We start from the raw sequence: 144,179 nt of genomic DNA on the forward strand, positions 1-144,179 counted from the left end.
AGACAAAACCGTCACTCTTTTTGCCAGTCCTGTCTGGTCCAGCGACGGTGGGTTTGTGCCCATAGGCGACGTTGTTGCCGGTGATGTCTGGTGAGGATCTGCCTTATAACAGGCCTACAAGCCCTCAGTCCAGCCTCTCTCAGCCTATTGCAGACAGTCTGAGCACTGATGGAGGGATTGTGCGTTCCTGGTGTATCTCGGGCAGTTGTTGTTGCCATCCTGTACCTGTCCCGCAGGTGTGATGTTCGGATGTACCGATCCTGTGCAGGTGTTGTTACATGTGGTCTGCCACTGCAAGGATGATCAGCTGTCCATCCTGTCTCCCTGTGACTTACTGTGGGAAGCTTGTGGAAGGCTACCCGAAATGTTTGACCCAAGTTAAACAATTTAAAGGCAATGCTACCAAATACTAATTGTAGTGTTTGTGAACTTCTGACTCACTGGGAATGTCATGGAAGAAATAAACGCTGAAATAAATAATTCTTTCTACTATTATTCTGACATTTCACATTCTTAAAATGACCATCGTTATGTTTGGAGGAAAAAGGGGGAGGCTTGCAAGCCGAAGAACACCATCCCAACCGTGAAGTACGGGGGTGGCAGCATCATGTTGTGGGGGTGCTTTGCTGCAGGAGGGACTGGTGCACTTCACAAAATAGATGGCTTCATGAGGAAGGAGAATTATGTGGATATATTGAAGCAACATCTCAAGACATCAGTCGGGAAGTTAAAGCTTGGTCGCAAATGGGTCTTCCAAATAGACAATGACCTAAAGCATACTTCCAAAGTTGTGGCAAAATGGCCTAAGGACAACAAAGTCAAGGTATTGGAGTGGCCATCACAAGGCCCTGACCTCCATCCTGTAGAAAATCTGTGGGCAGAACTGAAAAAGCGTGTGCGAGCAAGCAGAACTGAAAAAGCGTGTGCGAGCAAGGAGGCCTACAAACCAGACTCAGTTACTCCGGCTCTGTCAGGAGGAATGGGCCAAAATTCACCCAACTTATTGTGGGAAGCTTGTGGAAGGCTACCCAAAACGTTTGACCACCCAAGTTAAACAATTTAAAGGCAATACTACCAAATACTAATTGAGTGTATGTAAACTTCTGATCCACTGGGATTATGATGAAATAAATAAAAGCTGAAATAAATCATTCTCTCTACTATTATTCTGACATTTCACTTTCTTAAAATAAAGTGGTGATCCTAACTGACCTAAGATAGGGAATTTTTACTAGGATTAAATGTCAGGAATTGTGAACAACTGATTTTAAATGTATTTGGCTAAGGTGTATGTTAACTTCTGACTTCAACTGTATATTCTGGGCAACAAAATACTTTACAAAAAATGAATCTTCGCTTCTTGGCATCCTAGCTGAACCCTAGTGATTTGTGTCAAAACAGTCTGCACATACTGTAATGTGAGAACGTGCTCTATGTCACATGAATGTAGTGAAATGGTAAGAGTGAACTGTCAAATATTCACATCGTCAGTGCTAGAAGTCCCTATTGAATAACGCACTCTCATTCAATATCTTGCAGTCAAGTCACACCACATCCTTCAGTAGGAGCCAGCTCCTTGAAAATATACCTCTAGCTGGACCAACATGCTATAACGCCTCAGAAAAAGCCATCCACTGTTTTCTTCAGTATCGTGATGACGCAAAAGGCAGACCCTGCTTGGCTAACATTGTATTTATAGACACAGTAAGCAGACCACATTCGATTGCTTACATCCTAGCATACAGCGGATGCAGCCCATCTAAGAGCCTACTGTGATGCACTGGCAATCTGGGTTTTACCGGCAATCTCAGAGACCTCGGGATGGAGAAAGGAAGGAGGACAATATCAGCATCAACCCCTGCGGTGTAAACACATGTAAATCCATATGGACCAACCGTTTCTTTATAGGCTCATATAAGGACATATGGAGACTAGAGCGGCAGGTAGCCTAGCGGTTAGAGCTGGTTCAAAAACCCGAGCCAACAAGTGAAATAAATCTGTAGATGTGCCCTTGAGCAAGGCACTTAACCCTAGTTTACTCCAGGAGTGCCGTAGTACTATGGCTAAACCTGTAAAACAACACATTTCACGGCACCTATCTGGTGTATGTAACAATAAAAACATTTATACAGTATATATATATCTTTTTTTTTTAGGGACTATCTGATCCCGGCAATAATATGGAGGAGATGATAGCAATATGTTCACGTGTTTGTCAGTGCATCTGTATGCGATTTCACTGGCACACAACCAACCCGAGGTGTCACAGATGATAGAGCACGATAAAGTCGTGTTGGAACTGATATACTGTATGAGCAAAACTATGGGTTCGGAAGTAATATAATTATGCCAGCTAGGATACGAGAGACCATTCAATAAAAAGCAGGATTAAGTCAACAATAATATTTACCTGGTGATACGAGGGAGGGTTGTTCTATATTTCTAGCGGTAAACATTGTTTTGTATAAAGCATAAATCCATTGTGCCAAGCACAAACAAACGCTCCCCTGCAGCACATGAAAAAATATCTCATTAACTTTTTCCCTGAAGCCCAACTCTGCCGATTGATTGAATAGGGCATTGTCTATTTTTAATTCCTCTCTTCCATTTCATAGGCCTACTAAAAAAGGTGCCTGGAGGACACAAAGCGGCTCTCGATTCCTTAAACCTCCCCAGTATTAAATATTCAATCAATCAGGCAGTCGGGCAGAAAGTATGTCCTACCAATTGAACGAGATTAGGAGGAGGACAAGGAGAACTGGAGAAGCCATTATTTCACAAGGCAGGCCGGGTCAAATAAACACTCTCACATATGAGTTTCAGGGCCCGTTATATTAAAAGTGTATTTTGGGTATGGGGGGGGGGGCTGGCTAAGCCTTTGTTGTATATACAGATTATCTTTATAGCTCCTCACAAGGATGATGAAGCTGTCTCATCAAATGTGGAAGAAATGAAGACTCTTTCCTCAAGACATCACACACACACACAAACAAACACACATACTGTACACACACACACACACACACACACACACACACGCAACCAAACACACAGACACACACACAACCAGACACACGCACGCACACGCACGCACACACACACACACACACACACACACACACACACGTAGCCTAGAGGTTAGAGCATTGGGCCAGTAACCAAAAGGTCGCTGGTTCGAATACCCAAGCTGAGAAATTGAAAAATCTGCCGATGTGCCCTTGAACAAGGTACTTAACTCTAATTTGTTCCAAGGTTGCTGTACTAATGATGATGGGGAACGGATATTCGAATGTTAGACGACACCTTGCCTTATGAAACAAGATTCATAGTGAGGTTATAAAATGAGGAGTACGTGCTGCTGTGTGGAGACTGCATTAGCATAGCCATCGAGTGCATCTCACCTTCATTCTAATGCAATTCCTCCTCGTAAATCTCTCCTTTTTTACCCTTGTGCAGGCGTAGTACAAAAACACATCTGTCCCCTCTTATGAAAGTCTAAAACATGCCCTATCCATTCTCCCTTGACTCTCTGTGAATATTTAACCTTTGAGAAGGCCATTTTATAGGTCGCATTATCTGAAAAATGATCAACCCGCCGTGACGCAAGAAAAGGAACACATTTGTTTTATATCCAGTAGGTGTCACTACATGGAACACATTTGTTTTATATCCAGTAGGTGTCACTACATGGAACACAAATTAGTTTGATACTGTAGTTCTGTTTGAATGGGGTGAGTTCTGGGGTGTGTTCAGTCATGTGAAATGTTCTGAAAGTTGCAGATAGAAAAATAATGAATACAGCTCTTCTACCCCAGACATTTCTATCTGAACGTTGTGTAACGTTACATCCTCCTGAACTGGCCCCAGTTTCAACTCTGTGTTCATGTGCGATACTATAGTGTCTCCTATATAATAGTATATAATAGTCTTTATGACGTTTTTAGTTTGTACTTAGTATGTATGTTTCAATTGGGATAAAGGGGATATAAAGTGAACGATATAGTTGGGAAAATACATCAACTTTAATTGCCCAAACAATATGAGCCACATACTCAGGATAGCTATACCCTTAGGTGCCTTTTTTACACAGCAGTACATAAAGCAAAATATATGAATATAATACCAACGTTTTATGTTATGGCTTGTTTTCTACCAGACTCAACAGAATACATCATCTGTTCCATCAAACCCCCTAAAACATCAACTCTCTGTAACACTTTACTTCAAGCCTGCAGGTATAATGCTTTATAACTTGTTATAAGCATGAATAAGTATTTAGAATGGCTTATGATATGTCTTTCTATTAATGTAGGTGTTATTTAGTCAGGATATCACGACTCAGGATATGACTCAGATGCAGACACAGGAGGCAGATTATTATAACAAAGGGGCAGGTCGAGGGCAGGTCGAGGGCAGGTCGAGGGCAGGCCGAGGGCAGGTCGAGGGCAGGCTGAGGGCAGGTCGAGGGCAGGTCGAGGGGAGGTCGAGGGCAGGCTGAGGTTCTTAATCCAATGCAGAGTCAATCAGGGACAGAACGGCAGGCGGGCTCAGGGTCAGGACTGGCAGAAAGGTCAAAACCAGGAAGACTAGAAAACAAAACTTGGGAACAGGAGAAACAGGAAACACGCTGGTAAGACGCGACAAAACAAGACAAACTGGCAACAGACAAACAGAAAACGCAGATATTTATACACAGGGGATAATGGTGAAGAATAGGACACACCTTGATGGGGGTGGAGACAAGCACAAGACAGGTGAAACAGAGCAGGGTTTGACACAGGATCGTTATAAGATGGCTCATTATAAGACATAAGGAGGCGATACATGCTCATGACAAGTCAATGCGTTACAACTGCATCACAGTGCATTATACCTGAAGGCTTGAAGTAATTACCAAGTTACCCAAGTTTTTTCCCCATACTAAGTCACACGGCAGTCTTTAATGGCTAAGTCACGTAGCCTCCTCTAACAGTGCACACGGCAACGGCCAGGCGTAAGCAGCATTAGCAGTTAATTAGATCATTAATGAAGGGGAAGCCCATCAAGCCGTGTCTGGGCCAGGGTCGGTGAACACCTCTCCACCCGTATCAATATGGGATTCATTGCCTGAACTTTCCTGGTCCTGACACATCGGGTTCTGCCGCTGTCTACCATGACAACAGGTTACATGCCTGTAGCCCAGGAGCTTTCAGAAGTGTGTGTGCTGGAGGGGTTAGTGTGTGTGTGTACGTGTGGAGTGTGTGATGTTAGTAGAAATACCTTAGATATATACAATATAGTATGTGTACCACCTCCAGTACAACCCTTCACTCCTACATTCCTGCCACCACCCTACGGAAATTAGTCTCCTTGACGACTGGTGTCACATACAGTAAATCATGAATGGTGACTCTGTCCTCATGTACCTTGTGCTGTTACTCGTTGACATTGTCAAAGGAGCAATGTTGAAGGGTTAACATAGGAGGGATGATGGTGTGTCTGTCTTTGTTCTGATGGGGTTAGTGATGGTGTTACCTAGGAGGTGAACTGTTGTTTAGAACAGACAATTTCTCCCAGCTAACAGTCTCGCTCCTTCCAGATAAGATGTCATGGAGGACACACAGACGATTAGTGAAATGATGACTGTTGTGAGGGTTGCTGGAGATCCCTCACTCTCTCTCGTTCTCTCTCTCTCGTTCTCTCTCTCTCTCTCTCTCTCTCCCTCTCAGCCTCCAAATGGATGATGTATTGGCAGTGGTCTCGGCTGATTCCTACCTTCTGCTGAGGAGAGATGGATTGGACAGTCTGGTGTGCGGGAGCCAGATGTGTGTGTGTGTGTGTGTGTGTGTGTGTGTGTGTGTGTGTGTGTGTGTGTGTGTGTGTGTGTGTGTGTGTGTGTGTGTGTGTGTGTGTGTGTGTGTGTGTGTGTGTGTGTGTGTGGGCTATGTGTGTTTGTGTTTACCACAGAGACGCTATGTATCTCAGTCCTTCTCCGCTGTGGAAAATATGCAGACTGTGGTATGGAGATACAGACACAGTAGATGCTCTCCATTGCTGAGCTCCCCGGCCATTCTTGTCCTCTGCCATTCATCCTCAACCGTCCACTGCCATCCAAAGAAAGGACATTCAAAGAAACATCTCTTAGTTCTCTTCTAAGTATTCATACATATAGCCAAACATGACTAAAAACAGCTAACTCTGTAGAACTAAAGAACAATATCCTGCATCACTGACCAGAATATCACAGTTTTATCTCAATCTCTTCATTCAAAGACTCAATCATGGACACTCAATCATGGACAGTTGTGGCTGCATCACATTTTTGTCATTTAGCAGACGCTCTTATCCAGAGCGACTTACAGTAGTGAATGCATACATTTCATACATTTCATACATGCATTCACTACTGTAATGCTTTTGGTAGGCCGTCATTGAAAATAAGAATTTGTTCTTAACTGACTTCCCTATTTAAATAAAGGTTAAATAAAAATAAATAAATCACTATACTCTGATTATGAGATCTAACTGGTTGTTTTTTTCTGTCAACCATGTCCTTGGCTGATACTGTTTCCAAAAGAGAAAGAGGAGCGTACTGCATCTCCGGAGAATGTCAAACCACAGAAGTAATTGCATTTATCATAGCAACGGATCATTGATTGGCAACCTTTTTTCCTTTTGTTCTCCTTAGCAGGTGAATGTGGAGGACAGGTTGCATAGGAGGCCTTTAGTAAACTATCCTTCTCATTCATGCTGACAACACTAGCAGTTCTGGGGGGGGAGGGGGGGGGGGGGTAGGTGGGGCCAGTGCCCCTGTGACAACAATTTTGGACCCCCTTGTGGCCCCCCTACATGTGGAGTATGAAATCATTTTTACATAGCAAATTTTTGCTACCGTTCTTTTTTTTACATCCGTTATTAGACAGTGGCAACGCGGAACACTAATGATTATGAACATGGTCTTTTGCCTGCTAATGCCTGCAATGCAGTGAAGAAAACGATATGACAACAATAACGTCTAATGTAACTGGCCCCTCTAACAGTACAACTGGCCCCAGCTTGGCCCCCCCCAGTTGAAATGGTCTAGAACCGCCACTGGCTGACAAAGGAAACGTCGGCTCCGGCGAGAGAAGGGATGGATATTTATTGACAAGCTGAAGAAGAATACTGAGAAAAACGACTGGATTTTCTTTCTACTGCAGCCATGGCAGATCTGTCTGGTCGTCACAAACATCAACTTAAAGAATATTACTGTCTCAATCTAAAATATATACGGATGACGTCTAAGCTATACAGCAGAATATCTTCTCTATTGTACTTTATTCAATAAACGTTTCCCTTTTTCACCTTTTTTTATTCTCTAACACCATGGAATAAATATCAAGTTTGTATATAATGGAGTGTTATTCAGTGTTTTGTTGCAACTGCAGAAATACGAAGCAAATAAAAGTGAAACAAAGTAAGAAATCTATCATTTTCAAGGACTCTCTTGACACAGCTCAAGTTATAACCTGCTTCACTATTTACTTATTTTGTAACAGAAACTGCAACATTTCACATAAATATAATAAAACAAATTATATCACATAAATATAATAAAATAACATACATCAATATAATAAAACTAAATATCACATAAATATAATAAAACAACATATCACATAAATATAATAAATCAATATATCACCTAAATATAATAAAACAACATATCACATAAATATAATAAATCAATATATCACCTAAATATAATAAAACAACATATCAAATATAATAAAACAACATATCAAATAAATATAATAAATCAATATATCACCTAAATATAATAAAACTAAATATCACATAAATATAATAAAACTACATATCAAATAAATATAATAAAACAACATATCACATAAATATAATAAAACAACATATCAAATAAATATAATAAAACAACATATCACATAAATATAATAAAACAACATATCACATAAATATAATAAAACAACACATCACATAAATATAATAAAACAACATATCAAATATAATAAAACAACACATCACATAAATATAATAAAACAACATATCACATAAATATAATAAAACAACATATCAAATAAATATAATAAAACAACATATCACATAAATATAATAAAACAACACATCACATAAATAGAATAAATCAACATATCACATAAATATAATAAAACAACATATCACATAAATATAATAAAACAACATATCACATAAATATAATAAAACAACACATCACATAAATAGAATAAATCAACATATCACATAAATATAATATAACAACATATCACATAAATATAATAAAACAACACATCACATAAATATAATAAAACAACATATCAAATATAATAAAACAACACATCACATAAATATAATAAAACAACATATCACATAAATATAATAAAACAACATATCAAATAAATATAATAAAACAACATATCAAATATAATAAAACAACATATCACATAAATATAATAAAACAACATATCACATAAATATAATAAAGCAACACATCACAAAACAATGTTCAACCGTCATAACAGGAGTAATGCAAGTTAAAGTTTATTTTCTGAGAATCAAGGCATCGATGTATTTGTCCAATATGTCATTAGCAATTGTTTGGTGACACAAAAAAATCTTCCCACCAGCCCTGGGCTCAAAAAGTATTTGTTTTCTTTCAACTACTTTCGCTCAACGATACTCAATCCTTTGGTGTTTGGGCTGTGCTTAATTGAGCATTCTCCATGCATTCTCATACCAAGTGCCCAGTCAAGACTGTCTGATTGCTCACATTCAACACGCCATGCCTTTCAGTGTGTTGTGTCACTTAGCAGCTTGATGGTTTCACCATTGCCATGCTACCAAGGCAGGCAGGATGGACGGGCTAAACAGGGGTACCTTGGCTGTCCGATGGGGATTTCAGCAGAGGTGTAATTCCAATATTGATTTCACACATTGAAATGAAAGACCATCTCCTCCAGGTGTTAAGCAACATGCTTAACGGATGTATTATTCGTATCAATCACTGAATACCACACACATGCTTGTATGTACATACACTCACATGTGCATACAATGCATTCGGAAAGTATTCAGACCTCTTGACTTTTTCCACATTTTCTTACGTTACAGCCTTATTATAAAATGGATTACATAGTTTCTCCCCCTCATCAATCTACACACAATACCCCATAATGACAAAGCAAAAACAGGTTTTTAGATTTTTTTGCAAATGGATAAGTATTCAGAAACTTTACTTTTTTGAAGCACCTTTGGCAGCGATTACAGCCTCGAGTCTTCTTGGGTATGACTCGAGGCTGTATATGGGGATTTCCTCCCATTATTCTCTGCAGATCCTCTCAAGTTCTATCAGGTTGCATGGGGAGCGTCGCTGCACAGCTACTTCAAATCATATCAAATCTTAGTGGTCACATACACATGTTTAGCAGATGTTATTGCGGGTGTAGCGAAATGCTTGTGTTTCCAACAGTGCAGTAATATCTAACAAGTAATATCTAACAATTTCACAACCATACACACAATACACACAAATTGAAAGTAAAGGAATTAAGAATATATAAATATTTGGACGAGCAACGTCAGAGCAGCATAGACTAAAATACAGTACAATAGAATACCAGTAGAAGTTGAACTTTATCTCTTACTTTTTTTTTAGGTATTTTCTTCAAATTGCCTTGTTGGTTAAGGGTTTGTAAGTAAGCATTTCACTGTAAGCATTTCACTGTAAGGTCTATACCTGTTGTATTCGGCGCCTGTAACAAATAACATTTGATTTGATTTGAATACAGTAGAGAAGAAGTATGAGTAGTGCAAAATATGTAAACATTAATAATTGGAATACTAATCACTTTAATAAAGTGGCCAGAGACTTCAAGTCTATGTATATAGGGCAGTAGCCTCTAAGGTGCTACTGATGCCTATTCAACATTCTGATGGCCTTGAGATAGAAGCTGTTTTTCAGTCTCTCTGTCCCAGCTTTGATGCACCAGTACTGACTTTGCCTTCTGGACGATAGCGGGGTGAACAGGCAGTGGCTCGGATGGTTGTTGTCCTTGATGATCTTTTTGGCATTCCTGTGACATCGGGTGCTGTAGGTGTCCTAGAGGGCAGGTAGTTTGCCCCTGGTGATGCATTGGGCAGACCGCACCACCCTCTGGAGAGCCCTGCAGTTGCGGGCGGTACAGTTGCCGTACCAGGCAGTGATACAGCCCGACAGAATGCTCTCATTTGTGAATCGGTAAAAGTTTGTGAGGGTTTTGGGTGACAAGCCAAATTTCTTCAGCCTCCTGAGGTTGAAGAGGCACTGTTGCACCTTCTTCACCACACTGTCTGGGTGGGTGGACCATTTAAGTTTGTCTGTGATGTGTGCGCCAAGGAACTTGAAGCTTTCCACCTTCTCCACTGCTGTCCCATCGATGTGGATAGAGGGGTGCTCCCTCTGCTCTTTCCTGAAGTCCACAATCAGCTCCTTAGTTTTGATGACGTTGTGTGAGAGGTTATTTTCTTGGCACCACACTCCCAGGTCCCTCACCTCCTTCCTGTAGGCTGTCTCATCATTGTTGGTAATCAGGCCTACTTCTGTTGTGTCGTCTGCAAACTGGATGATTGAGTCGGAGGCGTGCGTGGCCACGCAGTTATGAGTGAACAGGGAGTACAGGATGGAGCTGAGCCTTGTGGGGCCCCAGTGATGAGGATCAGCGAAGTGGTGTTGTTTCCTACCTTCACCACCTGGGGGGGGGCGGCCCATCAAGAAGTCCAGGACACAGGGCTTCAGACCCAGGGCCCCAAGCTTAATGATGAGCTTGGAGGGTACTATGGTGTTGAATGTTGAGCTGTAGTCAATGAACAGCATTCTTACATAGGTATTCCTCTTGTCCAGATGGGAAGGGCAGTGTGCAGTTCGATGGCGATTGCATCGTCTGTGGATCTATTGGGGCAGTAAGCAAATTGAAGTGGGTCTAGGGTGTCAGTTAAGGTAGAGGTGATATGATCCTTGACTATTCTCTCAAAGCACATCATGATGACAGAATTGAGTGCAACGGGGCCATAGTCATTTAGTTCAGTTGCCTTTGCTTTCTTGGGTACAGGAACAATGGTGGACCTCTTGAAGCATGTGGGGACAGCAGACTGGGATAGGGAGAGATTGAATATGTCCGTAAACACTCCAGCTAGCCTGTCTGTGCATGCTCTGAGGACACGGCTAGGGATGCCGTCTGGGCCGGCAGCCTTGCGAGGGTTAACACGCTTAAATGTCTTACTCACGTCAGCCACAGAGAAGGAGAGCCCACAGTCCTTGGTAGCTGGCCACATCAATGGCACTGTGTGATCCTCAAAGTGGGCGAAAAAGGTGTTTAGCTTATCCAGAAGCAAGACATCTGTGTCCGCAAAGTGTCTCTGTACTGACGTTTTGCCTGTTTGATTGCCTAAGGGAGGGAATAACTACACTGTTTGTATTCGGCCATATTCAGTCACCTTGCCCTGTTAAATGCGATGGTTCGCACTTTCAGGTTTGCACGAATGCTGCCATCTATCCTTTCTTTCTGGTTTGGGTAGGTTTTAATAGTCACAGTGGGTGACTATTAATAGTCACAGTGAGTTTCTGCCTATCGGAAGCGAGGAGCAAAATGGAGTCGTGATCAGATTTGCGGAAGTGAGGGGGAATATACAAGCTGAGGGGGAATATACACGGCATGTCAGAGCAGAAACCAAGCCATGAAGTCAAAGGAATTAGATCGGGTTCAAGTCCGGACTCTGGCTGGGCCACTCAAGGACATTTAGAGACTTGTCCCGAAGCCACTCCTGCATTGTCTTGGCTGTGTGCTTAGGAACATTGTCCTGTTGGAAGGTGAACCGTCGCCCGAGTCTGAGGTCCTAGTGTGCAGCTCTCCTTTATTTTTTAATCCGCTAGCCAGCACCTTGCCTAAATAGGTATGCGTTTCTTTCGTCTCTAGACCACCCAAAACCTACCTGCACAACTACAGCAACACACTCACTCCCAGAGCCCAGTTCTACAGATATGCATGGAGAGAGAAATTATGGAGAGAGAAATAGCTATTTAACAAATCATAACTGGAAATCAAATAAGAAGTGGTGAAATCTCTCAAGGATGGGCTCAATAAATAATATTATTATTTCTATGGACGGTCTATGGGCCAGGAGGATAGAAGATCAACATTAAATCAGAGAAACACATCTTCCCCTTGACCCAGCTCCCTGGGCTTGAAGCCGCCACAGCCATAGATTTATTAAGATTATACCGATGACTCCACTTTGCTCATTTTAACATTATGCATGTACGTTTATTTTGTCCGGCAAATTAAATACCCTGTTTGGTTTCAGCTGAGAGCAGAGAACGGACCAAACGACCGTCGTCCAATTGCAAGTTGATCTCGATGCCGGTGGAGAGCGAGATCAAATCACATTTTATTTGTCACATGCCCCGAGTACAAGTCCTTAACCAACAATTCAGTTTTAAGAAAAATAAGAGTTAAGAAAATATTTACTAACTAAACTAAAGTAAAAAAAAAATGTAAAGTAACAATAAACTAACGAGGCTATATAAAAGGAGTACCGGTACTGAGTCAATATGTGGGGGTACAGGTTTGTCAAGGTAATTGAGGTAATATGTACATATTAAACTGACTATGAAAAGATAATAAACAGCGAGTAGTAGCAGCGTAAAAAACAATAAATATATATGTTTAAAAAATGGAGGGGTCAATGCAAATAGTCCGGGTGGCCATTTGATTAGCTGTTCAGCAGTCTTATGACTTGGGGGTAGAAGCTGTTATGAAGCCTTTTGGACCTAGACTTGGCGCTCTGGTACCGCTTGCCGTGTGGTAGCAGAGAGAACAGTCTATGAATAGGGTAGCTTTTAGGGCCTTCCTCTGACACCGCCTGGTATAGAAGTCCTGGATGGCAGGAAGCGTGGCCCCAGTGATTTAATGGGCCATACACACTACCCTCTGTAGCGCCTTGCGGTCGCAGACCGAGCAGTTGCCATACCAGGCGGTGACGCAACCAGTCAGGATGCTCTCGATGGTGCATCTGTAAAACTATTTGAGGAGCTGGGGACCCATGCCAAATCTTTTCAGCCTCCTGAGGGGGAATAGGCGTTGTCATGCCATCCTCATGACTGTGTTGGTGTGTTTGGACCACGATAACCTATCGTGGTCCAAACACACCAGTGATGTGGACAATAAGGAACTTGAAGCTCTCGGCCCGCTCCACTACAGCCCCGTCGATGAGAATGGGGGCATGCTCAGCTCTCCTTTTCCTGTAGCCCACGATCATCTCCTTTGTCTTGATCATGTTGAGGGAGAGGTTGTTGTCCTGACACTACACTGTCAGGTCTCTGACCTCCTCCCTATACTCTGTCTCATCATTGTCGGTGATCAGGCCTACCACCGTTGTGTCATCGGGAAACTTAATGATGGTGTTGGAGTCGTGTTTGGCCACGCAGTCGTGGGTGAACAGGGAGTACAGGAGGGAACTAAGCACGCACCCCTGAGGGGCCCCCATGTTGAGTAAGTCCAGGATCCAGTTGCAGAGAGAGGTGTTTAGTCCCAGGGTCCTTAGCTTAGTGATGAGCTTTGCGGGCACTTTGGTGTTGAACAATGACCTGTAGTCAATGAACAGCATTCTCATGTAGGTGTTCCTTTTGTCTAGGTGGGAAAGGGCAGTGTGGAATGCAATAGAGAAGGCAGTGTGCAAGGGCAGTGTGGAATGCAATAGAGAAGGCAGTGTGCAAGGGCAGTGTGGAATGCAATAGAGATTGCGTGAGAGAGAGAGGAAGAGAGGGAGAGAGAGAGAGAGAGAGAGAGAGAGAGAGAGAGAGAGAGACTGATGACCGACTGGTCTGGACCGATACACTGGTTTTTGTACATAGTTAATAATTTACCATTTCAAACTTCTTTCTCTTTTGAAACGTTTGTGCTTTTAATGGTAACTGTTAATTTATATTTGTTTATTTGCCTTGCTTTGGCAATGTTAACATATTTTTCCCATGTCAATAAAGCCCGAATTGAATTGAGAGAAAGGGAGAGAGAGAGTGAAAAAGATCAGAAGGTAAATCAAATTCGACATCCCAATTAGGATCTGGATAAAAAATACTTGAATCGGTTATCGAACCTATTGCCCTTATGGTTGTGAGATCTGAGGTCTGCTCACCAACCAAGAATTTACAAAATGAGACTGCATGCAAAATTGTGCAAAAACATCCTTAGTGTACAACGTAAAACACCAAATAATGCATCCAGAGCAGAATAAGGACGATACCTGCTAATTATCAAATTCCAGAAAATAACTCTTAAATTCTACAACCACCTAAAAGGAAGCGATTCCCAAACCTTCCATAACAAAGCCATCACCTACAGAGAGATAAACCTAGAGAAGAGTCCCCTAAGCAAGCTGGTCCTGGGGCTCTGTTCACAAACACAAACAGACCCCACAGCACAGCAACACAATTAGACACAACCAAATCATGTGAAAACAAAAAGATAATTACTTTACATATTGGAAAGAATTAACTAAAAAAAACAGAGCAAACTGGAATGCTATTTGGTCCTAAACAGAGAGTGCACAGTGGCAGAATACCTGACCACTGTGACTGACCCAAAATTAAGGAATGCTTTAACTATGTACAGACTCAGTGAGCATAGCCTTGCTACTAAGAGAGGCCGCTGTAGACAGACCTGGCTCTCAAGAGAAGACAGGCTATGTGCACACTGCCCATAAAATGAGGTGGAAACTGACCTGCATTTCTTAACCTCCTGCCAAATGTATGACCATATTCAGTGGTGGAAAAGGTCCCCAATTGTCATACTTGAGTAAAAGTAAAGATACCTTAATAGAAATGACTCAAGTAAAAGTGAAAGTCACCCAGTAAAATTCTATTTGAGTAAAAATGTGAAAGTATTTGGTTTTAAATAAGCTTCAGTAACAAAAGTAAATGTAATTGCTAAAATATAATTAAGTATCAAAAGTTCAAATAAAAGTATAAATCATACCACATTCCTTATATTAAACAAACCAGGCGGCACCAGTATCTTTTTTATGTTTGATTTACAGTTAGCCAGGAGCACTCTCCAACACTCACACTGTTTAGAGAGTTCTCCAGATCAGAGGCAGGGGATGACAAGGGATGTTCTCTTGATAAGTGTGTGTATTAGACCATTTTCCTGTCCTGCTAAGTATTCCAAATCTAACGAGCACTTTTGGGTGTCAGGGAAAACATATGGTGTAAAAAGTACATTATTTTCTTTAGGAATGTAGTGAAGTAAAAGTTTAAATATAAATAGTAAAGTATAGATACCCCAAAAAACTACTTAAGTAGTACTTTAAAGTGTTTTTACTTACTGTAGGTACACCACTGAACATATTAGAGACACATTTCCCTCAGATTACATAGACCCACAAAGAATTTGAAAACAAATCCAAATTTGATGAACTCCCATATCTATTGGGTGAAATACCACAGTGTGCCATCAGAGCAGCAAGATGTGTGACCTGTTGCCACAAGAAAAGGACAACCAGTGAAGAACAAACACCTTTGTAAATACAACTCATATATATATATATTTTTTTTACTTTTGTACTTTATCTATTTGCACATTGTTATAACACTGAACATAGCCATAATATGACATTTTAAATAAATAATAATAATAATAATGCTAAAATAGTGACACGAGAGGAATAAAAAATGGAGCTATATACAGGAAGTACCAGATCACTGTCCACGGATACAGTATATACAGGAAGTACCAGATCACTGTCCAGGGGTAGAGTATATACAGGAAGTACCAAATCACTGTCCACGGATACAGTATATACAGGAAGTACCAGATCACTGTCCAGGGGTAGAGTATATACAGGAAGTACCAAATCACTGTCCACGGATACAGTATATACAGGAAGTACCAGATCACTGTCCAGGGGTAGAGTATATACAGGAAGTACCAAATCACTGTCCACGGATACAGTATATACAGGAAGTACCAGTACCAGATCACTATCCGGGGGGACAGTATATAAAGAAAGAACCAGTACCAAATCCCTGTCCAGGGGTACAGTATATACAGGAAGAACCAGTACCAAATCCCTGTCCAGGGGTACAGTATATACAGGAAGAACCAGTACCAGATCACTGTCCAGGGGGACAGTATATACAGGAAGTACCAGTACCAGATCACTGTCCAGGGATACAGTATATACAGGAAGTACCAGTACCAGATCACTGTCCAGGGGGACAGTATATACAGGAAGTACCAGTACCAGATCACTGTCCAGGGGGACAGTATATACAGGAAGTACCATTACCAGATCACTGTCTAGCAGTATAGTATATACAGGTTGTACCAGTACCAGATCACTGTCCAGGGATACAGTATATACAGGAAGTACCAGTACCAGATCACTGTCCAGGGGTACAGTATATACAGGAAGTCCCACATCACTGTCCAGGGATACAGTATATACAGGGAGTACCAGATCACTGTCCAGGGGTACAGTATATACAGGAAGTACCAGTACCAGATCACTGTCCAGGCGTACAGTATATACAGGGAGTACCAGTACCAGATCACTGTCCAGGGATACAGTATATACAGGAAGTACCAGTACCAGATCACTGTCCAGGGGGACAGTATATACAGGAAGTACCAGATCACTGTCCAGGCGTACAGTATATACAGGGAGTACCAGTACCAGATCACTGTCCAGGGGTACAGTATATACAGGAAGTCCCACATCACTGTCCAGGGATACAGTATATACAGGGAGTACCAGATCACTGTCCAGGGGTACGGTATATACAGGAAGTACCAGCACCAGATCACTGTGGATTGGTACAAGTGTATTTGAGGTAGATATGTACATGAAGGCAGGGTAAAGTGACTAGACATCAGGATAGATAATAATAAGGTATTTGAGGTAGATATGTACATACAGGCAGGGTAAAGTGACTAGACATCAGGATAGATAATAATAAGGTATTTGAGGTAGATATGTACATCAAGGCAGGGTAAAGTGACTAGACATCAGGATAGATAATAATAAGGTGTTTGAGGTAGATATGTACATAAAGGCAGGGTAAAGTGACGAGTCATCAGGATAGATAATATTGTGGTATTTGAGGTAGATATGTACATGAAGGTAGGGTAAAGTGACTAGACATCAGGATAGATAATAATAAGGTATTTGAGGTAGATATTTACATACAGGCAGGGTAAAGTGACTAGACATCAGGATAGATAATAATAAGGTATTTGAGGTAGATATTTACATACAGGCAGGGTAAAGTGACTAGGCATCAGGATAGATAATAATAAGGTATTTGAGGTAGATAAGTACATGGTGATTCTCTGATCCACATCTACGCAGACGACACCATTCTGTATACTTCTGGCCCTTCTTTGGACACTCAAACCTCCAGACGAGCTTCAACGCCATACAACACTCCTTCCGTGTCCTCCAACTGCTCTTAAATGCAAGTAAGACTAAATGCATGCTCTTCAACCGATTGCTGACCGCACCCGCCCGCCCGTCTAACATCACTACTCTGGACGGTTCTGACTTAGAATATGTGGACAACTACAAATACCTAGGTGTCTGGTTAGACTGTAAACTCTCCTTCCAGACTCACATTAAGCATCTCCAATCCAAAATTAAATCTAGAATCTGCTTCCTATTCCGCAACAAAGCCTCCTTCACTCTTGCTGCCAACATACCCTCGTAAAACTGACCATCCTACTGATCCTCGACTTCGGCGATGTCATTTACAAAATAGCCTCCAACACTCTACTCAGCAAATTGGATGTAGTCTATCACAGTGCCATCCGTTTTGTCACCAAAGCCCCATATACTACCCACCACTGCGACCTGTATGCTCTCATTGGCTGGCCCACGCTTCATATCGCTTCCAGTCGCCAAACCCACTGACTCCAGGTCATCTATAAGTATTTGCTTATCTCCACTGCCTTATCTCAGCTCACTGGTCACCATAGCAGCATCCGCCCACAGCACGTGCTCCAGCAGGTATATTACACTGGTCAACCCCAACGCTTTCGCCGCCTTTCCTTCCAGTTCTCTGCTGCCAATGACTGGAACAAATTGCAAAAATCACTGATGCTGGAGTCTTATATCTCCCTCACTAACTTTAAGCATCAGCTGTCAGACCAGCTTACCGATCAATGCACCTGTACACAGCCCATCTGTAAATAGCCCACCCAACTACCTCACCCCCATATTGTAATTTTTTTTGTTGCTCCTTTGCACCCCAGTATCTCTACTTGCACATTCATCTTCTGCACTATCTATCACTCCAGTGTTTAATTGCTAAATTGTAATTATTTCACAACTATGGCCCATTTATTGCCTTACCTCCCTCATCTAACTACATTTGCACACCATTTACGTCATTTAGCAGACACTCTTATCCAGAGCAACTTACAGTAGTGAATACATACATATCATACATTTCATGCATTTTTATTTTTTATTTTATTTATTTTTTGTACTGGCCCCCCGTGGGAATTGAACCCACAACCCTGGCGTTGCACACCCCCTGCTCTACCAACTGAGCCATATATAGATTTTTCTATTGTGTTATTGACAATATCCCATGTGTAACTCTGTGTTGTTTGTGTTGCACTACTTTGCTTTATCTTGGCCAGGACACAGTTGTAAATGAGAACTTGTTCTCAACTGGCTTACCTGGTTAAATAAAGGTGAACAAAAAAATTGAATAAATAAATAAAGGCAGGGTAAAGTGACTAGACATCAGGATAGATAATAATAAGGTATTTGAGGTAGATATGTACATACAGGCAGGGTAAAGTGACTAGACATCAGGATAAATAATAATAAGGTATTTGAGGTAGATATTTACATAAAGGCAGGGTAAAGTGACTAGACATCAGGATAAATAATAATAAGGTATTTGAGGTAGATATGTACATACAGGCAGGGTAAAGTGACTAGACATCAGGATAAATAATAATAAGGTATTTGAGGTAGATATTTACATACAGGCAGGGTAAAGTGACTAGACATCAGGATAGATAATAATAAGGTATTTGAGGTAGATATGTACATACAGGCAGGGTAAAGTGACTAGACATCAGGATAGATAATAATAAGGTATTTGAGGTAGATATGTACATAAAGGCAGGGTAAAGTGACTAGACATCAGGATAGATAATAATAAGGTATTTGAGGTAGATATGTACATGAAGGCAGGGTAAAGTGACTAGACATCAGGATAAATAATAATAAGGTATTTGAGGTAGATATGTACATACAGGCAGGGTAAAGTGACTAGACATCAGGATAGATAATAATAAGGTATTTGAGGTAGATATGTACATACAGGCAGGGTAAAGTGACTAGACATCAGGATAGATAATAATAAGGTATTTGAGGTAGATATTTACATACAGGCAGGGTAAAGTGACTAGACATCAGGATAGATAATAATAAGGTATTTGAGGTAGATATTTACATACAGGCAGGGTAAAGTGACTAGACATCAGGATAGATAATAATAAGGTATTTGAGGTAGATATTTACATACAGGCAGGGTAAAGTGACTAGACATCAGGATAGATAATAATAAGGTATTTGAGGTAGATATTTACATACAGGCAGGGTAAAGTGACTAGACATCAGGATAGATAATAATAAGGTATTTGAGGTAGATATGTACATAAAGACAGGGTAAAGTGACTAGACATCAGGATAGATAATAATAAGGTATTTGAGGTAGATATTTACATACAGGCAGGGTAAAGTGACTAGACATCAGGATAGATAATAATAAGGTATTTGAGGTAGATATGTACATAAAGACAGGGTAAAGTGACTAGACATCAGGATAGATAATAATAAGGTATTTGAGGTAGATATGTACATGAAGGAAGGGTAAAGTGACTAGACATCAGGATTGATGATAATAATAAGGTATTTGAGGTAGATATGTACATGAAGGCAGGGTAAAGTGACTAGACATCAGGATAGATAATAATAAGGTATTTGAGGTAGATATGTACATGAAGGCAGGGTAAAGTGACTAGACATCAGGATTGATGATAATAATAAGGTATTTGAGGTAGATATGTACATGAAGGCAGGGTAAAGTGACTAGACATCAGGATAGATAATAATAAGGTATTTGAGGTAGATATGTACATGAAGGCAGGGTAAAGTGACTAGACATCAGGATAGATAATAATAAGGTATTTGAGGTAGATATGTACATGAAGGAAGGGTAAAGTGACTAGACATCAGGATTGATGATAATAATAAGGTATTTGACGTAGATATGTACATGAAGGCAGGGTAAAGTGACTAGACATCAGGATAGATGGTAATAAGGTATTTGAGGTAGATATGTACATAAAGGCAGGGTAAAGTGACTAGACATCAGGATAGAAAATAATAAGAGGAAGAATAGAGAACAGAGTAGCAGCAGCATATGATGAGTGTGAAAGTGTGTGTGTATGTGTGTGATTGTGTTTTTGGTATTCGTGTGTGTGCGTTATGTGGCTGTGTGCGTATGTAGTGTATGTGAATGTGTGTGGGTTTTGTGTGAGAGCGTCAGTGTAGCGCGTGAGTGAATGTGTATAAAGTTTGTATACAGTATATAGTTTTGTGAGTGTGCATAGAGTCAGTGCAGATAGTCTGGGTAACCATTAAATAACTATTTAGCAGTCTTATGGCTTGAGGGTAGAAGCTGCCTCGGAGCCTGTTGGTCCGAGAGCCGATGCTCCGGTACCGTTTCCCAGACGGTAGCAGAGGGAACAGTCTATGGCTTGGGTGGCTGGAGTCTTTGGCCATTTTTCGGGCTTTCCTCTGACACCTGATTTAGAGGTCCTAGATGGCAGGGAGCTCGGCCCCAGTGATATACTGGACTGTCTGCACCGCCCTCTGTAGAGCTTTGTGGTCGAGGGTGTTGCATTTGCCATACCAAGCAGTGATGCAGTCAGTCAAGATGCTCTCGATGGTGCAGATGTTGAACCTTTTGAGGATCCGAGGGCCCATGCCAAATAATTTCAGCCTCCTGTGTGTGTGTGTGTGTGTGTGTGTGTGTGTGTGTGTGTGTGTGTGTGTGTGTGTGTGTGTGTGTGTGTGTGTGTGTGTGTGTGTGCGTGTGTGCGTGTGTGCGTGTGTGCGTGTGTGTGTGTGTTCCGGGCCAAGTGGACTGGTAATAGGAAATTAAATGTCAAAGAAACAATGATAATATTGGATTTTCATCCTTTTTGCTGCCTCATTAGAGAGAGAAGGGCCGTTGGAGCGGCTTGACTTCACTCAAACTGTAGCCGTCTCTATTGTTAGGCCTGCTCGTTTTCCGATGGTCAATGGTGGAACGGTGACATTTTGGAGCCACCTCGTTTGAGCTGGTCCCCTTGTTAATAAGTCAAATCAAGGTCGGATTTGAACACACATTTAATGTGTTAGCGAGATGTTCATCGTTCTGATCACAATTACAGTAGAACATTATGTTGTATTTATTAGGGTTCTGATCCTGATAGGCCTGCAGTGCAATCTAAGGTGTGATCTAGACCACAGTCCACAATTGCAATTCTTCATGTATGCTGTTCTTTCCGGTTTTCCTATGTTCTGCATTTGCCAGTTTTGTGGATTTTTTCCCCTCACAGCTTTTTTGACACTTGACTCCATGCTGGCATGCCTACCTCTCCCATCGCCTCGGCAACAGTATTTCAACATCTGCCTCTGCCCGGGCACAACACACTGCTGGGTTAGATTAGAGGCTTCATACTGAACTGGACAGACACTTCTCTCTCTCTCTCACACACACACACACACACACACACACACACACACACACACACACACACACACACACACACACACACACACACACACACACACACACACACACACACACACACACACACCTCTTTACTCCTGACTGTTGTTCTCTCTGTCTTTTTTCTCACCCCATCTAGGTCTTTCTCTGTCTCTCCGTCTCCCTCTCTCCTCTTTCAATCCCTACCCTTCTCTACTTTTCTCTCTCTCTTACTCTGTCTGTCTCTCTCTCTCTTCTCTCTCATTTCTGCCCCTCACTCTCTTTTCCCCTCTCTATTCCTCCCTCTCCTTTGTCAGTGGTGTGGATTTTACCTCAGATGATCTTACCTACACCCTCAAAAACAAAGAAACTAAAATAATGTATTTCACACAGGAGACCACTGGTTATTCAAATACAGTTATCAATTACTTTATCATACTCTATATTGCAGTTACTAATCCATGGATGTTTTAAGTCAAATTACACTAATATTACTGTAAGAGATTTTAAATACTATGTCCCGATTGCCATTGGATATTGATAGGGGTTTGATCAAATCTCTTCTGACTCCTCCTAATAATGGATCTCTTAGACCAACCTGAAAATGCCACGCAAATGACCGATCTTATGGCAAATTGATATACTACAGTATTTCTGCTAAACGGACTCAGAGTGAAACCAACTGTCAGTTTCTTCCCCTATCTTTTTGTTTGAAATGTCTCCCTATCAAATAATTAAAGTTTAATTAGGTATTTTTATCATTTTTTTGTTATCTTCCGCCTGATTTACGAGACTCTAAAGGTTAATAAACTCAAATGAAACCAGATAGAAATCTGTTCTGGATGCTAAATAAAACAACCCAGGCATGTCTAGAACAATGGCCTCCACAATACCTGGTCCTGCTGCAGGAGTGAGGCTTCTTGTGGGAGATACGCATCTAGTGAGTTAGTGAGGCTGTATCTCCATCAAAAGCGGACGCATTGTTCGTGTGTATATGTTTACTGGAATGGAGGCATGACGATGGAGGCACACAAACATGCAATGCTGGAGGAACCCTCTGCCTCTACTTGGGAGCTAATTTGATGCCACAGGGTTGACAGATAGACCCGCGGCATACACACACTCATGCAAGTGCGCATGCATACACAAACCCACACAAACACATGCACACGCACACATGCACGCACGCATGCATGCACGCTTGCGCACACTCACGTGCACAAACACACACACACACCCCAGTTAGCACATTTGGTTCCTTGGAAGTTGTGGTAATGTACGTTTTTGGTTTCTCATTGGTTCTGGGAACGAAGCCATAAGTTTGCTGACTGTTTTTTTTTTGTTAAGTTGTGAGAATGGAAGTGAACGTGTCGGCCTGTTCTGGGAACATGTATTTGTAGGTTGCAGGGAGGTTCTGAGAATGTTTCACAATGGTTCCCTGAAAGTTTTCCTTCAAAGCTTTATTCATGTTCTCAGAACGAAAATGATTGGTTATTTGAAGGTAATTAAAGTTCTGAGAACATGGTTTAATAACACTTTCAATAAGACTGCTAGTTTAGGTTAACTGTTTTGAACTCCAAGCACAGATAGGTCACATGGAAATTCATTTGCTTAGGCATTAATCATGCAAACACATTTATTTATTTATTATGGGCACGTCATTAGTGAGATTCAAACATATGCTCTTCTGTTCTCAATCCACTCCGCCACCAGGATGGAGCTAGCATGACATGTCTTTTAATAACTCATACAAAACTGTTGATATTAGTCTATTCAAACAGACACAATTTCAAAGGATTAGGTGTGGCCAATTAGCTGGCACTGCCAATACACATGAACACAGTTAACAAGATAGAGACAGTTTTGTTGATGCTGTGAACAGAATCTACATGTTTTATTTAACTGGGCAAGTCAGTTAAGAACAAATTCATATTTACAATGACAGCCTACCCCAAACACTGGGGCAATTGTGCACCGCCCAATGGGACTCCCAATCACTGCAAGTTGTGATACAGCATGGAATCAAACCAGGATCTGTAGTGACGTGTCTAGCACTGCGATGCAGTGCCTTAGACCGCTGCGCCACTAGGCTGCGTAAATAGAACCACGAGGAAACCTGTCAGAAACATTATGCCAAAGTACTGAAACTCCCACAGAAGAGTGTTGTTTCTTAACGTTCTTGGAACAAATTTCTTAAATGGGAAATGTCAATATCTCCAGCACCAGCCCAACATCAAACATATGTGAAAAGTCAAGTTTTTATAGTAGACAAGACAGAGGAAGATAAGTGTTTCCAGGCTCCCTAGTGGCGCAGCGATCTAAGGCACTGCATCTCAGTGCTAGATGTGTCGCTACCAACCCTGGTTTGATTCCAGGCTGTATCACAACCGGCTGTGCTTGGGAGTCCCATAGGGTGGTGCACAGTTGGCCCAGTGTTGTCCAGGTTTGGCTGGAGTAGGCTGTCATTGTAAATAAGAATTTGTTCTTAACTGACATGCCTAGGACATCATGAGATTTTAACCAATTATGAGTAGGTATTGCCTACTAATTGGTTTATGATGTCATTGGGAACAATTTGTAAGGACAGACACTTGGAGATGAGAAGCAAGTACAGGGTGTGAACATTTAACTAATAAACAGACATGAAACAGGACAAGACAGCGTCTGGACATGAAAAACATAACGACATTAATGCTGACACGGGGATGAAACAGAGGAACAGACAGATATTGGGAAGGCAATCAAAACGTGAAGGAGTGCAGGTGAGTCCAATGAAGCACTGATGCGCGTAACGAAGGTGACAGGTGTGCGTAATGATGGGCGGCCTGGTGCCCTCGAGCGCAATTGAGGGGGAGCGGGAGCAGGCATGACACAATTATCTTCTGCTATCTTTTTTTTTTACAACAAAACATAGAAACGCACCATTTTCACATATGTTAATGATGGGGTGGTGTTGGCCTGGAGATGATGAACATGAAGTTGACATTTTGGGGAATTTTCATTTAATGTTCTCTGAACTATTTGAAAGCATTCCCAATGTCAAACTGGTTGGAAAACGTTCCTAGAACATTACCAAAATTGAAATGAAATGTAACCATGTTTGAACTTTAAGGAAACATTCTGTTAAAGTAATGACATAAAGAAAATAGCTGCATGTCCAGGTAAAGAAAGGATTGTTTACTGGCTATATAGGCAATTCATTGCATTATTTTGTTTCCATCAGGTTTAATTTTGCTACATAAAAAGTGTGCTCACCTGAGTCATAGAACATACATGATCTTTAGCTCAAAAGTTAAAACATGTTACTGAGAGAACATTTGTGTGACTGGTAAACAATTGAAAGGTCAAACATTTCTCCATTATTTCCACAAAGAGCTTCACACAATGGCCCCCATATAACCTTTGTTTGCCGTAACCTGTGCTGCCTTTTCTAAAGAGGCTATGATATTTCATCTCCATAGGAAGGCCATCCATAAACTGCGTATCGATATTTCTCCTCCATGCTCTGGCTGTTCTTTGTTTCTCTCACCGGAGCATCTTCGCAGTATTTAAAAGTAGCCACATGTGGTGTTCCCTTCCTGCCTCCTTCTCCTCTCTCTCTCTTTCTCTTTCTCTTGCTCTCTCGCTCTCTGTCCTTTGCTTGCTCTTGGTCTCTCACTCTCCTTCTCTCTCTCTCAATTCTTCTCTCTCTCTCTTGGTCTCATTTTCTTGCCCGTTCGCTCTCTCTCCTTCTCTCTCTCTCTCTCTGTTCCCTCTTTATCTTTCTCTCTCTCGCTCTCCTCATACACACATGATACACTGAAAATGCATTGTCACTATCGACCGTTCCGGTCCGCTGAAATCGCTCTCCTCAACTGATAACAGGATGAATCAGGTGACAATAACATTAACAAGCTTATCATTTAGGAAGAAGGCCAGACAGTGGGACAAAAGTTCAAACACCAGCTACGGTATATGCATTTGAGTCTTTTGTGTGAGGAGGGGGCCATAACATATTTCCTCCAGAACTAAGTCGCACATTCATTTGGTGAAGCACTAATACTTGTATGTGTGTAATATCTGTTAATTCCATTTTTTGACACTGTCTGTGACATTCTGAAATGCCAGAGCAGCAGTTACCACTTCATTAAACCCTCGCCTCACCTTAGCCTACCTCTGACATGTTCCGAATCATGAACATAGACTACTAACACACTGGCTGCTGATTGATGCCTGTTGGCTAGCACCTATTACTGTCATTAACATAACATGTATGTATCTAGAAAGCAAATTTGGTTGTAAACTGGTTGAAGTCAGATAAAAAGGGCTTTAACCAGGTAATGAAAGATATCTGGAAAAAATATCACAAAAGACATCACGTAACATCAGAAAATGTCAGTTTTGCCCTCTGAGTAACTATAGGCTATGTGCTTATCACATCTTCGTCACATCTTCGTCCTACACCAAAAGTGCATGATAGCTGTGTACAATAAATGCAACGTTCAAACCCTGTCCTCTCTCTGTCTCTCTCTCTCTGTCTCTGTCTCTCTGTCTCTGTCCCATGGTTAATGGTGTGTTATACACCAAAGCACTGATGATAATGTATTAAACCCCGGAGTAACCGTTTTACTGTTTGCAGGGGGGTTCTATAAATTGGTAAACTGCCGATAATCTCATGGTGGAGACAGCAGGGGACTGGGAGCATCAGGTTTGGCTATTAGAGGCAATGTCTGGGGCACTGCCTGTGGGCCCCAGAGGATGTGACGGGGAGAGGAGTGTGTGGGGTTATAAATCAGTCGCGGCACTGCCTGCTCAGACTGGTGATCTGCTCTGCAGGAAGGAAGAGAGGAAAAGGCCGTAGTCACCCTCCCCACTCCTCCTCTGGGCCCATCCAAACCCATTATGCAGACGGTAACATAGAAGACCGTCACCTCGGCCAGGGAGTGTCAAGCAGGGAGGGCTGAGCAGGTAGCGGAAATTCTGGGCAAGACACACACACACACACACACACACACACACACACACACACACACACACACACACACACACAGTGGAGGAATCCTGCCATTTGTAATAGTGGCCACAGGGCAGCATTTTGTCTTTTTCATGAGGAAGATGACCCCGCAGTGCCTTTCACTCTCAATTGCTTGGCTCCTCAGCCAGAAAGAAATGGGTTTACGTTTTCAAGCCCCAGTACCACAGCTCTCTGTCAGCTGTCATCTTTACCCATATTATGTCTGTTCTGGGCTTTACATGATCAATTGTCAAATATGGAAATCGTTTTAACCCCCCCCCCAAAAAATGTATAGTGATGATTTACGACAATCCTCTGAGGTATCAACAACTTAGTTTTTTTTTGTTTGAATGATCATAATTTAATCCACAATCTCACGATGAGATTTAAAAACATTTACAAACAAAATGATGTGAGCAGAATTGTGCATTCACATGAGGCCAACATTCACATGGTTATTGCAGACAGGATACTTACATTTCTAGATTTATTGCATGTAATTGCTATTCTATCTTCATCTCCATTCCTGCTTGCAAATAGTGAAAGAAATCATATGTTGAAATTCATGACCTTTATTTCAAGGGGAATTTACATAAAATCAGGTGTAGCCCAGTGGATCGTATCAGACCAACAATCCATTTAATTAGGATTCATGTGGAATTACGCATTTTAAATGGCACCAAAATGTATCCATGCAGTGCATTCGGAAAGTATTCAGACCCCTTCACTTTTTCCACATTTTGTTACTTTACATCCTTGTTCTAAAATGGATTAAAGAAATAACAATTCCTCATCAATCTACACACAATACCACATCAGGACAAAGTGAAAACAGGTTTTTAGACATTTTTGTAAATGTATTAAAAATAAGCACACAGAAATACCTTATTTACATAAATATTCAATACTCAGGTGCATCCTGTTTCCATTGATCATCCTTGAGGGGTTTCTACAAATTGATTGGAATCCACTTGTGGTAAATTCAATTGATTGGAAATGACTTGGAAAGGCATACACCTGTCTATATAAGGTCCCACAGTTGACAGTGAATGTCAGAGCAAAAACCAAGCCATGAGTTCAAAAGAATTGTCTTTTGAACTCCGAGACAGGATTGTGTCAAGAAACAGATCTGGGGAAGGGTACCAAAACATTTCTGAAGCATTGAAGGTCCCCAAGAACACTGTGGCCTCCATCCTTCTTAAATGGAAGAAGTTTGGAACCACCAAGACTCTTCCCAGAGCTGGCCGCCCAGCCAATCTGAGCAATCGGGGGAGAATGGCCTTGGTCAGGGAGGTGACCAAGAACCCAATGGTCACACTGACAGAGCTCCAGATTTCCTCTGTGTAGCTAGGGGAGAACCTTCCAGAAGGACAACCATCTCTGCAGCACTCCACCAATCAGGCTTTTATGGTAAAAATCGAATCAAATTTTATTTGTCACATGCCCGAATACAACAGGTGTAGGTAGACCTTACCATGAAATGCTTATTTATAAGCCCATAACCAACAACGCAATTCAAGAAAAAGAGTATTTACTAAATAAACTAAAGAAAAAAATGTAAAAGAGTAACACAATAAATGTACATAACAATAAGCAGGCTATATACAGGGGGTACCGGTACCGAGTCAATGTGCGGGGTTACAAGTTAGTCAAGGTAAAGTGCCTATGCATAGATAATAAACAGGGATTAGCAGCAGTGTAACAACTAGGGGGAGGGGTGAATTTAAATAGTCTGGGTGGCCATTTGATTAGTTGTTCAGCAGTCTTATGGCTTGGGGGTAGAAGCTGTTAAGGAGCCTTTTGGTCCTAGACTTGGCGCTCCGGTACCGCTTGCCATGCAGTAGCAGAGATAACAGTCTATAACTGGAGTCTTTGACAATTTTTTGGGCCTTACTCTGAATCCGCCTAGTATATAGGTCCTGGATGGCAGGAAGCTTGGCACCAGTGATGTACTGGGCTGTAAGCACTACCCTCTGTAGCGCCTTATGGTCAGATGCCGAGTAGTTGCCACACCAGGAGGTGATGCAACCGGTCAGGATGCTCTCGATGGTGCAGCTGTAGAACTTTTGAGGATATGGGGACAAATCTTTTCAGTCTCCTGAGGGGGAAAAGGTGTTGTCCTGCCCTCTTTACAACTGTCTTGGTGTGTTTGGACCATGATAGTTTGTTGGTGATGTGGACATCAAGGAACTTGAAACTCTCGACCCACTCCACTTCAGTCCCTTCGATGATAATGGGGGCCTGTTCATCACTCCGTTTCCTATAGTCCACAATCAGCTCCTTTGTCTTGCTCACATTGAGAGAGAGGTTGTTGTCCTGGTACCACACTGTCAGGGCTCTGACCTCCTCCTTATAGACTGTCTTATCTTTGTCAGTGATCAGGCCTACCACTATTGTATTGTCAACAAATTAATGATGGTGTTGGAGTCGTGCTTGGCTACGCAGTCGTTGGTGAACAGGGAGTACAGGAGGGGACTAAGCACGCACCCATGAGGGGCCCCAGTGTTTAGGATCAGCGTTTTTGCTTGTAAGCAGGATTCAGGAGGATAGAATTATGGTCAGATTTGTCAAATAGAGGGTGAGGGAGAGCTTTGTATGCATCTCTGTGTGTGGAGTAAAGGTGGTCTAGAGTTATTTTCCTCTGGTGTGACATGCTAGTAGAAATTAGGTAAAATGGATTTGTTTTCCTGCGTTAAAGTCCCCGGGCACTAGGAGCGCCGCTTCTGAATGAGTATTTTCTTGTTTGCTTATGGCCTTATATAGCTCGTTGATTGCGGACTTTGTGGCAGCATCGTTTGCGGTGGTAAATAGATGGTTACGATTAATATAGATGAGAACTCTCTTGGTAGATAGTGTGGTCTACAGCTTATTATGAGGTATTTAACCTCAGGCGAGCAATGCCTCAAGACTTTTTTAATATTAAACACTGCGCACTAGCAGTTATTGACAAATAGACACACACCCCCACCCCTCATCTTACCAGATGTAGCTGCTCTGTCCTGCCTAACCACGGAGAAGCCAGCCAGCTATATATTATCCGTGTCGTCGTTCAGCCAAGTCTTGGTAAAACATAAGATATTACAGTTTTTAATGTACCATTGGTAGGATAGTCTTAATTGTAGATCGTCGAGTTTGTTTTCCAATGATTGCACATTGGCCAATGATACAGAGGGTAATGGTGGTTTACATACTCAACGGCAAATTCTTACAAGGCACCGCGCCCTCCTCCCCCTTTTTCTCAGTCTTTTCTTCACGCTCATGATAGGGATTTGGGCCTTATCTCAACAAAGCATTATATCCTTCGCGTCGGACTCATTAAAGAAAAAAATCTTCATCCAGTTCGAGGTGAGTAATCACTGTTTTGATGTCCAGAAGCTCTTTTTGGTCATAAGAGACGGTAGCAGCAACATTATGGACAAAATGAGTTACAAACAACGAGAAAGACAAAACAGCACGGTTGGTTAAGAGCCCATAAAACGGCAGCCATACCCTCCGGTGCCATTATAGAGTGGCCAGACGGAAGCCACTCCTCAGTAAAAGGCACATGACAGCCCGCTTGAAGTTTGCCTGAAGGCACCTAAATTACTCTCAGACCATGAGAAACAAGATTCTCTGGTCTGATGAAACCAAGATTGAACTCTTTGGCCTGAATGCCAAGTGTCACGTCTGGAGGAATCCTGGCACCATCCCTACGGTGAAGCATGGTGGTGGCATGGTGGTCGTGCTGTGGGGATGTTTTTCAGCGGCAGGGACTGGGACACTTGTCAGGGTCTAGGAAAAGATGAATGGAGCAAAGAACAGAGAGATCCTTGATGAAAACCTGCTCCAGAGCACTCAGGATCTCAGACTGGGGTGAAGGTTCACCTTCCAACAGGACAATGACCCTAAGCACTCAGCCAAGACAACGCAGGGGTGGCTTCGGGACAAGACTCTGAATGTCCTTGAGTGGCCCAGCCAGAGCCCGGACTTGAAACTGATCGAACATCTCTGGAGAGACCTGAAAATAGCTGTGCAGTGACACTCCCCATCCAACCTGACAGAGCTTGAGAGGATCTTCAGAGAAGAATGGGAGAAACTCCCCAAATACAGAGTCACACCCAAGAAGACTCAAGGTTGTAATCGCTGCCAAAGGTGCTTCAAAAAAGTACTGAGTAAAGGGTATGAATACTTGTGAAAACATTTTTTTTTATAAATTAGCAAGAATGTCCTAAAACTGATTTTGCTTTGTCATTATGGGGTATTGTGTGTAGATTGATGAGGACACTTTTTTTAAAGCAATTTTAAAATAAGGCTGTAATGTAACAAAATGTGGAAAAAGTGAAGGATCTGAATACTTTCCGAATGCACTGTTTCACTATGGCAGAATGGAATTAAATGGACCATGTTTTTGTCTGTGCATCTTGACCATTTAGACAAGTTTGCTAGGTTGTCTTCAGGTTACCTCTGTCACGCTCGTCGTAGTGATGGGACCAAAGTGCAGCGGGTATGTGAATCATCTTGTTTTATTGAAAGAAAATGAACACTGAACAAAAGACCGACGAAAACAGTCCTGTAAGGTATACTGACTATACACGGAGACAACCACCCACAAAACACAAGCTGAAAACCCCTACTTAAATATGGCCTCCAATTAGAGGTAACGAAGAACAGCAGCCTCCAATTGAAGGCCAAAACCAAAACCCTGAACATAGAAATAGAACAACTAGATAACCACATAGAAATAGATGACATAGAAGAGTACCCAAAAACCCCAACAACACAAAACAAAACACCCCTGCCACGTCCTGACCAACTACAATAACAAAATGACCCCTTTACTAGTCAGGACGTGACAATCTCAGCTAAACTATAAGGTTACCCCAGCTAAACTATAAGGTTACCTCAGCTAAACTATAAGGTTACCCCAGCTAAACTATAAGCACCACCAAACCAGACCTACTGAAATAAAGCCTTCTCATTTATCAAAAACATGATACTCTGGGCAACATTTTCGTGGTGCAAAGGAGCAGAGATTTGTGCAAAAACCACTGTAAACTTAATTATAATCAGGCAGTGGTGTATCATTTAAAACTTTTCTTCAACAATGTGCAATTTATAACACTTATTTCTTAGAACACTTTGTAAAAATGTATAACACTGTAACGATTTATAACACTGTAAAAATGTATAACACTGTAACAATTTACAACACTTTGTAACAATTTCTAACACAGTGTAACAATTTCTAACACAGTGTAACAATTGATAAAACTAACAATTTATAACACTTTGTAAAAATGTATAACACAGTGTAACAATTGATAAAACTTTGCCAGAAAATAATGAAGTGTACAGTATTTATTTCTCACAGATCTGGGCTCGTTTGCATCACAAAAATAGTAATGAAATAATATTATTTCCCAAATAAAATAAAACATGAGTAGAGTGAGTCGATAACTTCACAGTTCACCCACAGATTTGCAGAAGAAAATGTATTTGAAGAAAGTGTATTTGTCTCATTGAGGATGCATGGGTTTTAGACATTAAGTAGCTGAATAGGTTTCGCCTCCACTGGATTGCTCGTGATTAGTTTCATGTTTGCCAGAGATATTGTTTTGCTGGAAAACGATTTCCACCACTCCATCAAATATTGACACAGTTCCAGCTCTGAGTCATACAAGATGCTTCCTTGAAGCATACAGTAGCAATCACTGCAAAACGCAGACGACAGATTTGCCTCTGCTTAGATCTTATCAAATGCTAGATTTGTACAGCAACGTATCATATCTTTTATGTGGGTAAAGCGTACTTATAGATCTGTGGCCCGAGAGTGCCATGTTCAATATGATGATCACCTCTCATTATGAAACATAATGGGGCGCATTAATCATTGATGGACATTAGGAACACATTGTGATCTTATGTAGAGGACTTACATTATGTTCTTTACCTATGACCAGAGGCACATGAGGCTCTGCTGATGACGGGGCGCTGATGCAAGGCCGCCGTGTGACGCTCCCTGGCCTTGCATTAAATCCTCCAGCCTCACAGAGAAGGAGGCTGTTGAGGGGAGGACGGCTCATAATAATGGCCGGAATGAAGCGAATGGAATAGCATCAAACACATGGAAACCATGTGTTTGATGTATTTAATACCATTCACTAATACCACTCCAGCCATTACCATGAGCCTGTCCTCCCCAATTAACGTGCCACCAACCTCCTGTGACCTGCACATACTTTTTCTATCAATACATTAACTGAATGTGCAGTAGAGAGTGTGTGTGTGTGTGTGTGTGTGTGTGTGTGTTTGTGTGTGTGTGTGTGTGTGTGTGTGTGTGTGTCTGTGTCTCTGTGTGTGTGTGTGTGTGTGTGTGTGTGATACAAGCAACACCAAGAGAAAACTAACAATATGTTGTCAGAGAGATTCACATCACTTCTATCATATTGACTCTCCTTCAACAGAACACTATCACACCACATGCTGTTCAAAGAGCACTGCCGGGTTGGCCACTCATAAGTATATTCGTTTCCACGTCGGAAAACTAGCCGTCTGCTAATCTAATGGCTAACTGCCATAGGACCGAGTTTGGAAACCCTGCTTCAGACGCGGAGCCCACTGTCACCATAAACCTGCCACACTTCCAACTGATAAGCATTGTAATTAGTAGTGAAGTATGAAAACCGTCCCTAAACGGAACAGGCCTACAATCCAACCTTCATGTTGATTAGTGTTTGCTTTAAGTTGCGTCCGATGTATGTCCATTTGTTATTCAGCTTCGCTTGTTGTCCATCATCATCGCCTGCAATACAGCAAACCGAGTAATTACACCACAGTTGTAGTGGATTATTATGGGTTGTCTGAGGGAGGTCATTAGGGCTGCGTGTTGACTAATGATAGTTTTGCACTGTTTAGAATTTTTCTAAAAGCTACAGAGCTTTTTGAAACTGAGCTGTCGTGCACCACGCCATTTGATTAAGTGAGATGAATGTTTCATACAAACATGACAGAATAAACTGAGTGTGTTTAACCACAAAGGATGTGTTGGCAGGTTCAACAAAAGGTGCCGCAACGATCAACCACTGTCTTAATGAAATGTTAAGGAATCGTAACCTTCCCTCCTGTTCCCATGGCAACCGTTACGGGTGGAGAGATATCATATATGAACAACATGAATGTAAAGAGGGAGCATTTTACACATTACTGCCTGTCAATAATATACCTCTCCCAACTGACATCACCCTTGCAATTTCCACTGTTTTGAACTCACTCTTGACACCAAAAGTCTTTTGTTTCAAGAATGTCTGAAGCTTAAAGTTTTGCTTTGAGTCCCTCTTTCATGATCTGTCTCTTTGCAGGATATGTGTGTGATTCTGTAGAGCAGGACAGAGCTGAAGAAAAAAGAGAATACAAAAAAAGAACACATTAGTGGTGTCAGATGATATTTTTAGACATCACTGACAACTTTTTATTTAACCTGGAATGTCAGTTAAGAATTTTTTTTTTTTTTACAATGACAGCCTACCGGGGAACAGTGCCCCTTGTTCAGGGGCAGAACAACAGATTTTTACCTTGTCAGTTCAGGGATTCCATCCAGCAACCTTTCAGTTACTGGCCCAATACTCTAACCACTAGGCTACCTGCCAGCCTGGTAGGAGGTTATGATTATAGGAGGCTATGATGGTTAGAATAGATGTATTTCACACAGAATACTTTAGTTTACGCATGTGCATATTTTAGCACGATATCTCTGACACTATGTACACTCATTCACTACAAGTGTTACCTGAGACATGCACACTGAGCTGAGGGACAATCCAACAAACTCTCTCTCTCTCGCTCGCTCGCTCTCTCTCTCTCGCTCGCTCTCTCTCTCGCTCGCTCTCTCGCTCGCTCGCTCTCTCTCGCTCTCTCTCGCTCTCTCTCGCTCTCTCTCGCTCTCTCTTTTTAATCGTTACAATTCTTTCCACTTGGCCAACATTCCAGGAACTTACTAACTAACACAAATACTTCAGTCTCAAACTGAAACAATGAGACTGGATGAGAATTTACTGTTTTAGAGGCTAAAACCTTTCAGCTGCTATATTTTCAAAGCTCATTATAGAATACACCTAATGTTAATTATCCACATGTTACTACCTTGCTACATGCAGACAGTTAATCTGGCTAACTCATTCAAGCAGTGATCACTCTTTTACAGTTAAGCCATAGCGCATGGTATCCAGTCTTACACTGTGCTACAGGCTTGAGCTCCAGACAAGAGGAGATATTTCATTGTTAGGTTTCAATGTTCTCCAAATCTTCAGCTCCTGGCAAGATGAGGATCTGGATCAATATTTTCACTTTTCACACACACCCAGAGAGAGAGAGAGAGAGAGAGAGAGAGAGAGAGAGAGAGAGAGAGAGAGAGAGAGAGAGAGAGAGAGAGAATAACAACCAAGAACAAAGGAGAGAGAAAGAGAGAGAGAATAACAACCAAGAACAAAGGAGAGAGAAAGAGAGAGAGAATAAGAACCAAGAAAAAAGGGGAGAGAAAGAGAGAGAGAGAGAATAACATCCAAGAACAAAGGAGAGAGAAAGAGAGAGAGTGTGTGTGGGAGCGAGAGATGCGCCATGAAATGAATAACTGTCACATATTTTGGTGGGTGCGGTTAGCTTTGCTTGAATGATTATGATGGTGATCTAATGACAGTACACAGCTTTTCATACTCTTCATTTGGCTGAGTGCTCCTTGGCAGACCTACTCAACAGATTTGTGGATGAGGCACAGAAATACTCATCTCTTCCTTCTCCGGCTAAGAGAATGTGTGTATGTGTGTGTGTGTGTGTGTGTGTGTGTGTGTGTGTGTGTGTGAGAGAGAGACAGTTAGAGGCCGGCTGCTATCTACTACAGTAATATTTCTCCTGTCACTATGAGAAATATCTAGCCAGTGGGTAAAAAACTTCAGAAGAAGAGGTTACATATTGCATTCCTCAAAAGCTAAGTTTTGGGACCATCCCTTTGTGTTGTTTCAAATATGTTTCTGTAGTAGCAGTAGATGTTCATAACATTTCATTACATAACTTCACAAAAATATCATGTCTCACTCAATGTGACAAGGCTCCTTGGCCTACATATTCTGCGTAGTTCTGGAAAGCTGTTCTGGACCAATTCATAATGAACGCCAATTATCTTTGTATGATGTCCATTGTGTACACTGTGTAAAAACAATGCGGCGTTTCCAAGTTACGACATATAACCCTTTGCCAGATTTTGATACATCTGAACTACTTTCTTACAACTACAGACACATAGAGAGATACACTATATATACAGCAGTATGTGGACACCCCTTCAAATTAGTGGATTCGGCTATTTCAGCCACACCGGTTGCTGATAGGTGTATAAAATCAAACACACCGCCATGCAATCTCCATAGACAAACATTGGCAGTAAAATGGCCCGTAGTGAAGAGCTCAGTGACTTTCAACGTGGCACCGTCATAGGATGCCACCTTTCCAAACAAGTCAGTTTGTCACATTTCTGCCCTGCTAGAGCTGCGCCGGTCAACTGTAAGTGCTGTTATTGTGAAGTGGAAATATCTAGGTGCAACAACGGCTCAGTCATGAATTGGTAGGCCAAACAAACTCACTGAATGGGACCGCCGAGTGCTGAAGTGCATAGCGCGCAAATATCGTCTGTCCTCGGTTGCAACACTTACTACAGAGTTCCAAACTGCCTCTGGAAGCAACGTCAGTACAAAAGCTGTTCATTGGGAGCTTCATGAAATGGGTTTCCATGGCCGAGCAGCCACACACAAGCCTAAGATCACAATGTGCAATGCCAAGCGTTGGCTGGAGTGGTGTAAAGCTGGCCGCCATTGGACTCTGGAGCAGTGGAAACATGTTCTCTGGAGTGATGAATCATGCTTCACCATCTGGCAGTCCGATGGAAGAATTTGGGATTGGCAGATGCCATGAGAACGCTACCTGCCCCAATGCATAGTGCCAACTGTAAAGTTTGGTGGAGGAGGTATAAAGGTCTGGGGCTGTTTTTCATGGTTCAGGCCCCTTAGTTCCAGTGAAGGGAAATCTTAACGCTACAGCATACAATGACATTCTAGAGAATTCTGTGCTTCCAACTTTGAGGCAACCGTTTGGGGAAGGCCCTTTCCTGTTTCAGCATGACAAAGCAAGGTCCATACTGAAATGGCTAGTTGAGATGGAAGAACTTGACTGGCCTGCACAGAGCCCTGACCTCAACCCCATCGAACACCTTTGGGATGTATTGGAACGTAGACTGCGAACCAGGCCTAATCGCCCAACATCAGTGCCCGACCTCACTAGCTCTTGTGGCTGAATAGAAGCAAGTCCCCGCAGCAATGCTCCAACATCTAATGGAAAGCCTTCCCAGAAGTGGGGAGGCTGTTATTGCAGCAAAAGGTGGAACAACTCCATATTAATGCCTATGACTTTGGAATGAGATGTTTGACGAGCAGGCGTCCACATACGTTTGGTCATATAGTGTATGTGTAACAGTGTAGGTTCCGTCCCTCTCTTCGCCCCAACCTGGGCTCGAACCAGGGACCCTTGCAAACATCAACAACTGACACCCACGAAGCATCGTTACCCATCGCGCCACAAAAGCCACGGCCCTTGCAACGCAAGGGGAAACCCTACTTCAAGTCTCAGAGTGAGTGACGTCACTGATTGAAACGCTATTAGCGCGCACCACCGCTAACTAACTAGCCATTTCACATCGGTTACATATGTATGGCTCTATATAAGGGTATATGGCTTTATATATGGCTCTGCTCACATACAATATGTCATTGTAATATGCTGTTAGAACTACAATAACCAATTGAACATGCTATTTATAGCAGGTATTCATAAAGATTCATTATATGTGGATAGGCTTATAAGTACCTAATTCAGAGATGTACATAGGCTATATTAATAACCTGCCATTGGTCATTTCACCTTTTTTCATATGGTTTAATTGACTTGATCTCCAGGATACCTAAGATAAATAAACATATTGTAATGAAAGCATACTTACCTTTATAAAAAGCAGAACTTAGTGTGCAGCCTTTTTCCAAAAATCAAACCAGGTTTTCTTTCCAACCACTTTTGTTAAGCCAAAAATAGGTTGCTGTTTAGATGTAGGCATCAGCAATTCCCTCCACATATTATATTTTTTTGCCTGTTGACCTTTATATCAACGTCTCGTAGCCTCTGATTTAATTCCCTCTATGTCCTACTACCTGCCTAGTATTTTGCTCCAGGATTGCTGCACTGCACTCCACCCCATGCCTCTTTGATTGCATTCCTGTGTTTTATTTAAACATCCGGGTTTTCCCACTGACTGTGCTTACTCTGGCTTACTCCCCTCTCAGAAGCCATCTTGGACTCAGTTCAGTTTCTTGCATGTGAATGTCGGACCCTGTCCTCAGCGACTCACGACAACGGAGTAGAAACGGTTAACGCGCACCGCGGAGCGAGACATTTGTTTATTTTAATCATCGAGTTTCTTTTACCTTGTCGATTTTACATCCTGGAATCGACTGATCCTTTCCCGATGGATTTGTTTATATGTAAAACTTACTTCTAGCCCGTGCAATTTTGTTGCATTGGGGGACTGTACACACAAAAGCAACGCGAACTCTTGGTGCTGTGGACATCGAAGGCCTTGGGTCATTTGGCTCGTTGTGTTATGCCGATCATCTTTTTAAATGTTCGCAAAGGAAAAGAGGTTAAAAAGGAGAACATCTGGTGTGTTTCTTTTTAATTAAAGGAATATGTTTGCTTCCTGGCTGACTTTTGCACTTCTTCTGGGAACTTTTTGTGCAGGTAAGCACCCTATTATGTCATATCGCTTATTGAGGTTAGTGACTTGTCAATCAGTTATACAATGTATCCAGTGACTTCACATTGGAAGAGATTCGCAAAACACCAATTCGGATGATTCTAATAATGTAGAAACAATCCAGAGGTAACATGCTGTAGGTAGCCGCTTGGCTATTGATATTTCCTTAATAAAATAACACATGTCAATTATAGTTATCAAATGGCATTGAAATAGCTAATGCAGTAATTCAATAGTTGACATCTTGTTTATGTTATTTTAATAAGTGACGATGCGAGAGGTTATTTAGGCTTCTCGATGCAGTGATTCATTGTCTATAAAGATCAATAAGTAGATCGCAACCACATATCATTTCCGAATTATTTCCATTATTTTGTCATATCAATTGTCAAGGCTCAGTGATGAAAATAGATGTATCGTTTCTATTAGACTATATATTTTATTTAGGTATGGCAGCTCGTATTTGGCAGAACTATGAATTAAGTCATGTGGCCTCATAATGTTTCAAAGATCATTTAAATATAGAAGTGTGGTACTCTGTTGGAAAATACAGAAATATGCAAGAGATCCACAAGCTGATTTGAAGTGTTTGCACGTTTATAAGACACATTTGTCCGTGCAGTTTGTCCTGTGTAGACAACATTTTTTGAAGCATGAGTGAAGATTTCTCTCCCCATTGAAGCGCATGACAGGGAGGTGTTGATCCTGGAATGAATGATTCTTATTTCAGATCACAACAAGTAGTAGAATCCCACACTTATTCCACAGAGCCCAATATCACGTAGTCTAGCCTAATAGTCTTTGTTGTAACAACAAATAATGTATGCTTTGGGGTTTTAAAAATAGGTTTTTAGAAGTATTCTACTCTGGATTTCCACGCTAAATGGAATGAATTAAATGCCCAATGTGATTGTTCTGTTGTGTAGTTCCCTCCTCTAAAATGGCTCGTTTTTGTTGAAATAAAATGATTTATGTCACATATCTGAAAAAAAATGTATCAAGTTAATGAATCACTTTGTGTGTGATTAACATTCATTCCAAAGCACAGACACAAATTATGCTTGTTGTCAAACACAATCCTAATGTCCTGATATTTTGGTAATTGGTTACAAAGTGGCAATTCTGGATACTTAGCCAATACAGTGTTGCCTGGCTCCCCGTACTACTTGCTCTGGCCAAATGCTACACCACGCCCAGGGACATTACTTTCTTCTCCGAAGTACAATAATAAATGTAGCCAACGACAGAGCAGCGGAAGATTCTAGTGTGAGTCATCAGGCTAAATGCAGTGTAGGTTCAATGCATTCTACAGTGACTTGGTTAGCCTACATAAAAGTTCACAAGGCCGCGGAGCCAGACAGATTACCAGGACGTGTGCTCCGAACATGCTCTGACCAGCTGGCAAGTGTCTTCACTGACATTTTCAAGCTCTCCCAGTCTGTAATACCTACATTTCAAACAGACCACCATAGTTCCTGTGCCCAAGAACACCAAGGTAACCTGTCTAAATGACTATCGCCCCGAAACACTCACATCTGTAGCCATGAAATGGTCTTGGCTCACATCAACACCATAGACACCCGGGACTCACTCCAATTCGTAAGCCGCCCAACAGAGCCACAGATGATGACAATCTCGATTGCACTCCACACTGCCCTCTCCCACCTGGACAAGAGCAACACCTATGTGAGAATGCTGTTCATTGACTACAGCTCATCGTTCAACACCGTAGTGCCTTCCAAGATCATAAACTCAGGACCCTGGGACTAAACACCTCCATCTGCAACTAGATCCTGGACTTTCTGACGGGCCAACCCCAGGTGGTGATGGTAGGCAACAACACATCTGCCACGCTGACCCTCAACACAGGGGTCCCTCAGGGGTGTGTGCTTAGTCTTCTCTAACACCAATATTAAGTTTGCTGACAACACAACAGTGGTTGGCCTGATCACCATGATGGTGAGACTGCCTATAGGGAGGAGGTCAGAGACCTGGCAGTGTGGTGTCAGGGAAAACAACCTCTCCCTCAACATCAGCAAGACAAAGGAGCTGATCCAGGACTACAGGAAACAGAGGGCCGAGGACGCCACTATTCACATCAACAGGGCTGTAGTAGAGCGGGTGGAGAGCTTCATGTTCAAATCACTAAGGATCTATCATGGTCCAATCACACCAGCACAATCGTGAAAAGGGCACGACAATGCCTCTTCCACCACAGGAGGCTGAAAGAGGGTAGTGCGTACGGCCCAGAACATCACTGGGGCTGAGCTACCGATGCACTAAGACTGGAACCAACAGGATCCTGAACAGCTACTATCCCCAAGCCATAAGACTGCTAAATAGTTATCCGGGCTAACCAAATAGATTCCTGGGCTAACTTTTTAACTATCTGCATTTAACCTTTTTTTGACTCCTCACATGCTGCAGCTACTGTTTGTCTATCCTGTTGCCCAGTCATTTTATCCCTACCTATATGTACATCTCTACCTTAATACAAGAAAGTCCTTTCAACCATCCAAGTCCTAAAGATCACTAGGGATTTGATAAGTCAATGGCAATACTCTTGGTTTCTTGCAAGCAACAGAAAGCTACGTCCTCAATACACAACCAAAACATTTGGGCTACTATTGAACATCAAATCAAATGTATTTATATAGCCCTTCTTACATCAGCTGATATCTCATAGTGCTGTACAGAAACCCAGCTTATAACCCCAAACAGCAAGCAATGCAGATGTAGAAGCACGGTGGCTAGGAAAAACTCCCTAGAAAGGCCGGAACCTCGGAAGAAACCTAGAGAGGAACCAGGCTATGAGGGGTGGCCAGTCCTCTTCTGGCTGTGCCGGGTGGATATTATAACATAACATGGCCAAGATGTTCAAATGTTCATAAATGACCAGCAGGGTCAAATAATAATAATCACAGTGGTTGTAGAGGGTGCAACAGGTCAGCACCTCAGGAGTAAATGTCAGTTGGCTTTTCATAGCCGATATATCACGTGTTATCCTCTTTCTGAGCAAGTCCGTGGGAAGAGACAAGTCATTGTAATGAAACATGCCAAATCATCGCTGCCACTCAGATCATTAGCAGCCAGAATAGTAAAATGGTTTTGCATTGCTGTAAGAGGGGTCCCATAAAACGATCTGTTTTGGCTGCTGTATGCGTTGTGTAATGGCCTCACTGATTCCGTGGCTCCCTGGATAGCAGCAGAGGTAGTAAATATGCAGCTTCGCTGTGCTCTGCTCTTTTCAGCTTATCATCCACTCTGTTGAGACAAAGGAAGCCGAATCCCTGCCCATGCTCTCTCCATCTCTCCCTCCTCTACCTCTCTTTCCCTCTACTTCTCTTTTTCTCACTCTCTCCCTCCTCTACCTCTCCTTTCTCTACCTCTCCCTCCCTCCTACCTCTTTCTCTCTCTTTCTCTCTCTCTACTAGCAGGAGATGCTGACCTGAGTCATAGCATCTCTCTCCTCAATCACTCCTGTCGATTCATTGGCTTTTGCTGAGTGGAGGAGAGACTGCGATTGTCCCGTATCGTCTATGACAGCACGGCGTTAGCCGAGGCAAGGGCTGCATGTCCTGGTGTCGATTGACCTTGCCCACCAATGCGTGTGTGTATATATGTGTGTGTGCATGTGCTGTGTGTGTGTGTGTGTGTGTGTGAGAGCAGGACATGGGGTTTGGAATGCTTTTAGTGCTCTCTCATCATAACATCACTGAATCAGTAACAATGTGGTGTGTCTGTGTGTGCTGTGCTGGATTTTCAAAGGTTTGGCCACATGGTGTAGTGGGGGAGGGTTGCTCCTCTGGGTTATAATGGCCACTGCTTTACCCTCTCTTCGCTACCTGACACACACAACATCTAGCCCATTTCTGCATATTGTCCCAAGATTTGCAGTTGAATGCATTTATCATTTTCATATGGGTACATTTTATAGCGCATTGACAGAGAATTAGGGAGGGGGCGTGTAAGAGGGGGACAAACACTGTGGGGGATGGGTAGCCTCTAGCAGGCGTAGAGATTTAAAGTGACAGGGTCTATTTTCCCCCCCTACCAAGAAACAAAGATGTTGAGCTATAGGAGATTCATGGCATAGTTGTTTGGGAGAGAATCGGTCAGCGCTGTTTCTTTTCCAAAAAGGATGAATGTGTGAGCCCACAGAAAAGGTTGATTTTGTTTTGAGCTTTTCCCTGAATGAAGCCATGAATCAATCTTTCTCATAAAGATGGCAGGCACCTTGTAGTTTTTGCGTCATTTCCGCCCCACCTCATAACTTGTTGTAGAAAGCAATTGGCACTTTAACAAGAGAGACGGACTGGAATTCTGCCCTGAAAATCCCAACCCCTGCTTGACTCCATGCTGTTCATTCATCAACACTTGTATTCGTTATCATGTTTGCTCAGTCATTCCCTAGAATGGAACAAAACAAGCAGAAATTAATCTCATTGCATAGAAATCTGGCCCCCGCAGCAAAATCATTCTCAATGCTTGTTGTGAAAGCAAATCTCACATAGAAAAAGCAGTGATTGTTCAATAGCAAGTACAAATAGGCCTATTGTAAAGAAATAGGCTGTGACCATGATGGAATGAATAAACATCAGCTTCCGTTGAATGTGACGATGTGGCTAACTGAAGCAACGCGACGGTACACCTTTCTTCATCACCTCTGTGCAAAAGTCTTGTTTTTGAGAGTGGGGTTCAGAATCTGCCACATTTCCAGCAGCCAGCCGAGAGAAGAGGAAGGAAGCAGCGAGTTTGGTTGGCGCAGCGAGGGAGATCAGCGCTGGCTGTGGAATTTCCTCGTCGTCCGCCTCATGCTGTGAGAGGCTTAGCACGCTCCTTCATAACATGTTGCGCAAACACGGGAAGAAATGTATACAATGCACCACTTGCATGCCTTCCTTATGTGATTGGCTTCGGTCCCCGAAAGCGAAGAAACGTTGCTTCCATTAATCTGTCGGTTTACAGTAGCTTCTTTCCTAATTTAAGTGCCGATCTCCAAAACCCACAGTATGAATCAGGGGCTAATATGATAAGCACAGATCAAAAAATCTGGTTACAACATGGATGTCCTTGGGGCTCCCTTCTCCCAGTGTATGGGAAACATGAGCCATCCATGTTTGACTCCACTGCTGCTGCTTGGCACAAATCGCGACTCATGGCAGGTTTGAACCCAACCAAAATGTATTCAATGGAGCACTGCGGCCCAGTGAGCGATTACATTTTCTCGCCCACAGCAAAGACGCTGTGCGAAAGGAAATGGAACATGATTGCATTGACTGTGTATTGACAGAGCGGCTGAATTGATGATTGCGTAGGGGTAAATGTATGATGTGCTGGCTATTTGAAAAAGCACACAAACACTGATTTACTCTTGATAGCCTAATGAAAGTATAGTTAGTGACTACAGGCTTATTTTGCTGTATTTGCCAGATGTTTCAGCTATTTGCTAAGCTGAAGCCTTAATATAGTCTCTCCTAACAGCTATTAATATAGGTTTTTACAGGAGACAGAAAATCATAAGCCAGACCAGATTGCGGTTGTCATCTTTAGTACACTGGCTGGTCCAGGGTTTCTAAGTTAAACCTTATCCTAATGCTCCTATGTCTTCATCCTTGCCATTCCTGGTGGGGCACTGTTGACCCCTTTAGCTAACTGCCATGATGAGGCCACATGCATAGTTGTTTGCCTGCTGAAAACTGTCATTAACTGTGCTCATGCTTGAAGCTTGGGGATGGGCAACCCTTAAGCCTATACGCCTATAGACATGGTTGAGATTGGTTTACTTTTAAGAGAGAGGCACTTTATCACCGTCCTTGTGAACTTTTTTCCTCTGCATGGGCCTGGTAAACATGCTGAGTGCTGACAAACAGGCATTGCTTGCCAAACCTTGGATAATGTCTCAGGTTAGTGTTATCCTTATGTCCCCAATTGTATTATTTCTGAAGTGCGAGTGCAGTGTTTGAAGTGGGAAGGCTTGTGAGCGTCCCAGCTCGGTTGTGTGCTGCTGAGAAGCCACAGTGTTCTGGCCCCAGCGTTTGTTTACCTATGCCGATAACACGTATCTGGGCAAAGCCGCATGGGTGGAATGCGGTACATAAACAATGATATTTGGCAAGGCCTTATCTTGCCGTGGGCCGCGTCGTACATCATACGCAGCACTCAAAGTCCTCCTGAACATGCAGTGGGATGGGATTAGCCAAGTGTTTGCTGTTCGATGATACGTGCCACGTTTCATAGCATGATAATATATTACCAATGTTTACTGTTTAGCACAAAACGCAGAGATCAAGCTTTTAGAGTCAATTTCATATCCCGCTTGGTAAATGGATGGACAGCATCCAACAATCTAGATTCTACCCATATCCACTTTCATGGTTTTTCTCTTCACAAAATAAATGAGATTCCAATCTGGCTCTTTTATCTCTGTTGCCTAACTGCAGATTATATGGTACAAGAATTCTTATAAAATGATGGGATATTCTTGACCACGGCAGAAGCCACTAGTTAATGAAATATTGTTTGAACTGATGCTGTGTTCTTTGCCTTGGAACTGTTCTGTAGCAGGAGTACCGTGCCCGTGCTCTGTCCTTATAGAACGTTGCCAGAACATTCTCTTCTCTACATTTTGAGTTGATCACCAATACCAGACCGATACCATGACGTCAACCCTCTAGCCCCAGCCGCTAGACACTTTGATCTACAGGAATCAAATAGGTCTCAGCAATATGGTGGAAACTCAACTCAACCTGACCTGCAAGATAGATTGGGTAGGTGGAACTATTTCCCTAAACTACTTCCACCAACCCAGTCCATCCAGAGCCACGGGACATCTCTAGAGGATTTGGCTATCAATCAATCAAATGTATTTATATAGCCCTTCTTACATCAGCTGATATCTCATAGTGCTGTACAGAAACCCAGCTTATAACCCCAAACAGCAAGCAATGCAGATGTAGAAGCACGGTGGCTAGGAAAAACTCCTTAGAAAGGCCGGAACCTCGGAAGAAACCTAGAGGAACCAGGCTATGAGGGGTGGCCAGTCTTCTGGCTGTGCCAGGTGGAGATTATAACAGAACATGGCCAAGATGTTCAAATGTTCATAGATGACCAGCAGGGTCAAATAATAATAATGTGGTTGTAGAGGGTGCAACAGGTCAGCACATCAGGAGTAAATTGGCTTTTCATAGCCAATCGTTCAGAGTATGTCTACCGCTCCTGCTGTCTCTAGAGAGTTGAAAATTGCAGGTCTGGGACAGGTAGCACATCCAGTGAACAGGTCAGGGTTCCATAGACGCAGGCAGAACAGTTGAAACTGGAGCAGCAGCACAACCAGGTGGACTGGGGACCGCAAGGAGTTATCAGGCCAGGTAGTCCTGGGATTTGGTTTTGGCTAGGGTTTGGTTTTGCACTGGGGCATAATTATCTTTCCCTCTGTCCTCTGATTTACTGCTCCACCCATTCTCCCCATTTCAGAGAGAAGTGGTTGCAACAACTTTAACTCGCTGTGAGTGCCAGGGGGGAGGGGGATGGCTGCTGGTTTTGGAGCTCCTTTCACTGTGGGATTGATGGCCCTCATGCTCCCGTGTCTGAAAGAAGCCTCCTCTTCCCCCAGAGGACCTGCGGGGTGGCTCCCCCCTCCTAGGTCTCTCCTTTCTAGAGGCCATTTGTCTAAGAATCTGGGTCCCCTTTCTGGTGGGGCAGACCCAGCCCCTATCTAGGGCCCCCATCTGCTTTTGTGTCCCACGCACTGACCCACCCCTCCTCCTGTGCTGAGATGTCAGGCAGGCTGCTGCTGAGGCCTGTTTGTGGAACCCGTGGGCCCCATGCTGGGGGTGGGACTGGGAGAGGAGGCAGGGGGATGGTGGTCAGTCACCCATTCCCCTTTTGAGTTTAGTAGGATATTGACACCACCTCCCTCAGATCAGGGGGGAGGGGGAGGGTGAGAACAAAGATTCCCATTTTACGTCTGGGTTGGACTCTGAAGGACGCGGACGTGTGAAGGACTGTTCTGCGACGTGTGGATTAGGGATGTTAACTTTAACTGCGTGAATATTTAAACAATAGGGCCTAGAAAGGTGGGTTGTTTAGGACAAACAGTCTGGGTTGGCTTAGAATCAAAGGATTGTTGATATGTAAACAATTTTTCCCTCTCCAAATGTTTATTGAAAGCATAAATTCATTTGCACAATGATCAGTTGCCTAGGGAAGGTCACTCCTGCCACAGATGTCTCTCTCCATACCAGCTCAAAAATGTCTACGTACTAACTCAACTTTTCCAGGTAGTTGAATATGCGAATAGGATATGTTTCTTCATTTGAAGTATTATGTGCCGATTTCCATCTATCCATGTTGCAGAGAGTTCAGGCCAAAGAGTTCAATCTTGGTTTCATCAGACCAGAGAATGTTGTTTCTCGTGGTCTGAGAGTCCTTTAGGTGCCTTTTGTCAAACTCCAAGCGGGCTGTCATGTGCCTTTTACTGAGGAGTGGCTTCTGTCTGGCCACTCTACCATAAAGGCCTGAATGGTGGAGTGCTGCAGAGATGGTTGTCCTTCTGGAAGGTTCTCCCATCTCCACATAGGAACTCTGGAGCTCTGTCAGAGTGACAATCAGCAACATACTCTGACTGAAGGCCATGTTACATTTGTCCTGGTTGCGGCCTGCATTTTTCAACTTCCAAGCAGTTTGGCTGTCATTAGGCTAGTTGACACCAAATCAAAGTTTTGGTATTAAAAAGAGAAGGTGCCCATCGTCTAGATGGGGCCAACCCTTTCCATTCAATTGGGCTCCCAAGTGGCGCAACGGTCTAGAGCACTGCATCTCAGTGCTAGCGGCGTCACTACAGACCCTGGTTCGATTCCAGGCTGTATCACAATCGGCCGTGATTGGGGGTCCCATAGGGCAGCGCACAATTGGCCCAGCATCGTCCAGGTTAGGTTTTGGCCGGGGTAGGCCATCATTGTAAATAAGAATTTGTTCTTAATTGACTTGCCTAGTTAAATGAAAAGGTCCTCTCCCCGTCCTTCCTCATCACATCACGCTCCATGCCTGTGCTGTGTGTAGACTGTGGAGCCAACTCCCTATTCTCTCCTGCTCTCCCTCCCTTGCTTGAGCTTTTTTTTGTTGTTTTTTTTTGATGGAGATGACGGCGGCAGCTGCTCGTCTGGTTTCTTCCTCATCCGCCGTCTCCAGATGGAGGCGTACACTGATTCACGTAGACTCCCAGGCTCCTCTGGTGACCCTCCTGTCTCGGGCCCAGCTGTCGCAGACCGTCAACACACACTTACACTTACAAACAGACTTCTGTTTGGCCATTTCTCTGATGTCTTGGGCATCCTGTTGCAGCACGGCCTTGATCTGGCTGAGAGGGAGCAAAAGGTGGAAAAAATGAATATTTCAGACCTTGAAGCCATTTTTCTGTGCCTTTTTAAAAAAAATGATTCCTCTTATGACGTTGCCTGTGACTCAGCTTCATCATACGTTTGTATCATATTGTAAGCCAAGGCCACAGCCAAAACGTTGCTGGAATCCTTGGTTCTGTTCTATTCTTGTTTAATTTAATGTCACCGTGACCCTCTAGAGAACATACATTCACTATTGATGGACAATGGCAATTTTGGAGGAGTGTGGGAGAGGGTCACCTATTCCCCAAGTCCTGAGAGGGGTAGCAGGCCGAACCATAGACATGGGGATGGCAAGATCCTCTCGAGTGGTTGGGGGAGGGAAGGGGGGGGGCAGCGACAGAGGGAGAGGGTCACAGGGGGCGTGTCTTTGTCATGGTAAACCCAGTGACTTGACCACCTGCTGTGAATAAGGCTCCAACAATGGCTGTCTACAGCTGCATGGGAAATGGACAGCCCCCAAGGATGTAGACTGACTCTGAAAACTTTATCACACCACTGGGGGAACTGTAAATATTACAGGCTAATTTTCAGAATTGAGTAGCCTACATTTCCAGAGCTAACATTTCCTCTGAGCTTAATTTGAGAAAATAGAGAGTGGAGGTCATGCTCCAGGCTGTGTGATTATTCTAAATGTAGGGTAGACTAACACAAGCTGGCTAATAGGGGGCTCAGCATGTTCATATTGGCTATTTGTTAGGGTTACTTTCAGGTCCAGGAAACTTCCCCCACGGCCAAATCCTATGACAAATATTTACACATCTCATACTTTTGCGTCAGTAAGGATTTATCCCTTAACATTTCTGTCTGGCAGTTGTGAGATGCTTTGAAAGAGAACCTCGGGAGTTATGCCCATCTCTCCCTGGTGCTGCTGAGGCTCAGTTGGTGCTTTGTGGGTCCATTGTCTAGGGTCCTTTTGTACTGTCACTGAGGGAAAACACTGATTGATCGCCACACATTAAGCAATAGGCTAATATTATGCTGTCACTGTCAGATGGGCGGCAGTGTATTCCGAGCCACGCAGACTGATAAATGAGGCTGAAACATTTCAGAGTCCTGGAACGAAGTAAATCCTATCCTCATTTTGAAAACTGTGCAGCTGCGTTGCCTTGCGCTGTGTGGCCAGAGTTGTGTGTTACTGTATTCTGTTGCTTTTTGTTGTGGTTGGTGAACACAGGGTGTTTCCCCACCCGCACTACACACACAATGCCAGCTGGAGTCATTGATTTCGATGGTTTATATTGTGACGGAGAGGGCCTTCAGAAGGTCAGACCTTTTGGAAACGGACCTTGTAGACAATGGTGAATGTGCAGTACATTCAGGCCTATGCTATGCCACCTCTGCATAAGGTATGCGGTTCAAGCCTTGTCGTGACCTAGTTTTGGAGCCCCCCACTGAGATTCCAGCGTTCCAGTCGGAAGGTGCCCTCTGCAGACCCTGTTGGTTTGGGATGAGAATGAGAGAATCGTCTGGTCCAATGGCTGTAGCCTGCCTGTACCCAGTCTCCACTCCACAGAATCCCTCACACACTGCCTCGCCTCGCTCCGTTGGCAGGCCTCCCATCCGCTCCTCTCTTTTATATATGTGTTCTTGTCCCCTGATTTGTATTATTTTTGTTTTGGTCCGTGGTTATGCGGTCGAGTTGTGGTTGGTGTTTTTCCAGTGGCTATAAATAGCAGAGTATTTGAGTTAGTATCTGAATGAGTGGGAGCAGCGCAGAAGAAAAAGCCCTTTTTGGCATCCAGCTGGCGGCCTGCCAAGGCCTGGCCGAGTGTAGCGTGGCGGCAGAGTGGGCTTTTGGAGGTGGTGTAGTAAAAAGGAGTGAAGAGCTGTTTAAAAAATATATATATCTCTTCTCTCTCGTCTGGTGTGTTTTTCTTTTTTAAATGAAGGCAGCGTTGTGAATGTGAAGAGGCACTGTCTTGTTGTTGTGTTTTGTTGCTGATTAGCGTTTGGGGTTTCTTCGAGTAGGCCGAGGTTATGTGGATTGAGTTAGGGCGGGCTTTAATGCTACGACAAGTCTTTGTTGCTTATCATTTTGTGAACTCAGAACCTTCATCCAGAGGACATTTGACTAGTGCTATTAAGAATTAAAAAAAACTCTCTGATAAAATTGCTTCTCAATATGTCAGAAAATAAGTGCAATTTGTTCCGAATTAAAGACCATGTCTGTCTTATCAAAGATTGAATCTCTAGACACTTTGTTTAGGAGACGAGGCATGGCTATTCTTCTGGGGTAAACCTTTGGACTGCGTGTAATGCCCAGACATAGCCATCAAACAGATATGGTAGGTTTGCAGGATGTGTGTGTCTGAGACGTATGATCATTAACACTCTTGGTCATCATCTTACACGTAGTGACACAGATATGCAAAATGTCCAATGTGATCATATGCATTTGAAAATGAACTGCTCGATGAAACCTCATTATGGCCCCAACCTTGTTATTGGCCTTGGTTTCTGAGACACAACAGAGCACCTGTCTTATTGATGTAAGGAATGCCAGCTCAAAGTCTGTTTACTGAATGGATCTGGCAAAGGTGAATCTGACACTTTGATGGTCTGTGTATAGCGTAGTTTGAATCTTTGTTGTTTTCATTTGTGGGAACGCTGCACCGGAGCAGCGTCTCGCCATTGTCACCACCGCTTATTCACCGTGTGAGAAAGATGACCATGCCTCCCTCACCAGCTATAGGCTTCCATTCAGGGACATGGAGTGTGTTTTTAAATGTAGGCCTGTCTCCATAGTGATTAGAGAGGCCTTCTGTCTTAGAGGATAGTGAAAAACAGGGCTTTTTGAACGGAGCTTAAATCAGCTATTTCATAAATGAACCACAATCTTGCTCTTTTCCAACCCACAATCTGATCTGATTTCTCTCTTTCCCAGCACAACAACCCTTTTAGTTCACCTATACAAAACTAGCATAATATCTTTCTGAAAACTACAATGTTAAGATAATTCTATGGTTTGGTTGAACATGGGTGTTTGGGGCTCATGCTAATGTTCGAAATAAATGTTGCAATGGATGAAAGGAACTGTCTTTCTGTTACCAAACGTTGCATCTGCACTGTCCTTCAAGTAAATGTGTTTTTGTGAAATATTCAGTGGATATAGTTTTGAAGTAGTCCTTGTGCATCGAGTTAAAACAACTCCTATAACTTTGCAATCATTGGTTTTTGTTTGTTCACTTTAAAATGTATTCCAATCTGAATATCAGCATCACTCTGTTACCGTTGAATTTCCCCGGTGTTGTTTTGGTCACCTGCTTTCCCTGACTCAAATGGGTCCCAAAAAGCCTAGTGTCAGTATTCCAAAGTTCTATTTGTACACTGTGGGTATAAACCTGCACTCTCTAGGCACAGCAAACAAACGGCTCAATAAGTCCTATGCCCATTTACTTTTCATAGGCCTTTTTCCTTTCACTGGCACTTGCTGACATCAATGTATAGAAACCGCTAGAAAGTAGTTTCTTGCCTATTCACTCGACACTATTTTAATGGAAAGGTTGCACTCTAGCCCTGACATTAATGTACAGAAATCTGTTGACAGTTGCTGGGAATACGTCATAGACAAGGCTTACTTCTAGCTTTTCATTTCTAATGACAAAATTCAAAAAGCACTCGCACATCTGAGCTATATCTGTTGCAGGTAACAGTTGGATGAGATGAGAAAAAGAAGAAACCCACACACTGCTCTTGATAGTCACTGATCTTTAATATGCTTTACGTATCGGCCTCACGGCCTTCGTCAGAGCTTTTGTGAGCTTTTAAAATTAGCACCCTTATGTAGACATTTCTAATGACACAAAAGCCAACCTTCTGCGTCATTAACTCTTATACCTTGGATCATATGGAAATATTGACATACGTTCTGTGTACAGTCTCTTATTCTACAGAAGGTGCTTCGGCCAGAACGTTGCTGCTCTTCCATGTTGTGGAACTTAATCTTGTGTTTTCTTTACCTTACTTTTGTAACTTGACAGGAGTGTCAAAAGATTCTGGAACATTCTAAATGCTGGTCAGTTCAAGTTAGCCCCGCGGCGTCTGGTAACTTGCTCAACAGGCTAGTGTTACTTCTCAGTAGCTTTTTTGAAATCTTGGATAGATGTCAGTTTCTTGTTACATCTCTCCAGGTTGTGGTCTTTAATACCATTTAGAAATGATTTTTAAAACTGTCACCCCATCAGCTATGGCTTGGTTTGGATGAGTTTGTTAGGTCCACTCAGGCGCTTGTAAAAACTCACGTCAACTCCTACGTAGAAGAGAAGTCTGTCATTTCTTTGGATATTGAATCACTGTATACAGGTTTCTACATCACTGTTAGTGAATGACCTGTGTACAGGTATTTTACAAGTGTTACTGTTCTACTTCTTGTTAAGTACCCCCAGCTTCCCCAAGCTTTAGAGTCAAAACAAGTATTTATTCATTCAATATTATTGACCTGTGAAACCAGCGTATTAAGCTTTTTAGTGATAGAAATGGATCTTTCCTGGCAATGGCCTCAAATCCTTTTATAGTAACTCTGCGTTTACAGTGTGCATGTTACTTCAAACACTTGCAGCAAGGACACGTTTTGCAGCTCATCCCTTTTTTCCCAAGGCAAGCCGGACTTGCCTTTTGGACTTTGCAGTTTTCAAGGAGAGGCACATACTTGAATGAAATGCTTCCTAGTTTTTTTTGTGCTGCGTTTTTTTGAAGACCTCCCCCTTCTTTGTTTTGGAGCAGGGGAGCTCCTTGGTTGTAATGGTGACGTATTGGTGGTCATCCACAATGACTGACCTGCCTAGCTTGACTATGCAATGAGTCTCACTTGGCTCCTATCTGACAGTAAAACAGTTTAACACTTAGCGTTGCTGAAATCAAATTAACCAAAGCATTGCTTCTTGGGCAAAATGAAATGAAGCCATACTGATTTCAAAATAGTTTAATCCCCTCAAACTCTGGATCCTGAAGCCAATTCCACTGCATTTATTTTATTGTTGCCCCCTAATCAGGGACTGATTTTAGACCTGGGACACCAATTAGGTGTAATTTAATATTCAGGTAGAATAGAAAACCAGCAGGCTCTGGACCTCGTAGGGTCAGAGTTCAATACCCCTGGACTAGACTGTATAATGTTTGTCTTTTGATGTCATACATGACATGATGCAATTTCCAACATTTGTTTTCTGTTCTTGTAATAGTTGCCTTAGGCAACTGTTTTATTAGCTAGGCACACAGATGTGCAGAAGTGAACACACGCTGGTGTGACTCAAGTGAATGCCCTTTGACCTCATCCAGTGGCCCAGTTTCCTCTGCAGGAAGCAACTGACTCAGTGTGGGGCTCAAAGGAGGAAGTGTTTTCTGCTCAGGTAGCTGCATATGTCAATGACGAAGTTGGGTCACGCCAGTAGCTCGGACAGGGCCAAGCAACAGTCCCCGTGTGGGTGGGTGTGTGTGTGTTTGGGGGAGGGTGTGTGTGTGTGTGGGAGGGTGTGTGTGTGGGGGAGGGAGTGTGTGTGTGTGTGTGTGTGTGTGTGTGTGTGTGAGGGAGGGAGGAAGGGTGTGTGTTTGGGAGGGTGTGTGTGTGTGGGAGGGTGTGTGTGTGTGGGAGGGTGTGTGTGTGTGTGGGAGGGTGTGTGTGGGAGGGAGGGAGGAAGGGTGTGTGTGTGTGTGGGAGGGTTAGTGAGGGGGGAGGGTGTGTGGGTGTGTGTGGGAGGGAGGGAGTGTGTGTGTGGGAGGGAGGGAGGAAGGGTGTGTGTGTGTGGGAGGGTTAGTGAGGGGGGAGGGTGTGTGGGTGTGTGTGGGAGGGAGGGAGTGTGTGTGTGGGAGGGAGGAAGGGTGTGTGTGGGAGGGTTAGTGAGGGGGGTGGGTGTGTGTGGGAGGGAGGGAGTGTGTGTGTGGGAGGGAGTGTGTGTGTGGGAGGGAGGGAGGGAGGAAGGGTGTGTGTTTGGGAGTGTGTGTGTGTGTGTGTGTGTGTGTGTGTGTGTGTGTGTGTGTGTGTGTGTGTGTGTGTGTGTGAGGGAGGGAGGAAGGGAGGGAGGAAGGGTGTGTGTTTGGGAGGGTGTGTGTGTGTGTGTGTGTGTGGGAGGGTATGTGTGTGTGTGGGAGGGAGGGAGGGAGGAAGGGTGTGTGTGTGGGAGGGTGTGTGTGTGTGTGGGAGGGTGTGTGTGTGTGGGGGAGGGAGGGTGTGTGTTTGGGAGGGTGTGTGTGTGGGAGGGTGTGTGTGTGTGTGTGGGAGGGTATGTGTGTGTGTGGGAGGGAGGGAGGAAGGGTGTGTGTGTGTGTGTGTGTGTGTGTGGGGGAGGGTTAGTGAGGGGGAGGGTGTGTGGGTGTGTGTGGGAGGGAGTGTGTGTGTGGGAGGGAGGAAGTGTGTGTGTGTGTGTGTGTGTGTGTGTGTGTGTGTGTGTGTGTGTGTGTGTGGGGGGGGGGGATGGATGGAGGGTGTGTGTGGGAGGGTTAGTGAGGGGGGAGGGTGTGTGGGAGGGAGAGAGTGTGTGTGGGAGGGAGGAAGTGTTTGTGTGTGGGAGGGAGGGAGGAAGTGTGTGAGGGTGTGTGTGTGGGAGGGTGTGTGTGTGGGATGGAGGGGGTATGTGTGTGTGTGTGGGAGGGAGGGAGGGAGGAAGGGTGTGTGTGTGGGAGGGTGTGTGTGTGTGTGTGTGTGGGAGGGTGTGTGTGTGTGGGGGAGGGAGGGTGTGTGTTTGGGAGGGTGTGTGTGTGGGAGGGTGTGTGTGTGTGTGTGGGAGGGTATGTGTGTGTGTGGGAGGGAGGGAGGAAGGGTGTGTGTGTGTGTGTGTGTGTGTGTGTGTGGGGGAGGGTTAGTGAGGGGGAGGGTGTGTGGGTGTGTGTGGGAGGGAGTGTGTGTGTGGGAGGGAGGAAGTGTGTGTGTGTGTGTGTGTGTGTGTGTGTGTGTGGGGGGGGGGGATGGATGGAGGGTGTGTGTGGGAGGGTTAGTGAGGGGGGAGGGTGTGTGGGAGGGAGGGAGTGTGTGTGGGAGGGAGGAAGTGTTTGTGTGTGGGAGGGAGGGAGGAAGTGTGTGAGGGTGTGTGTGTGGGAGGGTGTGTGTGTGTGTGTGGGATGGAGGAAGTGTGTGTGTGGGATGGATGGAGGGTGGGTGTGTGTGGGAGAAAGGGTGTGTGTGGGATGGATGGAGGGGGTGTGTGTGTGTGTGGGAGGAAGGGAGGAAGGGTGTGTGTGTGTGTGGGAGGGTGTGGGTGGGTGGGAGGAAGGGTGTGTGTGGGATGAATAGAGGGGGTGTGTGTGTGTGTGGGAGGAAGGGAGGAAGGGGGTGTGTGTGTGTGGGATGGATGGAGGGTGTGTGTGTGTGTGTGTGGGAGGAAGGGTGTGTGTGTGTGGGGGAGTGTGTGGGTGTGTCTGGTGGTATGGGAGGGGGTGTGTGGTAGGGAGGGTAGAAGAGAAGTGGGAGGTGTTAGGGTGTTGGGAGTATGTGGGACTGGGTGTGTTAGGGTGTTGGGAGTATGTGGGACTGGGTGTGTTAGGGTGTTGGGAGTATGTGGGACTGGGTGTGTTAGGGAGTTGGGAGTATGTGGGACTGGGTGTGTTAGGGTGTTGGGAGTATGTGGGACTGGGTGTGTTAGGGTGTTGGGAGTATGTGGGACTGGGTGTGTTAGGGTGTTGGGAGTATGTGGGACTGGGTGTGTTAGGGTGTTGGGAGTATGTGGGACTGGGTGTGTTAGGGTGTTGGGAGTATGTGGGACTGGGTGTGTTAGGGTGTTGGGAGTATGTGGGACTGGGTGTGTTAGGGAGTTGGGAGTATGTGGGACTGGGTGTGTTAGGGTGTTGGGAGTATGTGGGACTGGGTGTGTTAGGGTGTTGGGAGTATGTGGGACTGGGTGTGTTAGGGTGTTGGGAGTATGTGGGACTGGGTGTGTTAGGGTGTTGGGAGTATGTGGGACTGGGTGTGTTAGGGTGTTGGGAGTATGTGGGACTGGGTGTGTTAGGGAGTGCCAGGGCAGAGTTTATGGCGCGCTTTATTTACACGGCCGGAGGGGGGAGAGAGAGCAGAGGATCTCCCCTTCACGCCCTGCAGGACCCACTAACTGGAGCGGAAGACCCGCCTTCTGCAAACCCACCTGGAGAAAAGACATTTCAAATGGTGCCCTCCGCTTCTCCAAGACCTGGAAAATCTGACCCTGCTGCAATGCCAGATTACATGACCAAACTGGTGTTGTTCCTACCCCTGCTTTACAGTAACACTGGGATGGAAATGTAGAATTTACAGGACTGATATAGGGCATTGTATGATTTTTCTGCTTTATATAAGAACAAACCATATGTGCTGACTATAAGATATCACCGTTTTGGACATATCTAGGCCAGCCTTTCTTAAATTATGGGTCGCAGTCCTGTTATTGGTGTGTTGCGACGTGTCAGAGTACATTTAGAATTATTTCATGAATTACTGGAATTGATTTTGGCCAAGTGCAACTGCACACTCAGTTCAGTGCGCTCTCTGCTTTGACAGCTGCGCGAGTGGGTGGAAGATACCGTGTGCTTCAAGGTTTACCAGGTCTTTTTTCTGCAGTTTTCTTGAAGATCACTTTACGACCCACATGCTGCAGTGCTGTTGTTCAGCAGCAGATAATGCGCTGTCAGCCACTGGCTTGTAATTCCCACTCGCCATCACTCACCGCTGTCATCAAATGGACTCAAGCTAGCCACAAGTTCTGACTGAGTTCAATCGTCATGAATCGCAAATACAGCGATGAGTTTCTCTCTCTTGGTTTCATACAACGAGTGCCCACTATGAAATAACAACGAGTGCCCACTATGAAATAACAACGAGTGCCCACTATGAAATAACAACGAGTGCCCACTATGAAATAACAACGAGTGCCCACTATGAAATAACAACGAGTGCCCACTATGAAATAACAACGAGTGCCCACTATGAAATAACAACGAGTGCCCACTATGAAATAACAACGAGTGCCCACTATGAAATAACAACGAGTGCCCACTATGAAATAGCAACGAGTGCCCACTATGAAATAGCAACGAGTGCCCACTATGAAATAGCAACGAGTGCCCACTATGAAATAGCAACGAGTGCCCACTATGAAATAGCAACGAGTGCCCACTATGAAATAGCAACGAGTGCCCACTATGAAATAGCAACGAGTGCCCACTATGAAATAGCAACGAGTGCCCACTATGAAATAGCAACGAGTGCCCACTATGAAATAGCAACGAGTGCCCACTATGAAATAGCAACGAGTGCCCACTATGAAATAGCAACGAGTGCCCACTATGAAATAGCAACGAGTGCCCACTATGAAATAGCAACGAGTGCCCACTATGAAATAGCAACGAGTGCCCACTATGAAATAGCAACGAGTGCCCACTATGAAATAGCAACGAGTGCCCACTATGAAATAGCAACGAGTGCCCACTATGAAATAGCAACGAGTGCCCACTATGAAATAGCAACGAGTGCCCACTATGAAATAGCAACGAGCGCCCACTATGAAATAGCAACGAGCGCCCACTATGAAATAGCAACGAGCGCCCACTATGAAATAGCAACGAGCGCCCACTATGAAATAGCAACGAGCGCCCACTATGTGTTTTGTGCAGGGAAGTGCTTAGTAATGAGTCTCTCAAAACGAACAAGTTAAAACGACACGTCCTGACCAAACATCCACAGTATGACAGTAAACCCAGGGAGTTCTTTCAGAACAGGGCAGAATGCTTCAGGAAACAGTGCTTCAACAGTGGAAAAGTAAGTCAGCTACCAAGGCATTTCTGTCATTTTATTACAGGTGATGATAAGCAGACATAAGGGAGTACCATCTCTTGTTGTAGTCGATGTGAGTTTCTCTTTCAAACAATCCCCTTGTACACAGCCGCTAGCTAGCTAGCTAACGTTAGCCAAAGCAAGCTATCTGGCTACTGATAGGGCAACCCTAGCGACGGTACAGATGAAGATGGAACAAAAAAAACTGTTGCTGTTAAAATGCAAGCAATCATTTTTATTCTGGAATACACTGATTGACGCAAGAGGCTTTTTGAGGCTGAGAAACTGAGTGAGAAAGCAGTAGATGTTCTGATCCAGTTTGGCACCACGCACCTCTGCCAGTCAGGGTTCTCTACTGACAAAAACTGAGCCCAGAATAGACCTGCTTGTTAAACCTCAAACACTCACACACCTACCATCAGGACTGTGTGTTTTCTGGTCTACATCTGTGTGATGTGATCAATCCCTTTATTCCAGCTCAGAATAAGAATGATTTATTGTAGTTTAACAGCAACACTTCCAACCTAGACAGATATGTGTTTTTAATGGGGACAAATAAACATGAATAGGTATTTATATGGGTATTTCATTGTTATTTGTCTATGTTGCATTTTACTGGGTATAAGGGCAATGAAATGTATCAAGCTTGGGTCCCAGGAAAAACACGCATTTCTCATTTGGGTCCCAGGCTAAAAATGTGTCAGAACCCCTGGTCCAGACTATGTCACATTGATTATATAAGGATATAGCACTGACCGCGTACGGGATGGACCCGCTTCGTCAAGCTCTTTTACCTGTCAATATGTGACCTGCAGCCATTTCACAGTGTTGGTTTGCAGCGGTGGGCAGATCTCTCAGTAGGGGGCCCATCTCTCATCCTCAGCCACCTGGCGCCATTTTCCGTCTCTCCGTGACAAGGAAAAGTAATCTGCTTCCCGTTTTTGAATTCTGGATCCAGAGAGTTGTGGCTGGAGCTGGCTCTTTTAATGCTTAGATGGCCAGCTAGTGAGCCAGCTGAATTATTAGCATGTCTTACATTGATGTTTTGGGGCTAAAACTCTCCGTGAACTCGGTACTCTACAGTTTTACCTCTGTAGTGACGTGACCTTTTCAGGTAATGGATGTCTTGAACGTACGTTCTTTAGGTAGCTAACGTTGGGTAAGTCTAGTCTGCTGTACCTGCTCCAAAACTCCAGTATTTCTCTCTATAGTTTGACCTCAACCTATTTTAAATAGTAAACCAACATGTTTTCAGCACTTTTATTTCCATGACTGATCAAAACAACTTGTTTTTTTTCATGGCTCGCTTGTCCTCTCTGCAGCAGACATACAGTGAGAAATATTTTTGGAAAATCAAACGCAAAATTAAATCGCAATACATAGAATGATGGTGAATCGTGATGCATATGGAATCGTAATGCATATCGTATCGTGATAATACCGTATCGGGAGGTCCCTGGAAATTCCTAGCCAAATTGAGCTTGTCCAATAACAACAAATAGGCCTAATTTTACAGAATGTTTTTCTCCAGTTTGCCCTAGTGAATATCACCCAGGTATTTAAGCCTCAGGCACGCTAGCATTAAGGGTTGGGTATGGGCTTCCACTTATAGGGCCTACAAGTTTAGGCCAGGTTAACATTACATTGTGTACAGATTTCAGAAAAAGGTTGTGGATGTACAACAGGATAGAACATAAACAGAGTAGCAGCAGTGTGTGTGTGTGTGTGTGTGTGTGTGTGTGTGTGTGTGTGTGTGTGTACAGTCAGTATAAATGTATGTGCATATTATGTGTCAGTAAACAGATGATGGAGTGACTGTGTAGGGCTCTGAGAGTGTGTAGGGCTCTGAGAGTGTGTAGGGCTCTGAGTGTGCATTGAGAGTGTGCATAGAGACAGTGCAAAACTTAAAGGTCAGTAAAGATGCCGCCTGCTGTGCGGAAGCACAGATAATGGTCTTTGGCTTGGTGGTTGGAGTCTTTTAACGATTTTCTGGGCCTTCCTTCCACACCGCCTGATAAAGATGTCTTGGATGGCAGGTAGCTTGACCCCAGTGATGTACTGGGCCGACCGCAACACCCTCTGTAGCGCCATGCGATCGAGGGCGGTGTTATTGCCATAGCAGGCAGTGATGCAGCCAGTCAAGATGCTCTCAATGGTACAGCTGTATAACTTTTGGAGGATTTGAGGGCCCATGCCAAACTTTTTCAACCTCCTGAGGGGACGAGGCGCTGTCACACCTTCACAACTGTGCACATGTGTTTAGACCTTTTGAAGTGTTTTTTATTGATTTATTTTTGAAGTGATTTGAGTACTGAGGAACATGAAGCTCTCGACCTACTCCCCTGCAACCCCGTCGATGTGGATGGTGACGTACATCCACAGCATTACAGACTGGAACAAGGAGAGGCTCAAAATGACCATGAATATGCGCCCTGGAATACTGTTGGATCACGCGGCCTTGTGGGTGTAGACCTGATTTTAAAGAGCTTTCTCATGTCGGCCTCTGAGAGAGAGAGAGAGAGAGAGAGAGATCACCCAATCCTCTGGGTTGGTGAGGGGAGGGCATTGTATGGTTGCTTGTGGGTTGAATAACAGTGGTCTATCTCCTCTAGTGGGTTGAATAACAGTGGACTGTCTCCTCTAGTGGGTTGAAAAACAGTGGACTTTCTCCTCTAGTGGGTTGAATAACAGTGGACTTTCTCCTCTAGTGGGTTGAATAACAGTGGACTGTCTCCTCTAGTGGGTTGAATAACAGTGGACTGTCTCCTCTAGTGGGTTGAATAACAGTGGACTGTCTCCTCTAGTGGGTTGAATAACAGTGGACTTTCTCCTCTAGTGGGTTGAATAACAGTGGTCTATCTTCTCTAGTGGGTTGAATAACAGTGGACTTTCTCCTCTAGTGGGTTGAATAACAGTGGTCTATCTCCTCTAGTGGGTTGAATAACAGTGGACTAGGTCTATCTCCTCCAGTGGGTTGAATAACAGTGGTCCATCTCCTCTAGTGGGTTGAATAACAGTGGACTATCTCCTCTAGTGGGTTGAATAACAGTGGTCTAGGTCTATCTCCTCCAGTGGGTTGAATAACAGTGGACTATCTCCTCTAGTGGGTTGAATAACAGTGGACTATCTCCTCTAGTGGGTTGAATAACAGTGGACTAGGTCTATCTCCTCTAGTGGGTTGAATAACAGTGGTCTAGGTCTATCTCCTCCAGTGGGTTGAATAACAGTGGACTATCTCCTCTAGTGGGTTGAATAACAGTGGACTAGGTCTATCTCCTCTAGTGGGTTGAATAACAGTGGTCTAGGTCTATCTCCTCTAGTGGGTTGAATAACAGTGGACTATCTCCACTAGTGGGTTGAATAACAGTGGTCTATCTCCTCTAGTGGGTTGAATAACAGTGGTCTATCTCCTCTAGTGGGTTGAATAACAGTGGTCTATCTCCTCTAGTGGGTTGAATAACAGTGGTCTAGGTCTATCTCCTCCAGTGGGTTGAATAACAGTGGTCCATCTCCTCTAGTGGGTTGAATAACAGTGGTCTAGGTCTATCTCCTCTAGTGGGTTGAATAACAGTGGTCTATCTCCTCTAGTGGGTTGAATAACAGTGGTCTAGGTCTATCTCCTCTAGTGGGTTGAATAACAGTGGTCTATCTCCTCTAGTGGGTTGAATAACAGTGGACTATCTCCTCTAGTGGGTTGAATAACAGTGGACTATCTCCTCTAGTGGGTTGAATAACAGTGGTCCATCTCCTCTAGTGGGTTGAATAACAGTGGACTTTCTCCTCTAGTGGGTTGAATAACAGTGGTCTATCTCCTCTAGTGGGTTGAATAACAGTGGTCCATCTCCTCTAGTGGGTTGAATAACAGTGGACTATCTCCACTAGTGGGTTGAATAACAGTGGTCTAGGTCTATCTCCTCTAGTGGGTTGAATAACAGTGGACTTTCTCCTCTAGTGGGTTGAATAACAGTGGTCTATCTACTCTAGTGGGTTGAATAACAGTGGTCTAGGTCTATCTCCTCTAGTGGGTTGAATAACAGTGGACTAGGTCTATCTCCTCTAGTGGGTTGAATAACAGTGGACTATCTCCACTAGTGGGTTGAATAACAGTGGTCCATCTCCTCTAGTGGGTTGAATAACAGTGGTCTGTCTCCTCTAGTGGGTTGAATAACAGTGGACTAGGTCTATCTCCTCTAGTGGGTTGAATAACAGTGGTCCATCTCCTCTAGTGGGTTGAATAACAGTGGTCTGTCTCCTCTAGTGGGTTGAATAACAGTGGACTAGGTCTATCTCCTCTAGTGGGTTGAATAACAGTGGTCCATCTCCTCTAGTGGGTTGAATAACAGTGGTCTATCTCCTCTAGTGGGTTGAATAACAGTGGACTAGGTCTATCTCCTCTAGTGGGTTGAATAACAGTGGACTAGGTCTATCTCCTCTAGTGGGTTGAATAACAGTGGACTATCTCCTCTAGTGGGTTGAATAACAGTGGTCTAGGTCTATCTCCTCTAGTGGGTTGAATAACAGTGGACTTTCTCCTCTAGTGGGTTGAATAACAGTGGTCTATCTACTCTAGTGGGTTGAATAACAGTGGTCTAGGTCTATCTCCTCTAGTGGGTTGAATAACAGTGGACTAGGTCTATCTCCTCTAGTGGGTTGAATAACAGTGGACTATCTCCACTAGTGGGTTGAATAACAGTGGTCCATCTCCTCTAGTGGGTTGAATAACAGTGGTCTGTCTCCTCTAGTGGGTTGAATAACAGTGGACTAGGTCTATCTCCTCTAGTGGGTTGAATAACAGTGGTCCATCTCCTCTAGTGGGTTGAATAACAGTGGTCTGTCTCCTCTAGTGGGTTGAATAACAGTGGACTAGGTCTATCTCCTCTAGTGGGTTGAATAACAGTGGTCCATCTCCTCTAGTGGGTTGAATAACAGTGGTCTATCTCCTCTAGTGGGTTGAATAACAGTGGACTAGGTCTATCTCCTCTAGTGGGTTGAATAACAGTGGACTAGGTCTATCTCCTCTAGTGGGTTGAATAACAGTGGTCTATCTCCTCTAGTGGGTTGAATAACAGTGGACTAGGTCTATCTCCTCTAGTGGGTTGAATAACAGTGGACTAGGTCTATCTCCTCTAGTGGGTTGAATAACAGTGGTCTATCTCCTCTAGTGGGTTGAATAACAGTGGACTAGGTCTATCTCCACTAGTGGGTTGAATAACAGTGGACTAGGTCTATCTCCTCTAGTGGGTTGAATAACAGTGGACTATCTCCTCTAGTGGGTTGAATAACAGTGGACTAGGTCTATCTCCTCTAGTGGGTTGAATAACAGTGGACTAGGTCTATCTCCTCTAGTGGGTTGAATAACAGTGGACTATCTCCTCTAGTGGGTTGAATAACAGTGGACTAGGTCTATCTCCTCTAGTGGGTTGAATAACAGTGGTCTATCTCCTCTAGTGGGTTGAATAACAGTGGACTAGGTCTATCTCCTCTAGTGGGTTGAATAACAGTGGACTAGGTCTATCTCCTCTAGTGGGTTGAATAACAGTGGTCTATCTCCTCTAGTGGGTTGAATAACAGTGGACTAGGTCTATCTCCACTAGTGGGTTGAATAACAGTGGACTAGGTCTATCTCCTCTAGTGGGTTGAATAACAGTGGACTATCTCCTCTAGTGGGTTGAATAACAGTGGACTAGGTCTATCTCCTCTAGTGGGTTGAATAACAGTGGTCTATCTCCTCTAGTGGGTTGAATAACAGTGGACTAGGTCTATCTCCTCTAGTGGGTTGAATAACAGTGGACTATCTCCTCTAGTGGGTTGAATAACAGTGGACTAGGTCTATCTCCTCTAGTGGGTTGAATAACAGTGGACTATCTCCTCTAGTGGGTTGAATAACAGTGGACTAGGTCTATCTCCTCTAGTGGGTTGAATAACAGTGGACTAGGTCTATCTCCTCTAGTGGGTTGAATAACAGTGGACTATCTCCTCTAGTGGGTTGAATAACAGTGGACTAGGTCTATCTCCTCTAGTGGGTTGAATAACAGTGGTCTATCTCCTCTAGTGGGTTGAATAACAGTGGACTAGGTCTATCTCCTCTAGTGGGTTGAATAACAGTGGTCTATCTCCTCTAGTGGGTTGAATAACAGTGGACTAGGTCTATCTCCTCTAGTGGGTTGAATAACAGTGGACTAGGTCTATCTCCTCTAGTGGGTTGAATAACAGTGGACTATCTCCACTAGTGGGTTGAATAACAGTGGACTAGGTCTATCTCCTCTAGTGGGTTGAATAACAGTGGTCTAGGTCTATCTCCTCTAGTGGGTTGAATAACAGTGGACTAGGTCTATCTCCTCTAGTGGGTTGAATAACAGTGGACTATCTCCACTAGTGGGTTGAATAACAGTGGTCTAGGTCTATCTCCTCTAGTGGGTTGAATAACAGTGGACTATCTCCTCTAGTGGGTTGAATAACAGTGGACTAGGTCTATCTCCTCTAGTGGGTTGAATAACAGTGGACTAGGTCTATCTCCTCTAGTGGGTTGAATAACAGTGGACTATCTCCTCTAGTGGGTTGAATAACAGTGGACTAGGTCTATCTCCTCTAGTGGGTTGAATAACAGTGGTCTAGGTCTATCTCCTCTAGTGGGTTGAATAACAGTGGTCTAGGTCTATCTCCTCTAGTGGGTTGAATAACAGTGGACTAGGTCTATCTCCTCTAGTGGGTTGAATAACAGTGGTCTATCTCCTCTAGTGGGTTGAATAACAGTGGACTAGGTCTATCTCCTCTAGTGGGTTGAATAACAGTGGACTAGGTCTATCTCCTCTAGTGGGTTGAATAACAGTGGTCTAGGTCTATCTCCTCTAGTGGGTTGAATAACAGTGGACTAGGTCTATCTCCTCTAGTGGGTTGAATAACAGTGGTCTATCTCCTCTAGTGGGTTGAATAACAGTGGTCTAGGTCTATCTCCTCTAGTGGGTTGAATAACAGTGGTCCATCTCCTCTAGTGGGTTGAATAACAGTGGTCTATCTCCACTAGTGGGTTGAATAACAGTGGTCTAGGTCTATCTCCTCTAGTGGGTTGAATAACAGTGGTCTATCTCCACTAGTGGGTTGAATAACAGTGGACTATCTCCACTAGTGGGTTGAATAACAGTGGACTATCTCCACTAGTGGGTTGAATAACAGTGGTCTATCTCCACTAGTGGGTTGAATAACAGTGGTCTAGGTCTATCTCCTCTAGTGGGTTGAATAACAGTGGTCTATCTCCACTAGTGGGTTGAATAACAGTGGACTATCTCCACTAGTGGGTTGAATAACAGTGGTCCATCTCCTCTAGTGGGTTGAATAACAGTGGTCTATCTCCACTAGTGGGTTGAATAACAGTGGTCTAGGTCTATCTCCTCTAGTGGGTTGAATAACAGTGGACTATCTCCACTAGTGGGTTGAATAACAGTGGACTATCTCCTCTAGTGGGTTGAATAACAGTGGTCCATCTCCTCTAGTGGGTTGAATAACAGTGGACTAGGTCTATCTCCTCTAGTGGGTTGAATAACAGTGGTCTATCTCCTCTAGTGGGTTGAATAACAGTGGTCCATCTCCTCTAGTGGGTTGAATAACAGTGGACTAGGTCTATCTCCTCTAGTGGGTTGAATAACAGTGGACTAGGTCTATCTCCTCTAGTGGGTTGAATAACAGTGGACTATCTCCTCTAGTGGGTTGAATAACAGTGGTCTATCTCCTCTAGTGGGTTGAATAACAGTGGTCCATCTCCTCTAGTGGGTTGAATAACAGTGGTCCATCTCCACTAGTGGGTTGAATAACAGTGGTCTAGGTCTATCTCCTCTAGTGGGTTGAATAACAGTGGACTAGGTCTATCTCCTCTAGTGGGTTGAATAACAGTGGACTATCTCCACTAGTGGGTTGAATAACAGTGGTCTATCTCCTCTAGTGGGTTGAATAACAGTGGTCTGTCTCCTCTAGTGGGTTGAATAACAGTGGTCTATCTCCTCTAGTGGGTTGAATAACAGTGGACTATCTCCTCTAGTGGGTTGAATAACAGTGGACTATCTCCACTAGTGGGTTGAATAACAGTGGTCTATCTCCTCTAGTGGGTTGAATAACAGTGGACTATCTCCTCTAGTGGGTTGAATAACAGTGGACTATCTCCACTAGTGGGTTGAATAACAGTGGACTATCTCCACTAGTGGGTTGAATAACAGTGGTCTATCTCCTCTAGTGGGTTGAATAACAGTGGACTATCTCCACTAGTGGGTTGAATAACAGTGGACTATCTCCACTAGTGGGTTGAATAACAGTGGTCTATCTCCTCTAGTGGGTTGAATAACAGTGGTCTATCTCCTCTAGTGGGTTGAATAACAGTGGTCTATCTCCTCTAGTGGGTTGAATAACAGTGGACTATCTCCACTAGTGGGTTGAATAACAGTGGTCTATCTCCTCTAGTGGGTTGAATAACAGTGGACTATCTCCTCTAGTGGGTTGAATAACAGTGGTCTATCTACTCTAGTGGGTTGAATAACAGTGGTCTATCTACTCTAGTGGGTTGAATAACAGTGGACTATCTCCTCTAGTGGGTTGAATAACAGTGGTCTATCTACTCTAGTGGGTTGAATAACAGTGGTCTAGGTCTATCTCCTCTAGTGGGTTGAATAACAGTGGTCCATCTCCTCTAGTGGGTTGAATAACAGTGGTCTATCTCCTCTAGTGGGTTGAATAACAGTGGTCTATCTACTCTAGTGGGTTGAATAACAGTGGTCTAGGTCTATCTCCTCTAGTGGGTTGAATAACAGTGGTCCATCTCCTCTAGTGGGTTGAATAACAGTGGACTATCTCCTCTAGTGGGTTGAATAACAGTGGTCTATCTCCTCTAGTGGGTTGAATAACAGTGGTCTAGGTCTATCTCCTCTAGTGGGTTGAATAACAGTGGTCCATCTCCTCTAGTGGGTTGAATAACAGTGGTCTAGGTCTATCTCCTCTAGTGGGTTGAATAACAGTGGACTATCTCCTCTAGTGGGTTGAATAACAGTGGACTATCTCCTCTAGTGGGTTGAATAACAGTGGACTATCTCCTCTAGTGGGTTGAATAACAGTGGACTATCTCCTCTAGTGGGTTGAATAACAGTGGACTATCTCCACTAGTGGGTTGAATAACAGTGGACTATCTCCTCTAGTGGGTTGAATAACAGTGGACTATCTCCACTAGTGGGTTGAATAACAGTGGACTATCTCCTCTAGTGGGTTGAATAACAGTGGACTATCTCCTCTAGTGGGTTGAATAACAGTGGACTATCTCCACTAGTGGGTTGAATAACAGTGGACTATCTCCTCTAGTGGGTTGAATAACAGTGGACTATCTCCTCTAGTGGGTTGAATAACAGTGGACTATCTCCACTAGTGGGTTGGAGACGTGTTGATGGAAGTTGGGGAGGGCATCACGTGTCTTAGTGACGCAGAATTAAAATCGCCGGCAACCAGATCCTACATCGAGGCTGCTTCTCTGGATTGTTTCTAGCCTTGTACAGTTGGTTAAGTGACAGCTTGTTATCTGGATGGTTTATAGCCTTGTACAGTTGGGTAAGTGCCAGCTTGTTATTTATCTGGATTGTTTCTAGCCTTGTACAGCTGGTTAAGTGACAGCTTGTTATCTGGATGGTTTATAGCCTTGTACAGTTGGTTAAGTGCCAGCTTGTTATTTATCTGGATTGTTTCTAGCCTTGTACAGCTGGTTAAGTGCCAGCTTGTTATTTATCTGGATTGTTTCTAGCCTTGTACAGTTGGTTAAGTGCCAGCTTGTTATTTATCTGGATTGTTTATAGCCTTGTACTGTTGGGTAAGTGCCAGCTTGTTATTTATCTGGATTGTTTATAGCCTTGTACTGTTGGGTAAGTGCCAGCTTGTTATTTATCTGGATTGTTTCTAGCCTTGTACAGTTGGGTAAGTGCCAGCTTGTTATTTACCTGGATTGTTTCTAGCCTTGTACAGCTGGTTAAGTGCCAGCTTGTTATTTATCTTGTCCTGAGGTAGAATGTTACACAACAGTCACGATAGTTGATGTAGAGGCAGGTAATGACCTCATCTTTGCAGGAATTTATGGGCTTGATAAAAGTTGCCTTTTCCCCTGTGTTTGTCTAACTGTCACACATTTGCTTGATGAATGAGATTGACATTTTAAGTAAGATTGAAGTTGGAAGCCTTCTAATACCGACTTCAACTAATGATATGTGTTCTGATTGTTTTGATACAAATGTTGAGACATTTCACTCGAAGTATGATTCAGTGTCGTCTTTGTATTGGCTATGTTGTATGTTTTTCATACAATGTGATGTTTTCTTTTATGTAGGCCTATTATCAAAATGAACCGTTTAGTTCAGAAATGTCTAAGCTACGTCTCATATATAGTTTTGTGATACTCACGTCTCCTATCCTGTTAGTGCGAAAGTTTGAGTTAACCCAGCCACAGAACGGCTCCAAAAATGTCCACATTCAAGTCATAGCTCATCCTGGGGTTGCAGATGTCCCCAACAAAATAAACATGCAACATAATATAATTCCTTTGTTGTTTATACAGCAAACAAGCCTCGGAGGCGAGTGGAGAAGACCTCCATTTGTTTTGTGTGATAAAGCCGCTGTGTTCTTGCGGTAGGCCAAGATCTGCTTCTAATTACAGACCAGGATCCTTGGAACAAATGCGGGAGCACCGCTCGCAGTGGTGCCTCGGTCTGTTCCTGTGGCCTTGTGTGTGTGTGTGCACGGTAGTGCAGACAGATGCCGTTTATGGGCCATATGATATGACCTCCAGACGTTCATTTTTTTCTCCGTCTTTATGAAAGAGTCTGCTTCGGAGACTCACTGCTTTTTTCTTCCCCTTTGAATCGCTGCCATGGTGCAGAGTTCCTGCGAATAGGCCTATAGCTGAAAAACGTTGGTTGCGGTAAACACGCTTGGTTCATTTCACTCGGTGATATCTAGATTGATCTGCTCTTCTCACGCTTTAACAATTATTTGGAAGGTGAGTGAGCATGGGTGACATGCTTAGGCCTCGATTGTTGTGCCTGAGTCGTCTTAGTGTAATGTTCAGTGAATTTAAGCTGATGAAACTATTGTTTGTTGTCAGACATCTACCCATAAGCAAAATGGTTTGACACAATCTAATTAAATCAGTCACTTGAAGAAACTTTCAAAGTTTTTGATATTTTCTGCATTGACTGACCATCTCTTAAACCTCTCTAGGGTACGTGGAGCGCGAAATTCAACAATACTCAATTCAATATTTAACATTCTTCAAAATATATGTGTTATACATCAAAATAAAGCTTAACTTCTTGTTAATCCAGCCGCTGTGTCAGATTTCAAAAAGGCTTTACGGCGAAAGCAAACAATGCGATTATCTGAGGACATCGCCCCGCATACAAAAACATGAAAATCATATTTCAACCAGGCAGGTGCGACACAAAGTCAGAAATAGTGATATAAAAAATGCCTTAACTTTGATTTTCTTCTGTTGGCACTCCAAAAGGTCCCAGTTACATCACAAATGGTCCTTTTGTTCGATAATGTCCTAAAACTCAGTTTAGCTGGCGCGCTTCAGTCAATGATCCACTGTTTCCCTCCATCAAAATGCATACAAAATTAATCCCAAACGTTACTAAACTTTTCCAAACAAGTCAAAACAATGTTTATAATCAAACCTTAGGTATCCTAATACGCAATTAAACAATAAAATTTAAGACGGAGAATAGTATGTTCATTACCGGAGATGAATAAGAAATAATGCACTTTCCTCCACGCGCTTGGAAACACTACAGCCAAAATGGGAGCCACCTAGAAAAACTACAATTTCTCGATCATTTTTCTAAAATCCAGCCTGAAACTTTCTAAAGACTGTTGACATCTATTGGAAGCCCTAGGAACTGTAATCTGGGAGGACTTGGCATTATTATTAAAATACTAGCCATTGAAAATAGTGGTAAGCTGAATTTTTTATTTTTTTTATTTTTTTGGGGGGGATGGTTTGTCCTCGGGGTTTCGCCTGCCATATCAGTTCTGTTATACTCACAGACATTATTTTAACAGTTTTAGAAACTTTAGAGTGTTTTCTACCCATATCTACCAATTATGCATATCCTAGCTTCTGGGCTTGAGTAACAGGTAGTTTACTTTGGACACGCTTTTCATCCGGATGTCAAAATACTGCCCCCTACCCCAGAAAGGTTAAAGTAATGGACTGTCATTTGTTTTTGATTATTTGAGCTGTTCTTTCCATAATTTGGACTTCATCTTTTACCAAATAGGACTATCTTCTGTAAACCACCCCTACCTTGTCACAACACAACTGATTTGGCTCAAATGCATTAAGAAGAATGAAATTCCACAAATTAACTTTTAACAAGGCACACCTGATAATTGAAATGCATTCCAGGTGACTACCTCATGAGGCTGGTTGAGAGAATGCCAAGAGTGTGCAAAGCTGTCATTAAAGATAGGGTGGCAACTTTGAAGAATCTCAAATATAAAATATATTTTTATTTAACACTTTTTTTTGCTTATATCATGATTCTGTATGTGTTATTTAATAATTTTGATGTCTTCACTATTATTCTACAATGTAGTAAATAGAAAGAAAAACCCTGGAATGAGTACAGTCGTGGCCAAAAGTTTTGAGAATGACACAAATATACATTTTTCATAAAGTTTGCTGCTTCAGTGTCTTTAGCTATTTTTGTCAGATGTTACTCTGGAATACTGAAGAATAAGTACAGGCATTTCATAAGTGTCAAAGGCTTTTGTTGACAATTACATGAAGTTGATGCAAAGAGTCAATATTTGCAGTGTTGACCCTTCTTTTTCAAGACCTCTGCAATCCGCCCTGGCATGCTGTCAATTAACTTCTGGGTCACATTCTGACTGATGGCAGCCCATTCTTGCATAATCAATGCTTGGAGTTTGTCAGAATTTGTGGGTTTTTGTTTGTCCACCCGCCTCTTGAGGATTGACCACAAGTTCTCAATGGGATTAAGGTCTGGGGAGTTTCTTGGCCATGGACCCAAAATATCGATGTTTTGTTCCCCGAGACAATAAGTTATCACTTTTGCCTTATGGCAAGGTGCTCCATCATGCTGTAAAAGGCAAAACTGTTCCTGGATGGTTGGGAGAAGTTGCTCTCAGAGGATGTGTTGGTACCATTCTTTATTCATGGCTGTGTTCTTAGGCAAAATTGTGAGTGAGCCCACTCCCTTGGCTGAGAAGCAACCCCACACATGAATGGTCTCAGGATGCTTTATTGTTGGCATGACACAGGACTGATGGTAGTGCTCACCTTGTCTTCTCCGGACAAGCTTTTTTCCGGATGCCCCAAACAATCGGAAATGGGATTCATCAGAGAAAATGACTTTACCACAGTCCTCAGCAGTCCAATTCCTGTACCTTTTGCAGAATATCAGTCTGTCCCTAATGTTTTTCCAGGCCATCCTCCAAAAGTCTTTGCCTCACTGTGCGTGCAGATGCACTCACACCTGCCTGCTGCCATTCCTGAGCAAGCTCTGTACTGGTGGTGCCCCGATCCCGCAGCAGCTGAATAAACTTGAGGAGATGGTCCTGGCGCTTGCTGGACTTTCTTGAGCGCCCTGAAGCCTTCACAAAAATTGAACCGCTCTCCTTGAAGTTCCGGATGATCCGATAAATGGTGGATTTAGGTGCAATCTTACTGGCAGCAATATCCTTGCCTGTGAGGCCCTTTTTGTGCAAAGCAATGATGACAGCACGTGTTTCCTTGCAGGTAACCATGGTTGACAGAGGAAGAACAATGATTCCAAGCACCACCCTCCTTTTGAAGCTTCCAGTCTGTTATTCGAACTCAATCAGCGTGACAGAGTGATCTCCAGCCTTGTCCTCGTCAACACCCACACCTGTGTTAACGAGAGAATCACTGACATGATGTCAGCTGGTCCTTTTGTGGCAGGGCTGAAATGCAGCGGAAATATTTTTTTGGGATTCAGTTCATTTGCATGGCAAAGAGGGACTTTGCATTTAATTGCAGTTCATCTGATCACTCTTCATAACATTCTGGAGTATATGCAAATTGCCGTCATACAAACTGAGACAGCAGACTTTGAAAATTAATATATTTGTGTCATTCTCAAAACTTTTGGCCACGACTGTGTCCAAACTTATGACTGGTTCTATCTATCTATCTATCTATCTATCTATCTATCTATCTATCTATCTATCTATCTATCTATCTATCTATCTATCTATCTATCTATCTATCTATCTATCTATCTATCTATCTATCTATCTATCTATCTATCTATCTATCTATCTATCTATCTATCTATCTATCTATCAAAATGAACGATCCATGCTATGACCATCTTAAAACGTTTCCATATGTAAGCTTAGGATAAACAACTAAGTTTTAGAGGTCAACTGTTTTATCAAGTCTTGATGATTCATAGTTTGTAGTTCATAGTCATTGTTATGTGGAAAACAAGAGGGAAATAAGTCCTTGTAACTGAGAAAGGACTTCGGTGTTTCCCAGTGTGCTTTTGGATAGCTGGATTTGGAGTTTCTCCTTTAGCTTGATGGAGGTGTGGAATGTGAAGGGAATTTGTCTCAGTTGAATGTGAATTGTTTGCTGATTGAGTATTTGCTCTGTAACCACTATTTAGCACCAGAGCTCACCAACTGCTGTGGATAAAAAGCAGTGTTTGGTTTGGCCTGTTCAGATTGAACATTGTACTGACATTTCCTCTTCCTGGGAAAGTGTTTGTTGTTGGGCTAAGTCATTCCACACTCTTGAGGCAGTCAGCACTGAACAAGATGTGCTGTATGAAGTGCTGAAGATCTGCTTGCTCCTGAGTGCTAGAAACAGATGGTTTCTCTCTTATTCTCTTGTGCCTGAAGTAGGATAAAGTTGTTTGAATGGCTAAGATGATCCACTGCCTTTTTCTATCAACTAGGAAGTGGCATCCCTCTCTCTGATATCAACTAGGAAGTGGCATCCCTCTCTCTATCTCTCTAGTGAGGCCTGGGATTGGTTTACTTGACTTTTATGGCGTCTGAATTTAAGTGTCTTTTTAAAGACCACCAATGATCATAAGCACATTTATTATATTTTTTTTCGTAGAGGGGTTGGTTATGTCATGAATTAGCCCGTTCAAAATCATTGTCGCCAGCCATACTGTACGTGGGCCAGTAAAACTCTGGTAACATACACATTATATTCCCCAATGTGGTTGTAACGTGCACCTGAAACAATGGCTTTTTGAACACACATTTCCTTTTGGTTGCTCCTGACATCCGCTATCGCCATTAGCTTTAATATTCCCATGGAACCCTGCAAATTCAGCTCCTGAATGTTGAGAGGTGTCCATTGCTGAGGCAGCGGGGTTTTTAGTATTCAAGCCGTCGTGCAGCAACAAGAGCAGGACATTGGCTTCCAGCTCCCTGTTTCCAGTCTCTCTCTGCTGCTGGAGTCTGTTTCTGCTGTGAGTGTTTATGTACAGCAGGTGTGTGTGTGGTTGTGTGTGTGTGTGTGTGGGTGTGTGTGTGTGGGGGTGTGTGTGTGGGGGTGTGGGTGTGTGTGTGTGGGTGTGTGGGTGTGTGTGTGTGTGGGGGTGTGGGTGTGTTGGGGGTGTGGGGGTGTGGGTGTGGGTGTGTGGGTGTGTAGTGTGTGTGTGTGTGTAACTATACCAAAATCCCCACAAGAGTAGTAAACATACAAAACCATCTACCAACTGGGGACATTTTGTTTGTCCCCACAAGGTCAAATGCTATTTTTATGGAGTTTAGGGTTAATATTCGTTTTAGGGTTACAGTTAGGGTTAGGAGCTTGGGTTAGGTTTTAGGGTTACAGTTAGGGTTAGGAGCTTGGGTTAGGTTTTAGGGTTCCAGTTAGGGTTAGGAGCTTGGGTTAGGTTTTAGGGTTACAGTTAGGGTTAGGAGCTTGGGTTAGGTTTTAGGGTTACAGTTAGGGTTAGGAGCTTGGGTTAGGTTTTAGGGTTAGGGTTAGGAGCTTGGGTTAGGTTTTAGGGTTAGGGTTAGGAGCTTGGGTTAGGTTTTAGGGTTAGGGTTAGGAGCTTGGGTTAGGTTTTAGGGTTAGGGTTAGGAGCTTGGGTTAAGTTTTAGGGTTACAGTTAGGGTTAGGAGCTTGGGTTAAGTTTTAGGGTTACAGTTAGGGTTAGGAGCTTGGGTTAGGTTTTAGGGTTACAGTTAGGGTTAGGAGCTTGGGTTAGGTTTTAGGGTTACAGTTAGGGTTAGGAGCTTGGGTTAGGTTTTAGGGTTACAGTTAGGGTTAGGAGCTTGGGTTAGGTTTTAGGGTTAGGGTTAGGAGCTTGGGTTAGGTTTTAGGGTTACAGTTAGGGTTAGGAGCTTGGGTTAGGTTTTAGGGTTACAGTTAGGGTTAGGAGCTTGGGTTAGGTTTTAGGGTTACAGTTAGGGTTAGGAGCTTGGGTTAGGTTTTAGGGTTACAGTTAGGGTTAGGAGCTTGGGTTAGGTTTTAGGGTTACAGTTAGGGTTAGGAGCTTGGGTTAGGTTTTGGGGTTAGGGTCAGGTTTAGAGGTTAAGGAAAATAGGATTTTGAATGGGACTGAATCCCCCCCCCCAGGCTTTGTCTGGGAGAGCGGGGTAAAGGTGTGTACTCCCACATTTCCCATTGCCTAGTGACGGTTAATGCACAGATTGGCCGTGGTCAGCGCTGTTAAATTTGTGTTCACCCTTTCTCACTCACCCCTCACACTCCCTCATGCACCCTCTCTCCCCTGTTCACCCTCTCACTCTCTCCTTCAGCCTCACTCACTCTCCCTCACTCACCTTGTCACACCTTTTCTCACTCCCTCACTCACCTTCTCTCACTCACTCTCCTCAGTCAGCTCACCCTCATTCTCTCTCTCATGCTCTTTCTCACTTCCTCGCTCACCCTTTCACTCGCTCGCTCACCCTCCTTCTTGCTCAGCCCCTCTCACACCTATATTACTCTCTCGAACAGCTTCTCTCTTACTCCCTTGCTCACCCCCTCTGTCTCACTCACTCAGCCTCTCGCTCACCCTAATTCTCTCTCGTGCTCTTTCTTTCATTCTCACTTCCTCCCTCTTGCTCGTCCTCTCTGTCACTGTGTCGCTCTCTGTCACTGTGTCGCTCTCTGTCACTGTGTCGCTCTCTGTCACTGTGTCGCTCTCTGTCACTGTGTCGCTCTCTGTCACTGTGTCGCTCTCTGCCACTGTGTCGCTCTCTGCCACTGTGTCGCTCTCTGCCACTGTGTCGCTCTCTGCCACTGTGTCGCTCTCTGCCACTGTGTCGCTCTCTGCCACTGTGTCGCTCTCTGCCACTGCGTCGCTCTCTGCCACTGCGTCGCTCTCTGTGTCGCTCTCTGCCCGCTCTCTGTGTCGCTCTCTGCCCGCTCTCTGTGTCGCTCTCTGCCCGCTCTCTGTGTCGCTCTCTGCCCGCTCTCTGTGTCGCTCTCTGCCCGCTCTCTGCCCGCTCTCTGTGTCGCTCTCTGCCCGCTCTCTGTGTCGCTCTCTGCCCGCTCTCTGTGTCGCTCTCTGCCCGCTCTCTGTGTCGCTCTCTGCCCGCTCTCTGTGTCGCTCTCTGCCCGCTCTCTGTGTCGCTCTCTGCCCTCTCTGTGTCGCTCTCTGCCCTCTCACTCTCTCTCTGTGCCGCTCGCCCACTCTCTCTCTCTGTGCCGCTCGCCCACTCTCTCTCTCTGTGCCGCTTGCCCTCTCACTCTCTCTCTCTGTGCCGCTCGCCCTCACTGTGCCGCTCGCCCTCACTGTGCCGCTCGCCCTCACTGTGCCGCTCGCCCTCACTGTGCCGCTCGCCCTCTCACTCTCTCTCACTGTGCCGCTCGCCCTCACTGTGCCGCTCGCCCTCTCACTCTCTCTCTCTGTGCCGCTCGCCCTCTCACTCTCTCTCTCTGTGCCGCTCGCCCTCTCACTCTCTCTCTGTGCCGCTCGCCCTCTCACTCTCTCTCTGTGCCGCTCGCCCTCTCACTGTGCCGCTCGCCCTCTCTCTCTCTGTGCCGCTCGCCCTCTCTCTCTCTGTGCCGTTCGCCCTCACTGTGCCGCTCGCCCTCACTGTGACTCTCTGTGCCGCTCGCTCTCTCTCTCGCTGTGCCGCTCGCCCTCTCTCTCGCTGTGCCGCTCGACCTCTCTCTCGCTGTGCCGCTCGCCCTCTCTCTCGCTGTGCCGCTCGACCTCTCTCTCGCTGTGCCGCTCGCCCTCTCTCTCGCTGTGCCGCTCGCCCTCTCTCTCGCTGTGCCGCTCGCCCTCTCTCTCGCTGTGCCGCTCGCCCTCTCTCTCGCTGTGCCGCTCGCCCTCTCTCTCGCTGTGCCGCTCGCCCTCTCTCTCGCTGTGCCGCTCGCCCTCTCTCTCTCCATTGCTCCAGCAGGGATGGGAAGAGGAGCTTTTCTTCAGGCTGTTTTCTTGTGCTGGTTTCTTTTGGAACATGCAGTGTTTTTCTCTCTCTTTTCTCTCTATTCACACACACCACCGAGGTTATCTCCCTGATGACCTTTCCCTCCTCTGCCACGGCAAGGATATGCTGCCCTTGTCAAGCGGCCATTGTAATATTCCAGGAAATGCAGAGATAGCCTAAGGCCTGTATGGCTCTGGGGATTGTTGCTATGGACTCCCACTAGCTGTTAAACCGTTGAGCTGAAAAGGTTGGTCAAATGGCTTTTGGGTGCTGAAAAGGTAGCTTTTCCCCCTCAAGCTCATTTGGTTTGCCACAGGTTTTTAATGTGTTCTTCCTCCAGCATGTCTTTCTTATTTCATGGAAAGCTGTTCAGTGCTGACGCTTCTTTGTGAGCTGGCAAACGCTGCAGTCAACCTGCCTTCAGTCTGTCGCAGCCTACAGTGTACAATCCTTCCTTACCATAAACATCCTCTCTCCCCCCTTCCCTACCATTTCTCTCACTCCCGCTCTCTCTCTCCTCTAAACTCTCTACTTCTCTCTCCTCTAAACTCTCTCTACTTCTCTCTCTCCTCTAAACTCTCTCTACTTCTCTCTCTCCTCTAAACTCTCTCTACTTCTCTCTCTCCTCTAAACTCTCTCTACTTCTCTCTCTCCTCTAAACTCTCTCTACTTCTCTCTCTCCACTAAACTCTCTACTTCTCTCTCCTCTAAACTCTCTACTTCTCTCTCCACTAAACTCTCTCTACTTCTCTCTCTCCACTAAACTCTCTCTACTTCTCTCTCTCCTCTAAACTCTCTCTACTTCTCTCTCTCCTCTAAACTCTCTCTACTTCTCTCTCTCCTCTAAACTCTCTCTACTTCTCTCTCTCCACTAAACTCTCTCTACTTCTCTCTCTCCTCTAAACTCTCTACTTCTCTCTCTCCACTAAACTCTCTCTACTTCTCTCTCTCCACTAAACTCTCTCTACTTCTCTCTCTCCTCTAAACTCTCTCTACTTCTCTTTCCTCTAAACTCTCTACTTCTCTCTCTCCACTAAACTCTCTCTACTTCTCTCTCTCCTCTAAACTCTCTACTTCTCTCTCTCCTCTAAACTCTCTCTACTTCTCTATCTCCACTAAACTCTCTCTACTTCTCTCTCTCCACTAAACTCTCTCTACTTCTCTCTCTCCTCTAAACTCTCTCTACTTCTCTCTCTCCTCTAAACTCTACTTCTCTCTTTCCTCTACACTCTCTCTACTTCTCTCTCTCCTCTAAACTCTCTCTACTTCTCTCTCCTCTAAACTCTCTCTACTTCTCTCTCTCCACTAAACTCTCTACTTCTCTCTCTCCTCTAAACTCTCTCTACTTCTCTCTCTCCACTAAACTCTCTCTACTTCTCTCTCTCCTCTAAACTCTCTCTACTTCTCTCTCTCCTCTAAACTCTCTCTACTTCTCTCTCTCCTCTAAACTCTCTACTTCTCTCTTTCCTCTAAACTCTCTACTTCTCTCTTTCCTCTAAACTCTCTACTTCTCTCTCTCCTCTAAACTCTCTCTACTTCTCTCTCTCCTCTAAACTCTCTACTTCTCTCTCTCCTCTAAACTCTCTCTACTTCTCTCTCTCCACTAAACTCTCTCTACTTCTCTCTCTCCTCTAAACTCTCTCTACTTCTCTCTCTCCTCTAAACTCTCTCTACTTCTCTCTCTCCTCTAAACTCTCTCTACTTCTCTCTCTCCTCTAAACTCTCTCTACTTCTCTCTCTCCACTAAACTCTCTACTTCTCTCTCCTCTAAACTCTCTACTTCTCTCTCCACTAAACTCTCTCTACTTCTCTCTCTCCACTAAACTCTCTCTACTTCTCTCTCTCCTCTAAACTCTCTCTACTTCTCTCTCTCCTCTAAACTCTCTCTACTTCTCTCTCTCCTCTAAACTCTCTACTTCTCTCTCTCCACTAAACTCTCTCTACTTCTCTCTCTCCTCTAAACTCTCTACTTCTCTCTCTCCACTAAACTCTCTCTACTTCTCTCTCTCCACTAAACTCTCTCTACTTCTCTCTCTCCTCTAAACTCTCTCTACTTCTCTTTCCTCTAAACTCTCTACTTCTCTCTCTCCACTAAACTCTCTCTACTTCTCTCTCTCCTCTAAACTCTCTACTTCTCTCTCTCCTCTAAACTCTCTCTACTTCTCTATCTCCACTAAACTCTCTCTACTTCTCTCTCTCCACTAAACTCTCTCTACTTCTCTCTCTCCTCTAAACTCTCTCTACTTCTCTCTCTCCTCTAAACTCTACTTCTCTCTTTCCTCTACACTCTCTCTACTTCTCTCTCTCCTCTAAACTCTCTCTACTTCTCTCTCCTCTAAACTCTCTCTACTTCTCTCTCTCCACTAAACTCTCTACTTCTCTCTCTCCTCTAAACTCTCTCTACTTCTCTCTCTCCACTAAACTCTCTCTACTTCTCTCTCTCCTCTAAACTCTCTCTACTTCTCTCTCTCCTCTAAACTCTCTCTACTTCTCTCTCTCCTCTAAACTCTCTACTTCTCTCTTTCCTCTAAACTCTCTACTTCTCTCTTTCCTCTAAACTCTCTACTTCTCTCTCTCCTCTAAACTCTCTCTACTTCTCTCTCTCCTCTAAACTCTCTACTTCTCTCTCTCCTCTAAACTCTCTCTACTTCTCTCTCTCCACTAAACTCTCTCTACTTCTCTCTCTCCTCTAAACTCTCTCTACTTCTCTCTCTCCTCTAAACTCTCTCTACTTCTCTCTCTCCTCTAAACTCTCTCTACTTCTCTCTCTCCTCTAAACTCTCTCTACTTCTCTCTCTCCTCTAAACTCTCTCTACTTCTCTCTCTCCTCTAAACTCTCTCTACTTCTCTCTCTCCTCTAAACTCTCTCTACTTCTCTCTCTCCACTAAACTCTCTCTACTTCTCTCTCTCCTCTAAACTCTCTCTACTTCTCTCTCTCCTCTAAACTCTCTCTACTTCTCTCTCTCCACTAAACTCTCTCTACTTCTCTCTCTCCACTAAACTCTCTCTACTTCTCTCTCTCCTCTAAACTCTCTACTTCTCTCTCTCCTCTAAACTCTACTTCTCTCTCTAAACTCTACTTCTCTCTCTAAACTCTCTACTTCTCTCTCTAAACTCTACTTCTCTCTCTAAACTCTCTACTTCTCTCTCTAAACTCTACTTCTCTCTCTCCTCCAAACTATCTCTACTTCTCTCTCTAAACTCTCTTTCTCTCTCTCCTCTAAACTCTCTTTCTCTCTCTCCTCTAAACTCTCCCTACTTCTCTCTCTAAACTCTCTTTCTCTCTCTCCTCTAAACTCTCCCTACTTCTCTCTCTAAACTCTCCCTACTTCTCTCTCTCCTCTAAACTATCCTTCTCTCTCTTTCCTCTAAATTATATCTACTTCTCTCTCTTTCGGCACGTACTCTGGTTTCATCGTCAGAAAATATCACCTCCCTGTCCCCTGTTATCAAAATAAGGCATGCACTAAGTCTGGAGTGCTGTTTTGACAAAAGAGTAAAGCAAGCCGAGTTTCTGTGCGCTGCAGGGAGGCGTCTATGTGCTTCTATTTGCGGTGCCGTGTGCCATGTCCTCATCAAACACGCCGCTACTCACCACACCAATCACCGCTACTTTACCACACTACGCGATACAGGAGAATCCCCTCCTTTCGGTTGTGCTTCAGTATCAAAGTGTTCGATCCCAAACCCCTTGACACACAGGGGTTGAGGGTTTTATACGTCATCTGTGATTTTTGTTTGGTCCTGATCTTTTAGTTCATTTCTCAATCCTGACTTGCATATTTGGTTGTACTTAAAGGGAGAGCATCTTTTTGGATTGTTTACGTCTAGACGTGGAACTTCTGAGACGACAGTTGTACCAAACACAGCTCTGGGTTTTGAGTGCGTAAATGATAGGTTATAGTGTGTATTTAAACTGGGCTAATGGTATTCTTCTAATGCTTCCTCATCTTTCTCTCTGTGACAGGACCAAGCCATGGAGAGGTGGACACACGGGAGTGCTTGTTCTATAACGTGAACTATGAGATCGAGAAGACCAACCAGAGCGGGGTAGAGCGCTGCGAGGGTGAGAAGGACAAGAGGTCGCACTGCTACGCCTCATGGCGAAACAACTCTGGTACCATCGAGCTGGTGAAGAAGGGCTGCTGGCTGGACGACTTCAACTGCTATGACAGGTCGAATCTCCTACCGTTGTGCCCTTGAGCAAGGCCCTATATAATACTGTTCAGTTGTAGATTAGACGAACTGCCTTTAAGACTGGAGTCCTGGGATGTATTCACAAAGAGTCTGAGAGTAGGAGTGCTGAGCTGGCATCCAGGGTATGGTCTAAAGGCAAAAACTGATCCTATACCAGCACTCCTACTCTTCCGCTCTTTATGAATAGGGGCCCTGGTGTGGTGAAGAGGTGGAATCAGTGTTTTCCCTATGGTTGTATAGGTGGGTTTCTGCTCAATGTTTTCATTTCCCAAGTGGGATCAATGCCTCAAGTGTTTAGAATGAAGCACAATGGGGTCACCATATGTCACTGATCAGTAATGACTATGTTAATCTAACCATCAAATATGACCATATATACAACTTTAACAATCACAGTCGGATTTGTCACTCAGGCATTACTGCCTATTGACTTCATGGCTGGCGTGTGTGTGTGTGTGTGTGTGCAACCTCACACGAGCTTGTCTTCGACGTTTCGCTTGTGTTATTGAACATTTTAGTTTCTATTTCGTCTACAGGAAGTGTTACTGATCAAATGTTTTTCTAAAGCCCTTTTTACATCAGCAGATGACACAATGTGGAAAGCCAGCCTCAAATCCCAAACAGCAAGCAATGCAGACGTGGAAGCATGGATTCCATATTAAATGTCTCTGTCAAACTGGAATATACAATTACCCTGCACCCGGCGGGTCCCGTAGGTGCTCCATAACCAAGGCTTCGCCGTCGCTGGAAAAGTCAGGCGGAGTGGTGCGGTAGATTTTTCAACTGGTTGCCATTGCAATCTATTTCCGGCCTTTCTCCCAAGACCCAGATAAATCGTTGAATAGATGTTTCCGGATGGAAACAGTCGCTTCTCCCCGGATACACGTTAGAGGGGAGAAAAAAAGGTTTTGGCTAAAACCAATTCACTGCATTGTTGTTTACAGAGTGAGACAAATGTGTACATGGGGTTTAAATGATCAACTTGAAAAGAATGAACATTGTTGTGTTTTATAGTGTTGAATGAGAAGAGCCAAGGTAACAATGCATAAAGGGCTTTTGTTTTGGGGTATTTAACCAGAGGTTTTCTACAAGCTCAATTCTAAAGCTGCATTAGCTTCTCACCATGAAAAGGCTATGTATGAAACGATTCCCTCATCGAGACTGCCAGTGCGAAAGTGGGCCAGCAACAATGACTGATCTTGAAACGCAACGCCAGCAATCCCAGGTTGCTTAAACTAGAGGTCGCCACTTCTTAAAATAGCAGACGAGCAGATCCTCTGGTGCATGTTGGAAATACCAAACATCGAAATGTGTTGAGTGACGGGCTTAAGTCGAAAAGCTTTTTTGAAACGCTCGAGACTGTTGTAGACGCTCGAGACTGTTGTAGACACTCGAGACTGTTGTAGACGCTCGAGACTGTTGTAGACACTCGAGACTGTTGTAGACACTCGAGACTGTTGTAGACACTCGAGACTGTTGTAGACACTCGAGACTGTTGTAGATTAGACTTGGGTAAAGATATGTTATCTTGCCGCCACCGGTGAGGAGGTCCGTCCTGTTCTGAATGAACTGTGCAACATATTACCCTGCGGGAATGAAGATCTAGGTTCCTTGAATGCATTGATGTAAATGCTTTTATATCGTGTGTAAGTTGATCCTGGAAGCCACAGTTGTCAGTGTGAACCCTCTACTCCAGATATACAGTGGATGTCTTTAAAATCTCAATCTTCAAATTTGCGTCATGATTACAACCATTCTACTGTTGGGAGTTGGTGTTCATATCGGGACAGCTTGAGGAGACTCCTTCGCTTCGCCCCCCCACAAGGCCAAGCAGCCCTTAATCCGGGCCCCCTTCCAGTGTTGTCAGGGTCGACTGGCTGGCCTCTCCGTTGGCTCTGGCTCTTTAAGGGGAGAGGACACTGCCCAATGACACGCCAGGCTGACACGGGCCGATGATGGCGACACTGCTAGTCCTCTCCCTCCTCCCCCTCCTGTCCTCCACTGAGGTCAAGAAGTCAATAGTGTGAGCGTTGCATGGCGAGGGAAGGGAACGGAAGGAGGTGGTTAGCTAAGGGTTAGTTAGGTGTCTGAACAGGTCATTGGCCCTAATTCTGTTTCCGGGTCGTGTTCAGTAGGGCACACAGTAGTAAAGCTTTTCAAAATGTCTTGCAACGGAAAACGATATTAAAACAGAGTTTCTTATTGAACAGTTTCTGGTAGAACCTTCCTGTTTCACTGCTTTTCATAACGGAACTTCCCTTCTGAACACGACCCGGCATAGTGTATAACCACAGGCCCTCTCAAATACTGAAGTCAGCAGAAAGCTGAGGCGCTCCCTTCTCTACTCTAGACTAAAGCGTTTCCCTTTGACGGTCGCTAAAATGTTGTCTTTTTTTTCTCAGGCAAGAGTGTGTGGCGACAGAGGAGAATCCTCAGGTCTTCTTCTGTTGCTGCGAGGGGAACTTCTGCAACGAGAGGTTCACCCACCTGCCCGATGTCAATGGACCAAGTAAGTAGACCTGTTGGACGCCGACTCTTTCATCTGTGTTACATTCACAGAAAATAGATCTGGCCGCCGGTCCACCCAACACAGAACACGGAGTTGAGTAGTACCGTCTCTTCTAATTATTATATTTCTATGGCTAGGCTACACCTGAATTGCAACGTTCACTCCCATACTCAGATTTCAAGGGCTAGTCAGATGTACACTTTATATTGACCTATATCTGAATGGGCTTTTGTCATCATTTTGGAGTATTTGATTTTCCCAATCACTGCTCGCTCCATTTGTTTCAGAGCAAATATCATATGCTTTGCTATAGTATCATACTATTATGATATCTTGTTATGTTGGTATTCCAACCCCTGGCTGGTGTGAAGTGAAACTCAGTAGGTTGATATTATATTTGACATCTGTGTGAAACCTATACCAGCTGGAAGTTGGTGTATGTTGAGTTGGAAGCTCCGTGGGCCTCACCCAGGGTGAACTATTGACTTTGTTCCCAAACGGTCTTCACAGAGGGGAATTGTAGGATCTTAACCTCTCAGGGCTAGGTGGGACGAATCCTGTGGCCAGTTGAATCCTGTGGCGCGATTTTCAAATCCCTTAGAAATGCTATTACTTCAATTTCTCAAACATATGACTATTTTACAGCTATTTAAAGACAAGACTCTCGTTAATCTAACCACACTGTCCGATTTCAAAAAGGCTTTACAACGAAAGCAAAACATTAGATTATGTCAGCAGAGTACCCAGCCAGAAATAATCAGACACCCATTTTTTCAAGCTAGCATATAATGTCACAAAAACCCAGAAGACAGCTAAATCCAGCACTAACCTTTGATGATCTTCATCAGATGACACACCTAGGACATTATGTTATACAATACATACATGTTTTGTTCAATCAAGTTCATATTTATATCAAAAACCAGCTTTTTACATTAGCATGTGACGTTCAGAACTAGCATACCCCCCGCAAACTTCCGGGGAATTTACTAACAATTTACTAAATTACTCACGATAAACGTTCACAAAAAGCATAACAATTATTTTAAGAATTATAGATACAGAACTCCTCTATGCACTCTATGTCCGATTTTAAAATAGCTTTTTGGTGAAAGCACATTTTGCAATATTCTAAGTACATAGCCCAGCCATCACGGGCTAGCTATTTAGACACCCGGCAAGTTTAGCCTTCACCAAAATCAGATTTACTATAAGAAAAATGTTATTACCTTTCCTGTTCTTCGTCAGAATGCACTCCCAGGACTTCTACTTCAATAACAAATGTTGGTTTGGTCCCAAATAATCCATCGTTATATCCAAACAGCGGCGTTTTGTTCGTGCGTTCTAGACACTATCCGAAATGGTAAATCAGGGTCGTGCGCATGGCGCATTTTGTGACAAAAAATGTCTAAATATTCCATTACCGTACTTCGAAGCATGTCAACCGCTGTTTAAAATCAATTTTTATGCAATTTATCTCGTAGAAAAGCGATTATATTCCGACCGGGAATCTGCGTTTCGGTAAATAGAGGGAAAAACAGAAAGGCGGGGGCGGCCAGTGCACGAGCTTAAGCCCTTTGTCCTCTGATAGACCACTTAGCAAAAGCGCTCGTGTGTTTCAGCCAGGGCTTTGAATTACGTCATTTAGGTTTTTCCCGGGCTCTGAGAGCCTATTGGAGCCGTAGGAAGTGTCACGTAACAGCAGAGATCCTTTGTAATAGATAGAGATGACAAAGAAAGACAATAAATGGTCAGACAGGCCACTTCCTGTAAAGGAATCTCTCAGGTTTTTGCCTGCCATATGAGTTCTGTTATACTCACAGACACCATTCAAACAGTTTTAGAAACTTTAGGGTGTTTTCTATCCATATCTAATAAGTATATGCATATTCTAGTTACTGGGTAGGAGTGGTAACCAGATTAAATCGGGTACGTTTTTTTATCCGGCGGTGTAAATACTGCCCCCTAGCCCTAACAGGTTAAATATGACGGACTGAAATGTGCAAGAGGCCACACGAGTATTGACTTACAACCCTTGTTTGCAGACTGCAAGTCTTGAAAAGGTAGGGGCAATTCTGCCCAGGATAATAGCATAAAAATGATATTGAGCACACAGACATCCAGGCAGCAAACCTTTTTGTGCGTTGAAGTCAAAGCAAGGCTTAAAGGAGAAAACAATACTGTGTACCTACCTAATACTGCACCTACCTAATACTGCACCTATTACTATTCTCTCTCGCTCCTCTCGGTAACACTGTGTTCTCTCTGTCCCTTTCTCTGTCCCTCCAGTGATCAAGCCGCCTCCCCCCATGCCCACCCTACTCAATGTGCTGGTCTACTCACTGCTGCCTATCACCATGCTCTCCATGGCCCTGCTGCTGGCCTTCTGGATGTACCGCCACCGCAAGCCGCCCTATGGCCACGTGGACATCAACGAGGTCGGCCAGTTTCCCCTAACCATCTCCCTCCCATCTCCTTAGCTCTGTCTCATTCAGTTTTGCTTCCCGTCACTCTTCTGTACTCATCTTTGAATTAATGAATTTATTTGAAACATTTAAAATGCGTGCCGACTTGCCTCAGCCAAGTACAACAATACTACACACAAAAATAAATCATTGAGGGTTAAAAAAACAAAGTCCACACTTATGTCCATTGTGGTCCTCCTGTCTGTCGGTGGTATTGGCTCTTTCTGTCTGTAGAGATAATGTAGCTGTTGAATTATCTTATGTGGTGCTACCTCTTTCCTGTTTGTGGTTTCTCACTCCTATTCTTCCACTTGCTCGCTCTTTTTTGTATCCCTTCTTCTTTGGAGGCCATCTTGTTAGCAGCCCCTAAGCTGCCATGCAAAGCCTCTTTTAATTACCACCGCCATCTAGAGGTAGTCGGCTGCCACTGCACTGGGATATAGGTCCCTCCTATAGGACCACTGCACTGGGATATAGGTCCCTCCTATAGGACCACTGCCCTGTGATATAGGTCCCTCCTATAGGACCACTGCCCTGTGATATAGGTCCCCCCTATAGGACCACTGTCCTGTGATATAGGTCCCTCCTATAGGACCACTGCCCTGTGATATAGGTCCCTCCTATAGGACCACTGCCCTGTGATATAGATCCCTCCTATAGGACCACTGCCCTGTGATATAGGTCCCTCCTATAGGACCACTGCCCTGTGATATAGGTCCCTCCTATAGGACCACTGTGATATAGGTCCCTCCTATAGGACCACTGTGATATAGGTCCCTCCTATAGGACCACTGTGATATAGGTCCCTCCTATAGGACCACTGTGATATAGGTCCCTCCTATAGGACCACTGTGATATAGGTCCCTCCTATAGGACCACTGTGGTATAGGTCCCTCCTATAGGACCACTGTGGTATAGGTCCCTCCTATAGGACCACTGTGATATAGGTCCCTCCTATAGGACCACTGTGATATAGGTCCCTCCTATAGGACCACTGTGATATAGGTCCCCCCTATAGGACCACTGCCCTGTGATATAGGTCCCTCCTATAGGACCACTGCCCTGTGATATAGGTCCCTCCTATAGGACCACTGCCCTGTGATATAGGTCCCCCCTATAGGACCACTGCCCTGTGATATAGGTCCCTCCTATAGGACCACTGCCCTGTGATATAGGTCCCTCCTATAGGACCACTGCCCTGTGATATATATAGGTCCCCCCTACAGACCTCTACATGCTTTGTAAGTAGGAAACACTGCCGATTTTGCAGGTTATCAAATACTTGTTCTCCCCACTGTAGGTCCCTCCTATAGGACCACTGCCCTGTGATATAGGTCCCTCCTATAGGACCACTGTGATATAGGTCCCTCCTATAGGACCACTGTGATATAGGTCCCTCTTATAGGACCACTGTGATATAGGTCCCTCCTATAGGACCACTGCCCTGTGATATAGGTCCCTCCTATAGGACCACTGTGATATAGGTCCCTCCTATAGGACCACTGTGATATAGGTCCCTCCTATAGGACCACTGTGATATAGGTCCCTCCTATAGGACCACTGTGATATAGGTCCCTCCTATAGGACCACTGTGATATAGGTCCCTCCTATAGGACCACTGTGATATAGGTCCCTCCTATAGGACCACTGTGATATAGGTCCCTCCTATAGGACCACTGTGATATAGGTCCCCCCTATAGGACCACTGTCCTGTGATATAGGTCCCTCCTATAGGACCACTGCCCTGTGATATAGGTCCCTCCTATAGGACCACTGCCCTGTGATATAGGTCCCTCCTATAGGACCACTGTGATATAGGTCCCTCCTATAGGACCACTGTGATATAGGTCCCTCCTATAGGACCACTGTGATATAGGTCCCTCCTATAGGACCACTGTGATATAGGTCCCTCCTATAGGACCACTGTGATATAGGTCCCTCCTATAGGACCACTGTGATATAGGTCCCTCCTATAGGACCACTGTGATATAGGTCCCTCCTATAGGACCACTGTGATATAGGTCCCTCCTATAGGACCACTGTGATATAGGTCCCTCCTATAGGACCACTGTGATATAGGTCCCTCCTATAGGACCACTGCCCTGGGATATAGGTCCCTCCTATAGGACCACTGTGATATAGGTCCCTCCTATAGGACCACTGCCCTGGGATATAGGTCCCCCCTATAGGACCACTGTGATATAGGTCCCTCTTATAGGACCACTGTGATATAGGTCCCTCCTATAGGACCACTGCCCTGTGATATAGGTCCCTCCTATAGGACCACTGTGATATAGGTCCCTCCTATAGGACCACTGCCCTGGGATATAGGTCCCTCTTATAGGACCACTGTGATATAGGTCCCTCCTATAGGACCACTGCCCTGTTATATAGGTCCCTCCTATAGGACCACTGTGATATAGGTCCCTCCTATAGGACCACTGTGATATAGGTCCCTCCTATAGGACCACTGTGATATAGGTCCCTCCTATAGGACCACTGTGATATAGGTCCCTCCTATAGGACCACTGTGATATAGGTCCCTCCTATAGGACCACTGTGATATAGGTCCCTCCTATAGGACCACTGGGATATAGGTCCCTCCTATAGGACCACTGCCCTGGGATATAGGTCCCTCTTATAGGACCACTGTGATATAGGTCCCTCCTATAGGACCACTGTGATATAGGTCCCTCCTATAGGACCACTGTGATATAGGTCCCTCCTATAGGACCACTGTGATATAGGTCCCTCCTATAGGACCACTGTGATATAGGTCCCTCCTATAGGACCACTGTAATATAGGTCCCTCCTATAGGACCACTGTGATATAGGTCCCTCCTATAGGACCACTGTGATATAGGTCCCTCCTATAGGACCACTGTGATATAGGTCCCTCCTATAGGACCACTGTGATATAGGTCCCTCTTATAGGACCACTGCCCTGTGATATAGGTCCCCCCTATAGGACCACTGCCCTGTGATATATAGGTCCCTCCTATAGGACCACTGCCCTGTGATATAGGTCCCTCCTATAGGACCACTGCCCTGTGATATAGGTCCCTCCTATAGGACCACTGCCCTGTGATATAGGTCCCTCCTATAGGACCACTGTGATATAGGTCACTCCTATAGGACCACTGTGATATAGGTCCCTCCTATAGGACCACTGTGATATAGGTCCCTCCTATAGGACCACTGTGATATAGGTCCCTCCTATAGGACCACTGTGATATTGGTCCCTCCTATAGGACCACTGTGATATTGGTCCCTCCTATAGGACCACTGTGATATTGGTCCCTCCTATAGGACCACTGTGATATTGGTCCCTCCTATAGGACCACTGCCCTGTGATATAGGTCCCTCCTATAGGACCACTGTTATATAGGTCCCTCCTATAGGACTGTTGTTAGTATATTACTGTCAGTCTTTAGCATGTGTAGATCTAGGGCTTATTTGTTTTTCTTAAAGTTAAACTGTTTTGCAACAGAGTTTTAGAAGTTTTTCATTTGATATCAAAGCTCCAGTTATTATAGAAGTCGTAAGTATGTTGTGAGCGGCACTCGATCCTCATAGGCTTGTTGAATGTAATGTCCCAGTGTTTATCTGTACTGACCTCTGACCTATTTATCTACCAGGATCCTGGCCTAGTTCCTCCTCCTTCCCCCCTGGTGGGGCTCAAACCCCTGCAGTTGCTGGAGATCAAGGCAAGGGGGCGCTTCGGCTGCGTGTGGAAGGCCCAGATGATGAACGAATACGTGGCTGTCAAGGTCTTCCCCATTCAGGTAAGTGGCTGAAGAGTTGATGTAACATTCTCTCTGTTTGTGTACCCTCTGAAGAGTTGATGTAACGTTTGTGTGTCCTCCCACAGGATAAGCAGTCGTGGATGAATGAGCGGGACGTGTTCCTCACGCCGGGGATGAAGCACGAGAACCTGCTGCGCTACATTGCGGCCGAGAAGCGAGGGACCAACCTGGAGATGGAGCTGTGGCTCATTTCTGAGTTCCACCAGAGGGTGAGGAGGAGGAGTAGGGGAAACGGGGGTGGAGGGAGAGGTGTTAAGGTGAGGGGTGGTTAGGGTGGGAGAGGTTTGGGGGAGGGGCATTAAAGTGATGACATTATTACATCCAGTTTGGGGTATCTCTCAGCAAAGACTTGTATAACTAGCTGTTTCAAGTCTGGGTCATTCGTTTACATCAATTAGCCCCCACAAGATCCTACCACTGAGCTTTAGCAATGTTCTCTAGCCTTCTATATCAGGCTTGCTACAGAAACCGACTATTTACTTATTGACACTTAGAACGCTTTGTTTTGTTTCTCCGAGAGTAGGGATGGGAGTTTGAAATTATTTCACTTTTAAAATGTTTTTTTTTTTTTAATTTACAAAATCTAGATAGTTAAAGTAAATGTTTTAAAGATGTATTGTTTTTTTTAATGGGAACTTGCTCGCTCAACTCGGGAGAGGCGGTGCACTCTGCTAGTTGTTTCAGCACGGAAGGGTGGTGTAGGGACAGGGGAGGAGCAGGGATGTTGTGTGGCACTGAGGGAGAGTGAAAAAGTAGCCAAACTACTCGCGCAAGTTGGACAAAATTGTTACTGCGATAGGTTCTCTAACATCTCATCTGGTAGTGTCTGACTTGACTGCATCAAATCGATATAAAGAAGCTATCTAGCTACACTAGCCAGCTAAGCTGGCCAGCTAGCTAGCTAACAAGGCTAATTGTGGCTATTTTGCTGCGCTCCCTGTCCTTGTCTACTTCACTTTCTACACATGTAGCCTCTGGCTGTAGCGCCGCTGTCATTGACCGACAATAACAACAAGCTACAGGCATGAAATGTGTGTAGGTTACCGGACACTACTTTTTTATGGGGCGCTCTCAGAAAAACAAAACTGTTTTATAAAAATGTTGAATCTCAGCAAAAAAAGAAACGTCCTCTCACTGTCAACTGCGTTTATTTTCAGCAATCTTAACATGTGTAAATATTTCTATGAACATAACAAGATTCAACAACTGAGACATGAACTGAACAAGTTCCAGACATGTGACTAACAGAAATGGAATAATGTGTCCATGAACAAAGGGGGGGTCAAAATCAAAAGTAACAGCCAGTATCTGGTGTGGCCACCAGCTGCATTAAGTACTGCAGTGCATCTCCTCCTCATGGACTGCACCAGTTCCCTGTAACGCACAGCATTGAGATTGCCTGCAATGATCCAATGATGCTGTGACACACCGCCCCAGACCATGATGGACCCTCCACCTCCAAATCGATCCCGCTCCAGAGTACAAACCTCGGTCTAACGCTCATTCCTTTGACGATAAATGCGAATCCGACCATCAACCCTGGTGAGACAAAACCGTCACTCTTTTTGCCAGTCCTGTCTGGTCCAGCGACGGTGGGTTTGTGCCCATAGGTGACGTTGTTGCCGGTGATGTCTGGTGAGGACCTGCCTTACAACAGGCCTACAAGCCCTCAGTCCAGCCTCTCTCAGCCTATTGTAGACAGTCTGAGCACTGATGGAGGGATTGTGCGTTCCTGGTGTAACTCGGGCAGTTGTTGTTGCCATCCTGTACCTGTCCCGCAGGTGTACCGGTCCTGTGCAGGTGTTGTTACATGTGGTCTGCCACTACGAGGACGATCAGCTGTCCGTCCTGTCTCCCTGTAGCGCTGTCTTAAGCGTCTCACAGTACGGACGTTGCAATTTATTGCACTGGCCACATCTGCAGTCCTCATGCCTCCTTGCAGCATACCTAAGGCACGTTCACACAGATGAGCAGGGACCCTGGGCATCTTTCTTTTTGTGTTTTTCAGAGTCAGTAGAAAGGCCTCTTTAGTGTCCTACGTTTTCATAACTGTGACCTTAATTGCCTACCGTCTGTAAGCTGTTAGTGTCTTAACGACCGTTCCACAGGTGCATGTTCATTAATTGTTTATGGTTCATTGAATAAGCATGGGATACAGTGTTTAAACCCTTTATAATGAAGATCTGTGAAGTTATTTGGATTTTTACAAATTATCTTTGAAAGACACGGTCCTGAAAAAGGGACGTTTATTTTTTTGATGAATTTATATAAACCACAGTCACTCTACCGGTCAAAAGTTTTGAGCACCTACTCATTCAAGGGTTTTTCTATATCTTTACTTTTTTCTACGTTGTAGAATAATGGTGAAGACATCAAAACTATGAAATAACACATATGGAATCATGTAGTAACTGAAAAATTGTTAAACGAATCAAAATATTTTTGAGATTCTTCAAAGTAGCCACCCTTTGCCTTGACAGATTTGCACACTTTTGGCATTCTCTCAACCAGCTTCACCTGGAATGCTTTTCCAACAGTCTTGAAGGAGTTCCCACATATGCTGAGCACTTGTTGGCTGCTTTTCCTTCACTCCGTGGTCCAACTCATCCAAATCCATCTCAATTGGGTTGAGGTCAGGTGATTGTGGAGGCCAGGTTATCTGAAGCAGCACCCCATCACTCTCCTTCTTGGTCAAATAGCCCTTACACAGCCTGAAGGTGTGTTTTGGGTCATTGTCCTGTTGAAAAACAAATGATAGTCCCACGAAGTGCATACCAGATGGGATGGCGTATCGCTGCAGAATGCTGTAGTAGCCATGCTGGTTAAGTTTGCCTCGAATTCGAAATAAATCAGACCGTGTCACCAGCAAAGCACCATCACACCACCTCCTCCATGCTTCACGATGGGAACCACACGTGCGGAGATCATCTGTTCACCTACTCTGCGTCTCACAAAGACGGGGCGGTTTGAACCAAAAATCTCAAATTTGGACTCATCAGACCAAAGGACAGATTTCCACCGGTCTAATGTCCATTGCTTGTGTTTCTTGACCCAAGCAAGTCTCTACTTCTTAACGGTGTCCTTTAGTAGTGGTTTCTTTGCAGCAATTCGACCATGAAGGCCTGATTCATGCAGTCTCCTCTGAACAGTTGATGTTGAGATGTTTCTGTTACTTGAACTCTGAAGCATTTATTTGGGCTTCAATTTCTGAGTCTGGTGCAGAGGATAAATTCATTAGAGGTAACAGAGGCAACTCTGGGTCTTCTTGTGGCAGTCCTCATGAGAGACAGTTTCATCATAGCGCTTGATGGGTTTTTGCGACTGCACTTGAAGAAACGTTCAAAGTCCTTGAAATGTTCCGCATTGACTGACCTTCATGTCTTAAAGTAATGATGGCCTGTCGTTTCTCTTTGCTTATTTGAGCTGTTCTTGCCATAATTTGGACTTAGTCTTTTAACAAATAGGGCTGTCTTCTGTATACCACCCCTACCTTGTCGCAACACAACTGATTGGCTCAAATACATTAAGAAGGAAAGAAAATTAACTTTTAACAAGGCACACCTGTTCATTTAAATGCATTCCAGGTGACAACCTCATGAAGCTGGTTGGGAGAATCCCAAGAGTGTGCAAAGCTGTTATCAAGGCAAAGGTTGGCTACTTTGAAGAATCTCAAATATAAAATATATTTAGATTTTTTTAACACTTTTTTTTGGTTACTTCATAATTCCATATGTGTTATGTCATAGTTTCGATGTCTTCACTTCTATTCTACTATGTAGACAATAGTAAAAATATAAAATAAATCCTGGAATGAGTAGTGGTGTCTAAGCTTTTCACTGGTACTGTATATACACACAATGCCTTCGGAAAGTGTTTAGACCCCTTGACTTTTTTTGGTTTGGATATTCAAATAACTGTGCCCATCCCTATCCGAGGTATTGCCTTTTTATTTTCCTCGCTGTTGAATTTTCAATTCCGCGAAAGTTGTTTTGCTACAGTTTAATAGCACTCGATTTGACAGACCTCAGTGGCTGGCCTTCATTGATCTCGGACAATAAACTATGTATGAATGATAGCAACCCTGTCTCTGCGGTCAAATACACTTATATTTTCCCCAGTTCAATCATTGAAAAGTTATTTAGTGTGCTCTCGGAATGTCTTACTTTATCTTGTTGTTAACAGCTCCACTTCTCACTTTCTCTTTTTCTCTCTCTCGCTCAACCTTTCTCTTTTTCTCTCTCTCGCTCAACCTTTCTCTTTCGCTCTCTCTCGCTCTTTCTCTCTTGTTCTGTGTATGTCTGCCTGTGTGTATACTCCAGGGCTCCCTGACAGACTATCTGAAGGGGAACGCGATCAGCTGGACTGAGCTGTGTCACATCTCTGAGACCATGGCCTGCGGGCTGGCCTACCTGCATGAGGACGTTCCTCGCTACAAAGGAGAGGGACCCAAACCGGCCATCGCTCACAGGTAAGGGCACACGAGGTCAGCACTGGTTTGTGTGAGAAGAATGCGAGACATTAGACTTGGGGTCTGGTTCGAGCAGCATTTCTGTTTTCTCATTGACCTATCTGGTAAGTTAAGGTAATCCTATACCGTAGAAATGATTATGCTACATTTTTGTTCACTCTGCGGGCCCTTGTGTCATCATTCTACAATCCGGAGGGATCTATCCTTGAGGGTATCTGTTCTTTTAACAGTACTCAAACCTCTTGACTGCAATTTTATTTGATTGAAGGAAATCAAAATTGTTTACACTTTATGCCATTAGGAAAACACTTCAATTCAGTTCTGATTAAACTGTGCCATAAGTCTAGACAGGACCTTTCTCTGCGGGCAGCGGGTCTTTCTGTTCTGATTAAACTGTGCCATAAGTCTAGACAGGACCGTTCTCTGTGGGCAGCGGGTCTCTGTTCTGATCAAACTGTGCCATAAGTCTAGACAGGACCGTTCTCTGTGGGCAGCGGGTCTTTCTTCTTTATTTGTGTGTAGTTCATGATAAGACGGATCATGACAAAGGGCCAACTGATCCCAAACCAGTTGTGGGGCCAATCCTATCTCTCTAAGCCAGGGTTATTCAATGAAATACTATATGGTCCTTTTCAGACCTTGGACACCAGGGAAGGAAACTCTCAGGCCAATCACTGACGTTAATTGATCTGGTAGAAAAGAAAACCAGGCTCTGATTCAGTAGGCAGGCAACGTTTTGAAATGGGGAGGTATTACCTGAACTTGTCCGATAAGAAAACGCTTTTCTGTTTTCTACCGCAAAAGTTTTTGCTACGTTGTGCCCTACTAAACATGACCCAGTTTTGCCCTCGAGCCATGTAGTTAAATAGCCCTGCTGCAGTGCCGTTCAATAGCCCTGCTGCAGTGCCGTTCAATAGCCCTGCTGCCGTGCCGTTCAATAGCCCTGCTGCCATGCCGTTCAATAGCCCTGCTCTACACCTTCACTGACCCCCCCCCCCCGTCCTCTCTTCCTTCTCCCCTCCAGGGACTTTAAGAGTAAGAACGTGATGCTGCGGACGGACCTGACGGCCATCATCGGAGACTTTGGGCTGGCGGTGCGGTTCGAGCCGGGCAAGCCCCCAGGGGACACTCATGGCCAGGTGAGTGGGTCACCATCAGTCCGTCCCCTATGGCGCCCTGTTCCCGATTTTAGTTAACTACTTTTTATCCGTAAACAGGAATCAGGGAGCTATTTCTGACAAGTAAATCGATAGTACTATCTATGAACAAAGACCATCATGGAGACACTGCTTTAAAGATCATACTAACTATGAACATCATGGAGACACTGCTTTAAAGATCATACTAACTATGAACAAAGAACATCATGGAGACACTGCTTTAAAGATTGTACTAACTAAACTCAGAAAAAAAGAAACCTCCTTTCAGCAAACTTAACGTGTAAATATTTGTATGAACATAACAAGATTCAACAACTGAGACAAACTGTACAAGTTCCACAGACATGTGACTAACAGAAATTGAATAATGTGTCCCTGAACAAAGGGGGGGTCAAAATCAAAAGTAACAGTCAGTATCTGGTGTGGCCACCAGCTGCATTAAGTACTGCAGTGCATCTCCTCCTCATGGACTACACCAGATTAGCCAGTTCTTGCTGTGAGATGTTACCCCACTCTTCCACCAAGGCACTTGCAAGTTTCCTGATATTTCTGGGGGGAATGGCCCTAGCCCTCACCCTCCGATCCAACAAGTCCCAGACGTGCTCAATGGGATTGAGATCCGGCCTCTTCGCTGGCCATGGCAGAACACTGACATTCTTGTCGTGCAGGAAATCACACACAGAACGAGCAGTATGGCTGGTGGCATTGTCATGCTGGAGGTTCATGTCAGGATGAGCCTGCAGGAAGGGTACCACATGAGGGAGGAAGATGTCTTCCCTGTAATGCACAGCGTTGAGATTGCCTGCAATGACAACAAGCTCAGTCCGATGATGCTGTGACACACCGCCCTAAACCATGACGGACCCTCCACCTCCAAATCGATCCCGCTCCAGAGTACAGGCCTCGGTGTAACGCTCATTCCTTTGACGATAAACGCGAATCCGACCATCACCCCTGGTGAGACAAAACTGCGACTCGTCAGTGAAGAGCACTTTTTGACAGTCCTGTCTGGTCCAGCGACGGTGGGTTTGTGCCCATAGGCGACGTTGTTGCCTGTGATGTCTGGTGAGGACCTGCCTTACAACAGGCCTACAAGCCCTCAGTCCAGCCTCTCTCAGCCTATTGCGGACAGTCTGAGCACTGATGGAGGGATTGTGCGTTCCTGGTGTATCTCGGGCAGTTGTTGTTGCCATCCTGTGCCTGTCCCGCAAGTGTGATGTACGAATGTACCGATCCTGTGCAGGTATTGTTGCACGTGGTCTGCCACTGCGAGGACAATCAGCTGTCCGTCCTGTCTCCCTGTAGTGCTGTCTTAGGCATCTCACAGTACAGACATTGCAATTTATTACCCTGGCCACATCTGCAGTCCTCATGCCTCCTTGCAGCATACCTAAGGCACGTTCACACAGATGAGCAGGAACCCTGGGCATCTTTCTTTTGGTGTTTTTCAGAGTCAGTAGAAAGGCCTCTTTAGTGTCCTAAGTTTTCATAACTGTGACCTTAATTGCCTACCGTCTGTAAGCTGTTAGTGTCTTAATGACCGTTCCACAGGTGCATGTTCATTAATTGTTTATGGTTCATTGAACAAGCATGGTGAAACAGTGTATAAACCCTTTACAATGAAGATCTGTGAAGTTATTTGGATTTTTATGAATTTATCTTTGAAAGACAGGATCCTGAAAAAGGGATGTTTTTTTTGTGCTGAGTTTATGAACAAAAAACATCATGGAGACACTGTTTTAAATCTAGCTCATGTACTCACGCAACATGGAAAAGGAAGTGCGTGAGAGTGTGTAGGGGACCTAGTCTGACAGTGTCTTGTCCGTCGTGCAGGTGGGTACCAGGCGCTACATGGCGCCGGAGGTCCTGGAAGGGGCCATTAACTTTCAGCGGGATGCCTTCCTCAGGATAGACATGTACTCCATGGGCCTGGTGCTGTGGGAGCTGGTGTCGCGCTGCAAGGCGGCCGACGGTGAGTCACACACTAACACCCAAACGCACACACAGGATCATACTTGCTGATTTATCGTCAATCATACCACATTAGAATCAGGCTGAGAACTTTTAATGCAGTGTAATTGACAAATGAGTACACATGAATGTTGATAGCTTGTGGGGTTCCATGCTAAGATGTTGTGTTGTATGGTCAGGCCCAGTGGATGAGTACATGCTGCCGTTTGAGGAGGAGATCGGCCAGCACCCGTCCCTGGAGGACTTACAGGATGTGGTGGTCCACAAAAAGATGAGGCCGGTCTTCAAGGACTGCTGGCTCAAACACGCTGTGAGTATTTTCGCTTTGTCTCCAACGCAGAGAGCAGGGGGTCAATACTGGGATGTCCTTACAGCAGTATAGTTTTGATTCCCATTTCCCACAATATGTCACCCAGGCCTGCAACATGATGTTCCTGTCCTAACTGATGTGTCTCGCAGGGCCTAGAGTCGATGTGTGAGACGATAGAGGAGTGCTGGGACCATGACGCCGAAGCGCGGCTTTCGGCCGGCTGCGTGGAGGAGCGCATCTCGCAGATCCGCCGGCTGACCAGCCCCCCTACCTCAGACTGCTTGGTCTCCATGGTGACCTCTGTCACCAACGTGGACTTGCCACCCAAAGAGTCCAGTATCTGAGCCCCAACCTCACCCTACCAACACCCACCCACCCAACGCAGAGCGACAACATGCAAGCAAACAAAACAGCCTTGTCTTGTTCTTCTTCAGCTTCAGCCGATCTCAGAAGAAAAAAAACATGAATGCAGCTGCTGTTTTATCCTGACATCTTTTTTTAAATGTATTATTATTATTGTTATTTTCTTTCCAATCGGATCAATATTACCAGCACACTTCTTCTCTACTGTGTTTTTATCAAGAGAGGACAAGAAAAAAAAAGAATAAAAAAAAAAGAAATTGACATCTCAAAAGTGCATTCAGGTGCCGACTAATGAATGCTGACAAGGTGCAGGTACCTCAATCGTTTTCAGCTCTCAGCCGTTTCTTTGGGTTTAGTTTATTCCTCTTTCTGTCTTCTGGACAGGATTGCCTGTGACAAAACCAACCAACTAAGCAACCATCTACCATGTTGGACAATACATCAATGCTGCAAAAACCTTATATGAACATTAAGACTTACACACAACTAACCTTCCTCAAGGGATTTTAGTTTTCAGAAAACTTTTCCTTTTCCGACAGCGTGCTATACAAACCTTCGGAACTAACGGGTGTCTCTAGAACACAGGGGAAAGTGGAAGGCAACTGGACTCGTTTCAATTTGGATTTTGTTTTGTTCATACTGGGGACTGAATGGGGTTGACGATAGCATATTAATCAGTGGATGTTGAAAAGTTCAAAAGAAAATGGCTTGCTTCCCACAGCATCTGGATAGTGCATTTTGTTTGGTACGGAGCTACTTCTCAGGTAACCAGTCTCAAGGGGGCAGGAGATGATGATTTAAGGTGATATCGCAATGCGTCCCGTAAAGTAGAGCGAGAGCCTTTGATGGGTAGAGTGGGGGCAGACTTTGGTGAGAGGGGCTTTTCTGACATGGTTCAAACCTTTTTAGCTGAGATCAAAATGGTCTAAACATTGAAGGTGCCCAAACAAACTACAAAAACAACAATAGGTGCAAGACCATGGTGAAGATTTGTTAAACCACAATAGGTGCATGACCATGGTGAAGATTTGTATGCATTTCGGGTGTGAGAATGAATGCGTGTGTGTTTGCTTGTGACTATTTGTGCAGTGAGAGTGACTGAATGTGTAGCGGAGAGGGATGGAAATTAAGACCATGAAAAGAAAGTTTCAGCCGTAAACAGCTGAAGATAAGTTAAATGTTTCCCTTTTTTTCTTCTTTTTTTCTGTTATTTCTTATTTTGTTTCAGTGAGTGTATTGGACATTGAGCTAAGGACCTAGACTCTATCCACAGAAGGCCCATCCTATATCCTTCACTAGTGTCGAGAGGGAGGGCGGAGTACAGTTGAAGCGTCACTGCCTGGTACCTTCGTTATTTACGTCTTTCTCACAGGGACCAAACTCAGAGTTTTGACCGGGTAGGTCCTGCATTGTAGAAAGGTTTTCGACAGGGCACCAAGCGTAACAACCAATTTTAAACTTCACTTCATTCAGATTGGTTACATGTTCTCGTTCATTAGAAGAGAGAAAAAAAGGAACCTTTTTTTTTGTCTGAAAAGTGACACGCAACATTTCCGTATGCCATAATGTAACAGTGAATGTCTACAATGCTGCTGTTTCAACTCAAAGATGAATATATTTCTGTGTTCCATTTTTTTCCCCCCTGTGCATTACACATACAAATCTCAGTAATTGAACTAAATTTGCGTTGGTAGGGATGACAAGGCTTCCGATGTGAAAGAGAACAACACAAACAATAAAATCTAGTAAAAATAGAACAGAAAACTAAAAAAATATATATTGTTCATCAACCACAGACCACCTCAAACCAGAAATACCTCAGATCTTTCAGTGTATATGAGTTGTTATATATTTTGTTAGTTGTGTTGACTTGTAGTATGTATGTTTTAATGTGATTTTTTTTTTTTGGGGGGGGGTGGGAGGGGGGCTTTTGTGATTTAAGGAATTTTGGAAGATAAAATGTCCAAAATCATTTAAAGAAGTGGTACCATGTCATGTTGTATAAATGAAAGAAAATCTTGTAAATAGCTGTATACAGTTGTAGAATTCTACCTATATACAGTATGACACCTGAGCATTATTCATCATTTCTGCTGACTTTTCCCAACTTGTCTTTTCCTGTCCGTTACCTAAAGGGACATTGAACCTGTATTTGTTTTTTCCTCCCAAAAAACGAATATCCACCCACCACCATCATCGTGTCTGACCTGTAATATTTTTGCATACCCCACGATATACACTATATGGCCAAAAGTATGTGGACATCTGCTCGTCAAACATCTCATTCCAAAATTATGGGCATTAATATGGAGTTGGTCCCCACCTTGCTGCTATAACAGTCTCCACTCTTCTGGGAAGGCTTTCAACTAGATTTTGGAACATTGATGTGGGGACTTGCTTCCATTCAGCCACAAGAGCATTGGTGAGGTCGGTTTTCCAATTCATCCCAAAGGTGTTCGACATAGTTGAGGTCAAGGCTCTGTGCACGCCAGTCAAGTTCTTCCACACCGATCTCAACAAACCATTTCTGTATCGACCTTGCTTTGTGCTTGCAGGCATTGTCATGCTGAAACAGGAAAGGGCCTACCCAAACTGTTGCCACAAAGTTGGAAGCACAGAATCGTCTAGAATGTCATTGTATGCTGTAGCGTTAAGATTTCCCTTCACTGGAACTAAAGGGCCTGGCCCGAACCATGAAAAACAGCCCCAGACCATTATTCCTCCTCCAAACTTAACAGTTGGTACTATGCATTCGGGCAGGTAGCGTTCTCCTGGCATTCGCCAAACCCAAATTCGTCCGTCGGACTGCCAGATGGTGAAGCGTGATTTATCACTCCAAAAAATGCGTTTCCACTGCTCCAGAGTCCATTTACGTCGAGCTTTACACCACTCCAGTCGACACTTGGCATTATGTATGGTGATCTTAGGCTTGTGTGCGGCTGCTCGGCCGTGGAAACCCATTTCATGAAGCTTCTGACAAACAGCTATTGTGCTTATGTTGCTTCCGGAGGTAGTTTGGAGCTCGGTAGTGAGTGTTGCAACCAAGGACAGACTATTTTTATGCACTTCAGCATTCGGTGGTCCCATTCTGTGAACTTGTGTGGCCTACCACTTCGTGGTTGAGCCATTGTTGCTCCTAGGCGTTTCGACTTCACATTAGTAGGGAAGAAATTTGATGAACTGAGTTGTGCCACGGTTAAAAGTCACTGAGCTCTTCAGTAAGGCCATTCTACTGCCAATGTTTCTTTATGGAGATTGCATGGCTGAGTGCTCGATTTTCTACACCTGTCAGCAACGGGTTTTAAAGGGGTGTCCACATACTTCTGCCTATATAGTGTACCTTGGGTTTGTCATTGCTTTTAAAATGTATTTAATGACTTATCCCATTCCGTGATGAAAAAAGAAAGCATTTATACGGAAAAGACTAAATGAGTACCAAGAGATACCATTGAATTTCCTTATACAAAGCAACGTGTCTCCAAATTAGTTTCTCTCGATTTTATAGCATTCTAACTTTTTAAAGCATAAAATAATATTTTCTTGATTAATTCTTGATTTGGTAGCACCTTGGGAGGTGTGGGGGTTATTGTCCCTTGATTCTCGTCCCCATCATCTCATCACACATTGACTAATAAGAGGCACCGCGGCGGCCTCAGCTCCTTAACCCTACAACTTACAGAGGAGAGCTATTGTTATAAGTTATTGTTCACTGTGCCATACGTTTTAAGGTTTGACATCTCTCAGCAGCGTTACACGTATGTGTGTAAGCAGAGGGTTTCAGTGTGTTTTAGTTGCACTCATGGAGAGACTCGTGACTTCAAACTCTTGTCATCATGAACCCCAGTGTTTGCCCGTGGGCCTGCGGATTTCTGCGATCCCTGTTGCTTTGAATAAGTGGAACCATAGCTAGCGTCATTTTAAGCTTTTGTGGTTAGACAACTTTAACAAGTATTTGGGTCTGTAAAGAGTCTACTTTTCAAGGAGCCCCTCTTTCCCTGTGTTAGAGAGCAAGAAAACAATAATAAGGAAGCACACTCATATAGCACTTTTTATTTTCTCTGGATTGAGACTTCACACCATTTTATCATTAACCAGGACGGAGCTATTATTGATTTGATTTCAATGCCTTGTTAGCAAATCAAGGTTATGTCTGTGTCAAATGATCAGGTTAGTGTTTTATGTAGAATCTTATTGTAAAACAGTTTTTAACTGTATTAATGCTATAAATGTAACGGGATCAAGAAATTGCCAGTTGATATAAAATGTAGCAAGCAATATCTACAGCAATAGTTCTACATATTCTTTCTGACCTCATAGGTACTGTAATAGGCCCTTGAGCTAGTGACCAACCAAAACGTCTGGTTGAAAACTGCGCTTTGTTGTCAAGAGGAAGGTTGGTTTGTCGATCCCCAGTCATTGTCTTGGTCATAGTGTTCGTTGAGTTTTGATAGGCCTTCATCTTTTATTCAGTCAGACTTTTAACCATGAGAAACATGTAGCCAAATCCCTTGCACCTAAGTCTGCAAGAGGTGGAACCAAATTATTTCTCTTTGAATATTTTTTTGGGGGGGTTGTAATGTGTTCCCTCTCAGCCTGGTCTCAACTAGTTTTAACATAGTAAATGTAAATATGGACACTCAAATGAGTATGATATGTTACGTTTGGTATGGTTACATAAGACAATGAAAGTAGGATGGGTGGGCGCGTAATATGAATGCCTAGCAACCCAAAGGTTGCCAGTTTTAATCTCACATTATCATTTTAGCTAATTAGCAACTTTTCAAGTTACTACTTTTTAGCTACTTTGCAACTACTTCACATGTTAGCTAACCCTTCCTCTAACTTCAACCTTTTTAGCTAACCATTCACCTAAACCTTTAACCTAACTCCTAATCTTAACCCTAACCACTAATCTAGCTAAAGTTAGCCATCTAGACAGCATTCATAACATATATGTTTTAATCTTAATCCTAACCACTAATCTAGCTAACGTTAGCCATCTAGACAGCATTCATAACATATGTTTTAATCTTAACCCTAACCACTAATCTAGCTAACGTTAGCCATCTAGACAGCATTCATAACATATATGTTTTGCAAATTCGTTACATATAATCCGAATTGAAATTCGTAACGGATCATATGAAGTGGGTGATGGACATCCACAAATGTACCATATGAAACGTAACATATACTAAATGTATGTCTTGAGTTTACATACAGAATAATACAAAATGCTCTGAGACCAGGTTGTCTCACTTTGCTGTTAACATTTGTAACAGTAGAGATAAAATCTTTATCTGCCCATTTTACCCTTTTGACTTTGATTTGAGAAGCTAGATAGTCATCTGACATTTTTGGCCTATATTTGACCTGCTAGGACATTTTTACCACATTTGTTTTTCAAGAGTTAAGTGGGTGCATTTGATGAGGAGGGAGAGCAAGGTCTGCAAAGTGAGCTATTAGAATTCAAATTGTAAATCTGTTTCTTTCCAAATAGTGGTCTTGATGCACTCTGAGCATCACATATGCTGTGCAGTGTTAACTTAAGGTTTTAATTCTTTCTATTTTGTTGGTCAGTCTTATGAGTTATACAATACCAATCGGAGGTTTTAAAGTTTTAGCTACGATGGGAAAGGCAAGTATTAGTCTGTTTTTTCATCGTTGTCTGTTTTTTACTCTGGTGCCATTTTAAGGATTCTACCGTCTCTCTAGTTGAGTCTTAAATCTGAGAGCTTAGGGCCAGGATGAGATGGGAGCCGGACTTAACACAGGTCTTTCCAAATGAATATTTTAGCTTTCGTGCATTGGATCAGAGGAGGCTGGTGGGAGGAGTTATAGGAGGATTGGCTCGTTGTAATTTTTATAAATTGAACGGAGTCTCAAATGCATTGTTTCCATGTGTTTAATGTGTTTGGTACCATTCCAGTCATTACAATGAGCATGTCCTCCTATATCTACTCCCACCAGCCTCCTCTGCATTGGATATCGGGTCAAATCTATTCTTACCAATACTCACATTGTGGTTCATGATGACAAGGGTGAAGTTTTGGAATATAGACAGCATGTGATATCAGCAACATTGCTATCTGGGAGCGTCGGACGGAAAACCTGTGGTGTTCTGATGTTGTTGTGCCTTTATTTTCCTCATTGTCGTTGCTGAAGCAACCACTGTGGTGCCCCTCTTTGTTTATTTGTTATTAGTACCTGACAAAAAAATTCTCTCTCTCATATATATATATATATATATAATGTAAAAACTCTTAAGTGACCAGCTGTAATTCTGGATGCAGTCTTAGATCCAGGTTGTTCAGGAACCAATTACCTCAGACCTCACGTGAAACAGTGTTGCTAGCTGGATAGTCGTCGATACTACAGAATAATGGTGTACACTTTCGTCATGCCAACAGGTTACCTCGTTTGTACTGGTGTAACATGTATCATGCACCCCTTGACAATGTGAAAACCCTCTTCATTTCTGAGCATCGCACCTCTTTTTTTCTTCTTCAACAGCAAAGAAATTGTATTGTGTGGGAAAGCGTTTAAGTGCTTTGTCTGCTACTTTCCCCAACTGAAATTGTTAGTGTATAGCGGTTTGACAGCTCACTCTGTCATCAGGCAGAACTGAAACAAAATGGTTCTGGTGATTGTTACTGACCAGAGGATTTTTTTCAAGCTGTTAAAACATTCAGTTGGCTGAGATTTCATTCTAGCCCTGTCTAGCTCTCTCTCTCTCTCAAAAAAACATAACACTAATTACCATTGTACCCTAAGATTGGTTATCAATCCCACTTTGAGTCTTCTTATTTTTACTTTACCCAACTCTCTGAGCATCTTTAAGTGTTATTACGTTGCTTATTTACTGTGCATGGACAGTGGCTCAAGCTATCTGAACATTACCTCATGTTTTCCCAGAGATCAGTTGGTTCAAGTCTTGCGTCAATCAGCAGCAGCGAGCTGTGAGCCCGGGCAATCGACTTATCCTCTTAAAATATTAAGACCTTCCTGAGCTGGATTGACTCTGCCAATTGCTAAAAATTCCACAACTTCTTTATAGCCTCTGGATGAGAATAGCTTGCTACTCTACGCTTTAAAAAGCCATTATTCCATAAAGTGACAGTTTTTATTTCGCTCCTTTATAAAGAGGTGGAATTTGCTGTTGGTAGACATTGTCAATGGTGAATGTTTGTTTTTTCCTCCTAAGAGCTTGCCAGTGGCTCCTTGCATTGATTGGAAATGTTCAACCAAACAAAACAGAAAAACAATTCCACTGCAAGGACTGATTCACAATGTCTTTCTTCCAAGACCCACCAAAACAAGGGTGAAGGGGGGGGGGGGGGTTCTTGTTTTGTCAAGGGGTCTTATTTAAAAGTGTTTATATACCAGAATTCGTGAAATGTAAATGTTGTAGGTTATGTTTCACTATTGTAGCTAAATTGTAGAACAGAGATGGCTTGTACTACTGATTTTAACATAAATATCCTATCCTAATGATCTGTATAAGACTAAATGTATACAGAGAGTTGAGCTTGTTGCTGTAACCCCTCTTGGATTGAAGAACATGTTTAAAAGTTTCATATATATGAAAATCCCAGAAAAAATACAACATCCATTGTATTGCTGTAATGATGAGGAATTTTTTTGAACGATCATTGTAACATAGTTGTTTAATTTGCAGTGGATCCTTGTTCATTTTTTACTGTGGTCATTTTAGATCTCAGTATTCAGTTTGAAATAGATTTGCCTAGTTGTTGAGGTGTGGCTATTTCCACTCTGCACTTGGTGCCAGAATAAACCAGTATGAATGTAGTATTTGCCCAGAATAAACCCAGACTGTTAGAGAAAAAATACTAGAAAAGATTATTTCAATTTTATCTTTTTGTATATGAAAGTAAACAATAAAAATACTGTTAAAAAGCATTTGATTGCCGCTTCATGCGTCTACTTTCTTGCGTCTACTTTCTTATGTGCCCTCGTTGTCCATGACGACAGTTGTTACATTACTTCTCATTTAAGACACACTTATCCAGAGTAATTTACTGTAGTTAGTGTATACATTTTCTTGTGTATTCTGTGTACTGACTGTTGCTTCAACCGTGAAATGCTCCACCTGCAGTGAACAACCAGTGGGCTAAGTGCCTCTACTACTGATACTTACACAATATTACTGCACATGTGAACTCACCAAGGCTCCTCATTCCCAAAGAAACATACAGCACAAATTGAGTGACTCATTTGTGATTTATTTTCATTTTTGTTCATGCTTGAGGTGTAGCGTAACAAAATACTGAACAAAAATATAAACGCAACAATTTAAGGTTTTACTGAGTTAAATTTCATAAGGAAATCAGTCATTTGAAATAAATGAATTAGGCTCTAATCTATGGATGTCACATGACTGGGGAACAGTTATTCATCGGTTAGTCACAGAGACCTTAAAATTGTTAGGGGCGTGGATCCGAAAATCAGTAACTGGTTTTGACCTCCATTTGCCTCATGCAGCGTGACACATCTCCTTTGTATAGAGTTGATCAGGCTGTTGATCGTGGACTGTGGAATGTTGTCCCACTCCTTTTCAATGGCTGTGCGAAGTTGCTGGATATTAGAAGGAACTGGAACACGCTGTCATACACGTTGATCCAGAGCATCCAAAACATGCTCAATGGATAACGTCTGTTGAGTATGCTGGCTGTGGAAGAACTGGGGCATTTTCAGCTTCGGGAATTGTGTACAGATCCTTGCGACATGGAGCCGTGTGTTATGCTGAAACGGGGTGATAGCGGCGGATGAATGGCACGAAAATGGGCCTCAGGATCTCATCATGGTATCTCTGTGCAGTCAAATTGCCATGGATAAAATGCAATTGTGTTTCTTTCCCGTAGTTTATGCCTGCCCATACCATAACCCCACTGTCACCATGGGGCACTCTGTTCACATCAGCTAACCGCTCCTCCACATGACGCCATACACATGGCCTGAGGTTGTGAGACGGGTTGGATGTACTGAAAAATTCTCTAAAATGGCATTGGAGGAGGCTTATGGTAGAGAGATGAACATTCAATTATCTGGGAACAGCTCTGGTGGACATTCCTACAGTCAGCAAGCCAATTGCATGCTCCCTCAAAAGGTGAGACAACTGTAGTGTCCAATCAATTTTGTAACCACTCCCTCTTCTAATTAGGGCTAATTGGAAAAGCAGTTCAAAAGAGGACATTGTATTATTAATTTTTTTGTACTCCCTGACGAAGGCCATGCAGCCGAAATGCATCGGATTTTTTTAATACTTTGTTTCTATTGAACATGCCATACATATAAAGGCATTTTAATTAATTATATGAAGAGTGCCTTGGTCCTCCTTTCTTTTTGATGACCAACTGTAGTGTTGTGTTGTTACTAGCTAACCAAATACACAATGAATTATATGAAAAGTAGCCAGAAATACAGCCACTAGCTAAATGTGGATGTATTTTCATTTCGCTCTCAAATAGCTAACTAGATTGGTAGAATTTTTCCCTATTGTTGTCTGCCTGAATAATACCAATGCTTTGTTACAGTTCGGCAAGTCCAGCAGGACATAGGGCTGTATGGCTTCACATTGTCCTATGACTAAGCCAGGGAAAATACTGAGATGGGTCGCAGAGCACCTGTCACACGAGAAACTATTAGGAAATAATTTAGTGGTAGGATAATGTTAGCAATGAGAGACACAGTTGGAGCGAGATCCTAGATGTGCCTCTTCGTTTTGCTGCCGCAGGGAAAGCCGACAGGAAGCACTAACTTAAAGCCAGACCACAGTATCCCAGAACCCTTCGCTGCACACAATGCAGACAACCTGGGCAGTATCTGGTCAAGGGGCCATATGGCCCCCGGCAGGAGACAAGTCTTCAGAGGTACCCTACCCCAGGTGTTCCCAAACTTTTTCACTCAGAGCCCCCCTTCCAGCATTGGGGAACATCCCGCACACGCCACGTCTATATCTATGGACACAAGCACTGTTCATGACACTAACTGTTCACACACTTCTTGTCGGTGGAGGGAATTTGGCAAGTTTAAAGCTTGCTTCCTGAAATTCTTCACATTTTGTCATGGGGTGCAAAGAAAATGTTGCAGTTTAAAGCAAATTTTCTTGCAATTCTATACATTGTGCCATGTCTAATGTGTATTCATGTTTTTTATTTTTTTATTTAACCTTTATTTAACGAGGTAGGCTAGTTGAGAACAAGTTCTCATTTGCAACTGTGACCTGGCCAAGATAAAGCAAAGCAATTCGACACATACAACACAGAGTTACACATGGATTAAACAAACACAATCAATAATACAGTAGAAAAATCTATATACAGCATGTGCAAATGAGGTAGGATAAGAGAGGTAAGGCAATAAATAGGCCATGGTGGCGAAGTAATTACAATATAGCAATTAAACACTGGAATGGTAGATGTGCAGAAGATGAATGTGCAAGTTGAGATACTGGGGTGCAAAGGAGCAAGATAAATAAATAAATACAGTATGGGGATGAGGTAGATTGGATGGGCTATTTACAGATGAGCTATGTACAGGTGCAGTGATCTGTGAGCTGCTCTGACAGCTGGTGCTAAAAGCTAGTGAGGGAGGTAAGAGTCTCCAACTTCAGAGATTTTGCAGTTCGTTCCAGTCATTGGCAGCAGAGAACTGGAAGGAGAGGATATTTGAGTGATGAAAAAAATGCTGTCTATGAGCTTAAAAAAATAAATAAAGCTGGGCTAAGTGATCTGGACATTTCTGACAAGTTATTAATAACTCTCTACAGTATGTAATGACTGACATGACAAGAGGAACTGATGATGCACTATCCAATTTAGAAATAGCACCTTGTGCACTCTACTGTTACAACTTTCAAGAGTCAGTTTAAAGCCGGACTGAGTTCCTTTCTCGTGCCCCACATTTTAGGAACCACTGCCCTACCCTCCCAACACACATGTCCAAAACGGTGGTGTCATTCCAGGTCATCGTTACAGTTGACATGAATTCTGTTTACAGTTTCACATGATGTTTGACGAGGCCGTCATCTTTTCGTTTAGAATAGTAAGCTGATCTTGTTGTATTGTCTCGTCCTCAGTTGATGGCGTTTACACCAGTGACTTTAGTTCTATTCTTTTGAAGGTATGTGATATGAATCACTCACAGAATAGTCTCAGTTTCTGTCCCTATCAACAGCCGTCAATAGCCGAGACCTTATAGCTGTCCAACATTGTGCCCCACAACTATAAAAACAACACCGGCTACTGGAACAGGTAGATGGCAACCCTTTTTCAACATTCAGTTATATCATTGCATTTATTCCACAAGTTAAATGATACTACTTGGTCCTAATGCTGTATATAAATGGAATGACCTATGCTGAAATTAAACTCTCTCAATCTAATCTACCTGAAAGCTTACTTTACTTTTAAGTCTTTCGAACGTGTGTGGCCCCAGTATAACAGAGAGTGTTTTGTATTCCAGACTGGAGATGTACTGCAGGGACCTGACCAAGTGCTTTGAGAACATGTGGCTCGTGTCAGGACCTCGGGTTCTTCCTGAAGAGTGGGCTAATGGGAAAATGACAGGTTACCAGGTAACTCAAGCTGTTAGGCGGAACACACTGTATGGTCCAGGGTGAAGTTTCCCCTAGGTACAGATCTAGGATCAGCTTCCTTTCCCCGTTAATCATTTGTAGGGAAATGCAAAACTGACCCAAGATCAGTGTCAAGGAGCAACTTCTCCCTACATGGCACGGTACAGTGTCCATATAATGTCACTGGTCCTAGTTTGTCTGAGAGATCCAATATAATTGTAATATACTATATATATAATTGGAATAATCTGGAGGAGGCAGTGTAATGGATATTTTCTGGAAATGTCAGTGCAGCCTTATGGCCACTAGATGGCACTGTTGAACAAAAGATTCCCTCATGTGGATGTTGCCCATCTTATTTATATTTTATTTGAATTCAGATTCTTCAGGGGGAGCTGCAGCACCCTCAGCGACCCTACCTCCTGCGGCTATGCTTCCAACCCTCAGAAAACACAAGTACTAAGTTGTTGTTTTTTCAAGGACAATCTTGACCACCACCCCTATTGTCTCATAAAATAGGCTTGCTCATTCGTAATATTACACTTGCAAGATTCTGCCAGTGGTTGTTCAGTAGCTTTAACATCTGAAAGAAAAACAAAATACAGACTATGAGGATGCTGTGTCATCCTGCCATCAGGTTACAGTGTGTTTTCCTGTGCGTTGGATTGACATCCTAGCTTTGTCCCCCTGTGGCTGGCCTATCATAGGTGGAGTGCCAGGAGTGTTTTTGCGTCCTCCAGTGAGGCCCAGAGTGGAAACAGACAGATGGCTGCCCTTGGGGCTGTTACCTCGACACACAGATCAACCACGACATGGGCCGTGTTCCACCCATTCAAACCCCCAACCCACCTGGGGCCTGAGCTACAGCAGTGATCACACACACACACACACACACACACACACAGTTTATGATTTCCTTTTGCTTTTGCTACCTCTCAAGTTGCCATGGCAATGCCCTCTGGATAGTGCCAGGCGGTCCTTGATTCCTGTGAGGGATTGGGATGTTTAGAGGGGTCTCTAGGGGATGCCCGCCTTAGGTTGGCACTGCAAGCCTCTAACAGCCGCAGGCGAGCAGGGCAGAGGCCTGGAGTGCAGTCTCTTCATCCCAGATTATACCCTCTGGAGTGGGGTCTCCCTGTTGTTTATCAGGGGCCAAAACACTGTCCTCCCATCAACAAGAACAGGACTCCCACCTAGAGAGGAAGAACAGAGAGAAAGAGGGAGAGAGAGTGGGGAAGAGAAAGAACCAAGACAGGAAGGGATGGAGCAGAGAGAGACCAAAGAGTGCCTATCTTGTGTCCTTACGGGGAATTACTGTAGGACAGAGTTAGTGGAAGACGGTATTGTTTTAACCAGAATTATATTTCTTCCACCTGGTTTGTCACTCTGGTTGACAATAAGAAATCTTCAACATTGCTCGTCCCTGTCCAGTTCAGGCAGCCCCCCGCACCTCTCTGATTCAGAGGGGTTGGGTAAAATGCGGAGACACATTTCAGTTGAAGGCATTCAGTTGTACATCTGATTAGGTATCCCCGTTTCCCTTTCACTATGTTGCTGACATGTCTTACAAACGATACTGTCTAAGCCTATAGATGTTTTATTTTGGGTACTTTCCTTCACAACCCCAGTTTCATTGTATTGAACATTTATCTAACTAGGCAAGTCAGTTAAGAACTAATTCTTATTTACAATAACTTTTCTTCAAGTGCAGTCACAAAAACTCATCAAGCGATATGATGAAACTGGCTCTCATGAGGACCACCACAGGAAAGGAAGACCCAGAGTTACCTCTGCTGCAGAGGATAAGTTCATTAGAGTTACCAGCCTCAGAAAATGACGTTGTCTGGTTTCCTTCCACTCTGGTCTGGTCTGATAAGAGGATAATTTACTAGTCAACAAAATCAAAGCATCTTGTTATTTATCATAATAGAGAACCAGTTCCTACTACGGCTGGGTCATATTCATTAGACATGAAACGGAACAAAACCAACTGAAATCGGGATGCACAACTTGTGCTTGTCCAATAAGAAACACATTTCTGTCTTCCTTGCAAAATATTTCCTTTGCATTCCATAATGAATACGACCCTGATGTTGACGGATCAGAGAGATGAGGTTTCAGCCCCAGATCGATTACATCTGAACCGGGGGGTCTTGTTATGTCCTACGAGGGGCCCCTCCCTCTAACTCAATCAGTTTATCAGGCTTTTACGGGTAAGTACACTAATCGCAAATAGGGACCCAGACAGAATAATGCGTTTCCTGATAGTTGTCATTACTAATTGCATTGAATGTTTCAACTGGACCACAGGAAAAGCAAAGCACGTGTATCGCTAGTGTAATTGCTCATTGGGTTACAGAGATGCACTATTGGTCGCTTTACTGTTTGTGTTATTATTATTATTATCGCTTAGCCGACTTCAGGACATTACCACTCATCCACTGCCGCCCGCCCGCCAAATGGACCAGGCGGATATCAGATACACAGTAGTACCACACCGCTAATGACCAGCCTAGCCCCCATCACTCGCTCATCATTATCCAGTTTACCACACACACTGTCTGTCTGGCAGACAAACTGCATCGCAATAATATAAAGCAGTGTTCTCTCCTTCATCTGCATTGATTTTGGGAACTTGCTTGAACCTATCCAGTCTTTTCACATGGGATGGATACAGGGGATAGGTAGCCATTTAAATCAGCTTTTCCCAAACTCGGTCCTGGGGGCCACAATGGGTGCACATTTTGGTTTGTTCCGTAGCACTCCACAGCTGATTCAGATAGTCAGAGGTTTATGATGAGTTGGTTATTTGAATCAGCTGTGTAGAGCTAGGGGGGGAGTGCACTCGGGGGGGTCCCAGGACCAAGTTTGGGACCCTGAGATGCTGGAAATGATAGATTTGTCATAGGTCGTCTAGCTGTAATGATTATGCCATTATTATGAAATGGGTGACAGTAATCCAGTCTGAGCTCAGCTGGCACTGCTTTACTGGGTAGCGTGCCATTTTGCCAACCTGTTTGTCAGGGATCACCAGCCTCAGAAGGTCAGGAGAAGGGGTGGGGACGACGTGATGATTTGTTGAAATACGTTGTTACCTTTCCAATGTATGATTTTATTAATAATAAACTGTCACATGATTGTTCATTAGAATCATCTTCTCCCAACAGCTAATAAATATGGGGAGCAGATATGTGTTTGGAAGATGGGACCTTGTGTGTCCGCTTTACATAGACCAACCAATTTGCGTGGGAAATCCATATGGAGAGAGATGAATCTAGGATGTACAATACAGACTGGGATAATCCTTTTATCACCTAAATCCTCTTAACCCTATTAAGGCCAACACCATAAAGGAAATTGAATACAGCTGGATCAAATGTAATCACATTTTTTGTGTAATCCAGCTCATTACGTTGTAAATTACACTGAAGAAAAATATGAACACAACATGTAAAGCTGATGAAACTGGGTTTGCACAACCAAATAATTTATGCAGCAACTGTCTGCAGTTGTCCTCACCAGGCTCGTCGTCCTCACCAGGGTCTTGACCTGACTGCAGTTTGGCGTCGTAACCGACTTCAGTGGAAAAAATGCTCACCTTCTATGGCCACTGGCACGCTGGAGAAGTGTGCTCTTCAAAGATTAATCCTGGATTCAACTGTACAGGGCAGATGGCATACAGTGTGTATGATGTTGTGTGGGTAAGCAGTTTGCTGATGTCAACGTTGTGAACAGAGTGCCCCATGGTGACGGTGGGGTTATGGTATGGGCAGGCAAATTTGGACAACATTCCACAGGCCAAAATCAACGGCCTGATCAACTCTATTCGAAAAGATGTGTCGCGCTGCATGAGACTAATGGTCACACCAGAAACTGACTATTTTTCAGATCCACATGCCTACCTACCTTTTTTAAAGGTATCTGTAGCCAACAGATGCATATCTGTATTCCCAATAATGTGAAATCCATAGATTAGGACCTAATGAATTTATTTAAATGTAATGATTTCTTTTTATGAACTGTAACTCAATCTTTTAAATTGTTGCATGTTGCGTTTATATTTTTGTTCAGTTACATGAGAAAGTTCATACCCTCACGTGCCCGTTTGGGAGAATGGCAGAATATTCAAAGGTATTGCTACAGCTGTTTAGAATTTGAATGGAATGATTTATCATAATAAATAGGCTATTGAGAGTAGTACTTGATTCACACTATAGGGCAGATCCAAAACGTACTGTGCTGGCTCGGTTGTTTCCATTTCACATTGTCCTTTCCAGCATGGTGCCAATAGCTATGGTATGTAAAAGGTTTATCCAATTTGTGTAGACATAGCTTACAATTTGAGGCAGTGCAAATAGTATCTTACTGCCCTGTTTGGAGGCATTGTTATTCATATTAGACCAGATTTTGTAGCTTACAGCCTACTGGGAAAAAACTGGTTGAATCAATGTTGTTTCCATGTCATTTCAACCCCAATAATCTATGTGATGATGTTAAATCAATGTGGAAAACTGATTTGGATTTGCAAAACCATATCACTTTTTAACTTAAATCCGATTACATGGTGACATTGTTGTTGATTTCACGTTGAATTCACAATTAGTTGACAACTCAACCAAAACTAGACGTTGAACTAATAATGTCTGTACCCAGTGGGAGTACGCTATCAAGCAACTTTGGGACGTGTGCATTAAACATAAAATGAACTCTCTACTTTTCACAGTGCAGCAAGTCACATGAAACTCATCAAAAGGCGCTAACTGTGGGTCTTGAGTGCTACTGACGCAGGAACACTTTATCTGGTGGCTTTCCATGCTGAGAGCAATCAGAAAATTGATGCAGAAACCACTAGTTGCTGCCCACGACCTCCACAGGATTTCCAATCTCCAGAGCAGGAAGTGGTGGGAGCGAGTGGCGGGCGTGGGCGGTTTTGACACAGTGTGACTGAGTGGCGTTTATTTCAATCGAGATGTGCTAGTCTCTGCTGTGAGTGTGTGTGTCTGTCATACCTGAAATTGAATGTATGTGTGTATGTGAAAGTTTGTGTCCTTGTGCTCCTTTTATGCTGTGTGTGTGTGTGTGTGCACAAGGGTGCGTGTGTTACGGAGCATTGTTTCTCCTGCCCATGCAAACCTGTGCTGATGCTGTGTGGAGCAGGTGCGTTTGCCAACCCTAGGCTGTAATTAGCAGGCCCAGTCTGCCACGGTGTCGGAGTGAATTCCCCCTCAAAACAACATGCCATGTTAGCAATTAGCCTATCTATGCTCTGCTATAGTGAGGCCTCGCAAGGTATGAAGTGTCCTCTAGTTTACAGCACAGTAGGAGTTCCGTTCCGGCTTCGACAATGTATGTAGGCCTACACACTTCTGGGTGAGAAAAAAACCTTCTCTCTCACTTCCTCAGTGCTCCTTCATAGACCAAGCAACAACAAAAGAAATGCTGTAAAATGATTTAACCATTGTCTTTAATCCAGGATTTTCCAAGCTTGGCAACCCTATAGGTAACACCATTTGGGGCTCTTAATATAACTTCCTCATCTCAGTCCTTTCCATAGTCTGCTCAGATACTGAGCACTAACTCTCGGTGAAAATAGATATGAAGGAAACTGTTGGTGTTTCCTTCGATGGCATGTCTCCTACAGCAGAGAGCAGGTACATTAAGCTGTGTTCAGGACACTCTTGGTTCCTCACCGTAGAAACCAGCAGGTGGGGATGTTAGACCATGACAGTATCAGTGGTATACTATTAGTGAGCTGATTACCCCATGTCTTTAGAGTTGATGGTAATGACAGTGCAGTTTATTACCAGCAGGTTTAGGATCTCGCTTTGGAGCACAGAAGTCAGGCTTGAATTGTGTGTTTGTTTATGTGTGTGTGTGTGTGTGTCTGTGTGCGTGTGTGTGTGGATACTGAGACTGCAGGTGCGGCAGATGTGAGCTGGAGGGATGGAGGCAGTGGCGGTTCTAGACCATTTCAACTGGGTGGGCCAAGCTGGGGCCAGTTACATTAGACGTTATTGTTGTCATATCGTTTTCTTCACTGCATTGCAGGCATTAGCAGGCAAAAGACCATGTTCATAATCATTAGTGTTCCGCGTTGCCACTGTCTAATAACGGATGTAAAAATTTCTCCCCCCCCCAGAACCGCCTCTGGATGGAGGGAGATGAGGAGAAGGAGAGGAGAAGGAGAGTGAGGGGGTAACGAGCCAGACTCCTGAGGGGATTGAGGTCAAAGGATCTGTGATTAAGACTAGCCTTTTCTCACAATCCTGTAAATTACACTGGCCTTGCTCTGGTCCAAACATGATCTCCTTATATCATCCTCCTAAAGGTGCTTAAAGAACCACACAGGAGGAAGAAGTGGTTACTACTTTACTAATGCCTGAGTCGTATTCATTAGGGCACACCGTAGCAAAACATTTTGTAACGAAAAAAAAAGAGCGTTTCTTATTGGGCAAAGTCACGTACAGTAGTCCCTCCCTGTTTCAGTCTGTGGCCTATTGAATACGACCTAGGTGTGTCTGTCCACACAGATGTAAAGGTGCAATATGTAACTTTTTGGACGACCTGACCAAATTCACATAGAATTGTGAGTTATAAATCTGTCATTCTCATTGAAAGCAAGTCTAAGAAGTCTGTTCTATATACGTTATTTCTATGCTTCCCGTTCTTAAGTTTTGTTTTTGCTTCTTTTAATTTTGGTTTTGTACACCAGCTTCAAACAGCTGAAAGTACAATATTTTTGGCTATGGAAAATATATTTCACAGTGGTTTAGATGGTATAGTGGTTCACTACACTATACTTGCTTGTTTAGTCACATAAACTGAAATTAGTCTAACTATTAGAATTTTTGCAACCAGGAAATGGCAGATAGATTTTTGCATAGTGCATCTTTTAACAGTGGTGAAATGAGTTCATGAATATTTATAGCTTAGCCCTACAACTGACTTGTTCTGCTTACTGGAATACTTTTTTTAGGCCACTTTTACCTCCTTTGTGTTATTCTTAAAACTAGACCTATCAAAAATAGAAACAATTAACTTTTTTAAGTGCTGTGAAGTAGGTCGGATAATATTATGCTTTGTGTATCCTGGGCCTCCAAATGAAGTTAAGGCCAGCTGATAATAGTTTATATCTGTCTTTCTCTCATTCACTCACTCTCTCTCTCTCTCTCATTGGATTTGTTTTCAAATTATTTGTGGGTCTGTGAAATCTGAGGGAAATATGTGTATCTAACATGGTCATATATTTGGCAGGAGGTTAGGAAGTGCAGCTCAATTTCCACCTCATTCTGTGAGGTATACTCAGAGAGCATAGCCTGTCTTCTCTTGAGAGTCAGGTCTGCCTTCGGAGGCCTTTCTCAATAGCAAGGCTATGCTCGCTGAGTATGTACATAGTCAAAGATTTCCTTAATTTTGGGTCTGTCACAGTGGTCAGATATTCTGCCACTTTGTACTCTCTGTTTAGGGCCAAATAGCATTCTAGTTTGCTCAGTTTTTTTGTAAATTCTTTCCAATGTGTCAAGTAATTATCTTTTGTTTTCTCATGATTTGGTTGGGTCTAAATGTGTTGGTGATTCTGTGTTGCTGTCCTGGGGCTCTGTAGGGTCAGTTTGTGAACAGAGCCTCAGTCTCTCTCTCTCTCTCTCTCTCTCTCTCTCTCCCTCTCCCTCTCTCTTTTGTCACTTTGTCTTTTTCTTTCTTTCTCCTGATCCTCATTAGTCGACAGAATGAACTTCAGAAGGAGTTGCTCTCTCTTCCTCACTCCCTCTTCCTTTCTCTCTTTCCTCTGACCCTGGCGAGCTGTCTCGTTGAATTAGCAAGACAACGCCACCCTTAAAGATGCAGCAAAACACAGAGACGTTCTGAGGTCAGGCATCCTAGAGGACAACAGGATCGGCTCTGAGGACCACTCGCATTAAGTCTGAGTGAGGAGGGCTGGGGCTGACATGCTGTCGGAGGGGGTTCCGGTATTATTGTTTTTGTGGCTTGGGCCTCCCAGAGCCCACTCACTACTGGCTTGACTTTCCTGGAAGCTCGTCAAGGAGAGGCACTTGCCACACAATTCGACAGTGGCTTGAATTGTTTACTCTAGATCTTCTTAAACTCCAGGGGGTATGTGGGATGGTCTTTGAGAAAGGCGATTATTCAGCACTTGAACAATTTTTGGACGCTTGAACAATATCCAGCACCGAGAAGAGTGTATGATCATTCAAAACCCTTCAAAATGTCCCTTGTTTTTGCATCTTTAGGGGGTCCTTGAGAAACAATCACCCAGGGTCCCCTTTTGACAATCTAAGTAGTGTTAGCATCAATATAAATACAGTGCCATAAGAAGCAGTGGTAGCATCTAAATAAGAAGTGGTAGCATCCAAATAACAAGTGGTGACATCTAAATAAGTAGTATTATCATCCAAATAAGCAGTGGTAGCATCTAAATAAGAAGTGGTAGCATCTCAATAAGAAGCGGTAGCATCTAAATAAGAAGTGGTAACATCTGAATAAGAAGTGGTAGCATCTCAATAAGAAGTGGTAGCATCTAAATAAGAAGCGGTAGCATCTCAATAAGAAGTGGTAGCATCTAAATAAGAAGTGGTAGCATCTAAATAAGAAGCGGTAGCATCTCAATAAGAAGTGGTAGCATCTAAATAAGAAGTGGTAGCATCTAAATAAGAAGTGGTAGCATCTCAATAAGAAGTGGTAGCATCTAAATAAGAAGTGGTAGCATCTAAATAAGAAGTAGTAGAGTTTAAATAAGCAGTGGTAGCATCTAAATAAGAAGTGGTAACATCTCAATAAGAAGTGGTAGCATCTCAATAAGAAGTGGTAGCATCTAAATAAGAAGTAGTAGAGTTTAAATAAGCAGTGGTAGCATCTAAATAAAAAGTGGTAGCATCTAAATAAGAAGTAGTAGAGTTTAAATAAGAAGTGGTAGCATCTCAATAAGAAGTGGTAGCATCTCAATAAGAAGTGGTAGCATCTAAATAAGAAGTGGTAGCATCTCAGTAAGAAGTAGTAAACTTTAAACAAAAACATGTTTCCCATCTGAAGAGGTTAATTTAAACATTACTATAGTAAGTGGCTATTATGTGCCAAATAAAATAACAGGGTTGACCGTAACAGGCTTGACAATTTTGTCTTAAATCCTTAATAGTCTATTTATGGCTGATTTAATTAACATAATAAAAAAATCCCCATCAAAATCTGTCAGTTTAAGCTAGAGATGGCTGATTTTTGCATGGGCTGCATCTCAATCCATCGTATCCGCCTGTGTCGGCCTTCCGCATCTGCAGTGGAAAGTGGCAGAGCTACTTTGTCAGACCAGGAGACTATGGAAAGATGAGACTCTGACGAACACGATGGTGTTCTCTGTTTGGCTCTAGGATCCCCACAACTGTCACGGGACTGATCTGAACGCAACCCATACAAATGAACGGAAGCACGGTATGGAGGTAGTTTTGGGCCAAAAAAAGAGGAATTAGATATGTAAAAAAAAACTAACATATTTCCAAAACTTTGTTACATCTCATAGATATAGGACAGACACTTTGAAACCTTATTTCTTACGATTACATTTTTTTACTGTATTTTTGGGGGGGAATTTATGAACATGTTATTCAATGCATTTTCACGGGCTATAATAGTAAAGGCCAAATTCAATATTTTCTCAAATCAATGTATTATATACACTGCTAAAAAAATAAAGTGAACACTTAAACAACACAATGTAACTCCAAGTCAATCACACTTCTGTGAAATCAAACTGTCTACTTAGGAAGCAACACTGATTGACAATAAATTTCACATGCTGTTGTGCAAATGGAATAGACAACAGGTGGAAATTATAGGCAATTAGCAAGACACCCCCAATAAAGGAGTGGTTCTGCAGGTGGGGACCACAGACCACTTCTCAGTTCCTATGCTTCCTGGCTGATGTTTTGGTCACTTTTGAATGCTGGCGGTGCTTTCACTCTAGTGGTAGCATGAGACGGAGTCTACAACCCACACAAGTGGCTCAGGTAGTGCAGCTCATCCAGGATGGCACATCAATGCGAGCTGTGGCAAGAAGGTTTGCTGTGTCTGTCAGCGTAGTGTCCAGAGCATGGAGGCGTTACCAGGAGACAGGCCAGTACATCTGGAGACGTGGAGGAGGCCGTAGGAGGGCAACAACCCAGCAGAAGGACCGCTACCTCCGCCTTTGTGCAAGGAGGAGCAGGAGGAGCACTGCCAGAGCCCTGCAAAATGACCTCCAGCAGACCACAAATGTGCATGTATCTGCTCAAACGGTCAGAAACAGACTCCATGAGGGTGGTATGGGGGCCCGACATCCACAGGTGGGGGTTGTGCTTACAGCCCAACACCGTGCAGGACGTTTGGCATTTGCCAGAGAACACCAAGATTGGCAAATTCGCCACTGGCGCCCTGTGCTCTTCACAGATGAAAGCAGGTGCTCCATGTGCTCGCCAGAGGTAGCCTGACTGCCATTAGGTACCGAGATGAGATCCGCAGACCCCTTGTGAGACCATATGCTGGTGCGGTTGGCCCTGGGTTCCTCCTAATGCAAGACAATGCTAGACCTCATGTGGCTGGAGTGTGTCAACAGTTCCTGCAAGAGGAAGGCATTGATGCTATGGACTGGCCCGCCCGTTCCCCAGACCTGAATCCAATTGAGCATATCTGGGACATCATGTCTCGCTCCATCCACCAACGCCACGTTGCACCACAGACTGTCCAGGAGTTGGCGGATGCTTTAGTCCAGGTCTGGGAGGAGATCCCTCAGGAGACCATCCGTCACCTCATCAGGAGCATGTCCAGGCGTTGTAGGGAGGTCATACAGGCACGTGGAGGCCCCACACACTACTGAGCCTCATTTTGACTTGTTTTAAGGACATTACATCAAAGTTGGATCAGCCTGTAGTGTGGTTTTCCACTTTAATTTTGAGTGTGACTCCAAATCCAGACCTCCATGGGTTGATAAATTGGATTTCCATTGATTCTTTTTGTGTGATTTTGTTGTCAGCACATTCAACTACGTAAAGAAAAAAGTATTTAACAAGATTATTTCATTCATTCAGATCTAGGATGTGTTATTTTAGTGTTCCCTTTATTTTTTTGAGCAGTGTATATATGTTTTTATACATAAAGGGGTCCTAAAATTCTAAATCAAATAGCTAAAAGATCCAAGATCCAATAGCTAAATTGACCAATGAGTCAATTTGCAGAAGTTTGAAATGCAACTTTTCCTAACCTTGATTCAAGAGGGTCTTACTGTAAGTGAGGGATGCTCTTCTCTGTCACTATAGGGTACCTCTCTGTATGGCTGTGGGTATGTGTTGGCATGGCCTGCATGTGTGGACCTGCATATGTGCCTGTGCTTATTGTGTGTGTGTGTGCGTGCGTGTGTGCACATGCATGTATGTGAGTGGTGCGGTTCGTAGTCATCTCCATGTGCGACGGGAAACAAACAGGAGGATTAACCCCGGGAGAGTGAGGTCAGATCCTCCCACCGGGACATTCTCATCTTCCCGGGCCATCCTGAGTCCTCATCAGGACCAGGGCTTCCATGGCAACGCCATACAACAACATACCGCTCCCCCGGCAGCCACCGTAGACACACGCTTATCTCTGAACACATGGAGGCAGGGGAGAAGAGAGGAGAGGAAGAGAGAAGGATAAATAAATTAAATTACAGAGAAGAATAGAGAGAGAGAGAGACCCCAGTGCTGTCTGACTACTGCTCTGTTCTGCCTCATCACAGAAGGGACCTGTGGTGGGTGGCAGTGCTAGTCAGCTTTTTTTAGTTGACTAAGGGTTTTCTATTGACACAGACTGTTTTAGTTCAAGTTAATGGTCACGTGTATGTTGTAGTTACTTCTTAATCCACAATGCCTTTCGTTGACTTGATATTTTATGTGTTGATACGATGATATAATAATGGATTTAAACCCTCAACTTAAATACAGTGCTTTTCAATAGGAGTAAATATTATTCAAACCTAATCACTGCGGGAGCAATACAGTCTGGAATAGAATAGAATACAATTGAATAGAATATCATAGAATGATAATCACTTTATGTACAGTAGGTTCTGTAAACTTGTGGCCAGCTGTTGTCGTCTGAGCATCCCATGCGGTGTTCTCTCACAAATCTCTCCTGTTAACCAACGCTAACCTCCCCTGTTAACCAACTCTAACCTCTCCTGTTAACCAACTCTAACCTCCCCTCTTAACCAACACTAACGTCCCCTCTTAACCATCTCTAACCTCCCCTCTTAACCAACAGTAACCTCCCCTCTTAACCAACAGTAACCTCCCCTCTTAACCAACTCTAACCTCCCCTCTTAACCAACACTAACCTCCCCTCTTAACCATCTCTAACCTCCCCTCTTAACCAACAGTAACCTCCCCTCTTAACCAACAGTAACCTCCCCTCTTAACCAACAGTAACCTCCCCTCTTAACCAACACTAACTTCCCCTCTTAACCAACAGTAACCTCCCCTCTTAACCAACAGTAACCTCCCCTCTTAACCAACAGTAACCTCCCCTCTTAACCAACACTAACCTCCCCTCTTAACCAACTCTAACCTCCCCTCTTAACCAACACTAACCTCCCCTCTTAACCATCTCTAACCTCCCCTCTTAACCAACAGTAACCCCCCCTCTTAACCAACAGTAACCCCCCCTCTTAACCAAAAGTAACCTCCCCTCTTAACCAACAGTAACCTCCCCTCTTAACCAACTCTAACCTCCCCTCTCAACCAACTCTAACCTCTAACCAACCTATGTTGGTTTCATCAATGACTCTGCAAATAAGCCCCAGACTAAGTGCCTGCCAGGACTAGCCAACTGAACCCCAGCTTCTGGCTAGGGCACAGGACAACATTTTCCCAATCTTCACCCAACCCACAACTACCCCTTCCCCCCCAATAGTCCTCCTACCCATAAATCCCTGGATGGTGGGCAGGACACACACACAAACACACACCGTATCAGGATGCTGACCTCAAGGCACTGCTGGCTCCAATAAGAAAGGCAGACCGAGACACTCATGGTGCCAGTGCCAGCAAAATGTGCAGTACTAATGTCCTCACCCTGTCACGGTTGGTCTGCTGTTAGATGCTAGTATTTTAGTGCCCTGGTCGAGAGACAAATACTCCCACCAAATAGCCCCTTTTCCAGGGTTCACTGTCTGTTTGTCTTTCACACACAGCTGTGAGAGGCAAAACTGGTGGTTTACCAGTCCAAATCTCATCTGTCTCTCTCCTACCATCCCCACATACCCACCCACTACCCCATCCCACTCCTCACCCCACTGTCTCTCTCTCTATCACACACCCCCTCATCCCTGTCTGCTATCCCCCGTCTCCTCAATCCTTAAATCGCATATTTCCTTCCACCCTTCCCCATACCTACTCTTAACTTAAATAATAATAATACATTTTATTTAAAGCACTTTTGAAGACACCCAAAGTCACATTACATACAGAAGATAATCAGCAGGATAAAAAGCTGTAAAAGCACACATTAAAATAAATAAAATATATAAAAGAAGTCTAATCATAACAACAGACTAACCAGGGAAGTAAACTACATTTCGGATCTTAACTTGATCACTCTTTTGTCAAAGAGAATTTTCCTGATGCATCAGGAAATTCAAATGAGCCTCGTGAATGGCTGAAAATGAGCAGTTCTCTTTCTCTCCTTGAGGGGGCAATTGAGTCACTGGGATCAGGGCTTGCTATTAAAATGATCTCTCTCGATAGCTCAAATGTTAGACCTAGGTCTTATTACTGCAACATTCAAATGTACAAACATGTATCTGAAATGAAGCCAATACACATCAAGAATTGTAATTTTAAAGCGCTTAATAACACAATATAAATATTGGTCTCCTCTAGGCTACGACATTAAAGTGTCTATTGCACCCTAAGGTTACGAATGAACTCAAAATTGAGTTCAATGGTGTCCTGGGATAGCAGTTAGGGCCGCTGTCTTCAGCAAGCACATATAGGTCTACCATGTTTACTGTGTGTTCCATTCAGTCCCACGACCTTTCAGCACAAATATACTGAACACAAATATAAACGCAACATGTAAATGTTTCATGAGCTGAAATTAAAGATCCCAGAAATGTTCCATACACACAAAAGGCTTATTTCTCTAAAAATGTTTGCAAAAATGTGGTTTACAGCTCTGTTAGTGAGCATTTCTCCTTTGCCAAGATAATCCATCGACCTGACAGGTGTGGCATATCCAGAAGCTGATTTTCAGCTTGATCAGTACAAAAGAGCACCTTTTGGTGGGGACAATAAAAGGCCACTCTAAATTGTGCCGTTTTGTTAGAAAACACAATAAATTAGCTTTAATATTGCAGAAAGATTGTAGATTCCATCAGTGTAATTGATGCATCACTACCAATCCCCCATATATTTTTTTGCAAATATATACACTACCAGTCAAAAGTTTGCACACACCTACTCATTGAATGTTTTTTCTTTAGTTTGTATATTTTCTACATTGTAGAATACTAATGAAGACATCAAAACTATGAAATAACACATCATGTAGTAAACAAAAAAATCTAAATATATTTTATATTCTTCAAAGTAGCCACATCTTGCCTTGATGATAGCTTTGCACACTCTTGGCATTCTCTCAACCAGCTTCATGAGGAATGCTTTTTCAACCATCTTTTCAACCATCACTCTCCTTCTTGGTCAAATAGCCTTTACACAGCCTGGAGGTGTGTTTTGGATGGGATGGCATATCATTGCAGAATGCTGTGGTAGCCATGCTGGTTAAGTTTGCCTTGAATTCTAAATAAATCACAGACAGTGTCACCAGCAAAGCACCCCCACACCATCACACCTCCTCCTCCATGCTTCCTGGTGGGAACAACACAAGTGGAGATCATCTGTTCACTTACTCTGCGTCTCACAAAGACACGGCGGTTGGAACCAAACATCTCAAATTTGGACTCATCAGACCAAAGGACAGATTTCCACCGGTCTAATGTCCATTGTTCGTGTTTCTTGGCCCAAGCAAGTCTCTTCTTCTTATTGGTGTCCTTTAGTAGTGGTTTCTTTCCAGCAATTCGACCATGAAGGCTTGATTCACTTAGTCTCCTCTGAACAGTTGATGTTGAGATGTGTCTGTTACTTGAACTCCATGAATTGTGTATTTTGGCTGCAATTTCTGTGGTGCAGTAAACTCTAATGAACTTATCCTCTGCAGCAGAGGTAACTCTGGGTCTTCCTTTCCTGTGATTGTCCTCATGAGAGCCAGTTTCATCGTAGCGCTTGATGTTTTTTGCGGCTGCACTTGAAGAAACGTTCAAAGTTCTTGAAATGTTCCGCATTGACTGACTTTCATGTCTTAAAGTAATGATGGACTGTCATTTCTCTTTGCTTATTTGAGCTGTTCTTGCCATAATTTGGACTTGCTCTTTTACCAAATAGGGCTGTCTTCTGTATACCACCCCTACCTTGTCACAACACAGCTGATTAGCTCAAACACATTGAGAAGAAAAGAAATTCCACAAATGAACTTTAGACAAGGCACACCTGTTAATTGAAATGCCTTCCAGGTGAGTGCCTCATAAAGATGTCTGAGAGAATCCCAAGACTGTGCAAAGTCTTCTATTTGTTTAACACTTTTTTGGTTACTACAGTGCCATCCACTAATATTGGCACCCTTGGTAAATATGAGCAAAATGGCTGTGAAAAAAAGATCTTTGCTGTTTTTCATCTTGGTGTTTCATTCAAAATATTCACAAAAATCAAACCTTTAATTGAAGTAAAATAATTGAAAAAAGAAATGCGAAATAAATATTTTTCTCCAAAACATGTGTGCCACAATTATTGGCACCCTTAAATTCTTATGAGTAAATCTAACTGAAGTATATTCCCATTCATATTTTACGATTTTAAGTTCACCTTAGTGATTAGGAAGACTTAAGTGGTAAGCCATGACTTCCTGTTTCACTGGGGTATAAATATGAGGTGACACACAGACCAAGTTCCCATAATCATCCATCACTATGGGAAATACCAGGGAATACAGTAATGATGTGCGACAAAAGGTTGTTGAGCCGCACAAATCAGGAAATGGCCATTAGAAAATAGCTCAACGGTTGAAAATGCCCATTTCCACTATCAGGGCAACAATGAAGAAGTTTAAAGCAACTGGAGATGCTAACAATCGGCCTGGAAGAGGCTGTGTGTCTATATTGACCCCCGCACAGTGAGGAGGATATTTTGAGTAGACAAAACATCTCCAAGGATCACAGCTGGTAAATTGCAGACGTTTGTTCTGTTTTAGGTTCAGAAAGTCTCCAAAACTACGATCAGACGTCACCTACGTAACCACAAGTTGTTTGTGAGGGTTGCCATAAAAAAGCCTTTGCTTGCATCAAACAACAAACTCAAGTGCCTACAGTTTGCCAAACATGACTGGACCTTTCAATGGGACCGGGTTCTATGTGTAACTGGTGTGAAATAGCTAGCTAGTTAGCGGGGTGCGCGCTAATAGCGTTTCAATTGGTGACGTCATTCGTTCTGAGACCTTGAAGTAGTTGTTTCCCTTGCTCTGCAAGGGCCTCGGCTTTTGTGGAGCGATGGGTAACGATGCTTCGTGGGAGACAGTTCTTGATGTGTGCAGAGGGTCCCTGGTTTGAGCCCAGGTATGGGTGAGGAGAGGGACGGAAGCTAAACTGTTACATATGGTCAAAAGAGACCAAAATAGAGCTCTTTGGAAACAAACACCAGAGGTGGGTTTGGCGTAGACAGAAAAGATAGCCATGCAGAAAAGTACCTCATCCCCACTGTGAAGTCTCGTGGTGGATCTTTGATGTTGATCTTCCAAAGGCACTGGACAACTTGTTAGGATGCATGTTATCGTGGACTTCATCAAGTACCAGCAGATATTAAATCAAAACTAGACTGCCTCTGCTGGGAAGCTTAAACTGGGCCGTGGTTGGATCTTCCAGCAGGACAATGAACCAAAGCACACCTCAAAATCAACACAAAAATGGTTCACTGACCACAGAATCAAGGTTTCACCATGGCCGTCCCAGTCCCCTGAACCAAACCCCACAGAAAACCTGTAGGATGAGCTGAAGAGGAGAGTCCACAAGTGTGGACCTGGGAATCTGAAGGATCTGGAGAGATTCTGGATGGAGGAATGGTCTCAGATCCCTTGCCATGTGTTCTCCAACCTCATTATGCATTATAGGAGAAGACTCAGAGCTGTTATCTTGGCAAAGGGAGGTTGCACAAAGTATTGAATGAAGAGGTGTCAATAATTGTGGCACACATATATTTGAGAAAAATATTTGTTTTATGATAACAATTTATTTTACTCTAATTAAAGGTTAGATTTTTGTGAATATTTTGAATGAAAGACCAAGAGGACAAACAACAAATACATTTTTTCCACAGTCCATTTAGCTCATATTTACCAAGGGTGGCAATATTAGTGGAGGGCACTGTATATGATTGCATATGTGTTATTTCATAGTTTTGTTATCTTCACTATTATTCTGCAATGTAGAAAATAGTAAAAACTAAAGAAAAACCTTGAATGAGTAGGTGTGTCCAAACTTTTGACTGGAACTGTACATACATGCATACATACATACAGACACACATATATACATACACATATACATGAATACATATACATACACTACCATTCAAATGTTTGGGGTCACTTAGAAATGTCCTTGTTTTTGAAAGAAAAGTAAATTTTTTGTCCATTAAAATAACATGAACTTGATCAGAAATACAGTGTAGACATTGTTAATGTTGTAAATTCCAGTTCTTTGCTGCCAATGACTGGAACGAACTACAAAAATCTCTGAAACTAGAAACACATCTCCCTCACTAGCTTTAAGCACCAGCTGTCAGAGCAGCTCACAGATTACTGCACCTGTACATAGCCCATCTATAATTTAGCCCAAACAACTACCTCTTCCCCTACTGTATTTATTTATTTATTTATTTTGCTCCTTTGCACCCCATTATTTATATTTCTACTTTGCACTTTCTTCCACTGCAAACCTACCATTCCAGTGTTTTACTTGCTATATTGTATGTACTTCACCACCATGGCCTTTTTTTGCCTTTACTTCCCTTATCTCACCTAATTTGCTCACATTGTATATATACTTATTTCTCTACTGTATTATTGACGGTATGTTTGTTTATTCCATGTGTAACTGTGTTGTTGTATGTGTCAAACTGCTTTGCTTTATCTTGGCCAGGTCACAATTGTAAATGAGAACTTGTTCTCAACTTGCCTACCTGGTTAAATAAAGGTGAAATAAATAAATAAAAAATTACTATTGTAGCTGGAAACGGATGATTTTTTATGGAATATCTACATAGGCGTACAGAGGCCCATTATTGCATTTTACATTTACGTCATTTAGCAGACGCTCTTATCCAGAGCGACTTACAAATTGGTGCATTCACCTTATGATATCCAGTGGAACAACCACTTTACAATAGTACATCTATATCTTTTTTTGGGGGGGGGGGGTAGAAGGATTACTTTATCCTATCCCAGGTATTCCTTAAAGAGGTGGGGTTTCAGGTGTCTACGGAAGGTGGTGATTGACTCCGCTGTCCTGGCGTCGTGAGGGAGCTTGTTCCACCATTGGGGTGCCAGAGCAGCGAACAGTTTTGACTGGGCTGAGCGGGAACTGTGCTTCCGCAGAGGTAGGGGGGCCAGCAGGCCAGAGGTGGATGAACGCAGTGCCCTTGTTTGGGTGTAGGGCCTGATCAGAGCCTGAAGGTACGGCTGTGCCATTCCCCTCACAGCTCCGTAGGCAAGCACCATGGTCTTGTATCAGCAACCATCACTCCTGTGTTCCATGTTGTGTTATCTAATCCAAGTTATTCATTTTAAAAGGCTAATTGATCATGAGAAAACCCTTTGCAATTATGTTAGCACAGCTGAAAACTGTTGATCTGATTAAAGAAGCAATAAAACTGCCTTTAGATCAGTTGAGTATCTGGAGCATCAGCATTTGGGGGTTCAATTACAGGCTCAAAATGGCCATAAACAAAGAACTTTCTTCTGAAACTCGTCAGTCTATTCTTGTTCTGAGAAATGAAGGCTATTCCAATGCGAGAAATTGCCAAGAAACTGAAGATCTCGTACAACGCTGTGTACTACTCCCTTCACAGAACAGGGCAAACTGGCTCTAACCAGAATAGAAAGAGGAGTGGGAGGCCCCGGTGCACAACTGAGCAAGAGTACAAGTACATTAGAGTGTCTAGTTTGAGAAACAGACGCCTCACAAGTCCTCAACTGGCAGCTTCATTAAATTGTACCTGCAAAACACCAGTCTCAAAGTCAACAGTGAAGAGGCGACTCTGGGATGCTGGCCTTCTGGGCAGAGTTGCAAAGAAAAACACATATCTCAGACTGGCCAAAAAAAATAAAAGATTAAGATGGGCAAAAGAACACAGACACTGGACAGAGGAACTCTGCCTAGAAGGCCAGCATCCCAGAATTGCCTCTTCACTGTTGACGTTTTGCGGGTACTATTTAATGAAGCTGCCAGTTGAGGAATTGTGAGGCGTCTGTCAAGAAATGTGCTTTTCTTTCAAAAGCAAGGACATTTCTAAGTGACCCCAAACTTTTGAAGGGTAGTGTATATGTATATACTATATTTTTTTAGATATAATTTATTACTTTCTAACCATACCACCTCTCCCCTAACTGAAGTAAACTAGTGAACAACAACGCTTAGACTTCTACTTCCAAATTATACATACTATATACATTTTACAGAAACAGTCTATTTTACAACAGCTATATTTTGTTTGTTTTACTCCTGTCCTTTCTCTAGCCTCAACTTCTCCCATCTATTTCTTTCACAAAAGTTCTGAACGTATGTACGTTTTATGGACACAGTATATTCTACATTAGTTATCAGTCTTCCCTGTGGCTCAGTTGGTAGAGCATGGTGTTTGCAAAGCCAGCATGGTGTGTGCAACGCCAGGGTTGTGGGTTCGATTCCCATGGAGGGCCAGTACAAAAAAAATAAAAAATCATGAAATGTATGCCGTCGCTCTGGATAAGAGCGTCTGCTAAAATGTAAATTATTAGCTGTTATTAGTCCCAACCTTCAGCTCCATTCAACACCTCCCATCTATCTCTTAACACCATCCATTTTGGATATCTATATGCCATATATTTTTGAACTCTGCTGTGATGTTTCACAAATGTTCTGAACATTTGTATTCTCATAATTTCTACAGGTTGTACATTTAAAAAATAGATTTGTTGCTGAAAGTATTATTACATTATTGATCAATTGACTATGACTTTTCAGATCACCCAGCAGTGCTATCTGCAGAGTTAGCTCCAGGTAAATGTTGCAGTTATTCAGCCATTCCTGGACCTGTGACCAAAAACCAGCTACATATGGACATTAACAAAACAAATGATTTAATGATTCTGTCTCTTCGCTGCAAAATCTGCAGAGCTGGGAAAGTTGTATTCCTCATATATATATATATATATATATATATATATATATATATATATATATATACACTGCTCAAAAAAATAAAGGGAACACTTAAACAACACAATGTAACTCCAAGTCAATCACACTTCTGTGAAATCAAACTGTCCACTTAGGAAGCAACACTGATTGACAATAAATTTCACATGCTGTTGTGCAAATGGAATAGACAACAGGTGGAAATTATAGGTAATTAGCAAGACACCCCCAATAAAGGAGTGGTTCTGCAGGTGGGGACCACAGACCACTTCTCAGTTCCTATGCTCCCTGGCTGATGTTTTGGTCACTTTTGAATGCTGGCGGTGCTTTCACTCTAGTGGTAGCATGAGACGGAGTCTACAACCCACACAAGTGGCTCAGGTAGTGCAGCTCATCCAGGTTGGCACATCAATGCGAGCTGTGGCAAGAAGGTTTGCTGTGTCTGTCAGCGTAGTGTCCAGAGCATGGAGGCGCTACCAGGAGACAGGGCAGTACATCAGGAGATGTGGAGGAGGCCGTAGGAGGGCAACAACCCAGCAGCAGGAACGCTACCTCCGCCTTTGTGCAAGGAGGAGCAGGAGAAGCACTGCCAGAGCCCTGCAAAATGACCTCCAGCAGTCCACAAATGAGCATGTGTCTGCTCAAACGGACTCCATGAGGGTGGTATGAGGGCCCGACGTCCACAGGTGGGGGTTGTGCTTTCAGCCCAACACCGTGCAGGACGTTTGGCATTTGCCAGAGAACACCAAGATTGGCAAATTCGCCACTGGTGCCCTGTGCTCTTCACAGATGAAAGCAGGTTCACACTGAGCACGTGACAGACGTGACAGAGTCTGGAGACACCGTGGAGAACGTTCTGCTGCCTGCAACATCCTCCAGCATGGCGGTGGGTCAGTCATGGTGTGGGGTGGCATTTCTTTGGGGGGCCTCCATGTGCTCACCAGAGGTAGCCTGACTGCCATTAGGTACCGAGATGAGATCCTCAGACCCCTTGTGAGACCATATGCTGGTGCGGTTGGCCCTGGGTTCCTCTTAATGCAAGACAATGCTAGACCTCGTGGCTGGAGTGTGTCAGCAGTTCCTGCAAGAGGAAGGCATTGATGCTATGGACTGGCCCGCCCGTTCCCCAGACCTGAATCCAATTGAGCACATCTGTGACATCATGTCTCGCTCCATCCACCAACGCCACGTTGCACCACAGACTGTCCAGGAGTTGGCGGATGCTTTAGTCCAGGTCTGGGAGGAGATCCCTCAGGAGACCATCCGCCACCTCATCAGGAGCATGCCCAGGCGTTGTAGGGAGGTCATACAGGCACGTGGAGGCCACACACACCACTGAGCCTCATTTTGACTTGTTTTAAGGACATTACATCAAAGTTGGATCAGCCTGTAGTGTGGTTTTCCACTTTAATTTTGAGTGTGACTCCAAATCCAGACCTCCATGGGTTGATAAATTGGATTTCCATTGATTCTTTTTGTGTGATTTTGTTGTCAGCACATTCAACTATGTAAAGAAAAAAGTATTTAATAAGATTATTTCTTTCATTCAGATCTAGGATGTGTTGTTTAAGTGTTCCCTTTATTTTTTTGAGCAGTGTATAATAAACACAGAAATAAGAGCCTTTGGTCATTAATATGGTCAAATCCGGAAACTATCATTTCAAAAACAAAATGTTTATTCTTTCAGTGAAATACGGAACCGTTCCGTATTTTATAGAACGGGTGGCAACCCTAAGTCTAAATATTGCTGTTACATTGCACAACCTTCAATGTTATGTCATAATTATGTGAAATTCTGGCAAATTAGTTTGCAACGAGCCAGGCGGCCCAAACTGTTGCACATACCCTGACTCTGTGTGCAATGAACGCAAGAGAAGTGACACAATTTCCCTAGTTAATATTGCCTTCTAACATGAATTTCTTTTAACTAAATATGCAGGTTTAAAAAAAATATACTTCTGTGTATTGATTTTAAGAAAGGCATTTATGTTTATGGTTAGGTACATTCGTGCAACGATTGTACTTTTTTTGCGAATGCGCTTTTGTTAAATCAGCACCCGTTTGGCGAAGTAGGCTGTGATTTGATGATAAATTAACAGGCGCCGCATTGATTACATGCAACGCAGGACAAGCTAGTTAACCTAGTAATATCATCAACCATGTGTAGTTAACTAGTGATTATGTGAAGATTGATTGTTTTTTATGAGATAAGTTTAATGCTAGCTAGCGACTTACCTTTGCTCCTTGCTGCACTCGCGTAACAGGTGGTCAGCCTGCCACGCAGTTTCCTCGTGGATTGCAATGCAATCGGCCATAATCGGCGTCCAAAAATGGCGATTACCGATTGCTATGAAAACTTGAAATCGGCCCCAATTAATTGGCCATGCCGATTAATCGGTCGACCTCTAGTTCCCACCGTGAAGCATGGAGAAGCAGGTGTGATCCTATGGGTGTGCTTTGCGGGTGCACTGTCTGTGATTTATTTAGAATTCAAGGCACACTTAACCAGCATGGGTACCACAGCATTCTGCAGCGATGCTTCAACCCATCTGGCTTGCGCTTAGTGGGACTATAATTCGTTTTTTGTTAGAACAATGACCCAACACACCACCAGGCTGTGTAAGGGCTATTTGACCAAGAAGGTAAGTGATGGAGTGCTGCATCAGATGACCTGGCCTCCAAAATTACCCAAGCTCAACCCAATTGAGATGTTTGGGATGAGTTGGACCGCAGAGTGAAGGAAAAGCGGCCAACAAGTGCTCAGTTAGACAGGTTTACCCTACACATACTGACCAGCTCAAATAGACAGATGCATGCCATATGGCAGACTAATCCAAACTCATCTCTTGGCATGTCCAGCCCACTCAAGGTTGCTGCCTTTTTCTGTGGCTTAACCAACTAGGCTCCTAATTTAACAATTTTATTCGTATTTATAGATGCCATAAAAGTTTGCTATTAAGGCACATGAAAGCTCACATGTTCGAGAAGGCATTTCTGCCGAAAAACGCATTTTGATAAAAAAAACATTTTTTTACTCTCAAACGGCTCTCCTGTGAAGTTGTGAATTGCGACCTATGCCTAGTTTCCTGAAACGGGTCACATGTAGGAACTCCTTCAAGACTGTTGGAAAAACATTGCAGGTAAAGCTGGTTGAGAGAATGCCAAGACTGTGCAAAGCTGTCATCAAGGCAAAGGCTACTTTGATGAATCTCAAATATAAAATATATTTTGATTTGTTATTACATTTTTGGTTATTACATGTTATTCTACAATGTAGAACATAGTAAAAATAAAGAAAAACCCTTGAATGAGTAGGTGTGTCCAAACTTTTGACTGGCACTGTATATAAAACTAGCCTACACTGCATTACACACTGCAATGGATAGTAGTTTCCAATCATGAGCTCTGGACTGCTCTTGCTGATGTAAACACTTTTGTTCTGCCTAACCAATGGCTGTTCTGTGTACAGTGGTACTTCAGGAGGCGAGTCAAAGGCTTCTTCTGAAAATAATGTTTAATTTGTCCCAAATAATGCATAATCTGTGCATGCGGACTACTCCTACTGGTGTCCTGTTCATTTGGAGAGCGCAAAGATGAAAAGGAGGACTGGAGGTAAGCTTGCTGCTGCTATAATTGACTTTAATAAAAACAATATGTTTCATTGCCCATAATGAAGCTATTTGTCAGAGTTATTGATGTCACAATAAGCCATATTCGAGTAATATACATAACGACATTACTATGAAGCTGCAGCCACTAAGATGGAAAGCACATGGGTGCTGAAAGTAGGTTAATTCAAGAAGGCCTATGATTAATTTAAACAGTCTTCATTTTAATTTGACTTTAGGCTACCAACAACGAAAGGGCTTTGAGTTGGAGCCTATTTCTTCTTATTCAAGAAATAAGTGGTAGGCCTACCTGTTTACAGTGGTGGAAAAGGTACCCTATTGCCATACTTGAATAAAAGTAAAGATACCATAAAAGAAAAGTTAAACTAAGCCAGTAAAATTATAATTGAGTAAAAGTATTTGGTTTGAAATATATTTAAGAATCAAAAGTAAATGTAATTGCAAAAATATACTTATGTATCACAATTAAAAGTATAAATAATTTCAAATTCCTTATATTAAGCAAACCAGATGGCACCATTTGTTAAAAGAATGGATAGCCAGGGTCACACTACAACATGCAGAAATAATTTACAATGGGATGAGCATTTGTGTTTAGTGAGTCCGCCAGATCAGAGGCAATAGGGATGACCAGGGACGTTCTTTTAATAAGTCTGTGAATTGGACCATTTACCTGTCCCGCTAAACATTCAAAATGTAACGAGTACTGTTGGGTGTCAGGGAAAATGTATGGAACAAAAAGTATATTATTTTCTTTAGGAATATAGTGAAGTAAAAGTAAGTATGACTATAAATAGTAAAGTGTCCCTTCCACGGGACGGTTGAGCTAACGTAGCGATTACAACGTAGCGATTATGTCTATGTCCTGGGAAATGTTCTTGTTACTTACAACCTCATCATAGACATGTCTGATGTTGGCAGAAAGCTTAAATTCTTGTTAATCTAATTGCACTGTCCAATTTACAGTAGCTATTAAACTGAAAGAATACCATGCTATTGTTTGAGGAGAGTGCCCAATTTTGAACATGAAAATGTATTAATAAACAAATTAGGCACATTTGGGCAGTCTTGATACAACATTTTGAACAGAAATACAATGGTTCATTGGATTAGTCTAAAACTTTGCACATACACTGATGCCATCTAGTGGCCAAAATCTAAATTGCACTTGGGCTGGAATAATACATTATGACCTTTCTCTTGCATTTCAAAGATGATGGTACAAAAAATACAAAAGAACGGTTGGTTTTTTCTTTGTATTATCTTTTACCAGATCTATTGTGTTATATTCTACTACATTCCTTTCACATTTCCATAAACTTCAAAGTGTTTCCTTTCAAATGGTACCAAGAATATGCATATCCTTAATTTAGGGCCTGGGCTACAGGCAGTTAGATTTGGGTATGTCATTTTAGGCGAAAATTCTTTAAAAAGGGGCTAATCCTTAAGAGTTACTAAATAATACTTTAAAGTATTTTCACTTTAGTACTTTACACCACGGCCTGTTTGACAAACTAAATTATAGTCTACTATCCATAGATTTTTGTCCGCCAGTTCCTTCTGTCACCATGCACTCCTTAAATATCTGTGTCAGCAAAGGGCTTGGTGTGTTACGTTAAAACCGGGGCTCGAATTGAGGGGGTATTTGAGGGAATTGTGGCTTTTGTTAAAGAACATTTACTTTGCTTGTGAAGCAATGTGTGATTCTGTCACTATCAATTGATGTTCAACATTTCAACAGGCTATTAAAGAACATACTGTAATTCTCTAAATCAGTCAGGAGCAAGCCAGGTAGCCTAAAAAGTGACGACAATCAATTATTTAGGTTATATTATTATTATTTCAAGGCTTTAGCCTACCATTTAAGAAATACAGTGCATTCGGGAGGTACCCTAGACTTTTTATACCTTTTGTCACATTACAGCCTTATTCTAAAATGGATATAAATAAATAAAAAACATCAATCTACACACAATACCCCATAATGACAAAACAAAAGCAGGTTTTTAGACATGAAATATCACATTTACATATTGGGGACTATTCTACATTGCCTTTATATTCACTTTAAGAAATAAGATTTTGGTCCCTCTTTGGTTTGAGGATAATGCGGTGAGTTATGTGTGCCTAGTTTGTTAATTTAGCCTAGCAGATGCTATTAAATTCCCATGCCCTAATCTAAGTCAACATAAATCTATTTTGTATCAATAATATCATGGAATAAAATAAAATACAATTGAAAATGATACTTTCCCAAATGAAACAAATTGCATATACTGTAGGCCTAGCTGATGATATGCAGCTGCTGTGTTTAAAAACATGTTTTTTCCTCTAATTCATTGATGATCAGATACTTCAGTTATAACTGGTTCTGTTACTCTAAATGTTTACAGTTGATAAACAACTTTAGCTCTGTTCCAAACTGTCCTCCTGGTGCTGCAGCATGCGCTCATTCGTTCTCATGCTCTGTTGTGGTATTAAAACGATTCTGCTTGTCTCCAGTCATGGAAAATGACGTAGAATTAAATGAAATACATTTATAAAGGCAATTTTTTTCTCAGACCACAAATAAGTTGATAGATGCTTTTCCTATAATGGAGAACCTCCTGTGAATTCACAACCTTCTGGCTACTTTGCCAACGCTTCTAAAATGGCAACAGTTTCCAAAACTGCATATCTAAGCCTCTGGTCTGTCCTTGGAGTGAGGGTAAATGGGGGTAAATGTTCTCTGCTATCCACATTACGTTTTTATTATTATTTTGGTTATAGGCGAGTGTCACTTGTTTTTTTTCAAGAGTTCAGGGAGGGTCGGGTAAAAAATATATTTTACTGAAGGCGGGGTCATCGATTTTCTTTTCAGAGAGGTCTGATTTTCTCCAGGTAACCCTCATTGTAAATAAAGTACAGTCCCTCAAATACTAATTTTCAGTAACTAAAGTGGGCACCATGTTTCACTCCATTGAATTGGCTTGCCAGGAGACTCGTTTGGAGGTAAGACATTTTAACAACATTTGATGAAAAACGTAGGATTTATAGCCAGCTGTGTTCTGTTTGGTCTAGGCTTGCTAGCCAGCCAAGTTATTTATACATTCTGTTGATTAGTCTGTTTTGCTACCTAGCAGCATGCAGTGTCTGTTTACCTAGCTAACGTTAGCTATATTTCACTTGCTATTGTGTTGCATCATTGGGGTTGGTGATACTAAGTTATTCTACTCTCACTGTAGGCTTCCTAGCTGTTACAAAATTATTGTACATTAATAAAGGTAGTTGTGGCTTCAGCAGCTGTGTCCCCAACCGGCCTTTGCCGGACGTCAGAGCAGGCATCCGGCAAAGTCCATAGAGAACAAGAGCACCTCCTCCCAGCTGCCCACTGCACTGAGGCTAGGTAACACTTTCACCACCGATAAATCCACGATAATCTACGGCTGGCCATGCTTTCCTCCTGGCTACCCCATCCCCGGCCAACAGCTCCACACCCCCCGCAGCTACTTGCCCAAGCCTCCCCAGCTTCTCCTTCACCCAAATCCAGATAGCAGATGTTCTGAAAGAGCTGCAAAACCTGGACCCGTACAAATCAGCTGGGCGAGACAATCTGGACCCTCTCTTTCTAAAATTATCCGCCGCCATTGTTGCAACCCCTATTACCAGTCTGTTTAACCTCTCTTTTGTATCGTCCGAGATCCCTAAAGATTGAAAAGCTGGCAGTCTCTATGGGGGTACCACAGGGTTCAAATCTCGGGCCGACTCTTTTCTCTATATGTCAATGATGTCGCTCTTGCTACTGGTGACTCCCTGATCCACCTCTACACAGACGACACCATTCTGTATACATCTGGCCCTTCTTTGGACACTTTGTTAACTAACCTCCAAACAAGCTTCAATGCCATACAACACTCCTTCTGTGGCCTCCAACTGCTTTTAAACGCTAGTAAAACTAAATGCATGCTTTCCAACCGTTCGCTGCTCGCACCCGCCTGCTCGACAAGCATCACTACTCTGGACAGTTCTGACTTAGAATATGTGGACAACTACAAATACCTAGGTGTCTGGCTAGACTGTAAACTCTCCTTCCAGACTCATATTAAACATCTCCAATCCAAAATTAAATCTAGAATCGGCTTTCTATTTCGCAACAAAGCCTCCTTCACTCCCGCCACCAAACATACCCTCGTAAAATTGACTATTCTATCGATCCTTGACTTCGGCGATGTCATTTACAAAATAGCCTCCAACACTCTACTCAGGAAACTGGATGCAGTCTATCACAGTGCCATCCGTTTTGTCACCAAAGCCCCATATACCACCCACCACTGCAACCTGTATGCTCTAATCGGCTGGCCCTCGCTACATATTCGTCACCAGACCCACTGGCTCCAGGTCATCTATAAGTCTTTGCTAGGTAAAGCTCCACCTTATCTCAGCTCACTAGTCACGATAACAACAGCCACCCATAGCACGCGCTCCAGCAGGTATATCTCACTGGTCATCCCCAAAGCCAAAACCTCCTTTGGCCGCCTTTCCTTCCAGTTCTCTGCTGCCAATGACTGGAACGAATTGCAAAAATCACCGAAGCTGGAGACTTATATTTCCCTCACTAACTTTAAACATCAGCTATCCGAGCAGCTAACCAATCGCTGCAGCTGTACATAGCCTATCTGTAAATAGCCCATCCAATCTACCTACCTCATCCCCATATTGTTTTTATTTACTTTTCTGCTCATTTGCACACCAGTGTTTCTACTTGCACATCATCATCTGCAAATCTATCACTCCAGTGCTAAATTGTAATTACCTGCTAAATTGTAATTACCTGCTATTATGGCCTATTTATTGTCTTACCTCCTCACGCCATTTGCACACACGGTACATAGACTTTCTTTTTTTGCTATTGTGTTATTGACTGTACGCTTGTTTATTCCATGTCTAACTCTGCGTTGTTGTTTGTGTCACACTGCTTTGCTTTATCTTGGCCAGGTCGCAGTTGTAAATGAGAACTTGTTCTTAACTAGCCTACCTGGTTAAATAAAGGTGAAATAAAAAATATATATAAAAAAAACAGGACTGACATTTGAGCAGTGAGGTTAATTTCTGCCCCCTTGTCTCTGTGTTCCAGGTTGAAGGACATCCCACCCTGTCTCTGTGTTCCAGGTTGAAGGACATCCCACCTTGTCTCTGTGTTCCAGGTTGAAGGACATCCCACCCTGTCTCTGTGTTCCAGGTTGAAGGACATCCCACCCTGTCTCTGTGTTCCAGGTTGAAGGACATCCCACCTTGTCTCTGTGTTCCAGGTTGAAGGACATCCCACCTTGTCTCTGTGTTCCAGGTTGAAAGACATCCCACCCTGTCTCTGTGTTCCAGGTTGAAGGACATCCCACCCTGACACCCTACAGATGTAATGTAAAAACTTGTTTTGAACCTCCCAGCCACCAGGATAATCACCATATCCCAGGATGTTGTTCAGGAGTGTGCAACATCACCATGTTAGATAAAAATAGATTCCTCCATGTTATTGTTTATCATACAGATTTGTCAGAACATTGTAACTTATGAAGGCAGCTTATGGTAGAGAAATGAGCATTCAATTCTCTGGTAACAGCTCTGGTGGACATTCCTGCAGTCAGCATGCCAATTGCACGCTCACTCAAAACTTGAGACATCTGTGGCATTGGGTTGTGTGACAAAACTGCACATTTTAGAGTCACCTTTTATTGTCCCCAGCACAAGATGCACCTGTGTAATGATCATGCTGTTTAATCAGCTTCTTGATATGTCACACCTGTGTCCCTCTCCTCCTCTCTCACCTGTGTCCCTCTCCTCCTCTCTCACCTGTGTCCCTCTCCTCCTCTCTCTCCCTGTAGGGCTGTACTGAAACAGCTGCAAAAATGGGTCACCTGACTCGTGATGTTGTTGGATGCAGGCCTCGCTCTGCTCCGCCAGTGAATTCGTGATTCAGAAAATGTGGACAAATTAGTTTTTTATTGAAAGTGTATGGCCGAATTAGCTATTCTTTGTCAAAGGTAGTATTGGTTTTGAGTATTTTTTTATTTATTTTTCCACATTAAACATTTGCGATTATTTAATTTAATTATGTTATGTGGATATGGGTAACAACTCCGCATGTGCGCCCTTGTGGGGGAGACCTTGCTACGTAGAAACGTCACGCTATAGGCCCTTATTCACAGCAAGTTTTTTCAGCTCTTATGCAACAAACACACAACAATACAGGTCTACATATTTTAGTCTGAGGCCTTCATGCTCTCTGTTGTCTAAGCTTCATGTTAAGGATTATAGAGTGATATAGTGATATGAACCATACAGAAGGTCTTTGATTTAATGACTAATCAGAGTTTAGAACTGAGAGGTTGACTTACAATGGAGCCTCATTGACTTATTGAGTGCACATTAAAGATCACAGTCATACAGCAGACTTGTTGGTATGTCACGTGGGGATACATTCCAGCCTTTTGATGTTCCGCTATGTCCGCTGAGCCTCTTCCTTCCCCCATTGCTGATTGGTTAAACTCACACCTCAGGTTGAAATACCCCCACTGACCAATGCCATCGAATTGCTAGCTTTTCTGTGGCGCAGCTGGTTAAGAGTCACGTGTGTTTGCATGACAGACGACCCAATATCTAGTCTCAGTGAGAGCTGGTGAGGGAGGAAGCTATACTGTTACACTATAGCTAACCTTGAAGCCGGTTACATTTCCATGTATGTGTTGTGCGTGAGAAGAGTGGGAGGTGGTGGGGGGATGTTCAAACACCTAACATGACGAGGATACATAGTCCTGACTCGTGCTGTTGCAGCAACGTGTCCAGAGTGTGTGCGACAGCACCATGTGATTGATAGGAATGAGCCGGGTGAAGGTATGGTAATAAGCACCGCGTCTTAACCATAGGACACACAAGGTACACACTGAGCCAAAGTGACAACTGTCACTGTGTTTTAATGACAGACATGACCCGAGGGGACCACTGAACAGTCAGGTGAGACAACTACATGGGCAATGTTTACATAACACACAGATATACGTCATGCATCATTTATAGAGCCCGTTCCTGGCCCCTAATAAAGCCTAGTCCTGGATTAAAAACATTTTGGAAAATATATTTTAGTCCAGGGCACAGAGTGTCTCATAATGTGACATGTTTACAAGGACACAGCTTGGTCCTGCATGTGCTTAGAACTTGATATTGTTTGAACTGTTGAAAATGTTTATAAGGGCTGATCTAGGGTCAGTTTTTACTTTCAGATAATAAGATATAAAACAGGGGGGAGCGATATTAAAACAGGTGAAATATTTGATTATTTTATTTCACCTAATATGTGACCGACCGACTCAATTCGGTCTTATGTAGAAACATTTGAAATTGTGTTTTTTACATTGGATAAAAGTAGAGGCTCAGAGCTAGAAAATTGAATATCATAGACTACAGTTGAGGAACAATGGGAAAGTAATTCTGCTTTGAAAGTTGATAAACTTGTAACTTCACTTTTTAGAAAATGGCTTTTGAATATTTTGGTACCGACTTGGTACCGACTTCTTCTTTGTCTACACCCATTCAGCATCGTTCACACCCTCTTAAACTTTAGCCCCACCCATCTCTTTAAGGATTGATTGGAGCGTTCTGTCTTGACAATAGCAGTCAAGCACCCACACTAGCTGGCTAACGTTGGCTTGCTACTTCCAGACACAAATGAGACAACAGCTCACTGACCATTTTACCCACCCTAGCATAGCTGGTTGGGGTGTTTTTATGTTATCCAGAGAGTTGGTGACTGCAAATGTGCTGCTGGCAACAATGTACGTTTTTTTGCCAACGTTTACTGACACCGGCCATATTCAACGTTGAGCGTTCGTACATTCGTCAGTTATTCTGCACTCTGGCACACTCAGATGAGAGTGCTCTGAAATCGGAGTAGATAGCCAGAGCGAATTTACCAGCTACATCTATCAACAGCTGTCGTATCGCAGTGACATCATTAACATTCTATTGAAATGAATACTTGCATAATGGAGTCTTTTGTTAAGACATGTAGCTAGCTAGCTAAACAATTAACCATAATCCCAACTCATGACGTTACTACCCTGCATGAATCTACAGGTAGCTAACCAACCAGGTTCAATGTTAGCTAGCTAACATTAGGCTTACCTAGCAAAGCAAATGCCTCTGAGATACGAATATTATTACTACACAGATCATACACGTAACATTAGCTAGCTGACCTAACAACAGCAGTCAAGCACCCAAGCTAACTGGCCAACGTTGGTTAGCTTGCTAGCTACTTCCAGACACATATGAGAGAACAGCTCACTGACCATTTTACTTGCCCTAGCAGAGCTGGTTAGGCTGATTTTATGTTATTCAGAGTGTTGGTGACTGCAACTGTGCTGCTGGCAACAATTTAATCACGCTTTTTTGCCAATGTTTAGTGACATCGTCCATATTCAACGGGTGTTGAGCAGTCGTAAATTTGTCAGTTATTATGCACTCTGGCACACTCAGACGAGAGTGCTCTGAAATCGGAGTAGATAGCCAGAGCGAATTTACTAGCTACGTCTATCAACAGCTGTCGTATCGCAGTGACATCAACATTCTATTGAAATGGATACTTGCATAGTGGAGTCTTTTGTTAAGACATGTAGTTAGCTAGCTAAACAATGAACCATAATCTCAACTCATGACAATACTACCCTGCATGAATCTGCAGGTAGCTAACCAACCATGTTAGCTAGTTAACATTAGGCTATACCTAGCAAATCAAATGGCTCTGAGATACATATAATATTACTACACAGATCATATGCGTAACGTTAGCTAGCGAGCTAACAGTACAATTTAATTTGAAATTAAAATGACTGACAAAATTTGAAACGTGTAATATTTGAAAATGTAGTTAACTAGACTATCTTACCCGTATACATGGCTGGACGCTTCTCCCTCTCTGTCACAGATGCCATGGTTGCCCTTAGTTTGAAGATGTAATCCGGTGACAGGTGTTTTCTCCATCTCCTTAGCTACCGTACTCTAATTCCACTGATTTAAAAACTCGGTCCTCCAGAAAGTGGAGAACAACAATTATGCAGTTCTACAACACCAGGTATTCCATAAACTGGGGTACGCGCAATGCCGTCGGGGATACGCCAAATAAAAATGTGATTCACATTTAAAAATATATAGATATTTTTTTTCTTCTTCACATTTTCAAACAGTCCATTTATATTTTACAACAGGGCTATACATTTGGCTGAGGTTTTTTTCTCGCCTGAGTAGCCCGTTTCACTGCCAAAAATAAAATTAAACCATCTAGTGTTCAGCGAAATAACAGCACAATGTCAAATACAGGTAGCCTAGTCAAATAATTAACATCCAATCACATTAACTGTTACTCTCTCGCGGGAATTCCACTAACGGTCCGTATGTAGCCAAACATAGCTGCTGCTCATTCCGTTTTCTTGAAAATGGATAAATGGTTAAAAAAAGTCCATAGAAACACATACAGTGGTTACTCCTTTAAAAGTTGTGTCATACTGCCGTAGCATTCTGTGCCACATTTAATTCTCTGCCATTTTTTCTGTTACTGCAAGTTATTGCTAGTTTGACCACCAGAGGCATCTTTGAGAAGCATTTGATAGTAGTCCATATTGGCATTACCAGAGAATTTAAAACCTTTTTTATAATAACATAGTATATGGGATTGATTTTAAGAAATGTGGCTTAATTAATGTGATTCATATTATGGAGTTTCTATTCAGAGAAAAATGAATAATGAAACCCTAAGGGTTTCTGTTAGGATGGAATGGAAAATATGGCGATGTACTGTACAACGCGACGGTTGGGAGTAGACTACAGGATTGGAGGATTCTAAATTGTTTGCCTTCATTAGACAATTTTGTTCCAATATTTCTGTAAATCAGTGATATTTATTCCCATAGTAATTCATTATGGATCCATAACTAAATCAACATCTGCATTTTGAAAGAGTCCCATGTTAACTACAGTATGTATTGTAGACTGCACAGTAGCCTAATAAACAAATAAACACATTTTGTTAATAAAATAATGATAAAAAAAAACTCTTTCAAAATGCAGATGTTGATTTAGTTATGGATCCAAATGGATAAATGGTTAAACAAAAGTCCATGGAGACACATACAGTACCAACTCTACTTGTCATACTGCTACTGCCAGCAGTACTACATCTGCACCTGTCGTCGACACATGTTGTTCTGTTTCCACGAGCACATCCAATGCTAGCATCAGTAATTCTACATTTGTTGTTAGCCAAGCTAGCATGGACACTGAATCTGATGCAGCCGAAGAGCTACTGCCCCCTTACCCGGGAAAGCACCGAACAACAGACAGGGACAACAGACAAGATTTGAAAGTTCAATTTGAAAAATAAGCCACAGCAGTTTTTTAAGCGAGAATTAAGACGACTTTCGAGTAGTAAGACATGTATAAAAGCAACAGATACCATTAATTAGAAGAGGCTAGAAGCATCTTATATGGTGAGCTACCGAGTGGCAAGGACAGGCAAGCCCCATACTATTGTGGAGAATGTAATTCTTCCTGCTGCCGTGGATATGGCTGGGACAATGCTGGCGGAATAGGCCCAAAAAACTATATAGACAATGCTTTTATCAAACAACACTGTTTCACGACGCATCAGTGACATGGAAGGAGATGTTTTGAAACAATTACTGCTTCGCATACAAGCCAGTGAATTCTATGCATAACGGCAGGATGAGTCAACAGACGTGGCAGGCCTGGCACAGCTCCTGGTATATGTCCGTTACGTTTATGGGGGGTCAATTAGGGAAGACATCCTCTTCTGGAAACCAGGACAACAGGAGAGGATATTTTTAAAGTACTGGACAGCTTTGTGACATCAAATGGACTTTGGTGGTCAAGATGTGTTGGTATCTGTACTGATGGCGCAAAGCCATGACAGGGAGACGTAGTGGAGTGGTTATGCGCGTGCAAGCAGTTGCTCTG

General features: G+C 43.3%; 1 protein-coding gene across 1 annotated transcript; it reads left to right on the forward strand.

Moving 5' to 3' along the window:
* The first annotated feature begins 38,029 nt into the window (after positions 1–38,029).
* LOC115150309 (activin receptor type-2B) lies at positions 38,030–99,197 on the forward strand. Its single transcript, XM_029693463.1, has 11 exons — positions 38,030–38,621; positions 80,157–80,364; positions 82,789–82,895; positions 85,185–85,333; positions 88,999–89,145; positions 89,232–89,375; positions 93,486–93,634; positions 94,659–94,773; positions 96,628–96,766; positions 96,945–97,075; positions 97,225–99,197. The coding sequence occupies exons 1-11, from the start codon at positions 38,570–38,572 to the stop codon at positions 97,417–97,419; spliced, it is 1,536 nt and encodes a 511-aa protein (XP_029549323.1). The 5' UTR covers positions 38,030–38,569; the 3' UTR covers positions 97,420–99,197.
* The last annotated feature ends 44,982 nt before the right edge of the window (positions 99,198–144,179 follow it).

This window comes from Salmo trutta, chromosome 2 (assembly GCF_901001165.1).
Source record: "Salmo trutta chromosome 2, fSalTru1.1, whole genome shotgun sequence".
In the NCBI taxonomy this organism is placed as follows: domain Eukaryota; kingdom Metazoa; phylum Chordata; class Actinopteri; order Salmoniformes; family Salmonidae; genus Salmo; species Salmo trutta.

Bases quoted from the DNA above. Each gene is read 5' to 3' on its own strand.
- LOC115150309 (XM_029693463.1), top strand. From the start codon at position 38,570: ATGTTTGCTTCCTGGCTGACTTTTGCACTTCTTCTGGGAACTTTTTGT. The intron at 80,365-82,788 runs GTCGAATCTCCT...TTTTTTTCTCAG, and splicing joins GACTTCAACTGCTATGACAG to GCAAGAGTGTGTGGCGACAG. The intron at 97,076-97,224 runs GTGAGTATTTTC...TGTGTCTCGCAG, and splicing joins ACTGCTGGCTCAAACACGCT to GGCCTAGAGTCGATGTGTGA.